The 144,179-nt window shown below is 39.3% G+C and overlaps 1 pseudogene; it reads left to right on the top strand.

Moving 5' to 3' along the window:
- Window positions 1-71,114: 71,114 nt before the first annotated feature.
- Window positions 71,115-125,473, top strand: LOC118842860 (annotated as a pseudogene).
- The last annotated feature ends 18,706 nt before the right edge of the window (window positions 125,474-144,179 follow it).

Raw genomic sequence — 144,179 nt, 5'->3', positions numbered from 1 at the left:
CCTGGTGAGCTACATGTTGACCCTAACCTCTCCCGCTCACAACATATTAGCATTATCTATGTTTCATTTTATTTTATTTTGATTTTGTTAAATTTTTCCAATTACATTTTAATGTGCTTCAGGCTGCACTTGGGAGTATTGTGGGCTGCTTCTTCCTGTGAGGCCTGTGTTTAATACCTCTACTCTATATGAACAAAGTTACAGTTTCAGCCCCTATCTTTTTCCCTAAGGATATATTAAACACCTACTGGCACAAAGTATTATGATAGGTTCCCAGAATACAATAAAAAATAGAACGCCCCTCAACAATTCCTGTTTTCAAGGAGCTGACCCATGTAAAAGCAATTTTAACCAAATTTAATTCAACAAAGGTTTATTTAGACCTCTAATATATAAAATGCTGTCCAAGGTACTGAAGATTAAAAGACAAAGCAGCAACAACCACCACCACCAAGTCTTCCTTTTGAGATATGTAAATACCTATTTCTGCTGGAGAGGAGAGGAAGCAAATATACATAGAAGTTAATACTAAATGCTAATTGCTAGGAAGATTAAGACAGGTCCACCATGGGAGGCAGTGCTCAAGCTGAGCCTATAGTATACCTAGGAATTCCAAGGGAACCATCAGTTTAGGCTAAGCAGCAAAGACTTTAATTATGACATATGTAGTAAGTTCATTACAGCAGAGGCTTCCAAACTTTGAGGTTAGCTTTTCTCTGCCAATGAGTCAATCGATCAATCGATCAGCTAACATTGAACATGCAGCCCACCATGTGCATATTTGCCTATTTATACATCATATGTGCATACCTACTGTACTGACAATTATGCTCATTAGAAAACTTGCATGAACACAGGAATTAAAGATGATAGGATAAAGGAGGTGATGATCATGGAGAGAGAACGTTTAGAAGGCTATTACAAAAGGGTAAGCAAGAGGTGATAAGGACCCAAAGCAGGGTGATGGTTGATGGAGTAGAGAGCAAGGGATTATGGGAAAGATGATGTGAAGGTAGACAGGGCAAGTTTTCCAACATGTAGGTTGAAGGAGAATGAGGAGTCCGGGAAGTCATTGAGTTCTAAGCCTGTGTGATTGGAAAGACAATGGGGCTCTTGACAGTAATAAGGAAGATTAGGGGTGGGGGTGGGAAAAGAGAATCTGATTCAATCTGTCATGAAGATCATAACCCATTGATGATGTTTAATTCTTTGTAACTTCCTCTGTGTCAACAAAAGTGAACAGCACTTGGAGGCGGAACTCTTACTAAATCATTGCTGCCCTGGAGAAAAGATTTGTTACTCCAAGGGGTACTGGACAGAGGCCTGTAGTGATCTGGTGTGAGGGGGATTTTCCCAATGACACCTGAGGAATTATTGCTATGGCACCTGGGATTGCTATTAGGCTAAAACTGCTTGAAGAAGGGAGTTTGAAAGCTTACATAGGAGTAGGGGAAGAACTGGGAACTTTTGAGATCAAAGGTAGATGTACTACTGAGACTGGTTCTATGAGGCTAAGATTTGTCTCATCTTTTCATGTTAATTGGTTGATCTCTCTCTCTCTCTCTCTCCCTCCTTGCCCTCTGCCCCTCTCTGTTTCTGTCTGTCTGTCTGTCTCTCTCTCTCTCTCTCACACACACACACCCCTTGGGTTCAGGCTGCCATTCCCCCGGAGACCACAGCCTCTACTTTGGAGATTCTGGCATTAGAGAGTTAAAAGAACAGATGAGATCTAATGGGGGAAGCTTTTTAATCAGGCGCTAGAAATGCAATCCAAATCAGAGACAAGCTATTGGAAATTTGGATGGATAATGGGGTAATTTGGCCAGTTGTATCAATGATGAGGCAACTGCTATTGTTGGAGAAACAAAATGTTATCCTGATGGAAATACATTTCTGTAGCAGCAATGAGAGTTATCATGCTAGATGTAATGGAAGCCAGCATCCAGAAAATTGTTAAAATGGAAGGTCTTAAAAATGGCCATGGATTTTATTCCTTACCACTGGGGAGAAAATTTGCAATGTGGCTTGGGAATTCCCTCATGGACACAGCCAATAAAACTGCAAGTTAATGTTTTGAAGCATAATTTAAAGTTCATTCACAAAAAAGGGGGCCTGGGAGAAATGGTATTAAATGAAGTGTAAATATTTGGTCAGACCAAGATGACACTTTATGAAATATAAATTATTCCCTTGAAGGAATCAGAAAAGAAGCAAGTGAATAGGATAAAGAAAAATTGGCCATTCTTCTGGGTCACCTTAAAAAGTCAACTCACTGACTCAGGGAAAAGAAACAAGCATGTTCCCAACATCTTAATGGGACAAGGAAAAGACACAAGGAATGGGGCAAAGGAAAGATGTCTGAAGTCAAGCAGTATTATGAGAACAGAATCACAGGAAAAAAAAACACTTCCATGAAGACTCTGGGAATTATGCATAGACCAATCAGGCATAAGGTGGGTGATGACAGAAGATATGTTGCTGAAAACCATTTTGGGAATGACAGATTTCAAGGCAAAAATCCCATGAATGCCTTGCTTCAGGCACTCTTTACTCAGGAAGGTCTTTACTCCACTGCACAACTCTTTCAGACAGGCTGCAGCCCAGTTCCCATGTGCTATCTTCTACCATCAATAAATCAAGCATACAGTTACCCCTGCTACATTGTGGGCACTAGGGATGTGGTGCTTCTGTAATATGGCAGATCTGTGTAAAATTTTTTGGCTCTCCCTTCATGCCAGAGAAAAGGTATGGTATTACAAGATAAAATGTGTTGATATTATACAATACTATAAATATATTTTATGCATTTCTTAGTTTTTAAACTTTTTCTGTATCTGCTGGCCTTCACATATTGTCTGCAGCTTCCACAAAACTCCCCTGAAAATTCCCATCTAATTTCTTGTGCTGACCCGCAATATATCAAAACCATGATGAGGCATGATGTGATGTCGAAGGGTAACTGTATTTAAATGAGCACCTAGCTAAGAAAATTCAAAGGGCACAATCTAACTTTATATCACCAACACTTCCACCTCCATTCCTGTGAAAACATCAGGGGACTCCCACATTTCCATTTGATGAACTCATTGTGTCTCTCAAGAAACTCATACTCTATCTGATCAATGGATTGATTTAATGCATACATGTATTCATATATATCTATATATCCGATAACTCATAATATAGAAATAAACCACGATGATACAATAAATACTGCTTTCAGAAAGTGTCATTTAGCTACCAACAATAAAGGAAATTTCAAATTAATCTTCCTGAAAAAGAAAAAAGTAAACAGAAATCAAATAGCATTCAAAGTCCCAAAGGAGTAAAAATGAAAAGAAAATGTCCCTGTATGTAGCAATGTGTGCAAGAGTTGGCCGTTGGTGGGATGGGGCAGTGATCAGAGCTGTTCAGCTGCTCCTATTTGCCCCCTACCTTGCTCTTGACTTGTTGCCAGCTGAATTTTCCAGTATTAATCTTCCTGCACTCTGGGAAGTGGTATCAAAGGAGCTGCCATTCTCTTTACTTTTTCATGCCCTCTATGCCCTGCCCCAGCCACAAACAGTGATTCTGTCAAGTGTTGCTTCTATGTGAATCTTTCCCTTTCTGTTGCTTCCTCTTAAATTTCTCCCCCAACAAGCATAACCCAACAAGCAAGGAGTGATACTCTTTGTAAATATATAGAAAACATCTAAAACAAAGATAAAAAGACGTTCTCTATACCGAGAGGAAAAGACTTCAGGCTTCAACTTGAGCTGTAGTGACTCCACGAAAAATGCTACCCTGTTTCTCACCCTTGTCTTTTGTTTATGCACTCACTGGTTCATAAACTTGTTCATGACCTACTGGATCAGTTTCCCATCTGGTAGCCCTCATGGTCCCACAGGCTCCCACGGAAATGATTTAAATAATTTAAGGCCTTAACCAGATGGCTGTTGTTAGTTTTTGCTGAAGAGTTATTGAAATTGTATGTGAGATTTAATTGACTCAAGGGACCAAAAGTGAGGCCACTGACATAGCTTCCTTGGGGTCCAGGTACAAAAAAGCCAGGGCAGGAGGAGGCCTACGTACTCCTTCAGGTTTCCAAAAACCATCAGAGGTTTCTCAGAGGTGGAGAAATGGTGTCCCGTGGAATCAATAATTCAACCTTAATTCCTATCCTTTTTCTACTTTGGCTTAGTAAATTCCTACTTTTGCTAACTTCTAAGTTATGAGAAATATGAATACCTCATTTCAATTCAGTATTTAATCAGAGCTTCAGTCAAGCCTGGACTATTCAGAAGTGCTTCAGACCTTGTTACAATGGAGCAGGGAGGGGAATCCTGTGTAGGCAGTTCTGATTTTGATTTTCATTTCTGACATGACAGTTAGGAAGTTACCCAACAAGGGGATTGCCCAAGAAGGGCAAGAACAGAAGAGATGGTATCCCAAGAAAGAGAGTAGAGCTATGGAATAGACAGTCTTTTAGAGAAAGGGAGACTAAGCAAAGAATAGAAATACATGGAGGGGATTTTTTCCCCCAGATTACAAAAGCAATAAATATTTCCTAGCTTTTAAAGTAAGCTACACAATGTTAGCTGAAATTTAAAACATGCATAAGCATTCCTCATTTTCTCCTTGAAAAATGAAACAATTCCTTGTTTCTTTAGCCTTGGTGTTTAGACTCACCATCTATTTCTAATCATCTACATATAGGCATTTTCCTCTGCAGCAGATGTATGTAATATGAAGCTGGCCCTTGGCCCTCAGGAATCAGCCCTATGGGAAAAGAGGAAAAATGACTGTTTCCATAGTGACAGGAATCAAGAGAGAACAAGACCATTTCAACAATGAAGTCAAAAGGGAACGTGAGCTTCATCAAGTCACAGGTTGTTCTGGTCTTTGTTGATTAAATTCACATCAATTAAAGTTCCAGTCTTCCTTCTGATTCCCACTGTCATTCCAGAATATAGGATTGTCCAAGAACAGACAGTCTAGGTTGAGCAAAAGTATATCCAAGAGAAGGCAGGGATCATAGAATTGCATGTTTAGAATTAAAAAGGGCTTTGGACATCATCTCGTCTGGCCTACTCTCTCTCTCTCTCTCTCTCTCTCTGTCTGTTTCTCTGTCTCTGTCTCTGTCTCTCTGTCTGTCTCTGTCTGTCTGACTGCCTCTCTCTTTCTGTCTCCTTCTATCTCTGTCCCTCTCTTTCTCTGTCTCTGTCTGTCTCTCTCTTTTTGTCTGTCTGTCTGTCTGTCTGTCTCTCTGTCTCACTCTCTCTCTCTCTCTCTCTCTCTTTCTCTCCCTCTCTTTCTCTTTATCTGAGGGAACTGAGTCTCAGAGGGGTTGTGACTTACCTATGGTGACACAGATAGTATCTGAGGCAGGATTTGAACCTACATCTTTCTGATTCCCATGTCCCAGTATCCTGTACACCACACTGCCTCTCAAAGGATTAACAGATACTATAAGCTTAAACTAGTGGGTCCTCAAATCCAGGAAATTATTTAGGGAATGAGTAGAATTAGTGAAAAAATTAAACTGTTGTCAGGAAAGAGGCATGGTTTTTTTAATATATTCCTCTTTCATATGTTCAGACGAGACTCATGGTTTTTGATTATAGTGAAAAGGATGCCAGACACCAGCCCTTGACAATGCTAAGGACTAAAACGTTCATACAACACACACACTCTGGGCTTATTCTTCCAAACCCACTCCCACTGGCAAGTTGGGTCCCCAGTGAGTGAGTGCTCCTCACCATCATTCTTCTAGGGTTTACCTTGGTGATTTGTCCACTGCTTAGCACAGTGCTTGGCACATGGTAATGCCTAATGAATATTATTGATTAATTGGTTAATTCATAACCTCAAGAATCTTGAACTTCTATTGCTATTCTGCATGCACTCCCATTTGGTTTGCTCACAATTGATTACCAGCTAGCCTTAATTATTTTTGAAAGGTTATTAGTACAAACAGTTGGGTACAAAATCAGTCTCCCAAAGGGTCTCAGACACATTCTTACCTAAGTGCTTACAGAGTCTGGGGAAAAAGTGGGGTCAAGCTCACAGGGCACACATGCTCCAGATTAGTAGAAATCCTTTTTTCCTTTCCATCTTTAATTCTTATGAGGTCCACCTTGGGTAGAGCTTTCTGTTGGGCTGCAGTGTTGGTGCCCTTGTGTTGCAACAAACTGGCTAGCAGCTGCTGTGGGGGTGAAAAACCAAAGGGGCCCAACAACAAGAATACTGCAAGCCCAAGTTCTTTTGATCTGCTTTACTAAGGAAAGCAATGTTAAGGGGTTAGAAATCTTACTTTAGTCCAATGTACAAATATCATTCACTCAGCTCAGGCAGAAAAGCCAGCACCCTGAGCTTCAGAGCAAGTACAAACAGAGCAAATAAACATGAATCAACAGACAGAATTCTGTCTGACAAAATCACAATATACGGTTACCAGAGAAGCATCAACATCAAAGCCGGGGAGCTGATAACAATGGCTGGCCTAGTGTCACGGACCATTCCTGCTGTGGCTCAGAGCCCCAAGGGAGAACGCCACCCTCTGCGTTTATATATCTTGTTCAAGGTCAAAGGTGAGTCACACATGTGACTCACCCACGTGACCTAAAATTGTCACAAAAATTGGACTTAAACCCATGTGGTCTAAAAGCCTCTGATGTCACAAACAGGTCACTCAAACTCATGTAAACTAGGCTTTCCTTTGAGACAAGGAGGCCATCAAGGACTCCTAATTTAATCAAGGAAACAAAGACCAAACTCTTCAAGGGCACTTGGTTGAATAAGTGCTAAGAGCCCATGTTGATTCCCAATACAATCATTCACTTAGCTCAGAGGTAAAAGCCAGCACCCTGAACTTCAGAGCAAATACAAACAAATTACAAACATCAACAGACCGACCTTGTCTGATTCAAATCTCAATTCATAGTTACCAGAATTTAACAAAGTCCAAACATCTTGGTTTACAAGGTGGAGGACTCTTAACTACAGCTGCCCAGAGTCTCCACATTAGAAAACCACCAAGAGTGAGATCCCTAAGCAAATAGCTCTGTCCTCCCTTTTTGTGCGCTCTTTAGCCATCATCAGACATCATCTGAGTGACCAGAACTTAAGCTCTTACTATTGGCTCTGGTCTTAGCAACTCCCCTTAGGGCCCTTGGGGCTTCATGCCCACATCAGCTTAGCACCTAGTAGCTAGGGGTTTTGGGCCTACTTGGGAGCAAAGATATAATCAGACCTCCCTTCATTGGCCTTACCTCAGTTACCAATGCACAGTGCTGATGTGGAGACTCTAAGCAGCTGTAGTTAATAACCCTCCAGCTTGTAAACTCAGATGTTCAGACTTTGTTAAACTCTGATAACTATGCATTGAGATTTGAATCAGACAAGGTCTGTCTGTTGATGTTTGTAATTTGTTTGTATTTGCTCTGAAGTTCAGGGTGCTGGCTTTTTCCCCTAAACTAAGTGAATGATATTTGTATGCTAGATTAAAGTAAGATTTTTAACCCCTTAATGTTGCTTTCCTTAGTAAAGCAGATCAAAAGAACCTGGGCTTGCAGCATTCTGTGTGCTGGTTGTTGTTGGTTTTACACCGCCACAGTAGCTGCTAGCTGGATTGTTGCAACACCTTTTCAAGCAGTCCTGAAGCTGCCTTTCCTCAGTATCTCTGATATTATCTACAGTATGTCCCTTAGCTTCTCATGCAGATATCACCATCAACCACTACCACTGGTGGACATTGCTACCAGCAACTCTGAATTCTGTGGTCAATAGGAGCTCCGGATATTCCAACTTTCTCCTTTCCATGCACTCTGCAACCCAGTGACACTGGCCTCCTTGCTGTTCGTCACATATGCCATTGTGAACATTTTTGCTGGTTCTCTGGAACTCCTTCCTTATGTCTGCTTCCATGGTGCCCTAGCTTTCTTCAAGCTTTGGCTAAATCCCATTTCATACTCTGGTCAACAGTTGAGGAGACCAGTACAATACTCCTGGGCCTTCCCCCAAGACTGGAACTTTCACCTGTTTTGGTTGCCTAAACAAGGAGGGATATGAAATCATCAAAATAAGAGTAGCTCACAATAAGAGCTAACATTTCTATAGTGTTTTGAGACTTGGAAAGAGCTTCATGGAGATTATATCGTTTGGTGCTCACAACAATCCTGCGGGATGGGGGTCCACTAGAATTCCCATTTTGTGGATTAGAAAACTGAGGCTGTAATTGAGTGACTTTCCTAGGGTCACATGGGGGGTATCATGAACTTCTTTGGCATTGTCTGGTAAAGCTTTTAAATGCCCAAAAATCTTATTTGTTTGAGACTGTGGCCTGTGAGGTAGAACCGAGCACTTATCTTCCTGTGAGCGGGGAGCATGGTGTAGAACATAGGAACAAGAGCTAGGAGGGGATGAGAGTTGGGGAAGAAACCCTTAGTTTACCATGTCCACAGAGGGAGGAAGGGAGGGAGGGAGGGAAAGGGAGGGAAGGAAAGAGAGGGAGGGGATAGAGAGAGAGAGAGAGAGAGAGAGAGAGAGAGAGAGAGAGAGAGAGACAGAGAGAGACAGAGACAGAGACGAGACAGAGAGACAGGGAGAACAGACACAGAGGGAACACAGAGAAAGAACACAGAGAACACACACATACATACACACACACACATACACAGAGAGACAGAGAGAGAGAGAGAGAGAGAGAGAGAGAGAGAGAGAGACAGACAAACAGACAGACAGACAGGGACAGAGACAGAGACGAGACGGAGAGACAGGGAGAACAGACACAGAGGGAACACACAGAAAGAACACAGAGATCACCCACATACATACACACACACACACACATACACAGAGAGAGAGAGAGAGAGAGAAAGAGAGAGAGAGAGAGACAGAGAGAGAGACAGAGACAGAGACGAGACAGAGAGACAGGGAGAACAGACACAGAGGGAACACACAGAAAGAACACAGAGAACACCCACATACACACACACACACACATACACACACACACACACATACACACACACACACACACACATACACACACAGAGAGAGAGAGAGAGAGAGAGAGAGAGAGAGAGAGAGAGAGAGAGAGAGAGAATACAAATCTATTTCTTACATTTCTGAGTGGCTGAGTCGATGCAGAATTCTTGGCTGATTAGAGATAGACTGCACAATGAGCCTCTCAGCAGTACAGGATAGTGCACCCCAGGCAGCCCTCCTTATTTAATTGGACAACAGAGTGCTTGAGCTGAATACACCCTACTCCTGAGGCAGATAAGCTGATGCCACTGTTGACTGTTTTCTAGTGATGTCCGTATTTCCTCCATATCTCTCCCTCTGCCTCCTCCAATCTTGGCTCCTTGCCATTAATACTTTAGTATACGGATGTCCACAGTAGGTTGGGCTCTAGGAGAGGGCGCTTTCTTTCGTTTCAAAGGAAAGTGCTTCTGGCCTGATGATAACTTCTACAGCTTCTGAGTGTTTGCAAAGCACTTTATGCCAAGGGACTCATTGGAATCTTCCAGCAACCCTGGGAGGGACGTGCTGAAGACATTGTTATCATCCTTAGTTCACAGAGGAAAAAAGTGAGCCTCAAATGTTAAATGACTTACCAAAGTCACCCAGCTAACAATGATCAGAGGTAGGATTTGAACCCAGGTGTCTCTTGGCTCTAAATGGAGTCGTCTTTCCATTTGGCCACACTGCCCATGGATCATAGGATCACAGAACCCAACATGTAAGGAACTGGAAGGGAATTTCAGGTCACTGAGTTCAAAACTCTCTTTTTACTGAGGAGGAAACTGAGCCTGAGAGAGGTGAAGTGACTTGCCCAGGGTCACATAGCTAATCATAAGTCTATGAGGTGAGAGTTGATCTCAGGCTCCCCTTTCTCAAGACTAGCTATCTCTCCATTATATCAGTGGCTTAGGAGATGTTTCTTTAATTCTTGATTAAAGAGGAAAGGAAGGATGGGGGGTGTGTGTGGCTTTTATGGGTGGCTGGAATAGGCAGCCACTTCCCTGGAATGATTTCAGAAGCCCAAGAAAGACTTGGGAACCCATCCAATACTTCCCAATTAAATTGGCTGGGCCTGGAATTCCACTGACAGTGAATTCCACTCTATGAATTTGCTGCACCTAGAACCGGGGATTAAGAAATCACAGTCACTCAATCATGAAGTGTCCTTACTCCCTACCGTGCTCAGGGCTCCGGCTTCCCTCTGGGGGTGCAATAACAAATACGGAATAGTTCCTGCCCTCAAGAAACCCTGCCTTCTGCTGGGAGAAGCAACCTACGCTGAGAAGTAATGTGAAGTACATGCCAAGTAAATCCAAGACCCAGTTAGCTCTCTGACTGCCTACTGATTTCATTTTCTATTTGCCAGTCCTTTATTTGTTTAATCATTTCTCTATTCATTTCCTCATTTCCTTTTTGTTTGTTTTGTGGCATGGAGGGGAACTGGTCACTAAGGAAATCAGAAATGGCCCCATTTACTATGTGGGGGATATGCTAAAGACTCTAAGAGGCATTGGAGAGGAGTGCATGTATTCCAAGCCTGGGGGTGTACAGCCACAGCAAAGGAAGCCAGACCGTCGTGAACGGAGGCCAGTGAGCTGGTCAGACTAAGCCCAGCAAAGCCTCGGAAGGCAGGCAGCAGTCAGACTGTGATTGTTTTAAAAGCCAAACAGGAATTTAGAGAGACAACAGGGAACCCCCGGAGCTTTGTGAGTAGAGGAGTGCCACGATCAGAAGACTTGGGTTCAGATGCTGCCTTGGATTCTTTCTACCTGTGTGGCCATGAACAACTTACTGAGCTTCACTCTGTTTGGTAGGGATGATAACACTTCCTTTACCTATCTGCAGTGGGTGAGACTCAAACAAGAAAAGTATCTGTAGTGTTTTGAGGATTTTAACGTGATATAGACCCTACACCACTGGGCACTCCCAGGAAGGGACACTCCCTTCACCAGTGCAGGTCAACACCTTCTCTGCAAGGTATATTCTTAGACAGTTACATAGAACACCGGGAGGTCAAATGACTAGCCTGGGATCACACAGCGGGTTGTGTCAGAGGTAGAATTCGAACCCAGATCTTCCTGCTTCAACATCATCATCGTCGTCAAAACAACATTTGTATAGTGGTTCTTATGTGCCAGGCACTTTATTAAGCATTTCACAATGATTTTCTCATTTAATCTTTCCCACCCTGGGATGCAGGTGCTGTGGTTATTCCTAAGTGTCCTAAGTGACTTTTCCAGAGTCACCCAGCTAGAAAGTGCCGAAGGCTATGTTTGAACTCGTGTCTTCCTGACTCCGGGCCCAGCCCCCTTTGCCATCTAGCTGCCTCTGTTACACCATGGCTGTCATTATTAAGGCTAACAGAAAACCTCCATCATCATCGTTATCATAGTCATCAGTGCCACTAAAGGGAGCAGCAGTGAGCAGGAGGCGTCTACTCGGCTTAAAACTCGGATCTCTGTAGAATTTATATTTAATTGTAGGGGCAATTCTTTTAACTATTATATTAGAAGCCAAGCAATAGAATTGTTGGTGTAAATAAAAACATGGAAAGATCCTAGGTTGTGATATTTATTGGGGAACTCACTTTCTTTACATCTCATAATCCCTTGACATGATTCATCATTCTCTTCCCCTTTGTTCTATTCGACAGAATAACAGAATAATTGATTTAATAGGTGACCAGCCCCTCTACATGGATTCTTGGATCCATACTCTCCCGTTATTCCCAGTAATTTGTTCTCAGAATCATCCCCCCACTCTCTTTCTAATCTCAGTCTCTCCCAATCATACACTCAAGAATCTTAGATTTTGGAAAAACAAAACCAAACACAAAGGAGATCCCCCCACCTCCATCCCAGCTCGCTGTCCTCCTAACTCTGCTCTCCCCTTCTCAAACTCCTTCAGAAAGCCCCATGTCCTCCTTTCCTCTCACCCCATTTCCTTCTTGTCTCCCTTTCCTCTTCTCTCATCTACTTTTCCATCTTGACACTCCACTGAGAATACTCTCTCCAAAGTTACCAGTGGTCATAGGATCACAGAATAAGAGATAAAGGTGCCCCAGAGATCATCCAGGCTAAGTCTTTCAATGAAACTGGAGGTTATGTCACTTATCCAAATTTATTGAGTTAATTATCATCAAAAGTGGGATTTGAACCCAGGTCCCCCGACTCTAGAGTAAATTTTCTTCAATAAACAAAACTGTGTCACTTTCATGGCCTTTTCACAGTCTTTCTTGATCTCTGTATAGCATTTTCCACTGTTGATCGTCCTCTCCTTCTGGAAACCCTTCTCTGGGTTCTCCTGATACTGATCTCTTGGTTCTTCTGCTTCCACTCCCTCTGTCTCCTTTGGTTCATCATGATCTGGGTTTTATCTCCTAATTGGAGGTATATCCCAAGGCCCTCTCCTGGACAGGTAAGAAGAAGGCTAGTAGGGGAAAGGGTGGACCTAATTAGAAAGTCCCTCTGTCCTTCAAGAGAGGATTGCCAACTCATCTGAGTTCCTTCTTTACAGATGAATGGACCTGAAGGTCCACTCAATACCTCCTTTCCTTTTATAGTTCAGCTCTCCTCTGACTGTCTCTGGCTTTCTCTCTCTGTATCTGTCTCTGTCTCTATCTCTAATATCTATTTGTCTTTCTGCTTCTTTCCATCTCAGTCTCTTTCTCTTGGTCTCTGTTTGTGTTTCTGTTTCTCTATGTCTCTAGCTCTCATTCTCTGTACTTGTCTCTGTCTCAGTCTATCTCTGTCTCTCTGGCTTCTTTTCTGTCTCTCTCCCTCTGTCTCTCTCTGTTCGCTTTTCTGTCTAGTCCAACTTCTGACTCAAATTCTTCTCAGGCCTGAAAGGGAATCTTTGCTTCTCTGAACTACAAGTCCCAGAATGCCAGTCTCTTCTCCTTCTAGACTCTCTCAGTCCACTTATTAGCTCCCCTCAGTTAAAATCTGGCAAATGATTCCTAGAACCATAAAACTTGCTCTAGTGTCTCTGCTAATTTGCAGTGTCATTGCATTGCAAACTGCCTATTGTACATTTTATACTAGGTTTCCCATAAGCATCCCAAACCCAAAACATGCCACTTAAAATGAACTTTCCTGTTTGTTATTTATTGCTTCTATGACATGTACATACATAAATACATACACACATATACATGTATATGGAATTATTTTTCTTTTTAAATTAATTTTTGTTTTCATTATTCACTTTTATAAGATGGTGTGTTCCAATTTTCCCTCCCTGCTCCCCAAGAGGCATGCAATCTGATATAGGTTATACCTGTAAAATTATATTAAACATTTTTCCACATTAGTCATGTTGTGAACAAACAATCAGAACAAAAGGGGAAAAACATGAGAAAGAAAAAATGAGGAAAAAAAGAGAAAAAATAGTATGTTTCAATCTGCATTGAGACTCCATAGTTCTTTCTCTGGATGCGGCAGCATTTTCCATCATGAGTCTTTTGGAGCTATCTTTGATCATTCATTGCTGAGAAGAGTTAAATCTATCAAAGCTGATCATCATACAATGTTGCTGTTACTATCTACAATGTTCTCCTGTTCTGCTCACTTCACTCAGCATCAGTTCATGTAAGTCTTTCCAGGTTTTTCTGAAATCCACCTGCTCATCATTTCTTATGGGACAATATTATTCCACTTCTGTATATGATATTTGATCGTTTCATTTGACTTAGGAAGTAGAAGGCAAAGGGTTTATGTGTGGAGAGGTGGGATATGAGTCATCTCAAGACTGGCCTTGCAAATGTATTATTCCCTGCATAGAGATTGGGGGCTATGCTTAGAGCCTTGGGCTGGAGTTTGTGAAACATTATATCTACATATTCTCAAAGCCAAATGTAGTGAATAACCACAAAGGAAAGAACAAACTACAAATTTTGTCTCTGGCTTGGATTTATCAGCTAACTCTTAAGTCTTCTGATTCTCTACTTTCCAAACTTGATAGCATGTTTTACACGTGTAATCTGCATTTTAACATTTATGCTGTCCTTTTATTCAATATTTCATATAGTATGTCCTCTTTTGTTCCAAGCCTCAGGGAGGAAAGTCATGGGAGTTTGAGAATTGACTGGCATTCTAGGACTTGCCGAGAAATGAATGTTCTTTTTCAGACGTAAGAGTGATTTGAGTCAGAGACAGGTACAGAGAGACAGAGACACACAGACAAAGAGAGACAGAATGACAGTCACATACAAAGAGAGACAAAGACAAAGACAAAATCAGAGACAGGCACAGAGTAAGAAAGAGAGAGAGAGACAAAGATAGAGACAAAGGAAGAGATAGAGAGACAGAATCAAATATATAGAGAGGAAGAGACAGAGCTAGTGAGAGACAGAGAAGCAGAGGGAGACAGAAAGACACACAGAGAGAAAACCAGATAGAGACAGACATAGAAACAGAGACAGAGAGAGACAGAGAAAGAGACAGAGGAGAGCTGAACTGTAAAAGAGAAGGAAGGATTTCATCAGGACCGTACATCTGTGAACAAGGAAGTGAGACTAAAAGTGGTAGATTCAGTCCCTTATTGAAGGACCAAAGAAGGTTCTAATAAGGTCTTCTCTTTCCCCTACCATCCTTCTCCAAGCATCTTCAGTTATATATCTTGTCTCTATTTCTTTCTTTAAGATGTAGCTCAAACATTTTCTGAATGAAGCCTTTTGTGATCCCCCCAAGTACCAGTGTTCTCCGTCCCAAACTACCTTGAGTCTAGCAATTTTTGCAGATATTCAGCTTTATATTAATGATATATACTTTTAAAAGTATTTCTTTTTTCCCCCATGTTGGATGTACATTCCCTGCAAGTAGAGATTATTTAAATTTTTTGTGTAACTCCAGCATCTATCTCAGAGTTTAGCAAACAGAAGACTTTTAATAAATGCTGGTTGATTGTTTGATAAGGATTATCTACATCCTATGTTTTTCTTTTTTTAGTTTGATGGATGTGTTTTGGTTTTTACATTGCATACACTTACAAATTATTCCCACTCCATGACAGATTGCTTGTAACAAAGTTGAACACTTGAGTAAAACTTCTAATAGTGACTTCACATGCAACATTCCAGATCTGAAGCAATCTCTACCTCTTTATTTTTTTAAATAAGCAGAAATATTTTTCTCTCCTCTAGTACCCCACCAAATTGAAAAAAAAAAACAGAAAAGGGGAGAAATCTCATGAAAATATACATAGTTAAACAAAACAAATCCCTTCAATGACTCTACACAAATCTATCTCTATCTCTATTTATCTAGATCTAGATATGTGTCTCATTCTGCACTCCGAATCCATCCCCTCCAGTCCTCTGGAGCCATGAATGTTAACTCTTTTGTTTTTACAATTTTGTTATTGTATGAGTTATTTTCTTGGTTCTGTTAATTCATTACTCATCAATTTATAAAAGTGCTAAGAAATGTTCATTTTCATAATATTGATGTTATATTATGAATTGTTCTGTTTTCTGCTCACTTCACTGCATAAGTTTATCTGCCTTTCCCTGCCTCTTTGAAATAATCTATTTTCTTATTTCTTACAGCACAATAGTATTCATTCCATCACATTCACGTATCACAGCTTATTCAGTCATTCTTCAATTGTTGGACATCCTCTTAGTTTCCAGTTTTTTACCATCACAAAAAGAGCTATTAAATATATTTTGTGCATAAAAAGCCTTTCCCCTCCTCTCTTCTTTGATCTCTTTCAGTACAGACCCAGCAGCTGCAGAGCCAAATCATAGGACACATATCGCTTAGTAACTTTCTTTTGTAAATTGCAAATCACTTTCCAGAGTTGTTGCAACCATTCACAGGTCCATCAACAATGTGCGTTTTGTTTGTTTCATCTACACAGAAACCTGTGGCTGACCATGGAGACCTATGCTGTATACTTAGTACCTTACACAAAAAGTGGAATGGAGAAATCTAGGAGTTGGCTGGAAATAATAATAAAAATAAATTGGAGTAAAAAGCTAAGCTTCCATCTGAATGTTTATTTAATCCTCACAGAAACTCTAAGGTGCTATTATTATGGTTCTATTTTCCATATTAGGAAACTGAGGAAGCCAGAGGATAAGTAGCTTGTTCAGGATCACTCAGTATGTGTCTAAGGCAGAATGTTCCTGACTTCCTCTTGATTTTAGATTCAGTGCTCTATCCACTGGGATGCCTCTCATTTCCTTAAAGACAGAGAATGATTTTCCTTCTTCCTAACTTCTAGAAGAGTGTCTGGTACACAGTAAGTGCTGAAATGCCTTTTAATGAATCAATTAATAGATATCATAGTAACTCCTAAGGATTTAGAGCAGGAAAGGACTTTAGAGATTGTCCACCCCAATTCTTTATTTTGCACATCCCTCTTTGTATGCTTTCCTGAGATTCCTGGGATGGCAATTACATAACATGTGATTTCTTGTGGGTCATTTTAACCTGAACCAGATTGCCGAAATCTGCTTTGACTAGTGGGGACGAACTTACTTGGGGATGAGCCAGAGCCCTACCTGCACCTGGCGAAGACGAGAATGCTGTTCTGTGATTGACAGCCCGCCTCAAGGCTTCCATGTGAATTGTGTCCTTTCAAGGGGTCAGTTCTCTTAGTACATGTGACTCTCTACAATAACCTCTTTGTCAACCTCTCATGGTCTGTCCCTCCATCACACCTCCAGAGACTCGTGGTCAGAGATTTTGAAAGTTAGAAGAATCTCTATTTCTAACACAGTCAAGAAGGGGAATGTCAGAGAAGGGCACAGAACTATAACATTTTTGTCAATCTGTAATACTGAGGGATAAGACTGTCAAACATCCTTAATGGATCATTATGGATCTATCATCTTTTAATTTATCCAAATCCTTCTTTTAAAAGTAGTTTCTATTTTCAGTTTGCTGAGCAGTGAAATAGAAAAGTAGATGCTTGCAAAAACAACCTAAAAAGAAAGAAAAACATTGGCTGCAGAATTTCTTTTGCTTCTCAAGGCCAAGCTATAGACTCACAGAGTTTTTGAATTAGAAGGAACCTTTGTTGTCATCCCAGCTAATGAGCAATAGAAAGAGTGTTGTGTTTGGGGTCAGAAAACTGGGTTTGAAAACCAGTCTGTTTCAAACTTCCCGAGTGACCTTGGGGAAATCACTTTATCCCTTTGGCACACTAGAAAATGAAGGCCAGCGGTGTCAAACACAGATAGAAATGGATACCTGCAGGCTGCATATTGCTTTAGAAAATCACAAATGAACAACACTATCTGTTTTGTGTTGTATTTTTATTTATTTTGTCAAACATTTCCCAATTACATTTTAATCTGGTTAGGACAGCATTCCAGAGTTTTGTAGACAGTCAGCTGTTGGTCACAAGTTTGACACTTTTGTACTACTTTGTTTTTTAAAGTTTTATTTATTTTACCTTTAATTTATAGAATAAAACAAAGATTTCCATAACATAATATAATAAAAAGATGATGGCACATGAAACTACAAATTGATTATGTACAACTTGCTATTCCTTTGAAATGAATAATAAAGTTTGGATGTAAATTTCTTTTTTTTCCTTTTTCCCCCTCCCCTCCTGCCCTAGAGATGACTACCATTAGACACAAATATGCATATATCTGTACACACACACACACACACACATAATTCTGAACACATTTTTGTCATTTCTTTCTTTGACTGTAGATAGTACCTTCCTTTATATGTCCTTTGTAGTTAATTTGGGTGTTTGTAATACTTATAATGACTTATTTGCAAAAAAGTTGTCCTTAGAACAATGTTGCTGTTACTGTATGCTACGTTCTCTTGTTTTGCTCATTTCTCTCTTTATCACTTCCTGCAAGTATTTCCATGTTTTTCTATAATCAGCCAGCTCACCATTTCTTATAGCACAGTGTTATTCCATCACAATCACACACCACCACTTGTTTGGCCATTCCCTAATGGATGGTCATCCCTGCAATTTCCAGTTCTTTCTTTACCACCGTTACAAACATCTTAGAACATACTGGTTCTTTTCCTTTTGCCCTTATCATCTTTGGAAATAGATCTAGTGTACTACTCTTTGTACTACTCCTCATATATGATCCTGTGGTTCCCATGTTAGAAATATGGAAACCAAGGTCCGTAAACATGAAGTGGAAGTCACAGAAAATCAGTGATGAAGCCAGGACTAGAGTTCAGGTCTTTGAGATCTTGCCACTGAGCTAAGGTCAACACCTAGGCTGGAAAGCATAATTGACATTTTAGAACACAACAAACACACTGAGAGTCGATTACTATCAATGAGGAGGAACCAAGTGGGTTGAAATGAGAATGACTAACATTGATATAGACCTTGAAAGCTTCCAGATCACCTTATGTACATTATTTCATTGGAACACCTTAACAGCTTTATGAGGTTCCTACTAAAGGTGTCATCAGCCATATTTTAAAGATGAATAAACAGAGACATTAAGAATTTGAGAAACTTACTTGCTGTTGTTCATCCACTTTTTTCAGTCATGTCTGACTCTTTGTGACCCCATTTGGGATTTTCTTGGCAAAGATACTGGTGATTTGCCATTTCCTTCTCCAGTCATGTTACATATGAGGAAACTGAGACAAACAGGGTGAAATGACTTGGCCAGGGTCACCTAGCTAGTAAATGTCTGAGGCCAGATTTGGACTCATGAAGATGAGTCTTTCTGACTGCAGGCCTGGCAATCTATCGACTTCACCACCTAGTGTCCTCAAACTTAATTGGAATCATACAATTAATCCTGTCAGAGACAGATTCAAAATGAGGACTTCCTGACTCCAGGTCCAGGGCTCCATCCACTTGCTTGAACTACCTCTGATTATTTGATTGACTACCAAAGTGCCTGTTTCATACAATTATTGGTCTAGATCACTTGGAATAAATACCTCAGGAAAACTAAGACCTAGGAAATTAAAGTGACTTCTCCAATGTGACATAGGTCATGACAGTGGTGGCATTTGAATCTAGGTCCTCTGATTCTAGAGTCTTTATCCTTTTCTTCCTACCATGATGCATCTTGGCTTAGACCATTTTGAGGAGCCTCCATTGGTATGCTATTAATAAAAAATGGGACACTCTGAGCAAACTGACTAGGAACACCAGTATAGGAGCCCTCTATCCTGGCTGACATATGGCTTTCCAGCTCTTTAACAACAGGAACAATTTGTAGGAGATGAAAAGAGACCATTATGCTGTCGTGTGGAAAGATGAGGCTTGTTGGCAAGCTCCATCATCTGGCATTATGGAATGGTGGTAAAATAGCCTTGGGATTGGGAGGAAGTCCTGGGGTTCAGGTAGGGGATGGAAAGAGCCTCCATAGAGACACGGGGCATGAAGGCTACAAACCACTTGCTGGATATTTCAGAGGCAGGATTCTTTAATTTTGTTTAAAAATATGATTGGCTTTTTAAAATATGGTCTGGCTAAAATCTTTTCTAATGCTAAAATTCTCCTAGGAATTGTGGTACAGTGGAAGCAATGTAGAGTCCAAATCCTGTCTTTGTCACTAGATGCTAGACATATTGTTTAACTTCTCTGAGCCTCAGTTTCTTCACCTGTTAAATAAGAACCTTGGACTAGATGGATCTATGTTACCTTTCAGCTCTAAATCTCTGATTATGTGTTATTTTCATGACTGCTAAAATAGCTTTCTTAAGGCAAAGACCAGGCCATGTCACTCGAGGTTTGAATAGAATGAGGTATTTGTAAAGTGCTAAGCACAATGCTTCACACACAGTAGGCTCTTAATAAATTCTTATTCCCTTCCCTCCTCTCCTGTGTAGTGCTCAAAACCCTTCTGTGGCTCCCTGTTGCCTCTAGAATAAAATAAAAACTGCTTAACCTGGTCTCAAAGAGACTCCATGATATGTCTCCAGCATAACTTTCCAGCTTTATATCATATTAATCTCCAGTCACACAATTTTCCATCTCAGATGGATTACTTAAGCTCTTCTCTGATTTTAAATTGGCACTTTGGGGATCTTTGGATTTATAAGGGTTATCTCTCTTTTCTCAGCTATTGGGTACTCAAAGATGCAAATAATCCCTACCCTCAAGGAGCTTATATTCTATTGCCAGAAACATGTAATATGTAAGTGGACACAAACTTTATGAAACATGAATATAAGATCAATTCTGTGAATCTAGGTGGTGGAGGAGAGCACCACAGAGTGCTAAGAACTCTGGGCATTAGAAAAGTCCTACTTGTCCTGAACTTGGAAAGAGCCCAGAGACTCTAAGAGGTAGAGGTGAGGAAAATTACTAATTTCTTTAAATCATCCATATGCTCCAGGGTTTTGAGACCCCATTTACCATATCGAACCTTTTCAAAGTGTGTTAATTATTCTAGAATTATTAACATAAAATTTAATACATAAATACATTCTTAGTAAATAAATATGGGAAAGACCCTTGAGAGTATCCCATTCATCTTCCTAATTTGACAAATGAAGAAGGTGAAGGGCAAGAGAAGTTGAGTGAGTTACTCAAGGTCAGATAGTGAACTGGTGGCCAAACCATTACTGGCACCCCAACCCCCCAACTTTCAGACTAGTGCAGATTGTCTGGTTCCAAACTGCCTCATCCCACCCTGGTTTGAAGACAGATTTTGCATAACAGTCCTGGACTCTCAATGATCAAAGAGAGGGCTTGAAAAAGATATGTTATTTTTTTCCATGAAGATGCAGCAGGCATCACCTTTCTGATATTTCGCTGCAATTCTAAGGAATAAAAAATACACACCATGAAGGATGTCTATGCCACAGAGGCTTCTGTGAGAAACATAATGATGAAGCATCCTAAAACTATTAATAGGTAGAAGGTTAATAGGATGCACAGTGTTTGAGAGGTCCCAGTGAAATGTTCTCTGGATCTTCAATTTAACCTGAATACCAAAATCTCTAACACAGAAAGTGAAGGAAAAAATCTATTGTCATTTAAATCACTTACAATTAAGTGTGCATGTGGGCCACTAAAGTCAAACATGCTGGAGTTCTCAAACATTGAATTTAATCAAGCAAAAAAAATACAAAAATAGGACATCTGGAAGAAAGAGAATAATTCAACAGACTTATAATTCTTTTACTCTTTCAAAATGAAAAGATCAAGTTGGCATAAGGAAATGACTTCAAGACTGAGGAACTGAGATTTGGTGGAGTAACCCGGGGCTGGGAGGTTGTCTATGGCCATTCTTTAGTACAGCTTGAAGGAGTGGACAATCCTATTTTTGCTTTTGTTGGACCACATCTGGAGTAGAAAGACAGTCCCTGCTGTCGAGGAGCTTACATATAATGGGTGAAGACAATGAATAAAAGGGAGAGGAAAAGGGGTGGTAAGAGGCATCCAGAGTGAGGGGCATGGAAAGGAAAGTGCTGTTGAAATGAGTCAACAGTGAAGCCTAGAGAGGAATGAATGCCTGCTCGTCAGGCACATTGTAGAAGAAATTCCTAATTCTCATTTAACAGATGAAAATAATAAAAAAGGACAAATGAAATGACCGACAAGACACAGGTAGTATGTGGCAGAGCTAGGATTTGAACCAAGGTCTTTTTGACTTGAAATCCAGCATTCTTTTCACTGTACCATCCTGAATATTTCCCAACTAGTCTCAATTTTGGTGCCTATCCCTGAGTATGTGTATTTTCACTTGGTGTCTGGTGAAGTAAACAGCTTAAGACTGTGCAGTCTCTTCCTTCCTTCCTTCCTTCTTTCCTTCCTTCCTTCCTTCCTTCCTTCCTTCCTTCCTTCCTTCCCTTCTTCCTTCCTTCCCTCCCTCTCTCCTTCCTTCCTTCCTTTCCTCCCTCCTTTCTTCCTTTGTTTCTTTCTTCCTTCCTTCCCTCCTTCCTTCCCTCCCTCCTTCCTTCCTTCCTTCCTTCCTTCCTTCCTTCCTTCCTTCCTTCCTTCCTTCCTTCCTTCCTTTCTTCCTTCCTTCCTTCCTTCCTTCCTTCCTTCCTTCCTTCCTTCCTTTCTTTCTTTCTTTCTTTCTTTCTTTCTTTCTTTCTTTCTTTCTTTCTGTCTTTCTTTCTTTCTTTCTCCCTCCCTCTCTTCCTTCCTTCCTTCCTTCCTTCCTTCCTTCCTTCCTTCCTTCCTTCTTTCTTTCTTTCTTTCCTTCTTTCTTCCTCCCTTCCTTACTTCCTCCCTCCCTCCCTCTCTCTCATTTTGCCAATTAAGAAAACTGAGTCTGAGACATTGTAACACAGATAAACACACAGGTAACATCTACTATGCCAATTGGAGGGTGGAGGATAACACAGGAAGGGTTTTAGCAGGTGTTCTGGCAGGTTCACTCTTGATCTGGGCAGATAGGCAGACAGGAATGTAGATATAATAAGCTTGTTTTAATCTAGTCTTCTCAAAGTTTGCTGATAATGGGAGCACCAACTCCTGCAACACTCCCCAATTACTCTTCTTGCAAGGGTGGGTGAGAACATAGTAGGAGCTGCACCTCCTACCAGTGCCCTGAGTCTAGATGGGGGCTGATCAAGGCACACACAGCCTTCCAGCTTGTTAATTCCCTCCTAAGCCTCCATGTGGTTGGTTGAAGCAAGCACACATGCACGTTCCTCTTGTACTTTTCCATTCCAGCTTACTGACCAGTCCCTGCTTGATTTATAGGGTGGCAGACAAAGAAGGCAATTTGCCAGTAATAGCCTCGCAAGTTTACATTAGCTCATCATTATACCTCACTGCGCAGTCACAGTGGATATTCATAACTTCAAGCACAAATGTTTACATCATTTATCATCATATAATGTTGCACAACCATGATGGAAATGTTTACAAACCATGAGCCTCAGAACTAGAGATTGTTACGGCTATGGATCCTGGGAACTAGTATCTATGATCCTGGGAACTATTATTTAAAAAGAATAAGAAAATCCACCATATTTACAGATGCTAAGTGATTTGTCCAAAGTCACACAAATACTATGCCAGAAATAAGGGATGAATCCTTGCAAGCCCAAAGCCTTGTTTTAGAGATTAAAAAAATCTTACCAAGACTCAGAAGAGGATCTCAAGTAGTGAAAGCAAACCACCTTTCATTTTTGGGAGGGTGAGACTAGCCAAATAGAACCCATTTCTACAGTCTTGCTTTTCCATGATTACAACTGATAAAATTCATTGTTTCAATTATAAATGACATGTGTGATCTAAATAAACAAACAAAAAAAATCACCTGCCCTTTTTGGTTGTTGACTTCCTTTAGGGCTGATGCCAATTTAAAAAAATACCCTCTCATTGATTTCTGTAAAGAATTATGAGACTAGCTCCTTCATTGTAATCATATCTTCATTTATTAATTCTGATAAGCTTCCACCTTAGGGATTATCTTTGTCTTCAGATGTGCTGCATCCAAAAGAGGAAATCTAACTAAAAAAACATGATTTACTGAAATGTTCTAGAGTTCTATTGCCAGCAGAAGCAAAACTCAAAAGTTTTTGATCCTGGGGCAAAAATGAGGGAACTACCTTCAGCTGTGACTCAGAAGCAGCAAAGAGAAGGCATTTCCAAGGGCATTGAAGGGTTTCTATGATGTTTAAAGCAGGGTGGGAAAGGGAACAAAAATCCAATTTGATTTCATCCAATTCGATTTCATCCAATTCAGCTCAACTCATTTTGTCTGTTAGTGCCTCAGTTTACTCATTTCTAAAATGAGAGATTTGCACTTGATAACATCTAAGTACTCTTTTAGATCTAATTCTATGATTGCATGATCCTGAAATTATAGGAAAACTATGGGAATCAAGGAAGATTTGTTTTTAAAAATAGAATATGAGACTTCTCTTGAGGAGAGTTTGGGATTCCAAGAAGCAGGAGTGAGCAAGGAGAAATTTTCAGGCATAAGGGACAGTCTGTGCAAAGGCAAACAGGTAGGAACAGGACTTTCTTTTGTGTGAAAATGTTAGGATACTTTGACTAGAGATTGGACTATATAAGGTAGAGAAACATGATATTGGCCTATACATGTAAGTTAGAACCCAACGATGAAAGGCTTTACATGTCAAACAGAGGAGTCTGTGTTTTATCTTAGGGGAGAAAGGAGATCTGAATCTTCTTGAACAGAGGAGCAGAGGAAGAATCAAGATGACCCAAGAGAAGAGGCTCATTTTCAAGAACATGTTGAATGGGATGGAGCCCACTTGCTATGTGGCCAATGAAGGGTATATAAGTGAAGCAATGGAGATCTCTGGAAACAGTGCTCTCCTTGCTTTCTAAATGTAAAATCCACATTGCCCTACCTGAGTTATGTCGCTTACTGTCAGGCTAATTAAAATACTTTTAATTGAGGCATTTTTCTAATGGGAGTATTATTCAAATTTAGCCGGCTATTTTTATAAAGATGAAGATAATAAGAGTAATTTTGCATCAACCAAAGGCATGATTTGGAATAATTTTGGAGACAGTTGGTATCACTGCTTTTAGCAATGTTTCCCCTTATGTTCATCTCAAACATAATTGGTTTGTCATATTAAAAAAACAATAATTGATTTTATGTAAGAATCAGAGTAGAACCGAGACAAGTCTTTTGTGTGCCATAGGCAAGATTCAGAATTTGGTTTCCCTGAGCATTGTCTTCCTCCCTATAATTTGAATCTTTCCTTTTAACCCTTGTGACTTCACTTATCAGAAACCAAACATCCACATATCATAGAGGGTGAAATGTTTTAGCATTAACATTTGTACTTTTATAGAAATTAGAAAAGAGTCTCTCTTTGTGTCAGCTCCTTCTAACTCTCCTGCCATGTATCGTGTCCTAGGAGGCTGCCTACTTTGTGTATCCTTAGTCCTGGCTTTGCATCCAAACACAAATTCCTAATGAAGACCATGTGGCTTTAGAGAGAGGAGGAATTCATGATGTCCCTTGAATGTGATTGAAGTGCCTCCCTTGTTTCTTTTGAAAAAGCTGTTGCAGATCCCAAGAATGCTTTCTTTATTTATTTCTTACTCATAGAGGCCCTAGCTCTTTCTCAGTCTTAGATTTAAGTGTGACCTCTTTGAAAACACCTTTCCCATTTCTTCCAGTTGATAGTACCTCTCCAATCATGTTATGTTAACACCATATATATCCTATATTTGCTTATGTGTGAAAAAATTATAGAGTGGAAGTTCCTTGAGGGCAGGGACTATCTCACTTTTGTAATTGTATACCCAGTGACTAGCTCAGTCCATTTCAAACATTAAAATTATAGAGGTGGAAAGGACCTGAGTAGCTACATGACAGTAATTGTCACTACAAAATACCTAATATGTGATTAATCAGTCACTGCTAGGAGAGGTCGAAGGAGAAAGATCCTATCATCTCCAGTGAAATCTACAAATGTTTGCTTACTGGATAGTTGGAAAATATAATGCTCTATTGCAGGAACCCTAGTACTCCTGATCAGGATAAAACTTGGAAAATACAGTTCACACCTTTTTTTCTTCATTCCCTTTGTAGACTACCATTGTTAAGATGCTATAGAAATGGTCAATTACCCTAGAAGTGTGTATGTGAATACCTAGAAAAAGACATGGACATCTAAGGATCATACACTGGCATTCTCTCCAGACAGAGTGACTGGCTGAAACAGAGAGGGCACAGCATAATGCTGTTGAAGGAGCCTTGGATTTGGAGTCAAATAGCCTGGGTTCAAATCCTACCAATGATACTACCTACTCTAAATTTGGTAAATTCCTTTGCCTCTCTGGGCTTGGTTTTTCTCATCTGTGAAATGACATGGTTGGAATAGATGGTCCCTGTGGTCCTAAGGACTTGGAGTCTGAAGTGATCTCAAGACCATAAAGTCCAATCCATATCAGAAACAGAGCTCCCACTACAATATTCTCAATGAGGAATAATAATAACAGTAATATAATTTCTGTTGTGCTTTAAGGTTTGTAAATATATATTGTACACACACACACACACACATGCACATGCACACATACTCTCACACACACACATACACACATACACATACACACGTATATATATATATATACCCTCATTTGATACTTATAACAACCCTGGGGCATTAGGTGCTATTATTATCCCCACTTTACATACGAGAAAACTAAGACTGAGAGATTAAGTGTCTGAGAGTTTAAGTTGTTAAGACAGCAAGTAAGTAAGACAAGATTTGAACTCCAGTCTTTCTTACTCCAAATAAGTACATTCCTTGAACCACCCCACAGTAGTCATCCAGTCTTTGTTTAAAGAGCAAACAGTGAAGAGGAACCTGCTACTTCCTTGGAATCCCATTCTATTTTTTTTATCATTTTATAATGCTGCACAATGATCTAATCTTTACATGATGGCCTTTCTAAATCCTGGAAGATGGTTAACATGCATATGTGGGTAGAATGCTGGGCTTGGAATCAGGAAGACTCTTCTTCATGAATTCCAATGTAACCTCAGACACTTACTGGCTGTGTGACCATGGGCAAGTCACTCAACCCTGTTTGCTTCAGTTCCTCATCTATAAAACGAGCTGAAGAAGGAAATGTCAAACTATGCAAGTATCTTTGCCAAGAAAACCCCAAATGGGGCCATGAAAAGTCAGACAGTACTGAAAACAGCTGAAGAAAAGGAGATTATAAAGGGGTATAATGTTTAGTAAGACTGAAAAGGTATGTTGGGGCCAGGTAGTGAAGGGATTTAAGTGCCAATCAAAGGAAATTATATTCAATCCTGGAAGTAATAAAGAGTGACTGCAATTTAGAACATGGTTATGCCTGTGCTTTTATGAAATCACTTTGTCAGCTATATGGAGGATGGAGTGGATCGTGGGAAGACTTAAGTCAGGGAGATTAATTAGGAGGCTGAAATCGTTGTCTAAGCTCTGTGTAAGGGCTTATGAGAGCCTCCACTAGGTTGGTAACTGTATGGATGGAGAGAAGAGGACAGATGCTGGAGTCGCTGTGGAGGTAGAAACAAGCTGATTGGTTTGTGGGATGAGTAACAGCGACAAAGACATGCAACAGACACGAAGTGCTTAGTCTTGGTTTGATCTCCAATGGCTCCTGAAAAATAATCGCTCTGGCAGGTATCAGGCCAGCAAATAAATCTGGACCTCTAGCCATCACTCTGGCCTCCTGCAATGGAATGGTGTGGAGTTGACAGCTTCTGCAAGGCCTCTGTGTATCCTTCCTCGATGACTCAGTGGACTCAACCTTCGGAAATGAAGCCATTTATTTTGGCTATTTATATTAAAGGGAGTTTCCTTCAGGGCCACAAAAAAGAAGAATCTAAATTTTTTTTCCCCTGGATCCTGGAAAACATCTAATTCCGTTGGTTATTACAAACCTGTAGGTACCCTGTACAGCACAATATCAAAATAAATTCTCCCTTTTATGAAAAGAGAAAGTGAGCCAGTCAGTCATCAAGGAGAAGGCAGCTGCCTGGGTGATGAAAACAATTGTTTTTGGTAAATGTTTGGCTTTATTTAAACTGACTATCACTTTAAGCCAGAAAGCACTACAAGGAAATTTAATTAGAAAGCAGCAAAGGTCATAGAAGGTCTAATAAATGGGCACCTGTCGGCAGAAGCACAGGGGCTCTTTATAATAGCCCTGAAGGCAGAAATGCAGCTAGGCTGGAATTTCATCAATCTAGATGCACAAATAGCTCAGGAAAGGCTAAGCTTTCTATGCCTACCATGACTGGCTGGGCTTCGGTGCGGTGTTTAATTCCATGGTTGACTTCTTAGGGGTCTTACTTTCCATGGAGCTGGACTTGTGCTCCTTGTTGCTTTGTCTCTGGTATCTGAAGACCCTCATGGTGACCTTGTTTGTGGATGTAACTATGAGTGGGATTGATAATCGTCGGCAGCATTAATGTAGCACTTGAAGGTTCATAGGGCATTTCACACAGATTATTTTGTCCTCACAATGACTCTGAGCAATAGGTGCTGTCATTATAATACACATTTTTACAGATGGAGGTGTTGTGGCAGACAGAAGTTATTTACCAAAAGTCACATAGCTAGTAAGCATCTCAGGCAAGATTTGGGCTCATGCCTCCCTGACGTAAATTCCAACATTCTAGACATTCTACTCAATGCACCACCTAGCTACCCAGGCAAGTATTACACTGGCAATTTAACCTTGGACAAATCTGCTCCTTAATTTGCTCATTTATAAAATAAGGGGATTGTACTTAATAATTTCTAAGGTAAATTCCAGTTCAATAAATTCTATGATTATCTGTCCAACTGAGTGTACCAGTCTTTGAGGAATACTCTTTGCATGGGCTGTCCTCTCTGTAGCCTTTAGGAAACTGAATCACCAGATCATTGGAGTATAGATTTAGTGCTGGGGGGGACTTCAGGGGGGTAGCAGAAAGAATTCTGGACTTGAAGCCAGGAATACCCCAGTTCAAATCCTACTTCAGACACTCGCTAGCTGTATTGTGATCCTGGACAAGCCATTTAACCATTCTCAGCCTCAATTTTGCCATCTTTAAAATGGGGATGATAATAGCACCTACCTCCCAGGGTTGTTGTGAGAAGGAAAAGATAAAATTTGTAAAATACCTTGAAAATTTTCAAGAGTCATATGAGTCCTTCTTCTGGTTCTTGTTCTTGTTCTTCTTGCTCTTTCTCTTCTCCTCCTCCTCCTTTGCCTTCTTCTCTTTCGCATCATCATTATTATTTTCCACCATTTGCCGGATGAGAAAACTGAGAACTCTATTCCCTGCTTCCTTTCTGTCATCTCTTCCTTGCACAGATGGGTAAGCAGAGGCTTGGGAAATTTACGTGACTATTGTACAGTCAAGCAGGTCAGAAGCATAGAAAGCAGTGTAGCCCAGCAGATAGCGTATGACCTGGAATCAGGAAGACCTGAGTTTGGTTCTCAACTCCCACAGTTATTAGCTGCTACATTGTGCATGCCACTTACCATTTCCAAGCCTTAGTTTTCTTGTCTATAAAGTGGATAGCATATAGTTATATATAATAACTATGTATATATAATATATTATATTATTCTAATATTATATAATATCCACTTTATAGATGGGAAAACTGAGGCTTGGATACATATATGTACACATACACATCCATCCACATCCACATCCACACATATGCATATACAATGTATATACTAGCAAGGGCAGCTAGGTGACGCCATAGTGCACAGAGGTCTCAGCTTAGAGTCAGGAAGACTCATATTCCTGAGTTCAAATCTGGCCTCAGACACTTACTAGGTGTATTACCCTGAAAAAGTCATTTAACCCTGTTTTCCTCAGTTTCCTCTTCTATAAAATGAGCTGGAGAACCCAGCTCACTTCAATATCTTGGCCAAGAAAACGGTCACAAAGCGTTTGACAAGTTTTTGAAGTGGTAAAAATTCAGTTCAGCATTTTGTTCTTTTGGATTGATTTTGAAAAACCTCATGCTAAGGGGCGCAAAAATGCTAGAGGATTGATTTTATATTCATATATATGTATATTTACATGTATATATATGTTTATGTATATATACAGATATATATGTGTATGTATACACAGACGCACACACACAGACTCACACACACACACACACTCACACATATATTCAGCTTGTCCAGAGAAATGCATTTCTTTGTAAAAAGAAAATAGGGAATAACTTTGAAACCTGGAACCATAGGCCCAAGGATCAGTCTTGGCAGGATGCCAGGAGTCAGAAGCGCTCCTCAACCCACTGTACCTTTTTTCACCCCTTAGTGTGAAGTTTTGCAAAGTTAAGCCAAAAGAACAAAATCCTGAACTGAATCCTCTCCATTTTTCTTAGTGCCAGGAAGGTCATTAATTGAAAATGAAGAGACAGAGAATTTGTGGCCTGGTCAATCTGGCAAGCTGTTTCTCCTCCCCAGGCTGCTTACTGGTATGGGTTTAATGTTTCCTTTGATGATATGTTTTAAGAATTTTCCTTTTTTCCTACAGAGCTAGGGATGCTGGGAAGTATTGCTTTCAAAAAGTTCTCTGAAAATAGAGAGATGCTTTTCTTCATGTAAATAAGGGAATGATCTTATTCTCTGAAAAAACAATGTTTTTATATATGTGTTAATATGTATACTAATATGTATAAATGTGTATATGTGTATGTACACACACACACACACAACTTTTGTTCTCTGAAAAAAAGATTGGCCAACATTCAGCATCCCATTTTTCCCATTGGGGTGGATATCTTGAACCCTCCCCCAAAGGTTGTTCCTGCCGTGATTCCAAAAATCATAAGGGATTCTTCAGGAATCTATAGTATTTTTTATCTTTTAGGGTGAGGTTTCGCAAAGTTAAGTCAAAATAATCCAACCCTTTGCCCAGCCCTTGCCCATTTCCTGGTGCCAAGGAGGGCATTGATTTAAAATAGAAAACCTTACATAGAACATGGGGGCTGCCAATATGGGAAGGGATGTTTTGCTCCCCAGCTGCTTGATAATATTGGTTTGATATTACCTTTGGTGGGGATATTTGAAGAGCTTTTCTAATTATTTTTTCCAAGGCTCTGGGAGTGCTAGGAAGCATGGTTATCAAAATAGTTGCCTAAAAGTAGAAAAATATTTCTTCGTAAAAATACTCTTTTTTCTCTAGAAAAATGCATATGTTTATCAATGTATTTAATTGAAGTCATTTATTTAAACTTAGAAACAAATCAGTTACTCCGTTGCTTAAAGAAAAGTGTTGCCAAGTATCAGTAGGCCATGCTCATGGGAGTATGGTTGTCTTGAACCTTGGAACCTATGGCACCATTTTTGGCATGATTCTGGCAGTTATAAGGACACTACTATAATCTTTTTGCACCCTTTAGTGTGAAGTTTCATGTGGACAGTGTTGGGAGGCATTTAGGGCCTGAACTGAATCCTTCCTATGTTTCTGGTACCTTAGAAACCAGTAATTTAAAATGGAGGGACATAGTAAAGATTTTGGGGGCTGTGTCAACAACCTGGCTGGCAGCTTCTGTGGGGGTATAAGATTCACCCACAGCCAGCACCCAGAAAGCTGCCAACAGCACAGGTTCTTTCGATCTGCTTAATTAAGGAAAGCAAGGTGAAGGGGTTGACAGGCTTACTTTTAATTCAAATATCATTCAGTTAGTTCAGGGGAAAAAAAACCAGCACCCTGAACTTCAAAACAAAATGCAAATTACAGACATCAATAGACTTTGTCTGATTCAAGTCCCAACAGATAGTTACCACAGTTCAACAAAGTTTCAACATCCGGGTTTACAAGCTGGAGGGCTCCTTAGCTACAGCTGCCCAGAGTCTCCTCATCAACACCATCTCCAGAGCCCCGCACCAATAGCTCTGTCCTCCCTTCTTATAGGGCTTTAGACATCATCAGACATCATCTGAATCACCAGAGCTCAGGCTCTGGTGATTGGTTCTTGAGTTGGCCCCTCCCCTTAGGACCCTGGGATGTTCACATCCACATGGATTACATTAACACCTAATGGGGTTTGGGCCTGGGGCTTAGCACCTAGTAAAGCTCACTGAGATAAATTGAGTCACTCAAAGAAAACAAAGACAGTTCTGGTTACAGGGGCCTGGCCAATGTGCCAAGGGATTTTTCTTGCTTAAGTAGCTTAGTAATACAGATTTGACTTTAACTTTGGTAAAGAATTTTTTTTACAATTTTCCTTATTTTTTCCCCAAGGGGCTAGTGATGCTGGGAAGCACCTTTTCTAAAAAGGTATTAAAAAAAGACAGAATTTTTTTTTGTAAAAATAAGGGAATAAGTTTTTTCTCTGAAAAAAAAATGTATCAGTCTATTAAAATAAATCTGTAAATTTGTCCCTTTAAGATAAGAAATAAAATAGTTGGTCTAATGGTTCAAAATATGTGCAAAGAATAATAGCTCCCCCCCAGAAAGGTAGACATCTTCAAACCTGGAACCATTGGTCTAAGGATTGCTCTTGGCAGGATGCCAGGAGTCAGAAGCGGCTCCTCACCCCATTGTACTTTTTTTTCACCCCTTAGTGTGAAGTTTTGCAAAGTTAAGCCAAAAGAACAGAATTCTGAACTGAATCCTTGCCATTTTCTTAGTGCCAGGAAGGTCATTAATTGAAAATGAAGAGACAGAGAATTTGTGGCCTGGTCAATCTGGCAAGCTGTTTCTCCTCCCCAGGCTGCTTAGTGGTATGGGTTTAATGTTACCTTTGATGATATGTTTTAAGAATTTTCCTTTTTTCCTACAGAGCTAGGGATGCTGGGAAGTATTGTTTTCAAAAAGTTCTCTAAAAATAGACATGCTTTTCTTCATATAAATAAGAGAATAATCTTATTCTCTGAAAAATAAATGAACAAACTTATTGAAACAAATCAATACACTTGATCATTTAAAATCCAAAATAAATGATCCTTTGTTTCAAATAAAATATTGACAAAATGCAGCAGATCTTGCCTCCATCTCCACCCCCAGCTGCAGTGTGCCTTTGAACCCTGACTACCTTGAATAACAAGGGTTATCCCTGACATCATCCCAGGAGTGTTTCTTCTTGCCATGGCTGCTTAGTAACGTGGGTTGGATGGCAAGTTTAGTGAGGGTAATTTTAGCATACATGTGTCCATATTTGTGTATATGTGTACATATACATGTTTATATATACACATATTTGTTGCTATTGAGTCATTTCAGTCATGTCCACATTTGTGTGACCTCAATTGGTCTTTTCTTGGCAAAGATACTAGAATAGTCTGCCATTTCCTTCTCTAGCTCATTCTACAGATAAGGAACAGAGACAAACAGGGTTAAGCCACTTGCCCAGGGTCACACAGCTAGAAAAAGTCTGAGGCTGGATTTGAATTCAGGTCCTTCTATCTCCAGGGCTAGCTCTCTATCCAATGGGCCACCTAACTGCCTATATATACATATATGTATACTCACACATACATGTACAGAGAGACAGAGAGAGAGAGAGACAGAGAGAGACAGAGACAGAGAGACAGAGACAGAGAGAGAGAGAGAGAGAGAGAGAGAGAGAGAGAGAGAGAGAAGGAGAGAAGGAGGGAGGGAGGGAGGGAGGGAGATCATATGGGCTGAGCAATTCAGAGACAATCAAAACAATACAGCAGGTGAATCTTGAGCTAAGTCTTCAAGGAGACAAGGGGGACGACATATCAAGCCTTGAGAACTGTGCGGGCAAAGACATAGGGAAGAAAAAGTATGCCATAAATAAGGAGCAGAAAAAAGTCCTGTTTATATAGACTCTAATGTGTAAGGAGGAGAAATGGGTAAAGAGAGGTACTGAAGGCTGGAGGTAAATTGAGATTAGGGTTGAAAGAGTAACAGAAAAGATACACACATACACACATAAATACACGCATATACAGATATATTTGTTGGTACATCTGTCTTTATACACATGCCTATGTATGCACATTTCAGATTTCAAAAAAATTTAGTCTGGTCATTTGCTTTCATTAGTTTAGGGAACTTTCCACTATTGCAAATGGCCATCTGCTATGCTGTGAATAGCACTGGTGAGTTCCCTGGGGCACATAGAGGTTGTCTGAGGTCTTCAGTTTGCACATCTAGGATATGTAAGAGACTGGACTTGAATCCACACCTTCCTGCCTCAAAGACCAGGGTTTTCCCTGAAACAGCACAATTCTTATCACTAGGTGCACATACATGTTTTACTCTGTGGAGCTGGAGTTTGGAGAGGGGGAACTGACCTGTAGTTTTATTGATTTAGGGCAGTGGTGACAAACACAAGAAGAAAGCCCCCTAAACCATACATAAGTATCCTAGTACAGTACATATTGACTTAATTTCAAATGTGATGTTGTCTGTCTAGTTATATTTTTACTTTTTTTGTTAAATATTTTCCAATTTTATTTTAATCTGGCTCTGGTGGATCATGCATTGATTCTTCTGGCATGAGGAATTCCTGTTGAGGAAACCCCCTCTAACAAGGAAGATCAGCAAATTAGAAGCTCTGCAAATTAGAGTTGCAGAGAGCTGCCTTCATGACTGAGACATTAAGTTGTTGTTCAGTTGTTTCAGTCTTATCTGACTCTTTATGACCCCGTTTGGGGTTCTTTTGGCAGAGATATTAGAATGGTTTGCCATTTCCTTTTCCAGCTCATTTTATAGGTAAGGAAACTGAACCAAACAGGGTTAAGTGACTTGCCCAGCATCACCCAGCTAGGAAGTATCTGAGGCCAGATTTGAATTCAGGAAGATGAGTCTTCCTGACTCCACGCCCAGCACTCTATGCCCTATGGCATCATATAGCTGCCAGAAAGGTTAAGAGACTTATGCAAAGTCACATAGCTGTTATGCGTGGGATTTTATAGGTAGGATTTGTATGTAGTTCTTCCGGACTCTGAAACCAGCTCTTTCTCATGATATCATGCAATTTCAACTGAGAAGGCCCAGGGGCAGCATGGTATGGTAAATACACCATGGGACACAGAATCAGAAGAATTGGGACCAAAGCCTGACTTGGACACTTAATAGCTGTGTTTGATGGGTAAGTCATTGCTTTCTCTTCTATAAAATTAGGGGCTCAGATTGAAGACTTCTAAGGTCCTTCAAGCTCTCAATCTGTAATACTGTGATCTTAAAACTTTGTGTGGAAGAGTATGAGGGGGAGAATAAAATGAGATGGTTCATGGCTGTGAACGGATTCCAAGTCAAGAAAAAACATTTCAATGTGAATTACAATTTAAATGGGAACATGAACATAGCTAGCTGTGGTCTTTTATAATAGGAAAGGAAGTCAGACAAGTCTCTACCCAATACAGCATTTATTACTACCATCTATCTAGGGTAGAGACAAAACACTCCACAAGATTATTAAATTCCTCCTCTCTCCAGAGCTGAGTGCAACATTTTATTCTTATTTTTTTCTGTACAGAATGTCCCCAAACCACATCCCATTTTCATTCCACTTCTTATTATCTGTCATTCAGTCTATTACCCATGGGTTTGCTCCTACAAATTAACCTCAGTCTCATGATAAGTTTTAGATGTTAACAGATTGTAATTTCTTCCCCAATCCAAATATTTTCCTTTGCCTATGATTGCTATTTCACAGGAGAATTTGACATTTCTTTTCTTTTTTTACCTGAGGAGGGAACTTGTCATAGAAAGAATTGGAGTCAGAGATAGAGACGCCAAAGATGAAGTCCTGGATATGCTACATGCTGGGCCTTTGACCTTGGGAAGACACTTAAACTTGATTAGATTGAATTCCCTCATCTGTAAAATGAATATAATAAGGCCTGTACTACCTACCTCCATGAGATTATGTGTAAAGTACCTTGCGAATGCACACCAGTAAATGCATCATCATCATCGTCATCAGCCTCCTCTTCCTCCTCCTCATCATCTTTTGCACTGTGGCTTCTGTTTGCAACATTTCCTCGAAAGCTAGGGGATTTCAGTGAGAATAGCAGAGACTCAGCTTTTTTCCTGCTGAAAATGTGAATATTTTCATTGAAGTTTCATTTTGATTTATAATTTATCAGGTTAAATTTGCCAATTACTTGCAATTGTGTAGTTTCAACTAGATGTATGCACAATACCCACAAACTGGAGCTGTTTTCTTTTTTCTTTCCTTCTTTTCTTTTTTTTCCATTCATTCATTTTCATTTCCCTGGGCAGGGGGGAGAGAGAGAGAGAGAGAGAGACAGAGAGAGAGACAGAGAGAGGGAGAGAGAGACAGAGACAGAGAGAAAGAGACAGAGACAAAGACAGAGTGACACAGAGACACAGAGACAGAGGGACACATGAAGAAAGAGACAGAGACAAAGAGAGGCAGAGAGACTGACAGAGAGAGACAGAGACACAGACACAAAGACAATGATAGAAAACAGACAAAAAGTCTCAGACAGAGGCACAAAGAGACGGAAAGACAGAGAGAGATGCACAGAGACAGAGCAAAAGAAAGAAACAGCATTTATTAAGTAGTTCTTATGTACTAGGCATTTTGCTAATTTCTGCTTTCAAGGAGCTTACATTAGAAAGAGGGAAGATAATACAGAAAAGGATACTAGGAGGGCATGGAGGGGTCGTGAAGGCATTCAGGGTAGTGGCTTTGTTTTGAAGTTTGAAAGTCAGAAACAGGGTCAAGAGGGGAATGCTTCCCAAAATGGAGGTCTCAAGAGAAATTTACCAGTAGAAGAAGGGGGGCAGGCCCTCCAGAGAGATTATTCGGAGAAGGCATGGCATGGAGCAGGCTAAAAAAAGGGCATGGAAAATACTGTACCTTGGCCAACTGTGCTGGTAAGCAAAATGGCCTTTGTTTTCTTTGAGTAATCCTTACTAGGTGCTAAGCACCAGGCCCAAACCCCTATTAGGTGTGGAACCTATGTGGGTGTGGCTTGGTGACTGGGGTGGGGCCCAAGGTGGGGCTGGCTAAGGGGAGGTGCTAACTCCAGAGCCATGCCCAGTCTTGAGTCTTACTAAGTGCTAAGCCCCAGGCTCTAACCCCTATTAGGTGTTAACCTAACCTATGTGGATGTGAGCCTCCCAGGGTCCTAAGGGGAGGGGCTAACTCAAGAACCAATCACCAGAGCCTAAGTTCTGGTCTTTCAGATGACTCTTGATGACGTCAAAAACTCTATAAGTGGAGAGAACACAGCTTGGAGATTGAGACTTGTTGGAACCAGAGACAGCTACAGCCGAAGCTGAAGATAAAGCCGAAGCCAAAGGAGCTGAAGAAGCAGGAGCTGCTGGTAGCAGGGCTGACCCACGTGTGGATGGAGGAGTGCTGAGCAAGGGCTTGAGGCCAGTGGGTAATCTTCTTACCGGAGGGGGGAAGCACGGAATATGATTTGGTTCAATGCCATCATGTTTTTTGGAACCTTCTGGTTACTCTTGTGAGGTGGACTTATTGGGCCTGGAAGCTTTTGACCAAGATATCAAAATGGGGATACTGGTTCATGGGTCTGCTACTTTGGAGCTTGAATAAATGATTTAATTCTTTTGCCTTCTATTTAGAGAATTCCTTATATCCTGCAGTTCTTAACCATTCAGACATATGTATGATTATCTTTGAAATCAAAAATTCTGCCTTCATAATACACCAACTAAGGCAAAAGCTCACCTATGAGACCCTAGCCTAGGGGCAAAGTCCAGATTACTTACACACACACACACACACACACACACACACACACAATTTTATGTATAGTAAGGAACAGAGGATGGGCTGTGATTTTACTGGTAGAAGGAATTCATGGATGAGAAATCTTTCTACCAATGCAGTTGGATACCTTTTCTGCAACTTGTAATTTTTTTTTTCTTTTTTATGTCTTAACATTTTATTTTTTTTTCCAATTCCATGTAATAACATTTTTTAAACCTTTGAATTCCAAACTTTCTCCGTCTCTAAGAGGACAAGAAAATTGATAAAGGTTATACATGTGCAGTCATACAAAACTATTTTCATATTAGTCATGTGAAAGAAAACACAGACAAAAAAGTAAAAAACAAATAGAATGCTTTGATTTTTCATTCAGGATCCATCAATTCTTTCTCTGGAGGTGGATAGCATTCTTAATCATAAGTCCTTAAAAATGTCTTAGATTTTTGTATTGCTGGGAATAGCTAGGTCATTCACAGTTGGTCCTCATATAATATTGTCGTTACTGTGTACAATGTTCTCCTGGTTCTGCTCACTTCACTTTGCATCAGTTCATGTAAATCTTTCCAGATTTTTCTGAAATCATCCTGCTTGTCATTTCTTATATAGCATAATAATATTGCATCACAATCATATAACATAACCTGTTCATTCATTCTTTAATTGGTGAACATCCCCTCAATTTCCAATTCTTTGCCACCACAAAAAGAACTGATCTATGTATCTATGTATCTATCTATCTGTTTATATATAGATCCTTTTCCTTTTTTTAAAATCTCTTTGGCATACAGTCTTAGTAGAGCTATTGTTGGGTCAAAGGGTCTGCACAATTTTATAGCCCTTCAGGCATAGTTCCAAATTACTTTCCAGAATGGTTCAATCAGTTCACAACTCCACCAACATTAGCATCCCAATTTTCCCATATCCCCTCCAACATTTGTCATTTTCCTTTTCTGTCATATAACCCAATCTGATAGTGTGAGGTGGAACCTCAGAGTTGTTTCAATTTACATTTCTCTAATCAATACTCATTTAGACCATTTTTTTTCATTAGAATATAGATAGCATTGATTTCTTGATCTGCAAGTTGCCTGTTCATATCCTTTGACCATTTATCAATTTTGGAATGACTTATATTTTTAATAAATTTAACTCAGTTCTCTTATATATTTGCAAAATGAGGTCTTTATCAGAAAAAAAAAACGTTACTGTACATCCTCTCTCTACTCAGTTTCTTCTTCTTCGTTCTTTCTAATCTTGGCTGCATTGAGTTTGTTTGAGCAAAAACCTTTTAATTTCATGTAATAAAAAGTATCCATTTGCATTCTGTAATGCTCTCTACCTCTTGGCTGGTCATAAATTCTCCTCTTATCCATAGATCTGATAGGTAAACTATTCCTTGTTTTCCTAATTTGTTTATGGTATCACCCTTTATATTTAATTCATGTACCCATTTTAACCTTATCTTGGTATATGCTGTGGGATGTTTGTCTATACTCATTTCTGCCAAAATGCTTTCCAGTTTTCTCAGAAATCCTTGTCAAATGGTGAGTTTTTCTCTCAAAATATGGGATCTTAGCATTTATTATATATATATATGTATATATATATAACTATTTTATTATTTGTTTTATATATAGAACTTTTAAATTCTTTGTGTGTATATATATGTGTATATATACACACACACATACATATACATACATATATATATACACACACACACATACATATACATACATATACATATATATATATATATATATATATATATATATATATATATATATATATATATATAAAACTTTGGTCACTACCTTCTTTGTATTGTATAGTCAATCTATTCCACTGATCCACCAGCCTATTTCTTCATAGTTCCAGATTATTTTGATGGTTACTACTTTCTGATATAACGATTTCCTGTTTCCATGTGCAGCGCTCTATCAACCATACCATCTTGCCTCTAGGTCTTCTCCCTTGAATAATAAATCCAGTCTAGATTTCCTTAAATTCTGTAAAATATTATCTTTGCCACAATCTTGAGTTTTAGATGATGCTAATAATAGTATCCCTATTTTCAGAGGAGGTAAATGAGGCTCAGAGCAGTTATGTCCCCTTCCATGACCATACCCTATAGCATTCTCATATCTCACATGTGGGCTCTCTGATTACCTTACAGTATACACAAACACATCTGTTGATAAAATGCAACCTTCTCTGACTGGCATTCAAGGCCTTCCACAATCTGGTGCTCCCTTACTGTTACAGCTTTCTCCAGTTCTTCTTTCTGCCCCTCACTTCGTTCTTCTCCCCACTCCTCCACCCACAGATAAATCCTGCCCTTTCCTGACTCAATCATGCTTTTTCTCAGGCTTTACTCACTTTCAGAGGGGTCAATGCCTTGCCCATGGTCACAAAGCTATGCCATCAAAGCCAGAATTTGAACTCAGTTCTGCCAATTCCAGATCCTGCACCATGGCACCACTCATTTTGCTTGGCTGAATGTCCTCGTCTTTCATCGCAGTAGCAGGGAGTTGAGGGAAGAGATGATGACTAAGGCAAGGAGCAGACATTATTGGAAAATCCAGGTGCAGCTGATTCCAACTTCGATGGCTTTTTATTTTCTTTTGTTGGCCTATTGATTTTTTTGGCAGGGGGAACAATTGGAAATGTTTCTCTCAGGCACAAGATTGAGAAGATTTTTGAGCAAGGCTGCATAGAAGACATGTTTATAGATGACACTGTGTCATTCTGTAGTTTATGGTGTGTGTATGGGAGATTTTTTAATTCCCATTTCAGTGTTGGTATTTACCAGCCAGACAGGGGCCTCTAGGATGATGTGCTCCTTGCCCGCCTTTTCTGTTTTTGAAAGACAATGGCAGTTTTCAGCAGCCATTTAGGCTTTTGAAATTAGAGCTCATTGTTCATATTAATCATAGTGATTACAACAGTGCATACTTTCCTAAAACTGTCTTCCTGGGAGGCCGTGAAGGAAAGGTCTTATATCCACAGAGGGGCCTCTCACACAAGGGCAGGTAGCCTGTGATTGGAGATGCAAGGCACTGGCAAGAGTTAATAGTCTCTTGGAACTGTAGGAGGTGGGTCTGAGTGGCCTGGCCCAGTTCATCACTTTTCTCCCGTCTCCTTTCCCATTCTGGCGACTCTCACCTGGGAAATTAGGATTGTTTTGACCCTCTCCCCCTAGATTCATCTTTCAAAGTTGCCTGTGATTTAAAACCTTTCTGCAGTAGTCAGGGCTGCCAGACCTGTAATGTATTCAACCAGGTACTGTGGAGAGAACCATTTCTCCAGGTGACATGGGAAAGGGGAGGGAAGAGCTGTGACAGTCTCTTTCCATTTCCTCACTACTGGATTGAAAACTAGGCCAGTCACTGCTCTTATTCCAGTAATTTAAGCTGTTTCCTCTCCCTGCTCTCCAACATCAGATGAGATGATGCACATAAAGGACTACGAAAACCTTACATACTTGCTAGCTCTGTGAGACTGGGCAAGTCAATGACACACTTGACTGTGTACCATCTTCTTCCACTGTAAAATGAGGGGAAGGGTAGACTTAATCATCTGTGAAGTCCCTTTCTACTCTAAATCTATCATCCTATGATATTACAAGAGTCAGATATCATAATTAGTTGAGTTTTAAGCTTCAATAGCTTAAAATTCCACTAACACTTTTGGAATGCCCCATATAGATGACAAATATTTATAGCAGAGACATTGCAACCCCTGATAATAGGCACAGAAGGGTCATAAGGTGTTTGACATCTAGCAATGAACTGTGGGCCCAGTGAGGCTGGGGTGATTTCCCTTTCTACTGAGAAGTTCCTTTAAGCTCTGGACCCATGGACATGTGGATAAACTGTGTTTGGTCATGGGGCAGAGGGTCCTAACTGCATAAAAGGCTTTTTTTGTCACACTTATGTTTAAGATTTTTCCACCTCCACCACAGAACAGTGGAGAAAATTCCTCAGAACTTCAGTTTTGGTTTATGTCTAAAGTTTCCCCAAAGGTTGGAATAGAAAAGTATTCAATATACAATATAAATCAAGTATTTATTTCCTCCACACAAAAGAAACACACACACACACACACACACGACTCACAATATATACTGACAAAGGCTCGAAGCAGGAAACTAGATAATAAATACTATTAGACTCTTTTGGGAGGTTGAGACTCCTGCATCAGAAGCTGAAGTGATTTTTAGTTCTATGGAGCAGGTATTTTACATTTCATTTTGGTTCTGCTCTACACAAACACAGTCCTGTAGGTGAGCGGCTTTCTGTAAGGCAGAAGAGGCTCATTCTCTGTCCAATAGCCATCTGTTCCCTCAAGAAACACTTAATGGATGCAGAGAAGGCATCTCTTACATTAAATTAGGGCCTAGGAACTTTGGCCCTCTTGAACTCAGCTTGGGGCAGCCTGCGAGTCTGGACTCAGTTATCCTCAAAAAGCTGCTCCATCACCAATCAGTCAGGAATCATCAATCAGGAAAGAACAACAAAGTGGAGGAACCCAACAGGGATCTAGTTTCAGGTTAGTTGAGGTAGGACATGCAATTTCATTTCCATGTTCTGGGATGGGGTGGAGGGGAAGTCCCATCCCCTGCTCTTCCAGGGAGAGGCTCAGATGGTCTTAAAATGATTCGCAGTTGTGAAGAAAAGAAGCTCCAATGGCAGGGTCACTCCTTTTTAAATATTCACTAATTATATCAGGTCTCATACTACACCAAAAAGAAAGCAGTGATCATTAAAATTAGCTAGTGTTTGTTGGGAAAAAAATGTCAACGAGTGGGACAGATTAGGAACATAACAAACAGAAGCAAACAGTAGCATAGGGTCTAAGAAATCCAAAGACCTCAGTTACTGCAGGTAAGACTTTATAAAACACAACACCCAACAAGGACAACCACCATTACCTCTGGGAAAACTAGAGGACAGGAGCCTGGAAGAAACTAGGTTTAGAGTAGCGCCTTATACCATAAGCTAAGAAAACCTCCAGAACAGAGAGGAAAGGCCACTTCATAAACAAATTACAGTGTAAGGAATAAATTACCTGTTTCTCTTCTAATTTTTATTACATTTCATTTATTTGTGCAAAAATTGTAATTATATATACAAATATTAAACAAATACAAAATGAAAAAAGAAAAATAAAACATTGCCATGTAAATGGCAGACCATTAGAGATGACTCAATATAAAACAGTAAATTTCCATTTCAAGAAAACCTGTATAATAAATGTGAAACATTGTTTTCAAAGCTGCCTAGCTTTGCTCCCTTATTAGTTTTCTTTTGTTCTCTGCTGTGCATTTTTTATTTTGTTCCCCACCAAAAAACCCAAAGAAACAAACAAAACCACACACATAAGCACCCTAAAGAAGGCTACAATTACATATGGATATACACACATATACATAGATATCTGTAAACGTATACATATATACACATATCCACTCATACACATATACATAGATATCTGTAAACATATACATATATACACACATACACTCATACACATATACATAATACAGTACTGTGCTTATTTCCACTTGCATCTGTTTCTCTGAAGGTGTTTAATGTCTTTCTTTATAAGTCCAAGTTTTTCCATATTTTTCTAAATTAACCAGCTCATCATTTCTTACACGACAGCAATATTTCAATCAAATCACATCCTATCTGAGAAATTATCTATACACATTTCCCCCAGTTTTTGGCATTCCTTCAATTCTTGGCTACGTTGGTTTTATTTATACAAGAAAATTTTAATTTAAAATAATTGAAATTATTCTTTTTACACTTCAACAATGATCTCCCTTATAACATAGTTTTAAATCTGATATTGCTGAACCTACTTCCTTTACATCTTTTTCTCTGGTTTCTTTGAAATTCCTGACCTTTTGCTCTTCCAAATAAACTTTATTGTGTTTTCTAGCTCAGTAATTTTTTAGATAATTTAATTGGGATTACATTGAATAAATAAATTAGTTAGGTAAAATTATCATTTCAAAAATTATATTGGTCTTACCTACCCATGAACAATAAATGTTAATTCAGTTATTTAGATCTGAATTTATTTGCATGAAAAAGTGTTTCATATTTATGTTCATATAGTTCCTGTGTCTCTTTTGGCATGTATATACCCTGATATTTTATACAGCTTAGGTATTTTAAATGGTCTAAAATAATATTGAATAACATTACTCACACATAGTGTAGTGTCTCTATTTTTCAGTTTTGATTGCATCTATTTTAAATTTAACTTTGAGATGATGATTGCTATCTGTTTTTTTTACATACTAAATTCTACTAGTGAGTTTTAGTTTATCTTTGTGTGTCTCTCATTTTTATGTTTCTTTTTTTTAAATTTAATTTATTTAATACATTTAATTTTCAGCATTGATTTTCACAAGAGTTTGAATTACAAATTTTCTCCCCATTTCTCCCCTCCCACCCACTCCAAGTATATTCTGGTTACCCCGTTCCCCAGTCGGCCCTCCCATCTGTCACCCCACTCCCCTCCCATCCCCCTTTCCCTTCTTCTCCTGTAGGGCAAGATAAATTTCTATGCCCCATTGCCTGTGTATCTTATTTCCTAGTTGCATGCAAAAACATTTTTTTGTTGTTTTTGAACGTCTGTTTTTAAAACTTTGAGTTCCAAATTCTCTCCCCTCTTCCCTCCCCACCCACCCTCCCTAAGAAGGCAAGCAATTCAACATAGGCCATATGCGTATCATTATGTAAAATCCTTCCGCAATACTCATGTTGTGAAAGATTAACTATTTTTTGCTCCTTCCTAACCTATCCCCCTTTATTGAATTTTCTCCCTTGACCCTGTCCATTTTCGAAAGTGTTTGTTTTTGATTAACTCCTCCCTCTGTCTGCCCTCCCTTCTATTGTCCCCCCCTTTTTTATCTTCTTCCTACTTCTTTCCTGTGGGGTAAGATACCCAATTGAGTGTGCATGGTATTCCCTCCTCAGGTCAAATCTGATGAAAGCAAGATTTACTCATTCCTCCTCACCTGCCCCCTCTTCCCTTCCTAGAGAACCTCTTTACTTCTATCTGCTACCTTGATCTCCTATTCCTTAATCTACCCACCCCTCTAAAAGTCCCTCCCTTTACCCTCCTATTTCTTTCTGAATTTAGAAGACTTATACCCTTTTATATATACAAATGTACATATACATATATACACTATATATTATATCTACACATACATATATATGTTTATGTATCTATGTATCTATATCTATATTTATATCTATATCTATGTGTGTGTGTGTATATATATATATATATATATATAATTTCCCTCTTTTATTCATTCCCAATGAGAGTAAGACTTTGACACTATATGCTTTCCCCTTATGAGCTTCTTCTTTAACAGTTTTTCCTTTTATGCCTCATTTATATGTAATAATTACTTCTTTTATCTCTCTCTACACAGTTTTAGACTCACCCCATTATATTCAGGTAAGCTCTAGCGCTTTCTTTAGACTATTCAAATAATGATTACAATTAAAAGAGTGTGTTGGTAACCAAAATGGCTTCTTAGCACTTAGTTGGCCTTTGTTTCCTTTGAGTAATTCAATGTATTTCATTGAGCCTTCCTAGGTGATAAGTCCCAGTCCCAAACCCCTATTAGGTGTGGAACCTATGTGGGTGTGGATTGGTGACTGAGGTGGGGCCCAAGGTGGGGCTGGCTAAGGGGAGGTGCTAACTCCAGAGCCATGCCCAGTCTTGAGTCTTACTAAGTGCTAAGCCCCAGGACCTAACCCCTATTAGGTGTTAACCTAACCTATGTGGATGTGAACCTACCAGGGTCCTAAGGGGAGGGGCTGACTCAAGAGCCAATCATAGCAGCCTAAGGTCTGGTCATTCAGATGATGTTTGATGATGTCTGAAGCCCTGTAAGAAGAGAGGACAGGGCCATTTGTGCAGGGCTCTCACTTATGCTGGTGTGCTGATGCAGAGACTCCAGGCAGCTGTAGCTAAGGAGCCCTCCAGCTTGCAACCCGGATGCTGGGACTTTGTTAAACTCTGGTAACTATGTATTGGGATTTGAATCAGACAAGGTCTGTCTGTTGATGTTTGTACTTTGTACTTTGCTCTGAATTTCACTGTGCTAGTCTTTTTCCCCTGAACTAAGTGAATGATATGTGTATGCTGAATTAAAGTAAGTTTGTCAACCCCTTCACCCTGCTTTCCTTAGTTAAGCAGATCAAAAGAACCTGTGCTTTTGCAGCATGCTGGTAGCATTCTTGTTGTTGGGGTTGTGTTGGTCTTACACCCCCACAACAGCTGCTAGCCAGGTTGTTGAAACAAAGAGCAATGCTAATATTTTCACATATATTAAATAAACAAATTGAACTTGTTGAGTTCCTTATAATTGGTCTTTGAAGTTGCCCTTATATTTCTCCTGGACGTTACATGTCAAATTTCCCCTTAAGTTCTGGAGTTATTGTCACAAAAACCTGAACATTTTTCAGTTCATTAAATTTCCTTTTTTAAACTTATGCTTATAATTTTTTAAATACTTATGCTTAACTTTGCTGAATAAGTTATTCTTGGTCTTAACCCCAGATCTTTTGCTCTACAAAATATAGTATTCCAAGATCTGTGGTCCTTCAACATAGTAGCTGCTAGGTCTTATGTAATCCTTATTGTAGCTCCATGATATTTTTTTTTCTTGTTGTTTCCAATATTTTCTCCTTAACCTGGGAACTTTGAAACATGGCTATGATTATTTTTCCTACTGGGATGTCTTTAAGGTGGATTTGTTTTCTGTTTTTCTATTTCTGCTTCACCTTCTTATTCTAGAACTTCAGGGATTCCTTGATAATTTCTTAGAATACTACTTTTCATAGTATTTTCAGGTATTTTTATTTTTGTAGTCATTTTTATAGGAGTTTTTATAGTATTTTCATAGGAATTTTTAATTTTTATAGTAACTTTCAGGTAGTATAATTATTCTTACATTACTTCTCCTTGATCTGTTCTCCAGACTGGTTGTTTCTCTGATGAGCTGTTTCATTTTCTCTCCTATTTTTCCATTCTCTTGATTTTGTTTTATGATTTCTTGGTATCTTATGATGTCATTAGTTTCCCCTTGCACAATTTTAGTTTTCAAGAAATTATTTTCTTCCTTAAGCTTTTGATTCCTTGTTTCCAGTTGTGTGACTTTCTTTTCATAATTTTCTTGACTTTCTTGGATTGCTTTCATTTTTTTCCTAATTTCTCCTCCATCTCCTTTATGTGACATTTAAATTTCTTTGTAAGTTCTTCCAACAACTCTTTTTGTGCTTGGGACCATTTGATGCTTCTCATTGAAAAAGGAGTGGCTTTTTCAGCTCCATTATCTCCCTCTGAATATGAACACAGATCTCTATCTCCATAGTAACTATCTATTGTTGGGTTTTTTCTCCTTTGCTTACTCATTTTTATTTATTTTTTATTTCATTTTATATATATTTTAGCAGCTATTCGTGTAATCAGATTGTAGTCCCAGGGTATGGGGAATGATGCCTCCAAGTCTCAGGTCCTTCTTAATGTTATTTTTTGAGGTCTGTTTCAAGGCCCAACTTTGGGCTCTCCACTCTGAAGCCACAGCTAGGGCCCCCACTCATGCTGCTCTGCAAATGATCTTGCACCCTGTGGTTCCTCTGATAGCTGCACACTACAGCTGTCCTCTCTGCCAGAACTGAAACCTGGCACTCTGCTCTCCTGCACATGCTTACAATCAGCAGTGCTCCCCTCACACCCCCCACCCCACCCCTGTTATTGCACTTACCAAGTGCGTGCTAACTCTTACTCCCTGCAACTAGTTAGCACAGCTGTGTTTGGCATCCCTCATCCCTCCACAGAGGAAGATCCTTCAATCTTCTCCTGCTTACCTGTCAGACCCCCACACTGTCTGAGAATGGAATTTTCTAAGTCTGAGGCTGCCTGCCAAGCCAGCTGCCCCCGGGCTTGTTGTTCCTTGATTCTGCAGTCTGCCTGGAGGTGTCTGCATTTCACTCAGGCTCTGCAGCTGGAGGTCAGGGGTCTTCTCATATTGTCTTAAGAGGACAACTTCTTTACCAGATGTTGATTTTTGCTGTTCTGAAGCAATGTTCTATCTTTTTTTGTGGAGGAAATTTGTAGAGCCAAAGGTTTTCTGACCTAGTCCACCCTCTTCCCAGAGTCCTCTCAATTTTTAATATATTAAAATTTTTGGATTTAACTCTGTGTGATTCTTTCTTTATTTCATACTACCCACTGGCTTTCTGACATCCATCACCAAAACTTCAAATCTCTCAGGAGAAACTATCAAACAATACAATCGCCCCAAACCATCCTGGCATCAACTCAGAGGGTGGGTATTCCAAGTCTGGTTCCTGAACTGAGCTCAGCCTTGTGCTGACACTCACAGGGGTGGCCAGGAGCCTGTGGGTCAAAGGAATATCCCCACCCAGCAGGCTGAGATGGATCAGAAAAGATGAATCCTAGCTGAAAGCCTTCCCACATATATCCACCTCCTCAGGGTATTCCCTTTGTAAAATACCAGTTGTCTTTTTGCTTGTTTAAATTCATTCTGTTCCAGTTATAAAGTGATTCTCCAGGTGAGAAGTATGATATTAGTTAGTTATCTTAGATAGTTAATCTATATCAAGAAGTTAGTCTCTGGATATCATCCCAAGTGATTTTATAAGTTAATTATCTTTACCATGTATACACATACACATACACACCTCCTTCCTTCCTTCCTTTCTTCCCTCCTTCCTTCCACCATCTATCATTCATCACATATTTGTATCATTTATATCTACCTATTATCTATCTATCTGTGTGAGGTAAATAAAATGTGAAGACTTTGCAGGGAGGATATATATGTATGTATATATATATATATATATATATATATATATATATATACACACACACATACATACATATATATGTATACACATACATACATATATATATATATATATATATCAATCATATCTATACCCATAAATGTTTAAAAATCAAGAAATAAGGAAGTGGGAAATTCTGAGGCTCTGAGAGTCTCCTTACTCAGCAGCCAGCCTCTGAGAAAGTTTCTTTTTTTTACCCTGAAACTTTTTGTTCTTTCTTCTGGCTCTGGTTTAGAGATTTGCTCAGTGAGAGTAGGGTCACTGTAACCTGCTTTCCTTTACTGTAAAAGAATGGAGAGGGTCTCCCCCTCCCCCTATCCTATTCTCCTTTAGATTTATAGATGTCACCTCAGCTGTAATCATTAACTAAAGGAATGGGAACTGGAGTTTCTGTGCCTTGATTTCCCGGTTCTTTTTCTGGCTTCTCATGCTCAGATTGTAAAGCCCCTCCCAGCCAATGGTGAGAATGGTCAGAGGTGGGCGGGAGTTCTCTTGTGTTAGGTATAATTATTGATGCTTTGCCACTTGTATTTTGCCTCCTTTGCTGGTTCTGTTCCATGCTGGCAGAGGATACCCTATTCTTGCAAGAACTGAATAAAATTCAATTTCTATTCCTACTTTGAGATGGCTCCTTATTAGTATTGTTTGGTGAGGGTCAAATATCCCACACGTATCTATCTATCTACCTATCTATCTATCTGATCTATCTGGAAAGGGCAGTGGAGGGCACTTTAATTCAATTAATTAATTAAATTTAAACCAACTTTAAATCTCCATAGCTTTTACACTGGAGTCTTGCATGTTGTTGAAGTTCTAGGTCACAAAACCAAAGAGATTAAATAGCCTACTGCCTCTGGAAGTAACCGTTTTTTTAGCAGATAGTTCTGTCACTCATTAGGTGTCTGATCTTGGGTGAACCCCTTAACATCTCTGGACCTGTTTTCCTATTGATAAAAATGTGGGGATTGGATTAGTTGGCTTCTTAGGTCATTTCTATCTTGAAATCTATGATCTTTTATACTAAACACTTACTATGCACCCTTTGTTGTCTTTCATGACTGAAGAAATGATATGACAATGTTGGGGTAAAGGTACAATGTAGCCAATGGTGTCTGATTAGACAAATGCTAGCTCAGAATGCTCTGCCCCAGGTTGGGCACATAGTCTGTATGAGCATTTGGGAGGGCAATGACTCTAAATTTGTGCATCTCACATTTCTTTTCCACTGACTCAGTTCTGCTTTACTTCATGGAGCACAGAACCTTCTTTGATATGAGGACAGCATGCTGGATGGTTCTGTGGCACTGCCTTCCATGTCTCACTACTGATACCAAAGTTCTTCAGAGAGACCTTGAGAGTGTCCTTGTAACTCTTCTCCTGATCTCTCTAAGAGGTCAGAACGCACCCAGGGATAGATTCAATAGCTGACAGACAAGAACAAGGAGGAAAGTGAAGCCTCAGAACCACAGAACTGGAAGAAGGCCCCAGGGTCGTTCATTAACATATTAATTCATCTCTCTCTTCTCTCTCTCTTTCTCTCTCTCTCTCCCCTTTCTCTCTCTCTCCCTCTCTCTGTCTCTCTCTCTCTCTCTCTCTCTCTCTCTCTCTCTCTCTCTCTCTCTCTCTCTCTCCCCCCCCCCCCGCCTCTGATTATTTATTAATTTAACTTTCCTTCCTCTTCCCCTCTTTGAGCAAACGAGTAAACAACTCTCACCTCACGGAAAACCCTCAAGACACAGCTCCATCAGCTGGCAAAACGAATTCCCTCTTTGGCCGTATCCAAAAACGAATGTTGCTCTTGACAATTTAATTTCTCCCGCTTTCTGCCGGGAGGTGAGTGGGCTGTTTTATTTCCATTCTTTCAGACTCCTGGTTTATCATCACATCGATCAGATTTCTAAAGACTTCCAAAGTTGTTATCTGCAATACTGTTATCACTGTATACATTATTCTCCCAGTTCTGCTTTCCTTGCCTTGCAACAGATCATAGAGCCTCTTTCCCACTTCAACATTAATTATGGCACAAAAATATTCCATTACATTCACTTGCTCCAATTTGGATAGACATTCCCCAATAGGAGTGCACTTCCTTAGGTCCCAAATATTTGCTACCAGCCTATGCATCAATAAGAAACCCTTTTACAACTGGCCCAACTATGTCTCCCCACTCTGTGCTCCCCACTGGCTGCTCCTCATTCTAGAGGCCTTTTCCCTCTCATCTCCACCTCTTAGTCTTCTGGACTTCTTTTAAGCCTAAGCTCCAATCCCACCTTTTACAGGCTATATTTCCCAGTCCTCTCAACTGCTCCTGTTTTCTGCTCCCAGATGATGTCCCATCTACCCTGTAAATTTTATGTACCTAATTATTCTATCAGCTACCTTCACTATTAAAGTGCAAACTCCTCAATGAGAAGAACTATTTTTGTTTTCCTTTGTATTTCTAGGATTTAACATAGTGCCTGGCCCATGGTAAGTGCTTCATGATTGCTGAGGGACTGAGAAATCAAGACGGGCCTGCCACGCTTTAAAGCCCAGGGGTACCTAGTGGAACCCCTAGGATGCTTCTTTGGTAGTAAGCCAATATCCAGAGACATAGGGAATACCGCTCAAGACCTTAGGGCTATTTTTGTGAAAGATTTCCACAGGAGCTCCAGGCTGAGAGGGCACAGATATACAATATTCCCATTTGGAAGTAGTGCTCACATTAATGATATCATAGTTTCATCCAAAAAAAAAAAGTGCCTGTATCATTTGAATACTTATCAGATTTGCAGATAATAGGGAAGTGAAAGGGAAAGTTAACCCACTGAGTGACAGTCAGAGTAGTGATTTGTAATAGCTAGCATGTATATAGTGCTTTTTGGGGCAGCTTAGTGGCACAGTAGTTAGAAGGCTGGGCCTGGAGTCAGGAAACCCTGGGTTCAAATCTGGTCTCAGACACTCACTAGCTATGTGACCCTAAGCAAGTCACTTAACCCTGGTTGCCTCAGTTTCCTCATCTGCAGAATGAGCTGGAGAAGGAAACAGCAAACCACTGCAGTATCCTTGCAAAGAAAACCCCAAAAGGAATAGTGAGGTATCAGACACAGTGGAAAATGATTAAACAGCAATTTATAGTGCTTTAGGGTTTGCAAATATTATTGATTCTCATAAAAACAAGGAGGTAGTTGCTAATATTATAACAATTTTCCAGAAGAAATAGAGGCAGACTGCAGTAGGTGACTTGCCCAGAGTTTCATAGCTAGTCAGTGTTTCAGATGGGATTTGAACTCAATCCTTCCCAGGTCCAGCACTCTAAAGCTTTTGACAACTCAAACTATTGGGTAGAACTTAATAATGTGAAATCTAATGTTACAAAACCGTACTCTTGGATTCCAGAAATGCATTTCATAATTACAAATGGAATAAGTACGGCTAGATAACAGTTTATATGAAACAAAAAAAAATCTGGGACAACAAACTGAATATGAGTCGTCAGTGGTGGGATAGGGTAGCCAAAAATGCTAGTGGCAACTTAATGCCAAGTAGGGGAGGCATACTGCCCAGTCACTGTAATGTTGCAGTCCTCCTGCGCTCAGTTGTAGAGAGCTTGGATCCGGAGAGCTGGATTCAGTTCCGAGCACCATAATTGTGGAAGGACATTGGCAAATGCAAGATTTTCTGGAGGATGTTTGCCATGATGATGAGGAGTGTGTCAGATGATCAGTTGAAGGAGATCAAGGGTGCAAACCCTGGAGACAGGAGAAGAGGGAGTTGGCGGGCCTGGGAGCTCTGCACATAGTCCATTGAGAACATCCTGAGTGCTCTTCATTCCTCACTGTCTAAGCATGACTTTATGAAGCTGGCACTCTTTAGAAATTCATCCCTAGAGATGTTGGAACCAAGGATTTAGTGATTCACAGACAAGGTCAGAACATTCTGCTGTTTCTGCTCTTCCCTATTCCCAGCTTTTGGTTGTTTATATTAATAAGAATCAAGAGCTGAGTTTGTATTCAATCATTGAAGAATCTTGGGGAGAGGGACCCAGAACAACTGGTTCTTCCCACTAATGACTGGTAAGCTCTCACTTCTGGCTCTCTTTATGACTAGGGTTCGAAAACCTCGCCTTTACTTGTTTTTTGGTTTTTTTGGCAGGGCAATTGGGGTTAAGTGACTTGCTTAAGGTCACACAGCTAGTACATGTGTCAAGTGTCTGAGGCTGGATTTGGACTCAGGTCGTCCTGACTCCAGGGCTGTTGCTCTACTCACTGTGACATCTAGCTGCCCCAAAAACCTCATCTTTAGAGGGCAAAACCCAAACTCAGCATTTCCCCATATTCATTAGCCCTACATTCCCACTTTTTATCTTCGTCTTAGCTGTGCCCACACAGTCCTCATCCTCTTCTGAACTTCCCTTCTTTTATGTTCTCTGGAGCCACCACTACTATGTGGCACCTCAGTTGAACCTTGAAGTATAGATTCTAAGAGGCAGAGGTGAGGGCAAAGTACCTCCCAAACAGGCTGAACAGTCCATGTCGAGGCAAAGAGGTGAGAGATGGGACACATTCAGGAAATAGCAAGAACAGTTTGGTTAGGTGGTAGAATGTAGAAAAGAATGGTGTGAAATTACAGTTGCACATGTATGTTCAAACCAGATTGCAAAGGGCTTTAAATTTAAATGCCAAGCTGATGAGTTTATATTTGTAGATTCAACTGGGAGCCACTGGATATGTATGAGCACCTAGGTGACACAGTAGATAGAGCTCTGAGCCAGGAGTCAAGAACACCTGAATTCAAATCCAGCCTCAGACATTTACTAGTTATTTGACCCTCAGCAAGTCACTTCATCCTGTCTGCCTCAGTTTCCTTATCTGTAAAGTGAGCTGGAGAAGGAAATGGCAAACCACTCCAGGATCTTTGCCAAGAAAAACTCCAAATGGAGTCATAAAGAGTTGGACAAAACAAAACAAAACAATAAAAACTTAAGATTCTGGAGCAACAGAATGATACAGTCTATGAACCCTTCCTCATTCTCAGATTCAGAATAGAAAATACAAAAGAGAACATTTCCCAGTTTAGGAGAGAAAAAAAATGTGGTCTTTATTTAGAAGTGTCTCTACGTGTCCATTCTAACAACAAGGGAGAAAAACCAGAGCATATCTTTTGTTATTTGGGACTGGAAATGTCAGGGTGTTCAGTATGTGTTGAGCACAGCATTGAGTGCCCCTAGTTTCTAGTTATACCTCATCTTTCCAGCCTTTTTTAGTGAGTGGTCCATCAATTCCAATCTAAATGACTGTACTTGTTCAACAAGTTCTCTCGCCTACCGTCTACAAGATCACATTTTTCTAACCCTTTGTTGGCCTGACTCTTTAATCAATAGAAATATGTCCAAGGTCATCATTAATTCTCATTCACCCATCCCTCTTGGCTTCATTTTTCTTGTAAAGACAGCTTTTTAAATGAACAGCTCATGAGCTCAGCCACTTTGCATGATGGATTTAATCTCCTTCTACATTTATTAATGGTCTGACTTTTCTTCAACTTTCTTCTGTCCATGAGAGGTCCGTAAAAACATGTAGTGATTACAACAGACAAGTTTACTTCAGTTTCAGTGGGCCTAATGATACAGCTATCTGACTTCTGAACCTCTATCCTAACCATCCCGGATCCTCCAAAAAAAATGACCTCCTTAGTCCTTCAGTCACTCAGTCAATCAGCATTTATTAAGCGCTTACCATTAGCCAGACACTGTGGTTTTAAAAAATCCCAGATACTTGAGATTAAAAAAAAAGTGAAAGAAAGTCCCAGCTCTCAGTCAAATATGTGAGAGAGCAAGCAAACAGGCATGCACATCCAAAATGCAGAAAAGATAAATGGAGATAATCAACAGAGGGAAAGCACGAACGTTAAGGGGGACAAGGAAAGCCTCCTTGCGGAATCTGGGGTTTTAGCCTTAGCCTAAAGTCAAAGCCCAATTGATCTGGCCCCTATATAATGTCCTAGCTTTACTTCCTCATGCTCCCCTATGTAAATTGTGTCTCACTCATTTGCGAATCACGGACTATTGATTCGATGTCCCATTTTTGGATGATCATAATTGTGTCTGTTTTACTCGAACTCCTATCTCAGAACTGATTAGGAACCTCTAAAGTTAATCTCAGGTACGCTAGCAGACAATGCAGGAACCATAAATCAAAAAGCCAAGTATTTCATTGGGATACATTACAAAGTAAACCAAAGGGAAAATTCAAGCCAAAGATCTTTTGCTCTCAAACCAATAAATGTGATTTCCTATCACCAAGTCATTGCAAAGGGTTTAGACTCTGGTGAAATCACTTTTGGTTTGTAGTTAGAACACATTTCCTCTACATGACTCTGCCACACCTCTCATATTAATTAAGCCTCACCACTCATTTGTAGGAAAGGAAGGCATCATTCTACCCTGTTGCTTGAAATTCTGTTTCTCTGTCCATTTCTTGCCCCTTGTGTACAGGATGGGGTAGAATGTCATACCCTGGGGGGTTACAGGAAAACCTTACTTCTATTATCCTACCAAACATCCTTCAGATCTGTTCTATTATTGTGAAAACCATTGAGGGGTTTCTACTGCACATCTGTGCTGGTGGGTAGAAAGTCCATAGTCTAACAGTATTCTTATTAATGTAATAATCTTTATAATGGAACAGGGGTGTGAGAAGGAAAAGAGGAAACTCCTTTTTCTACAAATATAAATAATAAAGTCAGAAATGTGAAATAGGGATGGAAAGAGATGGTGGTGCTGCCTTAGTTCTTATTCTATCTCAAGCTCACTTTATCAATCAGAGGCAGGGAGTTAAACAGTCTTCCTGGCCCTCTGGACAATTTTTCTGAGTTTTTTGGTCAGATCTATGAAATGGGTTTTGAGGGCATAGGATCTCTATTGGTGGTTTTAATCCTGACTCAGATAATTACTTCCTATGCAGTACTGGACCATTCACTGAACCTTGAAGCTTCAGTTTCATCATCTTTAAAATGGAGATAATAACACCTACTCCCTGGGGTTGTTGTAAGGACCAAATAAGATATTATTAGTAAAGCACTTTTCAAACCTTGAAGAGTGCTCTCTCTGTGTCTCTGTCTCTACCTCTATCTCTGTCTACTGTCTCTGTCTCTCTGTCTCTATCTCTGTCTCTCTCTGTCTCTCTGTCTCTATCTCTATCTCTGTCTCTGTCTCTGTCTGTCTCTCTCTGTCTTCCTCTCTATCTCTGTCTCTGTCTCTCTCTGTCTCTCTGTCTCTATCTCTGCCTGTCTCTCTCTGTCTCTATCTCTCTCTGTGTCTCTCTGTCTCTCTGTCTCTGTCTCTCTCTCCTCTCTCATATATATGTGTATATATAATATGCATATATACATATATATTTGATATTAGCAACTTCAGTGAGACTATCAGTCAGTCATCACAGACATCAAATCTACTCTAGGTGTAGACAATCAAAACAGAAATAATCTCAACCTGGAGAAATTCTCCTGGTTCTATTGATTGCACTTAATTAGGTGTGGAGGCTGACAGAGTTAACTAGTAACTAAAAGAGCTGCGAATCCTGCTTTATAAGGAGAGATATGTTAGTTACTCAACCATAACAAATAGGAGCTGAAAGACCCGTAGATGACTTTGAAGAGCCAAAATCAAGAAGATAGTAGAGAGACGCTTGGCTGTCCCAAGACTAGTGGAGATGAATATAAGAGACCATATAACATCCAGGAGAAATGACATTCCCAGCAAAAAGTCATATGACCACATCACCTGAGGGTATCAAGAATTCTGCAATGTTGGTAACATGAATTGCATCTCCGTGTGTGTGTGTGTGTGTGTGTGTGTGTGCGCATGTGCAAACCACATGGGCTCCTGGCCTATGTCAATTTACATAAGTTCCATTTTCACTTCTGTTCCCAATCCGTGTATCTTCCCTGGTTATCATGTTTTCTACCCATGTTTCCTCCTACCTCTGGTAAAATGCTACTTTATGGAAGAGTGAACCACATGCAAAATACTTTCTTTTCACTTTAATGACTGAATTCTTTAATTATTATTTCTTCCTTTGAATTAAGATGTGCTCTGGCTGCTCGGTAAAAGTAAACTCGTTGATGGTAGACTGTGAGCTGTGGTTTTGTGGATGTTGTCCCACAGAATGTCCCAAAGCTGAAGAAGCATGGGAGGCACATATGGTGAAGTGCCCCCTCTACTAAAAGGGAAAAACAAAGAACAGTAACATGAGGTAAACAAAGAAGAGGAAGACACCGTGTTTATCATGTCATTCCCTGCTAAGGCCAATATGTGTTCATGTCTCTAACATATAACAATATTGGTTCCTATCTCTTAATCCATCATTTCTAGCTCCATTGTTTGATTTTTGAAAACTTTTCATAAATTTCCCCCATCTTACATATATATATATATATATATACATACATACATACATATATATATCTCTATATATATATCATACTTGTTTATTTTTTTCACCATTCTTCTCTTATTCTTCTCTCCCTAACTAGCGTGACTGTTGAGTCTAACTCTCCAAATCCTATGTCTCCTACAGGATTCAGTTCAAATTCTGTGTTTTCCACAAAGCATTCACCAGCTTGGAACTTCCCTCAAGACCTGGGACCTCCTCACCCTGAACCATACATCCTTTTATGCAGCCTTCTCACCATGGAATAACCCTCACCCATTTTGAGAAGGGGCCTAGGATAGCCAATCTTCATTCCTTTCCCAACTGTGCTTCGGATTTTCCTGATTTCAACACCATGTGTTAGCAGAAGTATTGCTGTGGAACTTCCATTTGCACCTACTGGAACATCTACTACATCTTCAGTTTTTCACTCTAGAATAATTGTTTGCCAGACTAGTCCTTTCTCCCATTGGTAAGTTAAGTGCCTCCCGTGCCTCCATTTTTGGTGACAGCCCAGGAGGGACAAGCTTCATTTCTCTCTTGACAGTGCATCTGACTTTCTGGACTCCAACACTGCATTCACATATGGCTGTCCTCCCTCATCCCCATTTTCAGCTCCTTTTTCTGTGTTGTCTTAACCCATCAAGCTCCTTCATGGGATGTCTCATCTTTCTTTTTGCTTTTCTTTGGGTCCCCAGTGCCTACCACATAGTAGCCCCTTAGAATGCTTGTTCTGTGTCTACCATTCCAGTTTCCACCATGTTTTCCCTTCTCTGATATATCATTGGACTTAACTAACGCCATTCTTTTCAATTATGTGTCTCCCCGGGTAGATTGTGAGCTCATAAGGCCAAGTGCTGACACCTGTACTTTTCTCTGCAAATATAATCAGACACTCTCTATATTATGGTAATGAGATTGATTAGAACAGTTGTGTGGACCATTGAGAGCTCAGGTGACTTGTCCACAGTCATAGGCCCGTATGTGTCAGAGAAAGGCCTGAAGCAGGCCTCCCTGACTAGAAAGAGGTTGCTCTATCCAATATATCACGAAGCTATGCTCTAAGACCGTGCATTTCAGAGGAAGTGTCAATGGACATTGACAGAAAGAGTGCATCATCAGAACTCCCAGACCTGATGATATTATAGAACTGCCCAAATAGCAACAATTGTGTTTTTGATTTGTGTGACTTTCTACTTTATAAATTACTGTAACATTTGTCACTTTTTTTAAACAACAGCCGTCATTAGCCTCATCCCTACTAACACAACAGGAAGCTAAGGCCCTGGAAGGTTGTGACTTTCTCCAGCTTCACTGTAAGTTAGTAGCACCACCAGTATGAGAATTGGTCAATCAATGGACTTATGACTCCAGTCATTATCTTTGTGTCTTCCCTATGCAAGACACCCCTCCCTGGCTATTACTTCCCCTTATGGGTGTTCTTCCCCTATTAGAATGTAAAATCCTTTTTTGGCAAGGTCTGTCTTGTTTGTTTGTATTGGTATCTCTAGCCGTTGGCATTGTTCTAGGCGAACATGCAGTTACGCCTTAGTGAGTCCTTTTTAAATAATTAATTTGTGGATGACTAAAGTTGAGTGTTTACCATCACATCACATTGTCATATTCTCTCTTTTCTGCTATTAAAAGTGGCCCAGCAGATGATGCCAAATTAGGATGCTCTTCCTTAACACACACACCCATGCCAAAATGGAGAACACCTAAGGACTGAGAGTGAGGAAGGGAAAGCTATCATCTTTTTTTTCTCTGCCCTAGGGACTTGCATGCCAATCTTATAAAGAAAAACAAAAAAGCTCAATGAGACCCATCCCTGCACGGAAATGAACAGATGCTGAAATCCCCAGGCGATCAAGGAACAAAGTGTGGGTATGAATGAATGTCTTTGCTTAAATCAACAGCAAAGGCTTGGCCTGTTTTATGCCACTGGGCAGGTTGACTTCTAGCATTAGCCCATGTTTGAGCTAAGGGGAGGAAAAAAGCCTATACTTCTTAGTAACTTCTGAAACAGGGCTATCAAATTAGTCTACTGCTAACAGAGGTATCATCTCATGGGAGCTTGCTGTAATTGATTTGCCCTTGGAGAGATTAATTTCAAAGTCATTGAAATAAGATAGCCAGCTAGCTAGACAGAGCATTAGACAAAGACAGAGAGAGAGAGTGGCAGGGAGATAGAGAGAAAGAAAGAGGCAGGCACATAGGTAGTTTGGGTAAGATAGATAGGTGGGAGGGTAGATAGATAGGTAAATGATAGATAATGATAAATACATGTGTATATACTTGGATTAATACGTAAACAGAATAACAGATATACAGACAGAAAAAGGGAGAAAGGTAAAGAGATAGGTTTGGCAAATAGATACATAAATACATGCATACATACTGAGGTTGAAACATAGCAACACATACCAACAGACAGGCAGAAAAATAATGAGATAGACAGGAAAATGGATTAGATAATCGATAGATTAGATAGATAGGCAGATAGAGAGACAGACAGATAGACAGATAGCCAGACAGCCAGACAGAATGGGCTCACTTTGTCAGTTCCACCTCTCACAAGCAGGCCACCAAAGGGCTATGACTACTTTTCCCCACAAAACTTTAGGAGTAACCCTAAGGGATTGAGATCTTTTTCCTAATGTCCCCAGACCTTCTTAATCTTGTTGATCATGACCCTTCACCTGATGTCCATATCATTGACTGTTCAGGCATTTTTCTGTCTTGTTATGACCCCATTTGTAGTTTTCTTGGCAAGGATACTGGAGTGGTTTGCCATTTCCTTCTCCAGCTCATTTTACAGATGAGGAAACTGAAGCAAATGGGGTTAAGTGACTTGCTCAAGGTCACACAGCTAGTAAGTGTCTGATCTGAGGCCAGATTTGAACTCAGGAAGACAAGTCTTCATGATGCCAGGCCCAGCACTCTACCTACTGCCCCAAATAGCTGCCCTCCATCATTGGTTACCTAGCTGATATAAATTACCCAGCAACAGTTAATACACTTTTAGTTAAGGTTTACTCATTTACTAAGGGGATATGATGGGAAGAACTGCTATGAAACCACACACCTAAATACCTGTGATGTTCCCTCCCTCAAGCACAGAATCCAGGGGAAGCAAGCTCGAGCTTAGAAAGTCCATGTGGCAAAAAGGAATCACAATTTCTGCTTGGAGGAAAGTCCTTTTCTTCCTTCTTGAAGTCCTCACAAACTTCCCTTTGCGTATAGCTAGCTCTCAGCTGTGCTCCGATGGCCAGGGCCTTTGTCATATTTCTCCTTTTTACGATGAGCTCACGATCTTGTGTATTCCCTTTCAGCTCCCACCTGCATGCAAGGCTTCTTGCTGGTCTAGTCTCTCCCAGGACACAGTCAATATGAGCAACTTCATCTTGGCTTAAACTCAATCTCATGCACCACCCACCTTTTGTTACCACCTGTTTATAAGTGAACGGGTCTGGCTCTTGAAGCATAACTCCTATTTAACTACTTTGCTGCTGGAAATTCTTCTTTGACCTACCTATATTTAAAGATATGTCTGAGTTTTTCAGAGAATTCCAATAATTTTATCACAACTGATTTCATCCAATGACTCAAAACTCTTTTCACTTAGCTTAAATCTTTGATTAACAGATTCAATAGAAGTGGTCTGGGAATTGTTTATATCTAATTCCCACATCTGATTTATTAATTCTCTACCTCAAAGAGGCATTCTCACCCAGGAAAGTATCACAGAGCATCTTGCCAGTTGCATTGAATTCAGTTGGGAGGGAACTTAAAATATTCTTTTGACAGAAAGATAGAAATACATACTGAGACAGATAGATAGAAAGATAGTGTATGATCAACGACAGATGCCAATTGCTCATTGTTTGGCTAATAAATAGTAGCAGAGAGATGTTATATACAGGTGCTTTAGGTGTGTAGATAGATACCATATTAACAAATAATGAATAGCAGATAAAGGATTATATATATAATATATATAACTAGGTCTGTGAATATAAATTGGTATTTATATTGATAGAAATGTTTATATGTGCATTTAAAATATATTTATCTATAGGTAGAGGTATGCATATATGTAAATATACCCACATACATATCTTCCAGTAGAAAGAGTCAGGGTTTACTGATGATCAGCCTGTATACTTCACTGGTATCCATGTAATATTAAGAAACCTAAAGGAAGGCTACCAGAATGCTGCCTAGACCCCTGTGCGAGGTATATCCATATATCTATCTCCATCAGTATAGATAGATTGATAGATTAATAGGTAAATAGATGGAGAAAGAAATGGGAAATTAAAACACTAGATGAATTATAGGTAATAATAGATTTTAAAAAGCAGATCTATGATTTTATTATCACTGGAATCTTGCAATTATCCTTTACCAATGCTGATCAGTGGCAGCTCTTAAACTGATAGTGTTAGAGATTGCCTAGGGCACAGAAAGGTTAGAGGACTCTCCCAAAGTCACACAGACAGTACACAGTAGAACCTTGCTTTATGAGTAACCTGGTTTATGTATCCTTTGCTGAATGAGGAAAAATTTTTGGCAAAATTTGTCTTGCAGGATGAACAAAAATTCACAGTACAAACATCATATTTGGATGATGTCAACCACGGCAAATTTTTTTTTTGCTTTCATACATCAAACAAAGGAACCTCAGGTCGGGATACTGCCCAATCGGCCTCATTCCACATTGACCTTTCGTGAAGGGACTGCAGGTGGAAGCTGAAGTTATTCAAGAGCTGGTGGAGCAATATAGCCAGGAGCTGATGACAGACGAACTGATGGATCTGCATGAGGAGCAACAGCTGAGAGGTTGCAGAGGATATCTCATCTGAGGAGGAGGTTAAGAGGTTGGAGGAATCCTTCATGTCAAGTGAGATTAGGGAGGTTTGTCAGATGTGGGAAAAAGTGCAAAATTTTTGTTGAAAAACATCGCCCAAATAAGGCTGTAGCAATGAGAGCCACAAGTATTTTTACCAATAATGCAAAGTCACATTTCCATGACATTCTGAAAAAACGTCCAAAACAAGTGACGTTAGATAGATTCCTAGTCAGAAGTGAACATAAAGAAAAAAAAATCAACTGAATCAAAACATGAAAGTGATTCAAAAAAAACAAAAAAGAGAAGGCAGTAGTGTTAGTCTTACTCCTAGTGAAAGTAGCATAAGAGAGAACACTTCCAACATTGAGATCCCCACGTTCTCATGGAAGGAGATTCTCCTAAGCCAAAACTCTTCCTCCTCCTCCCTCTCATCTCCCTTACTCCAGCCATGACTTTGCTCAAAGGTAAAGTGCAGGTTAATTTGGGGTTTTTTCGGTTTACGTTGTGTGCTAATCATTGCTATTGTATTTCAGGTGCATTAGGGACAAAAAACATACTTAAAATTATAAATAATTATTTTTCTATGAATATTTTTGAGGATGGGGTACTGTCCATCCAACTTTACATCTTTTTTCCTATGGCAAAATTTGCTTTGCAATACGAACCAATCTCATGATGAACAGAATCTCAGAATGAATTAAATTTGTAAACTGAGGTTCTACTGTATCTGGAAAAGGTCATTTCTTCAAAATTACTTCTGTCATCATTGTATCATGTTGGCTTTCAGATAGACAAGTGATAAATGGTAGATGTATATATATGCAGGTAGAGAAATTAAATCTAAATGACAAATAGACACACTGAGTGAGAAGAGATTCTTGTTCCACTATTGTTCCCTAAAGTATAATTGCATACATGACGGATAGTTTCATATTTCTTTCTTCCTTCCTTTCTTTCTTTCTTTCTATCTGTATGTATATCTGTCTATATCTATCTATCACTGTGTATGTATTATATATATACATATAGAATGTATGTGTGTATGTATCTATATCTATATCTATGATATAGATATATCTATGATATATATACAGAGAGAAACAGAGACAGAGAGAAAGAGAGAGAGAGAGAGAGAGAGAGAGTCAGACAGACAGACAGAGACACAGAGACACAGAGAGAGAGAGACAGAGAGAGACACAGAGAGACAGAGAGACAGGGAGATCAATAGATATCAACATTTAATTCTCCATCTCCTCTTTTCCTCTCTCTTCTCTCTCCTCTCTCTATCTTTTATTTCTCTGTCTCTCTGTTTTTGTCACTGTCTCTTTTTAATTGTCCAGACTGCAGTTTTCAGCCTGCAATTTTTCCCTGAAAGTAAGACAAGCATGATGATGGTTGATCAAAGAGTGGTAGTCATGGTTGTATCATCCACTCTTATTTCAAAATTTCATTGTCTCTGTGATCTCATTGAAGTAGGTGGTCCAAATCCCTGTTTTGACTGTAACTCTTGCACATATTCTCCATATTCTCCATAGGTGTTTACCTATCACTCTGGTGGCCTTCCTTTACATTTCTTGTTATTACTTAGATTCCAGTGGAACATGAAGGATGAACATTAGTAACCCCTGATTCTCCCTGTTGGAACCCATCTTTCATAATGTATTCCACTCATGGCCCACCTACGTTCATTCATTACCATTTAGGTTGGATTTTTCAGAGACTTTGGCATTTTATGGAAAAGACAGAATTATCAGGAAAATATTAGAATACCAATGATCATTGCTGGTTCTAATGCCATCCTAATTTTAGCATTATGACGAAGCAGATGTTTGTCATTCATGCATTCTACTTGGCAGTGACCTGTATCGTAGTGGGGGAGTTTTTATTGGACTTCTTCACATATTGATAGATTCAATATACAACTGCCTGGAACACTGTGATAAGTGATTGAGGCCTTCTTGGACAAAATAGAATACTAGATGTAGAGGTCGCTTTGTCACTGTTCAGGGTATTCTAAAATCTACATGATTCGAAAATGATGTCCTTATTCCAAAAATAGATTTAGAGAGAACATGATGGTTGTATGCAAGTATCTGAAGGACAGTAACTTGGAAGACAGATTAACCTTGTTCTGTTTGATCTCTGAGGGAAGACTTAGGGGCTGTTTTTGTTGGTCTCAAAGAGAAGAACTAGGACTTATGGGTAGATGTTGCAGTAGGTATTTTTCAATTCCATATATGTTAAAACAATCTCTAAGGCAGAGATATCTTGGGGTGGAAGTGACCACTTAATGTCATAGTTATAGTGAAGACTTGGAGTCCATACCATATAACAATCAGTTGAAGAAAATGGGGATCTTTTAGTCTGGGGGAGGGAAGGTTCAGGGAGGGCTATGTGAGCTGTCTTTGGGTATTGGCAGGCTGTCATATGGAATAAAGATTAACCTTGTCTTTATGGTCAGAGGGCAGAAGTAAGAGAAATGGAAGTGAAAAGAGGGAGATTTAGACTTAAAGCATTCTTAGAGGGTGTTTCTTTACCTGGAAATTCCCTCTACCAATGAAATCATGGGTCTCGTCACTTAGAGTTTTTTTTTTGAGTGGGGGAGAAAGGGCAATTAGGGTTAAGTGACTTATCCAAGATCACACTGTTAGTAAATGTGTCAAGTGTCTGGGGCTGGATTGGAACTCAGGTCCTGCTGACTCGAGGGCTGCTGCTCTGGTCACTGGACCACCTAGTTACTCCTATCACTTAGACTTTTGAAGACTAGATTCTAGTTCAGGGATGGCCTAATTCAAATCTGGCCTCATATACTTACTAGCTGTGTGACCCTGGTCACTTAACCCTGTTTGCCTCAGTTTCCTCATCTGTAAAATGAGCTGAGGAAGGAAATGGCAAACCTTTCCAATAGCTTTGCCAAGAAAATTCCATATGGGGTCACAGAGCCAGCTGGACACGACATAAACCAGTTAATACAGAACATTTTCCCTTGGTGTCCTCTCCATTCCCCATCCTCTTTGATACAGAGATCCTTGTACATAATGGCTACATTAGTCATCTGCCCTCTGGTAATCTGGGATTATTGCTATTTAAAGTCAAACCCCATGGAAGGGGAGCTATCAGAGCAGGCTGCATCCCATCACTGAATTTGGCTGGGCATGGGAGAAATTATATGGAAGTAGGTTAATGTCTTTTGATAGATGAATTTTCTATGCAAATGAGGAGAATGGAATTGAGTATGTCATTAGCAGAAACCTCTGATGCTGCTAGAAGAACTTAGAATGGTTGTAATTTTTCTTTAAGAGCAAAAAAACACCCAAGATGATGAGAATATGATAATATGGGGAGAAGAGGAGCAATTATATAGCATTTCTCATTTTAAGATGATCTCGAAGGTCCTTTCCAGCTCCAAATCCTAAAATCCCTGTGATAACCTTGGTAGTTACCAGAGGCAGGCTTATATGAAGACTGAAGATGGGGTGTTAGGTCTTCCAGAAAGGTGTTCCACCACAGTATATACACCCACATGCTAGCAACTGCTACCTCACTAGAGATTTGTTCCTTTGCATTTTTCCTTGGCACTTAGCACAATGTCTGGCCCATAGTAAGTGTCTAGTAAATGCATGCACACTAAGTAATAGCTAGTAGCATTTACACGGGGCTTTAGGATTTTGTAAAATACTTTAGAAATATTAGCTGATTTTATTCTCCCAACAACCCTGGGAGGTAAAAACGGTTACTTTTTCCTTTGTAGAGATGAGGAAAATGAAGAGCACAGATGTTAAGGGACTTGCCCAGGGGTGTCTGGCAGGCTTTGCACTCATATCTTCGTGACTTGAAGTCCAGCACTCTATCCAGTGCATTACCTCGTTGTCCAACATGTCAGTATGAGATGCAAAGGCAACCCTTTTAAAAGATGGTAGATGAAGAGAAATTCCTAAAAGATACCTTGGAAGTAAGTTCTGATGGTGGGAAGGAGATAATCAGAGAAAGGCAGAATGTGAGAGTTGGAACGAATTTAGAAGCCAGTTAGTCCTGCCTGTGCCTGCATAAGACTAGAAAAGAAAAACAGACTTGAAATCTTTGATTGGGGATGACCCACTGTTTTATGAGGCAGCACATTTACTTTGGGATGCTTCTAGCAGTTGTAAGCAAGTTCTTTGCTTGTCCATTTGTTTTGTTTTTTAAATTGTAATGTTTAATGTTTTAATTTGAAGGTAGCTAGGTGTCACAGTGGTTAGAGTGCCCGAGTCAGGAAAGCCTGAGTTCAAATCTGGCTTTAGACACTTACTAGCTATATGACCCTGGGCAAGTTGCTTAACCTATATTTATTTCAGTTTCTGCATCCATAAAGTGGGTATAATAATATCATCTACCTCCCAGGGTTGTTCTGAGGATCTGTGATAACATGCAAAGTGCTTTGTGAACCTGAATACAATCTGTAGAATGGGAGCCACGAATGGCAGCCACAGTGAAAAGGGTAGAACCTGAAGCCAACACAAGTCCATTTGCACATCAGTGACTGGAATTGGGCTTCGAGAATTGTCAAAGAACAGGAACAAGAAATGAAGGTGAAAGAGCATCAAAGACAAATGTCACATACTTCACAATTCACCAGTTGGTAGCCTGGTGACTGGATTCATCCCATCAGTGTGTTGGAGTTTGCTCAGGAGAGCTGATAATTAAACTTTTCATCATGAACTCTAAACCAGGGCTTCATTTATTGTTTTATTGTTTAGAATTAAGAAAGTGATGGAAATAATATTAGCAATGCAGTTTGAACCTAAAAGTTTTTCATAGGTACATTTTTCCCCTCAGAGAACTGGTTGTTAAACATTTACCAGCACACAACTGGCTGATTATATGGAATGCATTTACACAGGGTTGGGGGAAAAAGTAGGAAAAAATCTCCTCTCTGAATCCAATATTCTAATTATCTGGGAAACTGGTAAATATTTCTTTAAGAATTTAACTGAACAAAAATATGGTTAGACTTCTAATTAGAATTAACTTTGAATTTAGCCTAGACACTTGCCAGATTAATTTCCCTTGTGTATAGATCCCTATGAAGTCCTACTCCATAGCTTTTTCATCTTGTCTCCCCCATTAGACTATGAGCTCCTTGAAAGCAGGGACTGCATTGTTGTTTTTGGCCTTTCTTTGTATCCTAGCACTTAGCTCAGTGTCTGGCACATAGTAGGAGCTTAATGCATGCTTGTTGACTAACTTCATTGCCTCATCATGGCATAGAAATGGTCCTGAATTTTTGAAAGGCGTGTCCACAGTACTCTTTTATTAAGCTCTTCAAAACCTGGTCCTAATCTCTTTTTTAGTCTTATTGGACATTACTCTCACTCATATACATACACACATATATGTATGTATAAGTATATATGTATATGTATACACACATGTGTGTATGTATATGTGTGTAAGTATATATGTATACATACACACATATACACACATATATACACACACTTACACACATATGTATATATGTATGTATATATACACACACATATACACACACACACATACACAAACATAAAATCCAGCCAGACCAGCCTTCCGTCTCTTTCTTACACACAATATTCTATCACACATCTCCTTGACTTTGCTGTGGTTATCCCAACAAACTTGAAATTCACTATCTCCTCACCTCTACCTTAAAAGACTCCTCTTCTTTTTAAAAATGGAGCTTAACCATCATCATTTGTATAAAGCCTTCCCTTATCCCCTCAACTGCTAGAACCCTTCCTTCCAAAGTACTTTGTATATATTTGCATTTATTTATCTCACATTTTGCTGTATATGTTTATATGTATACTTCTTGTCTTGCAATTAGAATAGCACCTCTGTGCTTGGAACGACTTTAAAAATCATTCTTTGTCTTTGCATCTTCTGTGCCAGTATGAAGCCTGGTACACAGTAGGCACATTATGAATGTATGTTGGTTGATGAACTGATTGATTCTCTATCCTCCAGTTCCATTTCCCCCTTGAAGCCATCTCTGCAATTGGCATCTGAATTTGTTCTCTCATTCACTGGATTTGCCTAAAACATCTTATATAATCTATAGACATAAGAAGAAGTATTCTAAGTCACTTTTGATTAGAGATATGCAAATTAAAACGACTCGATCCTATCAGATTGGCTAATATGACAAAAAAGGAAAATGATAAATGTTGAAGAGGATGTGCGAACGTTGCGACACTGATGCACTGTTGGTGGAATTGCGAGCCAATTCAACCATTCTGGAAAACAATTTGGCACTATGCCCAAAGAGCAGTCAAACTGTGCATACCATTTGATGTCACTGCTAGGTCTGTATCCCAAAGAGATTACAAAAAGAGAAAAGGACCTACATGTGCCAAAATATTTATAGCAGCCCTTTGTGTAGTGGCAAAATACTGGAAATTGAGGGGATGCTCATCAATTGGGGAATGGCTGAACAACTTGTGGTGTATGAACGTGACGTTGTGGTATAAGAAATGACAAGTAGGTGGACTTCAGAAAAACCTGGAAAGACTTGTATGAAATGATGCAAAGTCGAATGAGCAGAACCAAGAAAACATTGTACACAGTATAAGAAACATTCAGCAACACAATGATCTAAGACTCCTGAAGGAAAATACTATCCATATCCATATAAAGAACTGATAGACTCTGAATGTATATTGAAGCATATTTTTTCCCTTAATACCTTTTCATTTTTTTCCCATTTTAATCTGTTTCTTCCTCCATAATTATGACTAATGGAAATATTTTTACATTATAGCACATGTATAAACTACATAAATGGTCTACCATTTTCAGAAGAGGGGAGGGGAGAGAGGGAGGGAAAGAGAAGCTTGATCTGTGATTAAAGGCAGATCTACATAAGGTGTTCTTTGTTTTATTTTTTAAGTTTAATAGTATTTCATTTTTCCCAGTTACATGTCAAAAACATTTTTAGCATTCATTTTTGTAAGATTTTAAGTTCCAGATTCTTCTCCCTCCCTTCCCTCCCCTCTTCTGAAAGCTCACTGAGAATAAGAAATGGCTTAATTTCAGCTTTTGCATGCCTACTGCCTAGCACAGTACATGTTACATAGTAGGTCCTGAACAAAGGCATGTGACTGATTTACCTGGTCACATTTTGTACATTTAAGTAATAGTTATAGCACATAATTGGTAACCTACTTTGTAATTTGCTTAGAAAATGCTTCCTAGGTAGAAAGAGCAGGTATTAGTATGTTCATGTTACAAAGACACTGGGTGTGTGAGAGACAGCAGGATAGCGTCATAGTGATTCTTTGAATGATTCTTGTTGCCTGATTTTGGGGGGATGAGTTGGGCTGAATGAGCTTAAAGATCCCTTCCAACTCTGAAATAATGTGACCATATCTTTATATGCCCAATGCCTAGCACAATTCTTGATATATAGGGAATATTTAATAAATATTTGTTGAATTGGATTGTATAGTGTGTGAGGGCAGGTTTCTTCACCTCTCACAGCTGAAATGGGAGATGCTTTTTGTAGACAGAAGTCTCAAGGTGAAGAAAAACATGATGTTCATTTGAAACTTACAAGGACATCAAAGTTCAATTGGATCTGCTCCATATTTGGGAATGAGTTTCTGAGTCTTGCCAAGGCTGCCACATTTTATAGGAAGTGATCATTTAAATGGCTTTACTTTTAGTGGGCATATTATAAACACTTCCTACCTAACTCCTGCTCTCCTTTCATGGTTCCCATGCTAAAAGACTTTCTGTGTGTACAAGGAAAACACCCAAGGGCTCCTGGTCTATGCTGTGAGTAACATCTGTCAATTATATCCAGTGCATTGAATGAAATGGATTACCTGTTAAATTATCTTTAATGCTCTTTGCTTAATTACTAGTGGAATGATTCCAGGGTGCAATCATATGACATCTGGTGGTCTCTGGCCATTTTTTAACTTAATGTAGAAACTTTATCTAATGAATTATGCTCTAAGAAAAAGAAGAATGTTAAAAATTTTCTCACTACTCTCTGTCTCTGTCTGTGTTTCTGTATCTCTGTTTCTCTCTGTCTCTGTCTCTCTCTGCCTCTATCTCTCTGTCTCTGTCTCTGTCTCTCTCTCTGTCTGTCTCTCTCTCCATTCCTTCCTGTCCCTTCCTTGAACTATCTCCTCTGTTTTCAGACAAGAAGATACTTGATAAAGAAATCCCTTTCCTAGAAGCACAGCACAACACATTGGAAGAAAGTGCAGACATCAAAAAAGACCTAGGTTCAAATCCCCCTTCACCTACTTGAGCCACATTTTCCTTGGTTATAAAATGAGGATTATAATGATTGTGGTGCCTGTCTCCCCGTGGAGAGCTCATAATTTAGATAATGCTTTAACTCTGCAAAATATTTGACTTGTAGCATATCATTCGTTGCATTATTTTTTTTTGCAAATGTGGAAGTATTCTATAAATGCCAGTTCTAATCATCCTTTTAAACATCATCTGTTACTATGGAAATGGAAGACCACACTGGCTCATAGAGTTAGAAAGGGCCTCAGAACTCATCCTGTCCACCTCTTCTACTTTACAAGCAGGGAAAGAGCCTGGGTGACTTTCTCAAGGTCACACAGCTGGGAAGCAGCAGACTTTTGCCTATGCCATACATGATTCCTGGTCACTCAGCCTTTGCTTGAAGACCTTCATTGACAGAGAACCAATAAAGCTCCAGTGAACACACTCTGTAGCTCACTAGATAAACACTGGGCTTTCTGACATCCAGGTTCAGACACTTCCTAGCTCTATGCCTCTGGGCAGGACACTAAGTCCTTCTCAACTCCAATTTTTCATCTCTAAGATGGTAATAACAATGATAGCACTTGGCTCACAGCTTTGTTGTAATGATCATGAGCATCATACAGAAATTGCTCTCCAAACCTTAAAGAGTTATTGAAAATAGCTGTGATGACGTTGGTTATGATGACAAGGACAAAAATTATGATGGCAATGATGATGACGAAAATGATGATGATGATGATGATGACGACGATGATGATGATGGTGGCATCAAGCTATCTCAATACATCCTCTGCCAAACAACCTAAAAATTGTGGCAAGCCAAATTCTGGCCAGGACAGCCAATTCAAATGCACAATGAGCCATTTGTTCAAGCCAGGGTAGCTTAACAAAAAAGAAGATGTCTGCTGACATTAGGGCGGGGGCTGGCCAAAAGTGGTGCTAACACTGGGCAGAGACAACAATGAATAGGGAAGAGCCCAATGCCCAGGGATGATAAGGGGACTGAATACCTGGACAGGAAGAGATCCCATGGAACCCTTGTACTATCACTGGATATGAAACTAGGGTTCATTTAGCAGCTCTGTCACCCATTTTCCACTTCTGAATCATGGTTCTAAGACAGAGAGGAGTTGGCAATAACATGAAGAAGCAGGGGCTCTAGCTGTGTAAGGATCAGAGAACAGATCAACAGGGAATTGATCAAGCCTCTCCCAAGATCATACCACATTGGAAACATGGAAGACTTACAGGCTTCCAAGACATAAAGAAATAGAATCTCAGGCCAGACATCTTCTCTGCCCTCAGAGGTGAATAGAACTCAACTCTAACATAAAGTCCAAAATCCAGAAAGGTTGAAAAAACCTAGCCAACAACAAAAAAAGAACTTGACCATAAAAATCTTCTATAATGACAGGGAAGCTCAAAATACAAAGAAAGGAGGCAATGACTTACAAATATCTAGGAGCGAACTTCAAAGAATATGCAGATTGGACACGAACCCAACACGAATTTCTAAAAGAGGTGAAGAAAGAGACAAAAAAGAACAAAAACATCAAATAACAACAGTAAGGGAAGACTAGAAAAATAAATGGTAGAAATGCGTGGAAATTATGAAAATGGAATTAATGGCTTATTACAGGAGGCAGAAAAGAATAATGAAGAAAATAAGCCCTTAAAAACCGGAATTGACCAAATGGTAAAAATGTACATAACCTCACTGAAGAAAGGTACTGGGATATGTTCTCTATATGCTCTCTCGTCCAAACTAAACATATTCAGTTACTTGAAATGATTTTTAATTTGCCTTTCTCTTAATTTCATTTTTTCAAAATATAACAAACTAATGAGGATTCTGTGATACTAGGCCTTTCTGACCAGCACTGGAAGATCTCCTTGCTAGGCCAAGATAAATAAACAAGCAACTGAAAAGCCCAGGAACCTGGGGAGGAATCAATCCCACTATTCTAGAGTATAAGACCTAGCTGTGTAAGGAGGCTAGATAGGAAAAGCCTTAATGTGATATTCGTCAATAATTCACACTTTTGTCATTTATTTATTGTGGAAAATCTCTTACCTGACGTGGACCACAGTCCCTCTGCATCTTAGCAGACGGTCTTTCAGAGTTGCTGTCACAGAAATATTCAGACTTACAGGCCACCCTGTTGATAGGCAACCCTGAAGTTAACAACTCATCATCTGATACAGCTTGGTGGTATAATGGATGGAGCGTTTGACCTGGAATCAGATATAACAACACTAGCACTCATAGAGTGCTTTACAAATATCATCTAATGTTAGACTCACAACAACTCTATGGGGTAAGTGCTATTCATATCCAAATTTAACAGATGAGGAAACTGAGGCAAAGATTAAATTACTTGCCCAGATCACATAGTGATTAAGTGCATTAGGCCAGATTGAAATAAAGATGACTTCATTGAGACTCTGGGTAGGTCACTTAACTTCTTGCAGCCTCAATGTCCTCACCTATAAAGTGGGGATAGTAACAGCTCCTTACTTTGCAGGATGTTTTTAGGATCAAATGAGATTATATAAACAAAGAGCTTCATAATTCTTAAAATGCCTATATGCTATTGTTAATTCTAACAATTAATCCGGCACTAGACACACCTTCCATCACAGGGTAGGCATGTTCCAACTCACTAGGTGCTTTTAAGTATTATTTTCTGTTAATATAGCCTCTGCGAGGCCAAGTTCACCTTCACACTGTGATGAGGTATGAGAGTATGACTTCAGTGATCTTAAATTAATGGACGTGTAGTGAGCAAAACATGGAAATTTATAGTCTGGCTCTGCTGTGCCATTCTCAGAATCCATGTGGATTCTGGCGTTCAGTGCCAAGTGCTATGTTTTTGGAGACATACTGTTTAGCTAGAACACGAGGCAATTGGACACTGATAGTGGAGTGTAGGTAGAAACAAGCCAGGAAAACATATTTTGGAAGAACTGGAGCCATTTAACTTGGTAGGAGAAGACTTAGGATGGAGAAACAGATGACTTCAAATATTCTAAGGGCGATCATGTCAAAGAATTATTAGACATTTTGTATCACACCCTGCCTCAGTCAAAAAGGGGGAGGTGAAAAATAATAATAGATAACAATTATCAAACACCTCAAGGTTTTCAGTGTGTTTTACACATGTTATCTCGTTCAAACCTCAAAATAACCCTGTGTGTTGGTGCTACTGTATCTGCATAACACAAATACGGGACTTGAGACTGATCATAGAAGGACCCAGAAGTATAAAGGGCTTCTTTGGAAGTGTCTAGTGGTGAGGTCCTTATCACTAGAGTTCATACAATCTTTGCTCTCAAAAAAAGGTAAAAAATAAAAAGAAGCCCCTGGTCAGGTATGATTTCCATTTAACAGAGGTCTTGCTGATCTAATAATCTCCCACAGCTCTTTCTGGTTTAGGTTCATTAGGTGAAGGTTGTGTTTTACTTGAGTGAATTTCAAGTTTGTGAACTTAGACTTTAAACAAAAAGTAGCTAAAGATTCCCAGATGGGGTAGAGTTGCACATTAGGCATATGACTGCCACAATCAAGCTGAGTGCTTTAAGATAATTTTATAGGTGACGCATCCGCCACGATGCATGAGAGATGACTGACAGATGTCCCGTCAACTCACAGGCCTCCACTATTCTTCATCTGTAATTCTCATGGCTGTCAGTAGGCATTAGAAGAAGCAGGGCTCTGGGCCAGTCAAGGAACGAGTGCGACAGTGTGGTGAGTTTGCCTTGCTCATCTATCGCTCCAGACAGATGGTTGGCATGCCTTGGAAGATGTATTGCATTCCTTTCGAGCTGTGAGAGAATGTAAATTAGCTTGGAAATCATCTAGGGCAGCCAGGTTTTAGGGAAGTCAGCTGATTTGGTACCAAGGGGCCACTCAACAGGCTCGACCTCTTTGATTCCATCCACAAACCTCCTGTTTTATTCATAATAATCATCTAATCTTTACATGCCCTGAAATACATATTTTCCATGTGTTATTTGATATGTTGTCAAATTCATAATCGTTCCTTCCCTTCCTCCCTCCTTTCCTTACTTCCTCTCTACTTCTCACCTTTGTTTTTTCTCTCTCTCCTTCCCTTTTCTCTTTCTTTCTTCTTTCCTTCCTTCTTTCTTTACTTCCTCCCTCCCTTCCTTTCTTCCATCCTTCCTTCCTTCCTTCTTTCCTCCCTTCCAACCTTTTTCCTCAATTGTTTACTGCCAGTTATGTGAAGGCCACTGTGCTAGGAACTGAGGTAATATAAAAATAAATTAGAAAAGTATTTGCCTTCAAGGAAGAGACAATCTAGCACAACCCTAATATATACTAGAAAACATATTGTCTAATTAGGAATCTCTAATTGGTAGGGAAATAAGCCTCTCTTTAGGTAGGGTAGGCATCTGTCAAGCATATGGATTTGCAGTTGTGCTCACAGGTTGGGGACTGGCCGAAAGAAAAGCTTTTCTAATGTAATCCATGCATTACTGCTTGTTTTGAAAATATAGGAACTTTGTAGCTTATGTAGACTAAATCTTATCCAAAGCATGGATCCCCTTTCCAATATTCCTAAGAAGTATATTTATAAACTCCGGCTAACTAAAAAGAGTGACATAGAATTCACCATCCAATGAGGCAGCTTATTCCATTTTTAGAAAACTCTAATCTTTGGGAAAATAGACCAAATTTGTTTCCCTGTGTTTTCTAGCTATTGTTCAAAATTCTGCCTTCTGAAGCCAATCACATTTTTCATCATCATCTCCATGAAAGGTTACAAATATGTCTGTTCTGTACCCCCGGCACTTTGTACAATGTCTTCAAATGTAACGGCGTTTAATAAGTGCTTGCTAGATTCGGCTGTTTCTGGCTTTAAGTGATGTGCAGAAGATATACCTTATTGGTCTTTTTCAAAGTGGTATAGCAATCTAATTCTGGGTAGGTGAGGGGTGAGGATATTCAAGAATGGAAGTGGAAGGGAAGATCATCCTTCTTTGCTTATTTCTGGTTTGCCAAGAGGATCCACAAAACAAGAAAAAGTAATAATTATCCCAGAGTTAGATGAATAAGTTGAATTTTAAACAATAAATGATTGAATTAACAAACACGGTATTCATCTTTTATATTTGCTTTGGACCTCCTCGGTTGCTGGGTGTGGTCTCCTCTCCCCAACCTCTTCACTCCCTTCTACTGCTCTTCCTATTACTGCATCATAGAACACAAGACACATCAGAAGCAAAGGGCTCTAAGTCTCCCCATGGAGCATTTGTCCACTGGTATAACAATAACTAATTATAATGTTAATAATGGTATTTTCTGAATAATAGTAATAAGATGTATCACTGACATAGTGCTTTTAGTTTTGTAAAGAGCTTTGTATTCATTCATTTGTGACAAAGGGTAAGGAATAAAAGTACCACATAGGGTCACATATATAGTAAGTGTCTGAGGTTGGATTTGAACTCTGGTACTCCTGACTCCAAGTCTAAAACTATCTAATAGCTTCCTCTAGGCTGAGAAGAAAAGGTGAACTCAATTTTGGTGGCCTGGGTTTCACTGTATTCAGACAAAGCCCTCTTTGTTGAAGACTTCAGTCACTACTCCAACCTTTCCTGCTCCCTTCTGGACCTTCTATTTTATATATGGGCATGGAGCAGTCCTTGCAGAGACTCTGAGAGTCTCTGTCATGTGACAGTATTTAAAATTGAATTGTTCCTTGGTTTTCCATGAGTGCTGTTTCATCTAGACTTCAATCAGACCTGTTTGATGAGCTACGGCTAAGGAGAAACCAGTTTCCTCGATGCCAAGACAACTTTTGTCTGATTTAAAAATCCCACAGGATTTGAAAAAAATTATGTGTAATAGCACAATGATTCCAAGGCTGTACAAAAGATGGCTTATGCCCTCTGCAACATTTATTTCATATAGTCCAGACTAAATGAGAAAGGCAGAATGGTATGCTGTCTAGAGAACTGATCTCAAAGCCACAAACCATTAGGTTTGGGTCCCGCCTTTGCCAGATACTGGTGGCCGTTTACCCTCTCTGTACTCTAGACAATTCTTTATGACCACGTAGGTTACAGAAAAGATGCAGACTTGCATTGGTAGAGGGACTTTCCACATATGAGTTCTCTACGCAATTGAAATCCCAAGGTCAATCCCTAACTTTCTTATACCCAAGAAGCAATAGTTGCCTCCTTAAACAGGTGTTAGTAAAACTTCCAGATCATGTGAGCAACAAGTTGGCAGACTAGACATTTTCTCTGATCTCCATGACCTCTGGAACATTCTCCAAACAGAAACTATGCATCAAAGATAAAGTAACTTCAGCTGGTTGGAGAGTCTGGGACATCAAGTATCTAAAACAAGGCAAAAAAAAATTGAACCCAAAGCCAGGACTTCAAGATCATTGAATCTGAGCTCACTCTACCCCTCTCCCTCCCCTTTCAGGGCTAGCACAGTGGGGCTGCCCTAGCAGACCTGAGGACATGACACAGACTTACACCCAAACTCATTCATCCCCTCTCCCCCTCCCTTTGCCAGCATTGTAGAGACCCTGGCTCCAGGCTGCGAAAGTTTTCTTGGGCTTTGATACTCTGTTTGGTCACAGCCCTTTGGGAGGCAAAGTCTCCCCAGGGTTGCAACCTGGAAGCAGCAACTATGCAAAGCTCTGGACTGCCGAAGTATGCACTTCTGGTGCTGGGGAAAGTGGCCTCTGAACTGCCAGTGCTGGGTCAAAGAACTAAGGACCAGAGGAAGGGGGCAGGTCACCAGAACAAGATACTGTCAGTGGGGTTCAAAGCTGAGGGAAGAGCAGAGCATCCAGCTGGGGTCATTTCTGGGGTCACCTGAAAGTCAATAGGGGCAGAGACCTAGGCTGGTTAACTTTGAATTGCCCAGTGAGGGAGGAAGCTGAGCTGCTTTGAGATTCAGCCCCCAAGGAAACCATAATCCAAGGGAAGGGAGTCAGAAATGAGAAAGAAGGAAAATAAGTGAGGAGCAGAGACACTGAAAGTACCACAGATTCCAGGAAGAAGAAATCTCAAAGACCTTGAACATAAACAGATAAATCGACAGGAAAAACAGTAACAAGAGAAGGAAATATGGCTTCCAGATCAGGTCAATGAGTTTCTATGAATAAATACCACAAAATGAAGGAAAATGATCTAAGACTTGATGAGCCAGAGGAAGTAGAAATTGAGGAAAATTTGGAACCACAACATGCTGCTTCTGAACAGTTTAAAGGAGAAACGAGAATTATAAAAGCATAATTTAGGTCCTGCATAACAAAAATAATGAGCAGAATAGAAAAACTTGAATCTGCAATGGTAAGCCTCATCAAAGAAACAAAAAAGAATAGACTGGAAATGTAAATACACCAAAGTGAAAGAAAATCTCGAATAAGAGAAGGAAAACCAAGAACATTAAAAGAAAATATGCTCATTATGCAAGTAAAACATATAGATCTCAAAAACAGGAAGCACAGACACAACCTAAGAATCATACATCTTCCAGAAGAACGACAGGACAAAAAACCTTAACACCTTAATTAAGGAAATAATAAAAGAGAACTACCCAGAATTTATGAACATAGAAAATGAAATTCCAATAGAAATAATTCACAGATTGCCTTTAGGGGAAAAAAAAAAAAAACAAATACAAAAAAAAAAAAACAAGGCTGTAAACTCCAGACACATAGTGGTCAAATCCAAAGGAAAGGACATTTGAATAATTCAAGACTATTCTGTACTCATTAGAAGAAGGAGGATGAAATGGAATAATGTGTTCTGAAGTGCAATGGAGTTTAGGATGCAGCCCAGGGTAACTTATCCTGAAAAATGGACATTCAATAATAAAGAATTTCAAAGTTTTTATAAAGAAAACTAGAATTGAAGATATCATTTGCATCCTTAACATCACCACCCTTAGCAAGAACTCTACCAGAATCATTTTATGAGACAAATATAATCCTAATACCCAAATCAGGAAACGATAAAAAATAGGAAAAAAAAGCTCATAGGCCAATATCATCAATGAATATTCCTCAAAAAGTTTAAAGAAAATCTTTTCAGATTATAGTAATTTAGACAATAAATCATTCATTATGATCAAGTGGAATTTATACCAAGGATACAAGAATGTTTCAACATTAGGAAAACTATCAACAAAATTAATCACATTAAGACCTCCAAATTTCAAACCACATGATCATCTCAATAGATGCAGTAAAAATCTTTCACAAACCACAGCTCTCTTTTATGCTAAAAACCCTACAGAGTAGAGGCATAGAGAAACTTTTGAAAAATCAGAAAAGGATCTGTCCAAAACGAAAAGCAACCATCAGATGCAATGAAGATACACTAGATCCTTTTCCAGTAAATACAAGCATGAAACAAGGGTACATACTTTTTCACTATTATTTGACATCATAGTGAAAATGTTGGAAATAGCAATGACAAGAAAAAAAGTATTTAAAGGAATTATAGGTGAAGCAGAGATAAGACTATCTCTGTTTGCTGATGATATGATAGTTTACTTGGAAAACCCCAGAGAATAAGCAAATATGCTAATTGAAATGATTAATAGCTTCAGCAAAGTTGCAGGCTACAAAATAATCCTCAAAAATCAATTGTAAATTATATGTATATATACATACACACACACACATGTATATATGTATGCATATATACAAAATATGGGAGACAAAAATAGAAAGGGAAATCCTGTTCCAAATGGTTACAAAACACATAAAACATCTGGAGATCAACTGCCCATAGTACAAAAAAGTCTTTTATAAATTGAATAACATAGTATTCCTTAAAGAATTAAAGGACAACCCAAGTGGTTGGATGAATTTTCAGGTTCATGGTTGGGCCATGCCTATATAATAAAAATGACAATGGTGCCAAAATTAATTTCTACTTTTAATGCTGGACCAATCTATTTACCAAAAGGATACATGGACACATGCATGTTTTTGTTCTTTCTCAGTATATCCATCAATCATATTGATTTTTTCTCCTCTCTAATTAACAAAAACCACAATTTGTCGTATGGGATGGCTTTTAGGGAGAAGGAGGGATACATATGGTATTATGGTGATATAAGAAGCAGAAAGTACCGATAAAATTATTTAAAATAATAAAAAAGTGTTAGCACCAGTTCTCTCTGTTGGTAGCTGATGTAGCTAAATGTCATTTGGTAGAGGATTGGATCTGCAGTTAGGAAGACCTGACCTCCAATCCAACCTCAGACATTTACTAGCTGTGTGATTCTGAGAAAGTCACTTCATCCGTTTGCCTCAGTTTCTTCTGCTCTAAAAATGGGCTTAATAAGAGCATCCACCTCTCAGGATTCTTGTGAGGATTAAGTGATACAATATTAGTAAAGCATTTAGCACGATGCCTGGCACATAGTAGGTATTATAGAAATTCTTTTTTATTTGTATTTATATCCTCATGAGAATTATTTGAAGGAAGCAAGGACATTTTTTCCCAGAGAAGAGTTAGTATACATTTGTTAGCTGTCTTCATATGTTTGAAGGGCTGTCATGTGGAAGAGGGATTAGAGTTATTATTCCTGGCCCCAGAGGGATAAACAAGGAGGAACAGATGTTAATTGACAGAACATATGGAATTAAGCAAGAATTTATTAACACCTCTAATGTGCTAGACACTGTACTAGTGATCAAAATTCAAACATAAAATAACAAAACAAAAGATAATGAAACCAAGCAAAAATAATAACAAAAACACAAGCAGGAAAACCAGTCCTGTTACTCTAAGGAGTCACTCTTTTGTTAGTTGAAAACGATGTGAACACGACTTCAAAAAAAGAAATACAAAAGGATATAGTTGGGTAGGGCACAGGCCATGAAATCCAGGAAGAATCAGGAAAAGCCTCTTAAAGGAGGTGGTGCCTCAGCAGACTCTGAAAGGGGCTAAGCATTTGAAAGAGTCAGGGTCCTGCCCCTTTTTGGTGGGGAGAGGGTGAGTGGTCACCATCTGTGATTTCATTGGTGAAAGGAGGTACTGATGAGGAAGCTCATTGTACCAATGCAGATCAGCGGCTGATCTGTAAATCAGAGCCTCCAAAATTTCCCCAGGGGCACTGATGGTTAGGACATTTGTCGAGGATCTCGAATTCAGCATGGACCAGAAGTGGGATCTGAGCCAAATGCTCTCTTGATCCTAAGACTGTCCATCTCTACCTAAGCCTCACCACATTGCCTAGTATGTAGTGAGCACTTAAGAAGTGGTTTGTGAATTCAATTTAAATATGTCCTAGCTGTATAACCCTGGACAAATCCTTTAATCTCTGTCTGCCTCAATTTCCTTCTCTGTGAAGTGGGAGAAATATTGGCACTTACCTCCCAGGGTTATTGTGAGGAGCAAATGAGATCATGTTTTTAAGGCACTTTACAAACCTGAAAATACTATGGAAATGCTGCTGCTGCTGCTACTGGTATCAACTACTGTATCAATGTAGCTCAATTCCTGCCTTCAGGCATCACTGAGGGGACAACCAAGGTGCAAAGCAGATTATGGTTATATTATAAAAACAAGGAGCTCTGTGAGTTGAGAGGAGGGGGAGAGAGGGGGAAGTGACAGACAAACGCCGACCCCAAACCTGAGGAAGGGAGCCTATTCAGGTGAGTTCAGGCAGTCCCGTGGGAAGCTCTGCTCGTAGAGTTCTGCATGGGTCACCTTCACCGATAATCCCCTCTGCTTCACCAGGGGTTAAAGTCGCTACAAGTATATTGGTTTTTAAATTAATTGCTTGAGTGGCCTCAACATCAGTCATGGTTTCTAAGACCTTGTAAATTCATCCTCAGCTCTAAATGAAAGTTCAGGATTATGACAAAGGAGTGAAATATGACGGAAAAAAAATAAATGACGCATTTGGAGGAAAGGAAGGGAAAGGAAAGGGAAATGAGTAAACATTTTTATATCACCTACTGTGTGTCAGGCATATAGGTGCTTTACAGAGGCCTCGTTTGATCCTCACAACAACCCTGTTATTATCCTCATTTTACAGTTGAGGAAACTGAGGTCTTCCTGTGTCCAGTCCCAGCACTCTCTCCACTGTGCCAACGATGTGTCAGAGGAAGGTAACATGATGAACTTGGGATCAGAAATATATGGGATTCAATTGTTGCTCATGCATTTATTCGGTGAGCTCATGGAGTCAGAAGGTAGCTTAGATCCCGTCTTGTCCAGTCCCTCATTTTACCAACGAGGACACTGAGCCTGAGGGAGGGTAAGAGGTTTGCCCACGACCACCATGGTGGCGATCAATCAACACACATTTATTAGCCACTTACTGTGTTTCAGGCACTCACCTAAACTCTGCAGCTACGATAGTTCCTGCCTTCAAGGAGACCACATTCTAAAGGGGGAGAGAAATGCAAAAAACATCTAAATCCATACAAGATACATACAGAGTAGACAGGAGGGGATCCCAGAGGGTAAGACACTAATAGCTGAGGGAGCCGGGAAAGGCCTGCTGTACAAATGGGAGGTGGCAGTCATTTTGACCCGAGACGTGAAGTAAGCCAGGGAAGCTACGAGACAGGGGAGTAGAGGGAGAACATTCCAGACACAAGCAGCCACTTCAAAAGCATGGAGAAAGGAGGTGAAACAGGATTTGAACCCAGGTCCTGTGACTTGACATGGCAGTGTGTTATTTTCATTATTCCATTCTACCTATTAGGACAATATCTGTATGACTCTGGACAAGTCATTTAGCCCTTCTGAGACTTAGTTTTTTTCTTCTGAAAATGGGAATAATAATAGTACCTGTTATACAGAATCAAATAATCAATCGACAAGCATTTAAGGGGCAGCTAGGTGGCACAGTGGAGAGAGCACAAGCCTTGGGGTCAGGAGGACTTGAGTTCAGGCACTTGATACTCACTAGCTGTGTGACCCTGGGCAAGTCACTTAACCCCAGTTGCCTTGCTAAAAAAGAAAGAAAGATAAAAGCATTTATTAGCCATATACATGCCAGATACTGTCCTAGTCTCAGGGACACAGGGACAAAAATGAAATCATCAGTGACCTCAAAAAACCTACATTCTGTCAGAGAAACCAACACATACACAGATTTTGCTTATGATTTCATTGGTGTGAGGCACTCCTGCTGAAGCAGCTCCTTTCCCTAGGGCAGATCTGTACCTGCTACGGAGCTAATAGTTTTAGAAATTTACCTAGGACACTGAGAAATTAAGTGATATGCCCAGGGAAGCACAGCTATGTATGTCAGAGGCTGGATCGTAATTCACGTCTTCCATCTTCTGCATCTGTTCATCATATTATCTCTCAGTAAGGAAATTTATATTGTTTCAGGTAGTGAGTTTCAGGATATTTGAAGAGAAATTGACATTTTGGGACGAGGAAACAAAAGTGTGATGCTACGTGCATCTCATGCATGGTTGCTCTCTTCTCTCCATAAGTATGATACAGAGAGGGCATCATCTGGCATTCTTCTCAGGAAGAATGTCTGTTACGGTATAGAAATCAGAGAAAACATTCATCAAGCTTGATTTCTCATTATCACTTGAGACAATGATGGGATGTTAAACTGCTCCATTTGTAGGGATTTGGAAGTAACTCTGCCAGAAGAAAACTTTCCTTGTGGTTGTGGCAAGAGGATTTTATGTCTAATTTCTTCAATTGGAGGATATCTATGATAATAGCAAATTCTAAGAGGATCATCAAACTCATTGAGTCTCATTGACCTTAGTTTCCTTGATGGAATCATATTTCCAAGGACATAAAATAACAATTTTTGCCATTATCACAACATTAAGTGATCAAATTATTTTACAAAGTCATAGGATCCCAGATTTATGGCTGGATTGGATTCTAGGGACCATGTAGTCTAATGTCTTCATTTTACACATGTGAGCTTAGACTCCTAAGAGCAGCTAGCAGAGCAGTGTCTAGAGTGCTAGGCCTGGAATTAAAAGATCTGAGTTCAAATCTGGCATCAAGACACTTACTGGCTATGTGACCCTGGGCAAGTCACTTAACCTCTCTTTGCCTTAATCCACTGGAGAAGGAAATGGCAGACCACTTTAATACCCTTGCCCAGAAAACCCCATGGATAGTATTGGCATTCTATGGTCCACAGGGTCATGAAGATATGACTTAATGACTGAACAACAGCAACAAAACTTATACTCATAGGTGTTAAGTGACTTGCCCAGGGTCACACGGCTACTAGCTGTCACAGGCAGGATTTAAACCTAGGTCTTCTTAATTCTAAGCTCAGTGCTTTATACTCTATGCAACACAGCTTCTCACATCCACACTTTTATGCTTAAACAGACTTGCTAATTCAGGTCTATGAATAATTTTAAAAATTAAGAGATTTTGTCTTTACTCACAGGTACTTTACCACCTGGCCTCACTTTACCATTGAAATTTTACCATTCATTCAATAAACATTTATTAACTTCCTGCCAAGTTCCAGGATCTTGCTTTAAGCATGAGGGATAGAACAACAGCTCTTTTTTTTTCAAAGAGTTTTCATTTCATTGGTGAATGATAAATCATTATATCTATCTATCTATCTGTCTATCTGGATAAGCTCCACCATATTACAGTCTAGGCCCTGCATGTTCTAACCTCCGGACTCTCCTACTTGGAGATGTGATAAGCCTCAAGCAAAGGATGATTAACATTCTTTAGGTTAAACATTTGGAGAATCGGCTGTCCTGGGGGCCTAGCCAGCTCCCAAGAATGATATCTCAGGAGACCCCATTGTAAGGGTTGGCTCCCCTCCCAGTGGGAATATCTGGGGTGAGCTTTCTTTGTTCAAGGCCTTATTTAAGTCACCATGTGGTAAGTCACATTGGGATCTCATCCATGGAGAGGACGCTTTGCCCGGGACATTCCCATTCAGGGCCCTGATCGAGCTGTATGCCAGGATCTCCCAGCTTTGAAGGATTAGGTGCTAGTGCTCCCTGAATTGCTGATGTATTAACGTATTGCTTTCTGTGTCTTTGTCACTTTTGCTGCAATTAGCTGTGTTAGTTATTGTGTTGTAAATCCAATGTAATATTCCTTCTGTCTTTTAATAAAAGCGTAATTCCATTGGGAGTGTGTCATATTGCAGTTGTGGGTCTGAACCTAAATTAGCTTAATTGCACAACTGGGTAGGGTATTTTGAGGGACTGCTAAGGGTTGGGAATATAAATATAGAAAGAAAGAGAGTCTCTGTTCTCAAAGAGCTTCTGTTATAATGAAGGAAGACAATGGAGAAGAGAAAACTGAAAGTTTCTGGAGGAGGAATGAGGGGCAAGGTCTTCATGGTATAGCATGATAAAAACAACCCCAGAGACTCAGAAATGCAGCTGGAGTGAAGCCTAGCCTGGGCATTTCCTAAAATCAGAGCTTTTCAGATGAGCCAGCTAGTCTGAAGAAACATATAGTTCTTGACAGGAGGACTTAGATTTTATTTTATTTTCTTATCCTGAGCATGTGTGATGTTGTGTGACACATAGTAAGTGTTTAATACATGATTATTAAATTCAATTGGATATGGATATATTTAAGGATGAAGAAAGAGATTATAGACGTCAATGGCCTGAAGAGAGAAGAAACCTTGACCCCATACTGAGGGGGGAGGGGCTTCAGCATCTTGAAGCAGATGATGGCGAAGAGCAGGAAAAAGTCAAGGATGAGCCCATTCAGAGTGCAGTCGCAGGGAGATGAAGGAAGGAAGTAGACATATCATCTAGTAGCTACGCATTTTAAGTCATTATTCCTGCTTTTCAAATTCCAGACTCAGTTCTTTTTATTTGCTAAAGTGAACTCCCTAATTGTTGATGACCTGGGTCTTAACCCTCATAGCATCCTAGTTATATTATGCCAAGATGAATGAAAGTCATTGTCCTTATGGAGGCAGAAGACCTGGATTTCTTTTAGTAATAGTCTTCAGCAATCCTTCTAAACAGCATGGCAAATGCATGAGATGTATAAACTGTTAGGAGAGTTCATGGAAGGGAGGACAGATTGTCCCTAATGGGAAGAACAGAGAAAGGTTTCCCAGATGCTGTGTTTTTCATCAGGTTTAGAATGCTGGATAGGGTTTCAGTGGCTGAAGATGGTAGGGGAGGCATTGAATATTGACAGAACAATGTGAGTGACAGCAGGCCAGTGAAGGATGTATAGAGGTGATGACAGTGTGACATTTCTTTCTTTCTTTTCTCTGTTACCTTCAAAGAACTCCTTTTCTTTTGCTAACGTGTTACCCAACTTGGGCTTAGGTCTATTTCATTTCTTACCCCTGCACAGTGGGGATGTAATTTCCAGCAGTGCATTCATTATAACAAAATCCCATTACAACAAAACAGCTTGGATGTCCTGTGGGGTTCTTCATAATGGGATTTCAACATTATAAGAAAAGAAATCCATGGCAGTTAGGTAGACAGGTAGAGGAAAATTGCTTCTTATGCTGGTACAACTGCGTGAAAGACAGAAAGAAAGAAAGAAAGGAAAGCCTGAGGGGTGGACATTTTACCACCTCAGTGTACTTGGAAACAGGAGAGAAGGTTAATGGAAAGCGCATATCTTCCTGCTGAAGTCAAGGATGCTAATCAGAGACCATGTTGTGGTGGTGAAACAGTGAGCTGGAGTGGACAGCTACTGCCCAAGAGAGGCTGCAATTAGAGCAAGAACTCAAGCAAAGAAACAAAACAATGGAATTTGAAATGGATTCCTAGTCTAAGGTGCCAGTTTTGGAAAACGAATCCTTTCTCTCCCACTAAAATGGCCCTCGAGGTGGGTTCCTCTCTTGTTAACACACAAGACCAGCCAGCAGATGACAGAGGTCTGGATATGTGAGTTAAGTCCCCCCAAAGTACTAGAGGCCATGTCCTTATTTGCCTGTGATTGAGTTCTCAGTGTCTCTATTGGATCTTGGGATTTAGAGCTAGTGGGAGCTTTAGAGATCATCTAGTCTCATCCCTTCCTTTGAAAGGAGAGGGAACCAAAGCCCAGAGAAATGAGGCCATTTGTCTTAGGTTACAAATCAATCAACAAACATGGAGTAAAGCAAGTGGTAGGACTACATAACCAAGCAATTTCTTTCTTCAAATTCCTGGGTATGTCTATAGAATGCCTAAGTCTGGGAAAATCTGCAGATGTGTAGCCTGTACTATAGCTTCCAAAATGCATTTCTGCACCACAAATACACATAATAATACGAATAAAAAGAATACAAAGATAAAAAATACCTTATATTTACTCAAAAAATACAATATCAGACCATGGAACCATAGGTCTGGAATTGGAAGAACATTTTCTACAATATTTATGTTATGACAGACAACTTCATGACAAAATATTTCAAGTTTATCTAATCCAACCTCTTTGTTTTACTGATGTGTTTTACTGATGATTTACAATGGAAAGTATATAAAAGTAATGCAAAACATTTGAAGAAGGAAAAACTCATAATAATGGGGCAGGAGTAGACCGTATAGATCCATACACTTGTGCACATGTATAGACAGATGATAGATATTAGAAAAATACATCAGTGATTGATAGATGATACAAAGATATGCTGCCTTTGAATGGGTATCAATATGGCAATGTGGGAGTTCAATGGTTTCAAATCTAAATAGAAACAGAGCCTTGAAGGCAGCATATTGGCTTAGGAAACTACAAATTAACATTATGTGATACTATAGTTTTATTTATTTTGTTAAACATTTCTCAATTACATTTTTTCAGCCCACTTGGAGGCCCACTTGCAGGCAGTGGGCCATGAGTGAGCCCCCTCTGTGGTAGACAGAGTGAAAAGGGCAGACACTTAAGGCAAGGCTTCAATCTGTAAATATTGACAATATTCTGGGGGAGAAGTAGTACGAGGCTGAACTCCAATAGAGGCTGTGTTAATAGAAAAAAAAAAGAATGGATGGAGAAGATGTGAGGATGAACTTGGCATGGCTTGGCAACTTACTGGATACATGGGCTGAGAACAAGGGAATGAGAAAAGATCACTCTGAGAATAATTCCAAATTGGAGCGATTAGACAGAGACTTGTGCTATCGACAGAAATGAGGAAATTTTGAGGAAAGATTTCAGAGTAAATAATGAGGGTTTTTTGGAAGTGTTGAAGTTGTGATGCATCACTGAGATAAGCTTGCCACAACAGAGATGAGCTTTTACATCAGGGAGTAATTTAGGATGTTCGGAAGCACTGGAAAACATCATCCAACTCAATTTATTCGTTTTCCTGAATTTTGGGCACATTGTCCATAAGAAGAACATATCAAAGATTCAGATTGTAGCCCATCCATGCCTGCCTATTGGGTGAGTCTCATGTCTATGTCCTTCAATAAGTGTAACATCAGGGATCCACTTGACAAGCTGAGGAACTTTCCCAATTTCATCTGAAATTAATACCAATGGAGCGTGGGGGCTAGTCAACAGTCATTCTACCAGTTATGGTGCCAAATGGCCAGCCTATCTCCTAGCTTACTCATATTCCCCAGATGGCATGCTCATCTTTGGAGTTCCTCTCTGATTATATGTTATGACTTGATCACATACCCACCATGCATCTCTCCATCATCTTCTATGTGTTATATCTCAAATTTCTCAAAAATTTTAATATTGCATGACTCATAATAACTTAATGACATGTGCAATGTTACTATTTTTTTTTTAAAGATGGACCTTTATTTTTTGGAGAAGTTTTGGGTTATTAAGGGAGCCCTATATTTTCCTAAGAGCAAACCAGACTGTTCTCTTGCCATTTAACCCTGGATTCAATTCATTGTCCATGTTTACTCTGTCTTGTTCATATATGCTCGTGGGTCAGCTCAATAGTGATCCACTTAACTGCATATCATTTAGATTAGCTCAGTGACTTGTCTATACCTTTCTACACATGATACTTACTAAGGTAGTTTCTCATGCTCTAGACTTTTGTATTCTCCACTTTCTATTCTCACCAAGAAAAAAGGGGAAAAATGCCTCCACAGTTGCTCAAGGGCTTCCTCTCTGCTCTCCCTGTGATCTAATGGGAACTGATATTATTACTAATAGCTTATAATAGGTTAGCATATTACCACTCCACATGTATCTTTGCATTGCCACAGGGGACTCACAAGGAATAGTATCTTTACCTAGATCACATTTCAATTGAATTTAGCAAATATTTATCAAATTCCTACCACATACAAGGCCGTAATTCTCTGTTTATTCATCTGTGAAATATAAATACTAATATCTGTAGTACTCACCTGAGTGGGCTGTTTGAGGATCAAAGAGACAATCTTTGCAAAATTCCTTGAGACTGTTTTTGTTGTGGTTCTTTGTTTTGGTTTTGTCTTTATAACCACAGCATTGAATACAGAGTCTCGTGTGTAACCAACGCTTAATAAATGTTGGTTCATTGATTAATTTCTTTGAAATCACATAATCATATAGAACCATTAATTGGGGGTCAATTCATTTGCCTTTATATGTAATTTCTAGCCTTTCCTAGCTGCATGGCTTATATAAAGCCATTCCAATAACAGATAAACTCCTTGAGGGCAGAGACTCTATTTCATTTTTGAATCTTCTGTATCTAGTGCAATATCTTTGGCGTAATCGGTGCAAAATATATGCTTGCTGGATTGCAGTGGATTAGAATCTCCTAATTGCTAATGACCTTCTCCCTTGGACCTCACATAACACTTTGTATTGGACTTCTCAGATGCTCTTATTATGTAATATCAAGAATTAAAGCTAGTTGTGTTGGTTACTCATTCCCAAATCTATGTGACCCAGGCATTCATTTTATCTAAACTTTGTATCTCCAAAGAGACTTTCTCAGAGAAGGTACATTAATTAATCAATGTTTATTTCTTTGTTTTAGACTTGTAAACCCCATGTTACTTCTTGTAATACAAAGATGAAGAATTTACATAGCCCCTTAATGATGGAGATTTATAATCTATTAGGGATTAGATTTGCTAGAATATAAACTTTTTGAGGATGGGAATACTTTTTTCTTTTTTTTTTTGTCTTTGCATTTCTAATGTAGTTTCTGATACATAGGTACTTGATAAATGCTGGCTGAATGATTAATCGAGGGGAATGAATGACTAATTATACAATTTGGTGAACCAGAAATAAAATCAAATTAAGGGATGAGAGAGGAATATATTGAGAGAGGGAGATAGGGAGAGATAGAATGGGGTGGATTATCTTGCATAAAGGTGGCGAGAGGAAGCAGTTCTGTGGGAGGAGGGGAGAGGGCAGGTGAGGGGGGAATGAGTGAATCTTGCTCTCATCAAATTTGGCCTGAGGAGGGAATACCATATATACTCAATTGGGTATCTTACTCCACAGGAAAGAAGAGGGAAGAAGATAAAAAAAGGGGGGGATGATGGAGGGGAGGGCAGATGGGGGTGGAGGTAATCAAAAACAAACACTTTGGAAAGGGGACAGGGTCAAGGGAGAAAATTCAATAAAGGGGGATGGGTTGGGAAGGAGGAAAATATAGTTAGTCTTTCACAACATGAGTAAAGTGGAAGGGTTATGCATAATGATACATATGTGGCCTATGTTGAATTGCTTGAATTCTTTGGTAGGGTGGGTGGAAAGGGAAGAGGGGAGAAAATTTGGAACTCAAAGTTTTAAAAACAGATGCTTAAAAACAAAAAAAAAATTGCATGCAACTAGACAATAGGATACACAGGCAATGGGGCGTAGAAATTTATCTTGCCCTATAAGAAAGGAAGGGAAAGGGGGATGGGAGGGGAGTGGGGTGACAGAAGGGAGGGCTGACTGGGAAACAGGGCAACCAGAATATATGCCATCTTGGAGTGGGGGGGAGGGTAGAAATGGGCAGAAAATTTGTAATTTAAACTCTTGTGAAAATCAATGCTGAAAACTAAATATGTTAAATAAATAAATTTAAAACAAAACAAAACAAAAAAAGAATTTGGTGAACCACAATAGACCAGTGGACAAGTCAGTAAATGGAGATGCTTAGTTCAACTCACTTTCTGCCTTGTAAGGGGATAGCTACATGGTAAATCAATCAATACGATAAAAATAACACATACACACACATACACACACATGCACGCACACACACACGTACCCTTCATTGTAGCAGTGGAAAGAGATTGGTGTGGAATAAAGCTTGCAGTTTTAGACACAGTTAATATATCAGTTAATTTTGGTGAAATGTTTTTATTCTCTCTTTTCTTTTTATATTATATTTTACATTTATATTATACTTTACATTTGTATTATATTTTCTATTTTTATTTCAAAGATGGCTCACCAGATGGGGAAAAAGAAGGTATATATTGGAAAGTATGTGGCATAAAAGAAATAGGTAATGATAAAAATATTTTAGAAAGAAAATAATGGCACATTTCCATAATAATGCTTTAAGTATGACAAAGTATCCTCTTCATGGAAGTACCCTCTAAGTTCAAGTAGTATTATTTCCATTTGACAATTAAGGAAACAGTTTTACAGAGGTTAAGTTATTTTTCCAAGGGGGACACAGCTAATAAGTGTAAGGATGTAGCTTTTACCCCATTAAATTGGCTCCAAAACCAGGTCTCTAACCACTACACCACACCACTGTAATACCCCCTTCCCGCCCCCGCCCCACTTTTTTTTTTTCCACTGTCAGGCTAGAATTAAACCGCATCTTTGGAGAGTGAGATCCAGCACTAAATGTCGCTGCATTGAAGTTCAGAGTAAGGTTCCTGTTAATAGGCTTTGTGGTGTCGGATACATGATCTGAGATCACACCTCATTGATGGCATGGCCACATTGTGTTTCCTACAGTCAGCCAGGCTTCGTAAATGGCTGGGGTAACAGAGGGTGGGACGATGAAAGATGAAGGGTGTGTGTGTGTGTGTGTGTGTGTGTGTGTGTGTGTGTGTGTGTGTTTGTGTGTGTGTGTGTGTGTCTGTTTTGCATTCAGAGCACACCAAGCAGAAGGAGGAAATGGACATGTGGAAAACTGACCTTTGATAAATTAAAGTAGAAATGCATTGATCGGGAGACTAGAGAACAGTCCCCACAGAAGCAGTGTGCTGCTGTCCAATCATCCGGAGAGACTGAACAATAAAAAGACCTTTAGTTTGCTTCCAAAAGCCCTGCTAGAGAGGTTCAAAGTGATGACTCAGCACTATTTTACAGGCAAGCTTTTGTTTTCCCTTAGAGGGCAGGGGGGACCACTGAGGGCAGCAGATACTCAAATGCTTCATGTTTTCCATTGGAGCAGAAAACAAGAGAGGCAGAAATCTGTTTTACATAGTTGAGACCCTGAGCCAGCTGGCAACTGACTACGTAGAGATTGGAAGGTAGTTTGCTATTAAGCATATAAGAAATGCCCTCGGTGGGGGGTGGGGCAGGGAGGAGTATACTGCTAGACTTTTCAGTTTAATCTTCATTATTAACATTTCCATTAATTTTTTACATCTGGACAATTAAAAAAAATCAAATCCTGATTGGTAGCAGTTGCAGATTTCTGTAGTAGAAATCCTCACATGGAAAACTGAACATTTGAACGTAAAGAGCCTTTGGAGCTGGCTGCAACATAACCATGAATTTTTTAGAAACAGACAATGCTTATGTTTTCCAAGAATCATCCATTTCCCTCTCCTTTGCTCTCTCTGTCTCTGTCTCTCTCTGTCTGTCTCTGTCTCTCTCTGTCTGTTTCTGTCCCTCTATCTCTGTCTCTTTCTCCCTGTCTCTCTTTATCTCTGTCTCTTTCTGTCTCTGTCTCTCTTTCTCTCTCTGTCTTTCTCTCAATGTCTCTCTTTCACTGTCTCTGGCTATCACTCAGTCTCTTTCTCTGAGGGAAATTAATGGACAAATGACAAACCTATTCTTTTGCATTAATTAATTAATTAATTTAGTTCACAACACTCAGTTGCACAAGTTGTTTAGTTCTGAATTTTCTCTCCTTCCCTCTCCTCCCCCTTCCCCCAAGACAAGCATGTAATCTGATATAGTTCTACGTATACATTCACATTAAACTTCTTTTCCAATAATCAAATCATAAAGAAGAATTATAACCAATGAAATGAACCATGAGAAAGATGTAACAAAACCAAAAATAAAATAAAATTTAATAAAAAGAGAGAGCAAATAGTGGCAAACCTATTCTTGCCGGAAGGTGACCTTTCTCCAACCAAAAGATACATTCTTTGTCTCTGTCTCCTTGTCTCTCTGACTCTGTCAATCCCTTTGACTCTTTGTCTCTGCCTCTCTCTGTTTCTCTATCTTCTTCTGTCTCTCTGTATCTCTCTCTCTCTCTCTCTGTATCTCTCTCTCTCTCTCTCTCTCTCTCTTTCTCTCTCTCTCACACACACACACACACACACACACACACACACACAGATGTTATTTTTTTTGTTTAAAGCTAAAATGCAGTGGGAATAATTCATAGTTTGGAAAATTTTGAAAAGAAGAAGAATGAAATCAGTACACTCAGAAGGAAAGGACTCAGCCCCTGAGGTTATAGGCGTCTCTCTGAATGCTTATTTTCCTTAGGCAATGCTAAGAGATGACATTTGTGTACTTTAGGGTTTATAAAGCCCTCTTTATCTTTATTTTGAGCCTTAAAAAAGCCTTGTGAGTTCCAATAAACAGGTAGCATCACCTCCATTTTACACTTGAAAAAAACAAGTCCCTGAGAGTTTAAGTAACACTCCTAATATCATTAGATTGTAATCTCCATGAAGGCATTTAAAAAATCTTTTTTTCTATCTATCTTTTTATCCATCTTTTATCCCATTTTGTATTTCCAGTCCTTGGCACAGTGTCTGTTACATAGTAGACACTTCATAAATGTTTACTGACTGACTGATGTAAAGGAGAGTCATGTCTCTGAAGGCAGAGAATCTGAGTTCAGTTCTCTCCTTGCCACTTCCTAAATGCTTAGCTTTATGAGCAACTTCATTTCTCTGCAATGCCTCTGAGGTCCTGTGATCTTAAATGTCAACAGCTGTGTTTGAGCCAAGAGGTCTTTCCGTTATGCTATCTTCTGACGTTGTAATGAGTGCTGGTGGTTTGTGAAGATCACTTTGTGGATTGTTGCTGTAATTCGGTTTGTGTTGTGACCATTCATCTTCATCGTCACTTTTCACTTAGTTATTTCCCACCCCCTCATTCAGCAAGGGTATATTAGGTACACAACATGGAAGAGACAGGATTGCTTAGTGGATAGAGAGCCAACCTCTGAGTCAGGAAGAACTCTGTTCAAGACCTGTTTGTGACACATATTTTCTGTGTGACCCGGGAAGATCAGTCTGGCCTCAAGGCAACTTTCCAAAGCCTAGTCTCTTTTGGGGGATGCTTATATAAAGTTAATGGAGTAAGGCTTGCACAGAGAGATAAATTTCAAGGAAGAATATGACTGGAAAGGCAGTAATGGTGTAACAGTTTGAGTACTGTACATGGAGTTGGGAAGACCTGGGTTCAAATCCCACCTCAGACACATGTGTATAACCCTGAGCTGGTTATAGAAACTCTCTATGTCTCAGCTTCCTCACTGATATTAGAAAAGTATTGAACTCAGGGCCTTTACAACTTCTTTTAGTCCTAAATTGATGATCCAATAAGTAAATGAATGTTGTCAACAACTTGTATGCAAGAAATAATGTTAATGAACATCCTTAGTATGGATGTCTGTTATATAGACCCATCTTCTAATAAGCCACATGGACTCACAGGACAAGATGAGCAGCTCCTAGATGAACATACCCAAGGCTCCATTGGCACCTTTAAGAAAAGTGCTATGTTTGCAATCAGGAAAGACCCAAGTTCAAAGCCTGCCTCGAACTTGCTCACTGATCCTGGCCAAGTCACTTTCTATTTCTGAAACTGAGCTTCCCCATAAAATGAAGACTGTAAAGTTTGTAATAACCTAGGAACAAAAGAGATAATCTAGAAGAAGGGTTTTGCTAAGCTTAAAGTGCTATATAAAGTCATAGTTTTCCCTTTCTTATGGACCCTTAAAGAATGCTTATTGTTGAATTAAATGGAACTGAAAGAATAAGAACAATTCTACCAATGGACGTACCTGCTAGGGATTATCTAAGGTGCTACTGGGATAAAAATTCCATAGGAGAGAAGGTTTGGAGAGTTTGGGTCAGGGCAGAGAGGACTTGACAGTTGCATCTCAAACTCTGAATCAGAAAAGGAAAGGAGCACAAGGAATATGAGATGGGGGAGAAATAAATTCCAGGTGGGAGGATCACAAATTCAGCATGACTTCATCAAGAAGAAGTCATGTCAGACTAAACTTATTCCTTTTTTGAGAGGGTTACCAGCCTGGTGATGAGGATAATGCTGTCATGCTACTCTTGTGGAAATGATGGAGAGCTGTGGACTAGACAAAGGCTAGTCAGATGGGTTCCAAATTAATTGGGCTTAAAGGCTGTTGCTTAGGGTTTGATGTTGACTTCAAATGAGGTCACCTTAGAGTACTCTTTCCTTTGCTCCTGTACAATTCAAAATTTCTATTAATGGCTTGGGCAGCTAGGTGGTGTGGTGGATAGAGAACTGGCCCTGGAGTCAGGAGCACCTGAGTTCAGATCTGATCTCTGACTCTTACTAGATATGTGACTCTTGGCAAGTCACTTAACCCTGTATGGCTCAGTTCCTTGTCTGTAAAATGGGCTGGAGAAGTAAATGGCAAATTGCTCCAGTATCTTTGCCAAGAAAACTCCAAATTGGGTCACAGAGAGTCGGACATGACTGAAATAATACCACAACAAAATCAATGACTTGGATTGAAGCATTAATGGATAGGCTTATAAATTGTCAGATGATGCCACGTAGGAAGGCCTAGCTAATACAATGGATGCCAAAGTCAGTCTCCAAAAACATCTTAACAGGCAAAAACATGAATCTAGAAGGATTAAATTGAGTGAGGATAATTGTTGCCTAACACATATGTTCAAAAATCAATATTGCAAATACAAGTGTGGTTAGACTGATTTTTCTGAAGCAGATTTGGGGGCTTTAGTCAGGGTTGAAGTTATTCACTTATACAAACATCTTATATCTCTATAGCAATTTTCTTTTTTAGCCTGAATCTCCCTATCTTACCCAAGGTGGAAGTACAGTGGCTGCTCCTGGACAATATCTCATTGTATATTGGCATGGAACCTTTGACCTGTTTTAGTTTTATCTTGGTCAGTTTTCCCATCCCTAAGCAGCCTCTTCGACCTCTCTTCTGGGGGCTCACCATATGGTTCTAGACTTAACAAGGACCCCCTTAGATTTAGCCCACTGCAACTCAAAGCTCCTGAGTTCTAATAATACACCAGTGTCAGCTTCCCCCAGGAGTAGGGATTACAAGAGTGTGTCCTCTCACTTGGCTTTTCTATAGCATTTGAAGATTTATAAATCTCCTTTCTTCTTGTCAAGTAGGAATGCAAGCACAGACATGAGTTAACAGTGTAATCTTAAAGTCAAAAAAGGTGATGAAATCTTGTGTTTCATTAGTTGAAGCATAGTGTCAAGAAATTAGAAGGTAATAATAGGGAGCAGAACCAGGAGAACACTGTACACAGACATTGCTTCTGTGAAGACCAACTTTGATAGACTTGGCTCTTCTCAACAATGCAAGGTTCTATGACAGCTCCAAAAGACTCATGAAGGAAAAGGCTATCCACATCCAGAGAAAAAATTATGGACTCTGAATGCATATTGAAGCAAAATATTTGGTCTCTTTTTTAAATTGTATTTTATTTTTGGTTTTGTTACATCTTTCTCATGGTTCATTTCAGTGGTCATAATTCTTCTTTACAATTTGATTACTGGGAAAAGAAGATTAATGTGAAGGTAGAACCTACATTGGATTACCTGCTGTCTTGGGGGGGGGGAGGAGAGGAAGGGGGAGAAAATTTAGAACTCAAAAACTTGTGGAACTGTGTGTTTTAAACTAAAGAATAAATAAATTAATAAAAATCTAAATTCATTTGTTAAAAAAGGTAATAATACCTAGGTATCATGCCACATCTGGACAACATATTGAATTTTGGCCTAGGAGCCACAGCTGAGGAAGTTTATTGATAAACTGGAGAACGTCCAGATTATGGTAGTGGTAGCTATCGTTGTTTTGTTAACCCTTCATTCTCAAAGAAGACCATGATATCAGGAAGGTGATACCAGGACTTGAAAGTGAATTGGATTTAAGTGAGTGAGGGCTGTACAGTCACCAGCCTCACTCTCTCCTATGGAGCCATTTGGGTCCAGTGACAAGACATAGATCAGGACAACTGGAGATGCCCCCCCCACCCGGACTATGGACAAGAAGGGAAAAGGCTTTCAGTCTTCTGTAATCTGTTACTATATAGCCTGGAGAAGGAAATGGAGTCAAGGAGGGCAGGGAGACCATTGTGATTATAACTGTCTTCAGTTGTTTGAGAAGCTTTCATGTGGAAAAGGGATTAAACTTATTATGTTTGGCCCTAGAGGACTGAACCAGAAGCAACAGATAGAAGCTGCAAATAGATACATTGAGGCTTGATGTTGGAGAAAAATACAACAAACAAAACAGAAAACCTAACAGTCTTATTTGCAGGAAAATGTAATGGGCTGGCTTGGGAAGGAGTGGTTCTGCTCCCAATGGAGGCATTCAGGCAGACAATGACTCAAAATCGATCAGATATGTTGTAGTGGGGATCCTTTGAAGGGTCTAAATTCAGCTAGAAATCCCTTCTACCTCCAAATTAATGGGCTTTCAGTGAGCCTATGGTGTCTACCTAAGAATCACAATGACTAGAATTCTGATGGTATCTTACACATTTCAAAGCTTATTTAAACTCATCATCTCATTTGATTTTCACAATGCCCCTCTATGGTCCATAGGTGATTAATTAGTAAAAGTTTAAGAAAAGTACTGGACTTCTGTATCATGAAGCTGGGATTCTATTCAATTTAATTTAAGAATTGCTTATTCTAGAGGTGGTTGGGCACAATGAATAAAAAGATGACCTGGAAGTCAAGAGGATCGGGGTTCAAATCTTGTCTCTGACACGTACTGGCTGTATGATCCTGGGCAAGAAATGCATTAGTAGCAGGAGTTTTCACACTGGGACATCTCCATACCTATGAAATAATGGTAAATATTCATGGTGATGATTCAGCAATAAGAACTACTACTGCTGCTCCTGCTCTTGCTGCTGCTGCTGTTACTACTCCTACTCCTACTTCTACTTTTATTAATACTCCTACTCCTACTTCTACTCCTACTCCTACTCCTACTCCTGCTCCTACTCCTACTCCTACTACTACTCTTACTCCTACTCCTACTCCTACTCCTAATTCTACTCCTACTCCTACTTCTACTGCTACTCCTACTCCTACTTATACTCCTGCTCCTACTCCTACTCCTACTTCTACTCCTACTCCTACTTCTACTCCTAATTCTACTCCTACTCCTACTTCTACTGCTACTCCTACTCCTACTTATACTCCTGCTCCTACTCCTACTCCTACTTCTACTCCTACTCCTACTCCTACTTCTACTCCTGATCCTACTCCTACTTCTACTCCTACTCCTACTCTTACTACTACTCTTACTCCTACTCCTACTTCTACTCCTACTCCTACTCTTACTACTACTCTTACTCCTACTCCTACTCCTACTTCTACTCCTGCTCCTACTCCTACTCCTACTCCTACTACTACTCTTACTCCTACTCCTGCTCCTATTCCTACTACTACTACTACTACTCCTATTCCTACTACTACTACTACTACTAGACTACTACTACTACTGTCCTCCTGGGCAAAGTTGTTGTTGTTTACCATCCTTGTGGTTTCATTGTGATGTAAGGACCATCTAGTGTGGAGACTGCCTAATAATTGATTAAAAGGACAATAATATTACTTAGAGTAACCTGACCCACTGTGTGTAGAGTCACACTAAGTACTAGATAAGATAGAAAAGAAAGGTAGGATGGAGTCGCTGGCTATGCTGAGCACTGGATGGATCCCCCTCTATTTACAATTATGTTTTCTTGCAGGGAGATTTCAGACCTCATTTGCATGTCCTGCTATCCTTCAACCTTGGAATTCCCTGTCTCTTCACTTCCACCTCTCAGTTTCCCTGATTTCTTTAAAAAACCCAGCTCAGCTCTCAATTTTGGAAGGAGGCCCTTCTGGGAGCTACTTATGCTTTCTCCTCTCATGTTGTCTTTCATTTATTTTGTGTATATGTTATTTGTTCACGGTTGTTTACATGTTGTCTACATGATTAAAATGGCAGTTTCTTGAGGGCAGAGATTTTTTTTTTTGTATCCCTAGTGCTTAGAATAAGGGGCAGCTAGGTGTTTCAGTTAATAGAACCCCTGGCCTAGAGTCAGGAAGACCTGAGTTGATGGTAAAATTTTCACTGTGAGCATTCACATATCAGAAATGCTATGAATAAGAGTTTGATTTATTGTTTTCTTGATTATCCAGGCTTAAGGAAATGATGGGGGGATTAAACATAAAAGTCTATTATGTATTTTTAGAGAGTTGGTTGTTAAACATTTACCAACTTACCTCTGATTGCATATACCTAATTTTTTTCCAAAGTATCAGTCTTCCATATGTGAATTGTGATTTGAGTGCTCATTCTCTACATTAAAATGGTCTTTATTCCCAACACACATTGTTCATATAGAAATTAGTAAACATGGAAGTAATTTTAGAATTCTAACAGACTGAATTTTCTTACAACTTCCCAAACAAGGATTTTTCTAAGTATGAAGGAACTCAGTGCATCATTAATCAAGGCACCAAAGAAATAGCCCATTCTCTATGTCTGGGGGAAATTGCTTTATGTGCCTTTGGCTGAATTTTTAAATTTCAACTTTATTTTCAGCAGCTCCAGCAGGGTGGGGGGAATTAACTGGGGATTTCACTGCTAAAGAAATGAGACATAAGCAAGATCTTTTAAGCCATCCCAGTTCATAGCTTTGCCTGAGCAGCATCATTCTTTATATGATAATGAATCTCCTTCTCTGGGGATTGTTCACAATGAGATCAATTTTCATCCAATCCAGGTGCTTCCAGGCAGGTTTGCTGAGGGACAGAGGAATGGACTCAATGACTTTTCAAAATCCTCTCAACACCAATTGCCTGGGATGAAAATAGTTCATAAAATAATGATAGATTATCAAGAGCTGGAATGCAGGAGATGCAGAAATTCTCAAGTCCAAACCCCTCATTTTACAGATTAAGACATGGAGGCTCCAAGAGGGAAAATGATTAGGCCAAGCTCAAACTGGTAGTTGTAGGCAAAGCTAGAAAGAAAACTTAGGTCTCCATCTCGTCAGGTGAGTGTTTGATCCACTATACCTGACTGGTATGTCTGGGTCATCTTGCCCCATCTTAACCTACAGACTGTTGCTTCTGTCTGCTACAATGTCAACTTCTCAAGGTCAGGATTTTCAAGCATCTTGGTTTTTTTTTGTATCTTTCTCCCTACCCTATCTCCTTCCAGCTAGGAGCACAGTGAATACAGCAGTAGTCCCAGAGTCAGGAAGACCTGGGTTCATATCTGGCCTCAGACTATCTGTGTGACTCCTGGAAGTCACTTATTCTGTCTGCCTCAGTTTCTTCAGCTGTACAAAGGGGATCATAATAGGACCTATCACACTCAGCATACAAGGTTAGTATGAAGATCAAATGAGATTTCTATAAAGAGCTTGGAATGGTGTCTAGCGCATAGGAGGTGTTATATAAGTGTTTATTCCTTTCACTTTCCTTCCTTCCCCTCTATACCTAGCACAGCTACTGGAACATTCTAGATATGCAACTCAGGCTTACTGAATTGAATTTCAAGCATAATGCAAATTAAATGAATAAAATGCAGTAAAATAACGGCCCTCCAGGGTCCTGCTTTAGCAAATTTCTAAGAATGCCTCAGAAATTAGCATAAATCTGTTTTTTTTAAACTCTACTTATGTGTTCAGCCTTTATGATGATTTGGGCAAGGAAGTCTCTGAGTTTCTTACATACTGTGTGAAATAGTCATGCTTTCTATTTGCCCCAAATTTCCCTTCTCATGATCCAAGGGGAGTCTCAAGTTCTGGTGTTCTGAGTGTTCAAATCAATGTCTACCTTATTCATGCTCTTCATTCTCTTATTCCTGTTTCTTTAGATTTTCATTCTATCCAGTGGAAAATTATTGGTGGTGGGGGGTGGGGAAGTCTCCTTAAATGCAAGGCTAATTTCGTTTTTTCTCTTTGCATCCCCAATGAATAGAGTGGTGACTGGTATACAATAGGCACTTAATAAGTGATTGTTGGGTGAAAAGGTATGTCAAATTTTGTCTCCTTGCCATTCTTACTTTCTCCAGAGTTCAAGATAAAGAGATAATCGTCCTAATCTGCCTACTCCCACTCCAGACTCTATCATCTATCCCTTCAGTGGTTCTCCTGTCCTTCTCTAGACCTTTTGTAGCCCCCCAGATTTATTCTTGAAGTTCAAGGGACAGAACTGTGCATGCCATTCCATGTGTAGAGGTGCTGCTGTGCTTTTGATAAAGAAGAGGGCTGTGTGTTCTATCAGGTTTCCATTCTTCTTTGTGATTATGCAGAGGGTAAGCCTTGCCTCCTCTTTTTTGCTCTGAACACATGGATGAGTGATGTAGGACTCCAAAAGGCTATTAACACAATTCATGATGGGACTTGGAGAAAACAAATTGAAATTTGAACTATTCATCCATAATAAAAGAGAACCCTTGGATCCTGAAGCTGTGGGTTGTTTTACACCCACTTTTCAATGTTGTGAGGAGCAAATGATTGTTTATAAGCAAAAGTGGGACAATTAGAAATGTCATACTTGACATAAGGCGAACCCAATAAGTACAGCTTGAGAATGGTACTGAATTAAAAATAGGACACTTTCCCAATTATTCATGAAATCATTACAGAGTTTCTGATAGCTTGCCCCAGACTTGAATGCTTTTAAGGAGAGTGACACATAATCATGTACACACTCAAACATACACAAGCACATAGACACCATGGATTGCTGCTAAAAATGATAAATTTGATGTTAATAAGCCATCTGAATAAAATCAGAGAGCCAGAAGAGATATATAAATTTCTTTCCAATTCTAATATTTATGACATTGGTGTGGGAGATAAGATGTTGTCCTTTGAGACAGGAAGACCTAGGTTCCATCTGTCTTTGAAAGTTACTACTTGTATGACCCTAAGTAAGGCAATTGACTGCTTTCAGCCTCAGTTTCCTCATCAGTAGAATGGGTGGGTTAGACTTAATGGCTTCCAATTTCCTTTTAAATGTCAGTCAGTCAATAAACATTTATTAATCACTTACTAAGTTCTAAGAACTCTGCAAAGTTTGGGATAGAAAGAAAAAAAAGACAGTCCCTATTCTCAAGGAGTTCACAATCTAATATGTAAATTACTAGGTGTTGTTCAGCTGTTTTGGTCTTATTAACTCTTTGTGGCTCCATTTGGTGTTTTCTTGGTAAAGATACTAGAGTGGTTTGCCATTTTGTTCTCCAGTGTTTAGTCCAAGTCTGACAGATGAGACAATTGAGTCGGAGAGAGGTTAAGTTACATACTGAAGGTCACATAGGGAATAAGTGACAGAATCAGAATTTGAACCTTCTACTTCTACTCTAAATCACAGGTCTTTCTACTGCCTTCCTTAAGGAATAACATCCTAAGGATGTTCAAGATTCTGAAGCCAGACTATGGCATATCATTTTTTCCCCAGAATTCTTGTCCTTTCTATCCTACATAGTTCTGAAATCTTCTAAGGCATATTTGAGGAAATTTCTACCTATAAAAAGAATCCCATAAGCCTTCCCAATGGAAGGATTGCCTAATTGAATCTAAATCCAATTGCACCATTTAACACACTTATCAGGGGTTCTATCACTGTCACAAACAAGGGCAAAGCCTAGGACATAGACTTTTCAGCCAGAGACTGAGAACAGAGTCCAATCTACCCTCCATAAAACTGACAAAATAATCTCCCAAATCACAGTCCTGATCATATCATTCTCCAGCTCTGAAACTTTTAGTAACTCCCTATTGCCACTAAGATTAATATAAACTCGTTGATCTGGAATTTACAGTAACTACCTTCACATTCTGGATCTGGCTTTCATTTAATAATAGTACATGGTACTTTCCTTTATACTCTCTACACTCCATCCAAATTAGAGTATTAATTGAACTTTGCACTTGATATTCCATCCTCCACCATCAGCCGTTCACCCACACTTGGCCTGTGCTTCTTCCTCATCTCTGCTTCCTAATATTAAATAATAGGTTAACATTTACTAATATATTAAACACCTATTATGTGTCAGGTACTGTACTAGGCCTTGATAATATTAGGACAATCATATAATGATTCTTGTCTTCAAAAAGCTTTTCTTACAATTAGCGGTATACCATGGTGAGAAATAAGTCTATAATAAAGCTTCTACAAAATAATAAAATGTAAGAAAGACAGACAGAGACAGACAGAGAGAGACAGAGACAGAAACAGAGAGAGGGGGAGAGAGAGAGACAGAGAGAGACAGACAGAGAGACAGACATAGAGACAGAGACAGACAGAGACAGAGAGGCAGAGACAGAGAGAGACAGAGAAAGAAAGAGAGAGAAGACAGAGAGAGAGAGAAAGAACGAGAGAGAGAGAGAGAAAGAGAGCGAGAGAGCACAGTAACTGGAGCAATCAGGAAAGGTTTTGTTAAGATGTGTCACCTGAAGGAGTCTAGGGACTGTACGAGGTAGAGGTGAAGGAGAAGAGGGAGAGCATTCTGGGCATGGTAATCCGACTGGGTCAATGCAGGGAGACAGGAGAATGGATGTCATGCAGAAACAATCTCCCTGAGAAGACACCTCCCTCAGATCCACTGCAGCAGTTGTGACTCACTGTTGTGTAGCATTGCAGGCCTTTTTGATAGGTTGATTAATTTTTGTTAACTTTTTCTCTCTCTTTATTTCCTCTTTATTATAAGGCTAGCTAGGAGGGGTGGGAAAAAGACATAGGGAAGAATATAGGTTATAAAAACCAAAATGTATCTTTTAATATATTTATATAGCTAGATACCAATATAGATGGGGACTTATGTATTATATATACATATATATACACATATAGGTGTGTATATGTATATAGTGTGTGTGCATATATATGTATACGTATATGATATCACTATAACTATAGATATGCTACAGATATAAAGATATATAGTATAGATATGGATAGAGAGAGAGGCAGAGATACAGAGAGGTATAGATAGCATAGTTATATATGTCTTTGTTGTTTATCCTTCTTACTTGAAGAGGACCAATGACATCACAATGTTCAGGTCAAGATACAGTGTGTTTGACTGTAGCCCATCGGTCCAATGAGCTCAGAAGGCTCTACTACAGGTTGGGAACAAATTGTTCACTTGAGCATTTGGGGTATAGATAGGACTAGCCAAACATGAGAGATAAAGTGAAAGAAGATAGAAAAACCCAGATGGATGGATAGATAGACAAACAGATAGACAGATGGATGGATGAATGGATGGACAGACAGATAGATACATACATACATAGATCGATAGATAGATAGATACATACATACATACATATACATATGTGTTTTATTTAAACTCTAATGATTTAATTCCAGGAGAGCTCAGAGAACTGGTCTTGTAATACCAAGGCTTCCTTGTCCCATCCTTCCAAGAGGGACTGTAGTCAATTCCCAAAGACTATGATCAGTTTGGAAGGTAGACGGAGGTTGGTAGAAAGAGAAGAAAGATAGGAAGAGGTTGCGAAAGGATGAGTAATTGGCCAATGCCATTCTTCTTTTTGGGGGGTCATTTGATCTCAGATCTTCCATTTTAGTGAAGTATGGGAAGGAGGGGAAGGGAATCACATTTATATAGGCCTATGTCCCAGGTACTGTGCCAAATACTTTTTACAAATGTTATTTCATTTGATCCTCACAATAACCATGGGAGGTAGGGATTATTATTTTCCCCATTTTGTAATTAAGGAAACTGAGGCAGTCAAAGTTATTAAGTGTCTGAGGCCAGATTTGATCTCAGGTCTTTGTGACTCCAAGCCTAGTTCTCTATCCACTGAGCCACCAGATGCCTCATCTTACGTAGAAAATAATGCTATTCACATTGAATTAATTCTCACCTCCATGCTATGGTACAGGATCCCTCAGCTATTCAGAATGTTTGCTAGCCTCACTTTTTGCCTCATGGAACCTAGTTTCCTTCAACAGACTATTTGGGTACCATACCCAACAGGAGGCCTTTTCCAATGGTCCCAGCAGCTAGCGTTCTTCTCCTTCACCCTAACTTATCACTTTACATTTGTCTTATGTACATTTTGTTTTTACTTATCTGCATGGCATTTCGTCTATTAAAATGTAAGCCCCCTGAGTCCAAGGACTATGTTCTTTTTTTGTCATCTCAGTGACTGACGAGATGGTGAATGATGAATGGTGCCTGGCACAAAGTAGGAATCAACAAATCTGTGCTGAATCAAATTGGATTGAATTGGCTTGGTGAGGACACTGAAACACCACTAAGGTGAAAGGACTTGCTCACATCAGCCATTTATTAAGCACCTACTTGGTGCCTGACACCATGCTACATAATAGGGAAACAAAAAAGATGGGGGAAAAGACGCAAAACAAACCCTATCCTCAAAGAACTTCCTTACTGATGGACGAAACATGGACATATCTAGGTATATGCAAGATGCATACAGATTGAGAGAAGGTAATCTCAGAGGCAGAAAGCTCTAGAAGCTGGGGAGCCTGGGAAAGGCCTCCTGCAGGAAGTGGGATATAAACTTGTTCTTGATGAAAGCCAGGGAAACTAAGAGGTGTCATTGACTAAGTATCAAACCAGAAATTAAAGCCCAGGTCTCTTAACATCCAGCTCTTCGCTTTCTCCAGTGCCCCAATGATGATGTCCTAACTCCCAGTGATTTCTCCTTAATCTGCAGGAGTGCCCGCTGCTTCTCTCCACCTATAAATGGGCCTTCAGCATATGCTTCCTTGCACATTGACCAACACTTAACTTGTACTTACCATATTTCCCAAACTGGAGTGTGACTCATTGATCTCCATGCTAAGAGGGACCATACTCTGTATCCCATCCATGTGCCCTGGGAGCCAATCACCCAATCACATCTGTTATTTTCCATTAGCTTCTTCTCTGTATAGGACAAGATGATTGGATTATGGATTTAAAGCTGAGCTACTCTACAAGTCACTCAGTACAAATCCTCCATTTTACAGATGAGGACAATGAAGCCCAGAGAGATGAGATCACCGAGGTCATATAGGTTGTAGGTAGCAGAATCAGGATTTGAATGCAGGGCCCCTGACTCCAAATTTGGAGCTTTTTCAAACTCTACCATGCTGCCTCCTGAAGATTTCAATGCTTTTCAATTAATATTTCTACAAGATCCTATTGGGAGGCTGTCACTTTTAAGAACATTTGTTAAGGAATTGAAAAAAAATCTGTCCTTTCTTCTCTAAGTTTTCCCTCAACTAATCAGCAAGGGATTCAAAACAATGTGCCTTGGTTCTTATGCTCTTTCAAAGGCCGCTTGTAAGGGTTTTAAACTGCCTCTCATCTGAATGTCCCTCAGGGACGTCTTTGATTTCTATATTGTTCTCCTGATCACACAGTGTGTGATTTTCCACTGTCTCTTTCTCAACCTCATTGGGCTCACAGTTTAGGCAGAAAATCTGTCTGGCATGGAAGGTTGCATATCAATGCAGTTTTTGGTTCCTGTTTCCCAGCCCTACTGTTCCAAGGAAACATGCCTGGAATAATGATAAGGCAGCAGGGGCTGGCTGTTTGTGGCTTCATTTATTTTTCACATGCTTTGGGCCTAATTTTATGCAAAATATAGGCTAGAGCTCACATAAGGGCAATAAAAACTGTACAGAAAAAGCTAGAACCCTGTAATTGCCAAACATATGGTGCCATGGCATGCAGCAGGCAGGATGGCTTTGGTGGTGCCGGGAGGAGTTGGAGGAACTAGCTGAGGACAAAATGAGCAGACCGTTCCTGTACAGAATGCAGCAGATCTCCTTTCTTTCCTTCCTCTTCCATGGTCCCTCGTACAGTCATTATCTCTGCTTGACCTTATATAGCTTAGATTAAATCTGAGCTTAAGATACAGAATGATACCCAAAACCTGTTGATCAGGATACAACTACACAATAAAAGCTTTCATTTATAAGCACTTTCAGGTTTGCAAAATGCTTTGCCTATGCTATCTCATCTGATCCCAACAACAACTCTGAGCTAGGTCTCCCTTTTATCTCCATTTGGCAGACGAAGCAACAGAGGTAAACTGTCTTGTCCAGTCACATAGCATGTAAGTGTCTGAGGCAGGATCTGAATGTAGTACTTTTTGACTCCAATTCCAGTTCTCTCTCTGTTGTAACACCTATCTTGCTCATATAAAAGGTGACAAAAAGGATTTTAACAAACAGCAATTGAAAATGTCAAGAAATTTCACTAAGGGGCATAAGAAATGTCAGGCTAGTTTAGCTTCCCAGTCCCTTGGAGCCAGGAGTCTGTGCTTTAGGGGCAGCAAGAATCATTTCCAAGAAAAAAGAGTAATGAATGACATAGACACAATGCTTTAAGAGCTGTAAAATCATAGTTTTAAAATGCATGAGAGAGAACAGAATAAAGCTGAGTGGGAAACACAGACAAAGAAGATAGCTTTGAAAATAACGTTGAATGTATTAAATACTTGAAAAGGAAATAGTTCAAAATATAGATTCATAGCATCAGGTGAAACTCTTCTACATTATATATGGAAATGATCATATTATTTGGTATTGAGGAAATTCAGAATTTTTTTAAAGAATAGAAAAAAGATTTTTAAAGTATTTGACATGCATTACTTTTTTGAAAAAGGATTTGAACTCAGTCTTCTCCAGGATCCAGTTTTGTTAACACTGCATTATATAGTATGACAAGGCTAGAAGGAAGCCTTTGTGATCTCTTGAAAGTTATTAATGAGAGGCCAGAGAGGCAGCATAGTCAAATGGAAAACCACTTGTTTTAGAGCCAGGACACCTGGGTTCAAATACGAGCTCTCCTACTCACTGCCTGCATGATATTGGACAAGTGCCGTTATTTCTCTGGTTTTTTGTTTCACCATTTTTAAAATTAAGGGGTTGGACCTCTAAAATACCTTCCATGTCTGAGCTGTGTGATCTGAAAGTATAATCCCATTATAGTTGAGGTGAAGAAACTGAGGCACAGATAGGTAAAGTGGCACAATTACTCTTCTAGGTAACTCTCCATTCTCCATCACCAGCTGGAACCCTCGTGGGCTATGTTCTTTTCATTTTTTGTTTTTGCAAAACATATCCATATCAGTCATATTGTGAAAGAAAACATAGACCAAAAAAACCCTCAAGAAAAATAAGGTAAAAAGTATGCTTCAATTTGTACTCAGACACCATCAATTCCCTCTCTGGGAATGGACAGCACCCCTCATTATAAGTCCTTCAGAGTTGACCTGAATCACTGCAGTGTTGAGAATAGCCAAGCCATTCACAGCTGATCATCCCACCACATTGCCACCATTCTGACCACAGTATATTTCACTTTGCATCAGCCCATACAAGGCCCTCCAGGCTCCTCTGAGACCATTCTGCTCATCATTTCTTATAGTATAATACCCCATCATAATGATACACCACAACTTGCTCAGTCTTTCCCTAACTGATGGGCATCCCCTCAATCTCTAATTTCCTACCTGCAGAAAAGAGCTGCTATCAATATTTTTGCACATATAGGTCCTTTTCCTCTTTTGTTTTCTATCTTTTTTGGTATACAGACCTAGGAGTGATATTGCTAGATCAAAAGATCTACATGTTTTTTTTTAATATTTTTTTTATTTTTAGTTCACAACATTCGGTTCTACATAATTTTGAGTTCCAGATTTTCTTCCCTCCCTTCCCCCCTCCCTCCTCAAGATGGCATGGAATCCCATATAGTTTCCACATATAACTTCGCATTGAATTAATTTACATACTAGTCAAGTTATGGAGAAGAACTGTGATCAATGAAATGAATTATGTGAACGAAGAAACAGAACCAAAAAAAACAACCCAAAAACAAAAAACAAAAGAGAGAAAAAGAAAAAAAGCGGGGGGAAGGCGAGGATGAAGTGTGCCTCAATCTGCATTCAAACTTCATAGTTCTTTCTCTAGATGTAGATAGCATTCTCCATCGTGAGTCCTTTGGAGTTGTCTTTGTACCTTGTGTTGCTGAGAAGAGTGAAGTCTGTCAGGGTTGGTCCTCATGGAATCCATATATCTGTGGTTGTGTATGATGTTCTCCTGGCTCTGCTTCGCTCACTCAGCATTATGTTGCGTAGGTTTTTCCAGGTTGCTATGAAGTCCGTATCATCCCCATTTCTTATAGCACAATAGTATTCCATTACCTTCATATACCACAGCTTGTTCAGCCATTCCCCAATTGGTGGGCATCCCTTTGATTTCCAATTCTTGGCTACCACAAAAAGAGCCGCTATAAATATTTTTGTACATATAGGTCCTTTTCCCGCTTGTGTGATTTCTTTGGGATACAACCTTAGAAGTGGTATTGCTGGATCAAAGGGTATCTACATGGTTTTATAACCTTTTGGACATAGTCCCAAATTGATCTACAGAATGGTTGAATCAGTTCACAACTCCACCAAGGGTGCGTTAATGCCTCCTCTTTCCCAAATCCCCTTCAACACTTGTTATCTAACTTTTTTGTCCTTTTAGACAATTTAATAAGTATTGATGTAGTAGCTCAAAATTGTTTTAATTTGTGTTTCTCCAGTCAATAATGAGTCAGAGCATTTTTCATATGGCTATAGATAGCCTTGATTACTTTATCTGAAAACTGATCATATCTTCTGATCATTTATCAATTGGGGAATGGCTCTTACTTTTATAAATTTGACTTGATTCTCTATATGGTTGTGAAATGTGGCTTTTATCAGTGAAACTGGCTTCAATTTGTTTTCCACAGTTACTATTGCTAACTGTTTGCTTCATTCTTAAGGGTCTATGACTAACCCACAGGATGTTTAGGCGGAAGATAACTTTCTGCTCTCTGTCAGCAACTCTGCTTGCTCATGTTCCAGTGACGTTCCGCTTGCATGCCTTCCCCCAGGAGGAGAAGATCACTAGAAATCTCATCACCACGAAGATTAAGGTTTTAATACTCAACACCTCGTCAGCCCCCTCAGTTGTCTCTCTCTTCCGATTGGTGGGCTTGAAGAGTAGGGCAATAAATGCCTCCCAAAGCTTTACTTTATAAAAGGTTCTAGACTTTCAGAACTTTCCAGGTAACTCTCCATTCCTTAGCAGCAACTCTGCTTGGTTTCCACTTCATGGATCATTCTACCTTTTAGTGGCCTCTCCCATCCTTTTTCTCCCTCTTTGTCCCTTCCTCCTTTTCAGCTTTCTTTTGAATACTGCCTTCCTTCATTAGATTGCCAGCTACTTGAAAGCAGGGATTGTCTTTCTTTTTTTTTTAACGGCATCTACAGTACTTAGAAGGTACTGGTACATAGAAGGTACTTAATATTTTTTAATTGAATGAATAAGTACCTTATGATGTATTGTGGCAGTTAGAAGCAGACATCACAATGCTTCTACCTTGATCACATGTCTCCTACCTGCAGATGAGTAATGGAGATGAGGCAGACACAGAAATAGATGATAAGGTAGAGTGTGAAAGAGAAAGAAAAGAAATCCACTGACTGCATCGAGTAGAAAGCCTGATCTCCTAGTTAGTACCCTAGCTTAAGCCTGGGGTTCCAAGGCATTTCAGAGAATGGGAGAATCTTCAGGTTAGAAAGAAACTGAGAGCTTCATCTTGTCCAATCTCTCACGCCATACTGCAATCTCTTTTCCCACATTCCAGACCAAGTTCTCTGTAACCTTGCCAATTTACACAACAATCGTGTCCCCTGTTAGTGCTTGCTCTACCAGAATGTGCGCAGGAACTATGTATGCCAAGTGCTTCACAAATATTATCTCTTTTGAGCCTCACAACAACCCTCTAAGGTATGTGCTCTCATTATTCCCATTTTGCAGTCAAGGAAACTGAGGCAAGTACAAATTTAAGTGACTTGCCTAGGATCACAGAGCAAGTAAGTATCATAGATTGGATTTGAACTCAGGTCAGACCCAACACTCTCTGGACCAGCACTTTAGATGCCTAGGACAAAGATAAAGATGAAAGAGATACTCCTATTGATGACAGCTAGCATTCTATGGAGGGGTGGAAAACAAAAGGAAAGGAAGGATGACATGGATAAGATTAAAGAAATACAAACTATCTACAAACAGGCAGCTAGGTGGCAGTGTGGGGAATGGCAGGCCTGAAGTCAAGTCATCTTCTGAGTTTGAGTGTGGCCCCATATACTCCCAGCTGTGTGACCCTGGGCAGGATACTTAACTCTGTTTGCCTTAGTTTCCTCCTATGCAAAAGGAACTGGAGAAGGAAAATGACAAAACACTCTAATATCTCTGCCAAGAAAATCCTAAGTGGGCTCATGAAGAGTCAGACAAGATCGAAAACAACTGAACAACAAATCCTCAATACATGTATATACATACATACATACATATAATGCATATACAAGTGCATATATACATGCACACATATGTCATATAACATCATACAAATTACCACTATGAATGTAACCCTAAGGTTAGTTAGGTTGGGCGACACAGTTGGCTAATATTGATGTTTGGTTGAATAATGCTACTGAAATATTTGTCAACTGCTGCTAAAGCAGTTCTTTCCCATCCTGGACTGATGCCATTGAGGTAGTTGACTAGTGTCCACAGAGGTCCTTGTGTTTATCCCCATCAAACTGTAGCTCTTTGGTTTTAGTCCAGGTTGCTGGCTTGTCGAAAACATTTTGGAACTGCTATCAAGTATATCAGCCATTCCTTACAGGTTTGTCTCATCTCGAAATTTTATCATCTGTTCAAGATCTTTATCCAAGTCTCTGATAAAAATGCTGAACAGAGAAAAGCTAAAGACTGAACCTAGTAACACTCCACTAGTAATTTCCATTCCAATTTGGCCAGTCAATTCTTGTTGGCTCTGGATGCATATCACTTTCCCTCTTCTGATCCTCAATGGACCTGCAAATTCAAAAATATGGGCATTTCTTCCACTGGTGCTCATTATAGCTCCCCCCTCAAGTTTTGAAGCTTTGTGATTCTTGTCTATTCGTTGTAATAAATGCAAGGATGTTTTGACGAGTAATATGTCGACTGTGACGCTAGTGACAGCTATCTAGATCATCTATATAGATATCTAGATCATCTCTACCCTTATCTTATGCCTACAGTGTGTTCCAAAGTCTTAAAATAATTTTAAGCTTTACTAGCTCAAAACTGTACTAAGACATTTGGAACAACCTTTGTATGTATGTATCCATGAATGCATGCATTTATATATTATATGCATGGGTCTATGTAACAGGGGCTACATTATGTATGGAGATATGTATGATCTGTATGAATGTGTGAAGTCATTACACATACACTGAGCCCAAGATTTCATTTTATAAGGAATTTTCAGGTGAGCAAACTGCTAGCAAGGCAGGTCAGCATCTTCTCTGAAACTTACAGTCTTTCACAGTTGACTAGAGCACTGAGAGGTTCAATGACTTCCTGAGGATCACATGACCAATAAGTATCAAGGGTGAAACTTAGAGGCAGGGTTTTCCCATCTCTGAGATGAGACCTCTATGCATTAACCCACATGACCTTTGGATATGGCTATAAATCAAAGAGAAAGTGCCAATTTGCATTGGTTGAAGGAGCTCCTTCATATGGGTTTTCCTTATGTCAATGAAATCACAAATCTAGTCCTTAAACTTTGTCTGTACTCATGTACACCCATACACACACACACACACACGCACACGTACATACACATGCACACACATGTGTGTACATACACACGTATGTACATACATATGTGTATATACACAACTACACATGTATATGTATGTATGTATATATTTATATGTACACACAAATAATTGAATACAAACATGTATAGACATACCTGTGCTTTGTGGGTCAGTCATTTTTCAATCATGAGCTTCAGCTGTGAACTTTTTCATGACTCCATTTGAGTTTTTCTTAGCAAAGATACTTCAATGGTTTGCTATTTTCTTCTCCAGGTCATTTTGTAGAAGAGGAAACAAAGGCAAACAAGTTATGTGACTTCCCCAGGGACACACAATTAGTGTCTGAGGCCAGATTTGAACTCATGAAGCTGAGTTGATCTGACTCCAGGCCTCACACTCTATTATCCACTGGGTCACCTGACTGCTCTATATGCATGTGCATAAGACAATAAACTTCCTCAGAACTTTAACCCTGGAACTGAGCCTTTTTGAATGTAAACATATTTAGCCCCGTATACCTAACCAGCCCCTGACCAGAATATTTTGTGCTTCAAATTCCTTCTAATGTTCACTCAGGCCATCATCTACCCTATCATTGTTATCTCACTTTCCCACAACAGGACCAGAACCATTTGAAAATGACTTATAAAATTCATTCAATAAGATTTGCCTTCTAAATGTTGCCTTTCCCTCTCTGCCCACCCCATACAAATACCTTCCATCTACTGTTTATCTATTTATCATCTATGTATCTATCTATGTATCTATGTATCTATCCATCTATGTATGTATGTATCCATCTATGTATCTATCCATCTATGTATGTATGTATGTATGTATGTATGTATCCATCTATGTATGTATGTATCTATGTATCTAAATATCTATGTAACTATGTATCTATCTATGTATCCATCTATCTATGTATCTAAATATCTATGTATCTATCTATCTATGTATCTAAATATCTATGTATCTATCTATGTATGTATCTATCTATGTATGTATCTATGTATCTAAATATCTATGTATCTATCTATCCATCTATGTATCTATGTATCTAGATATCTATATATCTATCTATCCATCTATGTATGTATCTATGCATCTAAATATCTATGTATCTATGTATCCATCTATCCATCTATGTAAGTATCTATGTATCTAAATATATATGTATCTATCTATCCATCTACGTATGTATCTATCTATGTATCTAAATATCTATGTATCTATCTATCCATCTATGTATGTATCTATCTATGTATCTAGATATCTATCTATCTATCCATCTATGTATATATCTATGTATTTAAATATCTATCTATGTATCTAAATATCTATGTATCTATCTATGTATCCATCTATCCATCTATGTACGTATCTATCTATGTATCTATGTATCTAAATATCTATGTATCTATCTATCTATGTATTTATGTATCTATGTATCTATGTATCTATGTATGTATGTATGTATGTATGTATCTATCTATCTATCTATCCATTTATCTATATCTTGGTTATACGTAAATATATGCACGTTGTCTCTGCTGATTGGCACTTCCTTAAGGGCAGGAATTGTTTTTGTCTCTTTGCATCCCCAGTACTTAGCACAGTACCTGGCATATAGTAAACATGAAATGCTTATTAACTTGATTTTACTTGAATTGAAGGATGAGATATAAACCTGAGTTCAAAGGGTGATGAGAGATCCATAGGGAAGCCACATGGCATGTTCAACCTATCCTTTCCCAAAGCAATGGAAATCGGTCCATGACCTCTCGATCCGCAAGCATCTAGTAATGACCAAGTCTTTTTTTCTGTTTGTTGGGAGGCTTTCTTCACTATGTTATGTCATCTCTCAAAGTTTTATTAGAGACATAGCCAATTCAAACTATATACATGAATTTGAATGTACTCTTGTTCTATCCTTGACATATTTCCATCCTTAAGAGATGGAACTGGCAAATTAAAAAAAAAAAGTTAGCTAATTCTAAATATTTCAAAAAATTATTTCAAATATTCTAGATATTTAGAATAATTCTAGTATAATATATGGGATAAATTTATAGTAGTCTAAATATTTATAGCATAATTCTTACATTCTAAATATTTACTGGAATAATTCTAATATATAGAGAGTAGTAATTCCAATATTCTAAATATTTTATCTCCCATACACATTAAAAATGCAAGGAAGAAACAAAAGTTTATAGAGGAAAAACTGTTGCCTCAATCCATTTATTTTCTTTTACATAGACAAAGAAATCCAATAACTTATTATCATGGAAAAGGAAGCAAGTCAAATCAAAAAGCAAATCAAGAAAATGTTTATTAAGAGCCTGCTATGTGCCAAGCACGCTGCTTAGTAAGTACTGTGAATGTAAGGGAGGAGAAATATTATTCCTTTCTATCAAGGATCTCACATTCTATTGGGAGAGACAAAATCTAAAAAAAAAACTATATAGAAATAAGTCACCTACAAATTCACATGCATACCTATACATACATGTGCATATACATGTGTGCATATATGTATGTATTTATGTTTCTGCGCACATATAAGCATATGCATATGCATACATCTTTATATTCAGGATAAATTGCAGGTAATCAGATAATCTCAAGTGGAAGAAAATAAGATTAAGGGAGATCAGAAAGGCTTTTTGCAGAAGGCAAGATTTTAACTAAGGTATAAAGGAAGCCAGAGAAGCCAGGAGACACAGAGGAGAATAGAAAGAATTCTGAGCCTGGGTGACAGCTCGAGAAAATGTCCAATGTTGAGAGCAGGAGTGTTTTGTGTGGGGAATGGCAAGGGGCTAGTGTCACTTGATCCAAAAATATGAAGATTGGATAAATAGGAAAATGCCAGGTTGTGAAAGACTTTAAAGATAAAAAGGAGATTTTATACTTGATCCTGGAGGTCATAGGGAGCTATTAGAGTTTATCGATTAGACAGGTGATATTGACATGGTCAGATCTTCCCTTTATGAAGAATAATTTGACAGTTAAATGAAGAATGGATGGAAGTAAGGAGGAAAGAAGGAAAGGAAGGAAAGAGGGAAGAAGGAAAGGAGGCAAAGAGGGAAGAAAGGTCTTTTTCTCCTATTGTCTTTTTTATGAAGTTGGTAAGTTGCTGAAGGGGAAACGAAAGCAATGTGCAAATATATGATCACAGATTTAAATTTTGAAGGCTGTCATCTAGTAAATTTTTTTTTTTGCGTTGCATATAGGGACACTGATATCCAGGAAGGCAAGGGATGCAAAAGTTCACGTAGAAAGTAAAATTGGATGTTGACATAAGTGCTTCAGTTCTGTAGTGTAAGTGTCATTCATGGCCCTTTTAAGCCTGAATGAGGATCAGAATGTCTGTATAAGTTTCCAGGATCACACAGCTGTGATCCTGGGGCCTAGTGCAGGAACAGGACCTTAATGAGGAAAGGATAAATTTGTGCTTAAAGTGCTATATAATTGCTAGCTCTTAGCTATTCAGTTTAAAGAGTACTAATACAGAAGTCATAGCACCTGAGACTTGGGGTCAGGAAGACCTGATTTCAGATCTCCCCTCAAATAAATGACTGGCTATGTGAGAGTTAGATTTGATGATCCCTAAGGCCCTTTCCACCTCTAAATCTAGGATCCTGTAACTTGAGTTCAAATTCTAACTCTGACACTTTCTATCTGTGTGACTCTGGGCCAGTCACTTAACCTCTGTAGGCTTTAATTTCCTCAGCTGTAAAATTATAATCTTACCAGCAGTCACCTCACAGGATTGTTGTGAGGATCAAATGGGATGACATTTTATAGAGCCTAGCACAGCACCTGGCACAAAGTGGGCATTTCATAGATGCTTCTCCTTTCCCCTTCTTTTGGACCAGTCATTCAAACTCTTTGGGCCTCATTTTCTTCATCTCTGTAACATAACTCCTTTGGAGGAGTTTTCTTCTGAGTTCCACCTCAGTTTTAGAGGCATGACCATAAGAGTATGATGAAGTGATTTTCCCAATACTCTACACAGACTAAATTTTAGAACTCGTACTGATCTTCAGTCGCCAGATTCCAAATTCTCAATCTCTCTCTCTCTTTCTCTCTCTCTCTCTCTCTCTCTCTCTCTCTCTCTCTCTCTGTCTCTCCATCCATTATCCATCTATCTATCTATCTATCTATCTATCTATCTATCTATCTATCTATCTTTCTATCTATCTACATCTTTTGCTTGCCAGTGTCTCCTGGTCTTATCTCTAATAAAAGTTAAAACATTATAAAAATCCCCTGCAAGATATTATGTCCTATAATTATCCATTTCAAAAGACAAATGACAATAAAAGTGAAAGAATGGCTCTATGCAGCTAATCAGTCCCTTTTAACAGACTCTGTTCTCCCCTTGGACCTTGGAAGCCAGACAGATACCAATTTGTGTCTGCCAGATTGGGAGCAGCAATAATGGGGAATACAATTCAATCATTTATTGATTAACATTTCAGCTCTGTGGAGCTGAAGCCATCTGGTGGGAGGACATTTTGGCAGATTGCGAGTTGTTGGGATAATGGTCATTGTAGATATGGCCCAATAACAGAGGAATGAGCCTCTTCCCCTGCCATTAGAGGTAGGCTTCCCATCAATCGCTCCACCAGAATTTGTACACAGAGAAGGGGCAGGATATTACTGAGATCTCTCCAACCCTCCATGGAGAAACATTGGTTTCCTGGGGAGAACAAGTGCTTGTCACTGTGCTACCATATACAGTGCATGGATAAATAGCTCATTTCCTCTATAATCTGGGACTTGGGTTGGACAAGGTTAGAGTGCTCCCTCTCCTGTTTTCCCTGAAAGCACACAGGACTGCCTTACCCCCAAAAAAACATTGGAAATGTGCTGATTGGCTCTGCTCTGTTTCTTTCTTGCTTGTCTGCTGTTCTGGTGAGAGAGAGATGAGGATATAGAGGAGCTTTGTAAAGACTCTAAGGCCCTTTCCACATTTAAATATGGAATCCTATAACTTGAGTTCAGATTCCAGCTCTGATATTTTCTACCTCTATGACCCTGGGCCAGTCACTTAACTCTGGTCAGCTTTAGTTTCCTCTACTGTAAAACTGGGATCCTAATAGCACCACCTCACTCAGCATGTGGCCCAGCATTATAGACCTCAGTTCTTTTCCATTTTGTAGGTGTTCTTTCTTATTTTAGGTGAAAGGGATTGAAGATGACTATGACCTTCTAAGCCTTACAAGGTCAGGGAAATGAGTTACCGGAGTATGGGAACTGGATAAAATCCTGGGATTTGCTTGAAGTCAGATAATGAGGAATGAAGTCTCAGGCCTTGAGAAGTGGTAGTAGAGTTGCAGACCCATGTATTTATCACTCATGCCCTTTGGAGGGTCGTGTGCATAGAACTGTAAGTAGGTTGGTGTAGATGTTATAGAGAATGTTACGGAAGGGAGCTAAGTGTAAGAAGACTGGAAAATAGGAAAAAATAATTAATAACAACAGCAAAACAACTAGCATTTCTAGAATCCTCTCTGCATATTTTGTTATGCTATTATTATGCCCCTTCCACAGGTGAGGGAACCAAGACTCCCAGAGATCACTGACTTGTCCATGGTCACAAAGCCAGTAAGTATTTGAGGAAAGGTTTTAACTCAGGCCCAATTGAATCCAAATGCAGCACTCTAACCACTCTGCTATGTACCTTCAAGAGGCTTCAAGAGCTTCAAGGGAAATTCCAGAGGAAAATCTATTTATTCTCCATGGTCAGAGTTCATCTTGAAAGACCTTTCTAGCTCCAGGAGTCTATGATTTAAGTGCTTTCAGGACGGTTTATCCTTGTGATTTTACTTCCCTCCAGATTTGGTCACTGCTTTGTGAGAAGCATTTATTAAGTGCCCACTGTATACTTGGTATCATTGTGTGACAGATGGACAGCTGACAGTGGCAACAGATAGACTTGGGTTCAAGTGTTGCCTCTGTCACATGTTTTCTGTTGAGATCCTGGGTAAGTTACTCAATCTTTTGGTCTTCCAGCCATCTCTCTGAGAACAGACATTACAAAGAAGGTGGTGATTTAAGCTGGCAGAGGGCAGATCTTGGCTGGGAATTCCCTATGTGGATGTAATCATAGGTATGTTATTGTTCTTTTGTTTCAGTTGTATCTGACCTTTCATGACCCCACTGGGGATTTTCTTGGCAAAGATAGTGGAGTGGTTGGCCATTTCCTTCTCCAGTGGATCCATTTTGTTATGTAATCATGCCCAGGGTCATACAACTGTGTATGAGGCTGGATTTGAACTCAGGTCATCCTGACTGCAGGACCAGTGCTCTATCCACTGAGCCAGCAGCTGCTTCAGTCTTTGGTATAGGCAATAAAAATTGTGAGGGTGGTGGTGGTAATGATGATGATGATGATCAGAGCTAAATGGTATTCAGCTTCTTAAGATTTACAAAGCAACTTACACATACAATTTCAACTCAATCCCCTTGGATTGAATTTAAGATGGCTGATTATTAATTACTAAATGAATGGTATGGTGAAGAGGAGCTATGCATTCAGAGAAGAAACATGTCTTTGTAGTTTCAGATCATGTTTTATGTTTGTTTATTATTGCTAAATTTACAATCAATTGTTTTTAAAAGGTGAAAAGTTGGACCTAGCTGGCTACATGGAGGAACTGTGTCTTGTACACAGACTCAAAGGGTAGTTAGAATTAAATCAAAGGACTTTTTTTTCTTTCAGTGAACTCTCCAAGAGAGAATCTCTTATTCAGTCTGCCCAGCCATGTTGCAAGACTGGACAGTGACCACTAACAAAATCCAATCATTACAATGCAGTCTACACTTGAGCCTTTCTCATTGCTATCATTTCAGAGGCTATGGGAAAGCTCAGGGATCTCTATTTTCTTCTGGCTAAATTGTTTCTTGACCTAAGCAGCTTAAAGGCACATAGCATGATGGCTTACTCAATGAAGCAGTTGTGTGGATTTGATTTTCCCTATCTTCATTCAAGTCATTGGTGTCTATCAGAAAAGAATATATGTTTAAGAATCAGATTTTCCACTTACCTGACAGTTGCCCAGTAGATATAGGTGACAGAATTGGTGTCCCTGTTCCTCAAGTCTCTGTTCTGAAATGATTTTCTTCCTGTAAGAAATCCTATCACAAATGTCTCCGAAGCTCATGGAAGCTTCAACTTTCAGACCCAGAAGGACTTATCTAGGCCTATGGCCCCATTTATTCTTTTTAATACATGTTGTTTATTGATGACTTTTGTTTTCACATTATTTTTTATTTCTGGAAAAAGCCTCCCCAAAAGATACACTTATTATGTAACCTTCTCTTGCAAGGTAAAGAAATAAAAATATTTAAGAAAAAGCACCTGACATGATTACATGTGACAACCAATAAAACATTCTGCTCTAGTAGCCCTTTCACCGAGAAAATAAAATAGTATGGAAAAAGGAATATTTAATGTTTTGGGAGTTACAGTACCTGGATTTGTGTTCTAACTCTGCCACTAAATAGCTGCATGAACTTGACCAAGACTTTATTTTCTGAATGCTTTTGGAGTGTCTGTGTAATGTAATGGTTAGAGCTCTGGGAATACCTGAATTCTTTTTTTATTAGATCAATTCAAAATCTCCCTCAAAATGAACTGTATTAGGACAGCCATAAATGCTATTATAGTCTATTGGAGAGGCATGGCACACTGTTGTTCAGCCATTCAGTTGTTTACAACTTTTTGTGACTCCACAAACCATATCATGCAAGGGCCCTTTATCTTCCACTGCTTCTCGAAGTTGTCCAAGTTCATGGTGTTTGTTTCTATGATATTATCTATCCACCTTATTCTCTGCTGTCCCCTTTTCCTTTTGCCTTTAATCTTTTTTAACATCATGGTCTTTGCTAATGAGTCCCATATTCTCATTACATGGCCAACATATTTAAACTTTGGCTTTGGCATTTGACCTTTCAGAGGATAGCCTGAATTGATATCTTTAAGTATTGGCTGATTTGATCTCCTTGCTGTCCAAGGGACTTCCAAAAGTCTTCTCCAGCACACAATTCAAAAGCATTGATTTTATGGTGCTCAACTTTCATTATAGTCCCTTTCTTATAGCTACACATTGCTACTGGAAAAAAAAAAAAAAACTATAACCTTGACTATATGGACCTATGTCAGCAAGGTGATGTCTCTGTTCTTTAGTACCCTGTCCACATTTGCCATAGTTTGCCTTCCAAGGAAGCATATTTTAATTTCATGGCTGCAGTCACCATCTGCACTGATCTTTGAGCCTGAGAATATAAAGCCAGACAGTGCTTCCATTTCTTCTCTCTCTTCTCACCAGGAAGTGATAGGACCAGTCACCAAGATCTTTGTGTTTTTTTTTTTTTTAATGTTAAGCACTGTCCTCTTTCACCTGCATCAAGAAGCTTCTTAATTGCTCTTCACTTTCTGTCATTATAGTTTGCATATCTGAGATTGCTGATATTTCTCTCAGCAACTTTGATTCCAGCTTTGATTCCAGTCTGACATTTCACATGACACACTCTGCATATATAATAAGATAACAATATATTGCTTTATCTTACTCCTTTCCCAATAATAAACCTATCAGTTGTCCCATGTTTGCTTCTAACTGTTACATCTTGGCTCACATACAGGTTCCTCAGGAGATAAGTAAGATGATCTGGTCCTCCCATCTCTTTGAGGACTTCCACATTTTGTTGTGTCCACACAAAGGCTTTAGTGTAGTCAATGAAGCAGAAGTAGATTTTTTTTTTCCTGGAACTCCCTTGCTTTATCCATAATACAGAGAATGTTGGCAATTTGGTGTCTAGTTGTCTGCCTCTTTGAAAACCAGTTTACTCTTTTGGTGATTCTTGGTTCACATATGCTAAAGCATGGCTTGCAAAGTCTTAAACATAAATGTGCTGGTGTGTGATATGCGTGATATGTAGCATGAGGGAAATGGCCAAGTCCTTTCACCACTGATGGCCCCAGTTCCTTGGATCTGTAAGAAAAAAAGTCAGGCTGTATTAAATAGTTGTCTAAGGCCTTTTCAACTCTGAATCCATAAATCTATGATTATTCTTGTCCTGATTACCACATTTCGAATATTTATTTAGTTTCTTCGAGGAAGAATTATATTTAGGAAAGGAAGAAGGAGGGGAGCGAAGTGGATGTAGTGTGTGTGTGTGTGTTTGTCTGTGTGTCTGTGTGTCTGTGTGTTTGTGTGTCTGTGTGTGGGTAGGAGTCAACCCAGTAAGCAAAGTGCTGGTGGATTCACTTTTAACAGAGTCTTGAGCATCAGGAGCTGGAGCCCGAGCCCAAGTGGAAGAAAGTGGGAACTTTGGGAGCCAGAGTAGGCTAGATCAAGTGAGGGTACAGGAATGAGGGTGTGTGAGGAAGTGCGGCAGAGCAGTGGTGTTGGTGGGGTCCAAGTGTCTATAAATCCTCGTCAGTGTACACCCTTTTCTCCTCCTCTTCTTTTCCTCCCTCTTTCTCCTCCTCCCCCTCCTCTATCAGGCTGTTACAGCTAACTATCTGAACACAATCTTCCTTAGCCCAGCATCTAAGATATCCACTGAAGGACAAAGAGTTGAAGTCATCCCAAGTATTAGCAGAGGAACTTCTGATGGAGATTAACTTAAAGGGCTCAACAAGAACAAGAACAGGGGTCAAGTTTAGCCCAAGAAAAAAGGAAGGTAAGATCTCTAGCAAGATTGCTTATAAATTATCAACTAGTGCAAAAAGAATTCAGAAAGAACTCCTAGTGATTACATTGGATCTTCCTGAAAACTGTTGTGCTGGACCCAAAGGAGACATTATGAATGGCGATCAACTATGTTGAGAGGCCTAGGGTCTGTCTATGAAGGAGGGGTTTTCTTTCTTGACATTACCTTCTCCCCAAACTCCTTATTTAAACCAGCCAAGGTGTATTGGCAACCAAAAATGGGCTCCTTAGCAATTAGTCAACAAGTGCCCTTGACTAGTTTGGCTTTTTCCCCTGAACTGAATGCTGTTTGTATGTTGGACTGGAGTAAGCTTGTCGGCCCCTTCACCTTGCTTCCCTTGCTTAAGCTGATGGAAAGAACCTGTGCTTTCCCGGTCAACCCCTTCACCTTGCTTAAGCAGATTGAAAGAACCTGTGCTTTCCCTGGCGTACCTTACACCCCCGCAGAAGCTGGATGGTTAAAAGCAGCTCCCGTTGGAGCCAGAGGCTGCTACAGTCACAGCCACAGCCGCAGCCGCAGCCACAGCCGCAGCCACAGCTGAAGCAGGAGCTGGCAGTAGCAGAGCTGACCTACGGGAGGAAGCTGAACAAAGACTTCAGGCCAGTGGGTAATCTTTTTACCATAGAGGGGGAAGCATGATTTTGCTTTATGCAATCATGCTTCTCTGTAGCCTCCTGGTTACTCTTTCAAGGCGTACTTATTGGGCCTGGAAACTTTTCATTAATATGTCAAAATGGGGATGCTGGTTCATAGGTTGGTTACTGTGGAGCCTAAATATATGTTTTGATTCTTCTGCCTTCTACTTTGAGAGTTTTTTATATCCGGCAGTTCCGAACCTTTCAGACATGTTTATGATCCTCTTTGAGATTATAAACTCTGCCCTCCTAATACAGTTGGCGACGAGGATGGGATCGCTAGGTATAAGATCTCTATTTAGAAGCAGAACAATTTCAGAGGAAGAGATGAATATCCCAGGATGGGAGGATCCATTTTATTCCTCCCTAGCAAAAGAATTGGCTAAAAAAGCTGGACCCTGTGAAAACTGGGAACCAAGGCTACAGAGAGGAGATCCTAGGGATTTGGAAAAGTGTTTACAAGAACTTGGGATTCAGTCAGGGGCATCACTATCTAGGCAAAGCTGGATAGTGTTATCAGCCTACAGGCTAGTATACAAAAGATTGAGATTAAGTGAAAAACATGGGGGCACTCCTACCCCACAGCAAGAAGGGGAATCTCAGATAGCAGGAGACCAAACTGACTCAAATGAGAACTTTTCTATTAATGTGGCTAAGAGCAACAGGAGACCAAAAAAGCCCAGAGTGCATTTCAACCCAGCCCAGAAAGAGCCTGACTGCCTGCTTCGTCCTAGCCATGGTGGCAGAGGAAGTGAGTGGGGGGGAAATGAGACAACGTTAGGGGCTGAGGCACAAAACACTACTGGGGTTCAGGATGTCCCTCACACAGAGAATAGGAGATGGTTAAATGATCAGACAAGGGCTCAACCCATACAAAGGAGGAAGACAGAAACCCGAGGTGAAGATTCAGTTACAAGGGAAATTCAGGAAGATTTCTCACTGCAAGAGGTCACAGATATTTTGAGTAGATTCAGCCAAAGAATGTGAGAACCATTAATATCTTGGATGGTAAGACTCAGTGATCAAGGGGCCAGTGGAATATCAGTAGATAGGACAGACTGCATGAGATTCATAGGTATCAGCCATGATCCTCTAGTTCAACAAGCTTTTAGGGAACATCATCAGCAAGAAGATGGTGATAGCAGGACTACTCTGTTGGCGTTAGCCGCTGTGGGATGCAATAAGAGATATGCTACTGATTCTATGTGGCCCACTGAGCACAGACCCTGGTCTTCACTTAGAGATTGTATCATGAGACTAAAGGAGGAGGTAATGAAGACTGCCATTATGATAGGAACTGCAGACAAATATTACAATGATCCAATGGGACTGCCTCATAGGAATTTAATAATTAGGACAGCTCCCCCTGCTTATAAACAACTAATTTTGAATTTGTTACTTGGGGAAGTAGGGAGCCATCTTACAACAGTGATAAATAAGATTTTACAGTTACATGACTTAGGTGACTGGGGAAGGGATAGATCTCCTCGAGAGAGAAGGGTGAATAACCAGCAAACTTGGCGCCAAAGGAGAGTAACAAGGAAAGAAATGTTTACAGCTCTATTGAGAGCAGGGGTAGGTTTTGAAATGATAGATGGAATTCCAACCAATGAATTATACAGAATGTATAGAGATAAAGGACTTGATAACAGGAGAAATAGGGAAATAGGAACTGCTCCTGCAAGCCCACAAGCCACTCAGAGTGAAGGTGACCTTGTGTGATTAACGGATGAAAACTTGTACATTTGGGGAAAGGCTGGGAGGACAATCCTAGTCTCTATCTAGGATGGGATCCTCTTAGTTTAATTTTCCCATTGTGTTTCCTTGTACATCTGGGGAAAGGCTGGGAGGACAATCCTAGTCTCTATCTAGGATGGGATCCTCTTAGTTTAATTTTCCCATTGTGTTTCCTTGTACATCTGGGGAAAGGGTGAGAGGACAATCTTAGTCTCTATCTAGGGTGGGATCCTCTTGGCTTCCTCATTATGTTCCTTTTGAAAAGAAACATTTCCCACCTGAGTTTGGCTCTGATGTTGGATCTTTGCATAACTGAAATCTCAACCAAACTTGAGATGATTTTATTTGAAGAATAATAGTCCATATTTGTCTACTCTTTTTGTCCTTTGTTTTGGCTAACGTTGTTGCTAGTTCTGTTTCCTTTAGGATTAAGCACCCTGCACTTTCTGGTGACTGCCTAAGCACATAGCATTCTTGGAATTCCTGCCAGCTCGTTAAAGAACTGACCTCTGGAATGGGCCTTTTTGGGGCAGGGCCATCTCTACATCCAATTTCAGCATGAAGAAGCTATGGAAAATGAGACCTTCACCCCTTACCCCAAGATTTTGAGCCCCAATCATTCAGGGGGGGGGTGGGAATGATGATAGTGTTCTATGTTTACTTATTTTGTGTTATCTTTGCTATGTTGTTTTATTATTATGATATTATTGATCCTATGTAATGGATACAAGGATTTAGGGGTGGACATTTGAATTATTAATAATTATTTTGGGGATGATTGATTGAAGAGATTATCTTGCTGGGACTTAGGGGTGGATCACATTTGAATCATAAACCAATATTTAGGAATGTCACCAAATGATATGTTTTGCTTTATAATGAATGATACGTTTTAGTTTCCTTTGTAATTGGATCACAATGTATGTTCTAGGATACATGGCTGATTAGATTATGTATCCTATAACAAGGGGTGGAGTGTATTGGCAACCAAAAATGGGCTCCTTAGCACTTAGTCAACAAGCGCCCTTGACTAGTTTGGCTTTTTCCCCTGAACTGAATGCTGTTTGTATGTTGGACTGGAGTAAGCTTGTCGGCCCCTTCACCTTGCTTCCCTTGCTTAAGCTGATGGAAAGAACCTGTGCTTTCCCGGTCAACCCCTTCACCTTGCTTAAGCAGATTGAAAGAACCTGTGCTTTCCCTGGCGTACCTTACACCCCCGCAGAAGCTGGATGGTTAAAAGCAGCTCCCGTTGGAGCCAGAGGCTGCTACAGTCACAGCCGCAGCCGCAGCCACAGCTGAAGCAGGAGCTGCCAGTAGCAGAGCTGACCTACGGGAGGAAGCTGAACAAAGACTTCAGGCCAGTGGGTAATCTTTTTACCATAGAGGGGGAAGCATGATTTTGCTTTATGCAATCATGCTTCTCTGTAGCCTCCTGGTTACTCTTTCAAGGCGTACTTATTGGGCCTGGAAACTTTTCATTAATATGTCAAAATGGGGATGCTGGTTCATGGGTTGGTTACTGTGGAGCCTAAATATATGTTTTGATTCTTCTGCCTTCTACTTTGAGAGTTTCTTATATCCGGCGGTTCCGAACCTTTCAGACATGTTTATGATCCTCTTTGAGATTATAAACTCTGCCCTCCTAATACACAAGGTTACATTTAGGACAGGAATCTATCATTGGAATATTAACAGAAAAGGAATGATCTGTCTGGAAATTTAAAAGAATCCAGCCCTCACCTGTTTTAATGTTCTTCTCTCCATCTGCTCATTTTCTCATGGATTGCAACCCTGCTGACCCTTCTGTGAGACGTATTACCTATCAGAACATGACCAACAGAGCAGAGCAGGACACAATGGCTAGGCAGTGGACCAAGTGATACACAGCATAGAAACCTCGCACCATGGCTTCTGGAGAGACCTCTCAGCAAGCACATTCATCAAATACATCAATAACCCTTCCCTCCTTTGTTGGCTTATTTTTATGACATCTTGAACCCCTTTGTGACAATATGTTGTCCTTTCTTCTTATTATTTGTATTTCATTCACCTTCCCACTTTTTAGTTCCACTAACTTGAAGGTTGTTTCCATTCCAAGTAGATGGGAATTTTTTGGTTTCTGTTTGTTTGTTTTCAGAGCAAAGAATGTTTTATTCAGTAATAGCATAGGGCTTTGTCACAAAGCTTTGTCTTTGTTTTTTTTTTCCTTTCATGCAATCTTTGGGAAAACAAAAAAAAATTCAGAATTATACCTCATTTCTACCTCAATGTTTAAGGTTACTTGTTATGTATTAAAGTCTTTAATGGTGGGTACATGGTACTGGGAACAAGTTTTCTACAATCATTGCGCATTACTGAGGCTTTGTTTATTACTAGCCTTCTGTCTCCCACACAGAAGACTATTGGCGTAAACAAAGTAACTTGTATTTTTGGTTTACTTAAAGTGCTTGTAAATTTCTCAGGGATCTGCTTCTTTTGACTGTGGATCAGTTGATATACACTTGTTTTGTAAGAGAACTCACAAAACACTGTGGCAGACAGGTAAGAAAAGAAGGAAGGAAGGAAGCAAAGAAGGAAGGAAGGAAGGAAGAAAGGAAGGAAGCAAAGAAGGAAGGAAAGAAGGAAGGAAGGAAGGAAAGAAGCAAAGAAGGAAGGAAGGAAGGAAGCATTTTAAAAGTGTCTCCTTTTGTCAGCCACTTCACAATTATCATCTCATTCAATCTTCCTTACAACTGTGGGAGGCAGGTTTATTATTTTCACTTTTCTTTCCTTTTTTTACAACTGAGGAGCCTGAGGCAAACAGAAGTTAAGAGATCACCTGTGGTCACAAAGACATTGACAATCTGAAGAACACTCACAGGAAGGTAACTAAGAGATTTGAGACTATGTCTTTTGAGGATGATGATGAAATATGAGAAGCAACAACAAGAAGGCTAGTTCATATGTATAGAGTTTCCCTAAATCCTTTACCACTTAGCTTTAAAGAGAGAAACCTTAGAATGGAGAGAGTTGATGTCTTCAAATATTTGAAGGGATGACAAGTTGATGGTGGTTAAACTTGGCTTTGTTTTGGCCAAGAAGGCAGAAATGAGGCTATTAGATGGAAGAACGTGTCAAAACAGGCTTCAGTTCAATGTAAAGAAAATCTTCCCCAAATGTGAGATATGCCAGAGTATAATGGGCTACCACAAGAAGCTCAAAGCTTCCTCTTCCCTTGAAGTCTCTGATCTTAAGAGCCGCTCATATTTCAGGGATGTTGCTAGGGCACTTGCAGGCATAGGGCAGGCAGGATAAGCTATAGAATGGTGATGTCAATCTCATGGCCACAAAAATCCCAAGTGGGACCCAAACTATTTTCAAATATAGTTGGAAAGTATTTCACCACATACATAAGAATACAATGTAACATAATGCTAATTTGTGACTTTCTAGCTTAACATGTAGAAGCTGTATTATTTTCCTATTAGAGTTTGATAGCACTATTGTAGGGAACTTTCCAACACTACAATTTCTTGATTTTATAAATCTGTAAAGGCATGTGGTCTTTCCACTTCCCAGTCCTTCGTTTTCTTAAAATAAGATGAAGAGTCACACCCCACTCTTAGAACCTCCTGGGCATAGTAACATAGAGGAACAGAAACTAGATATACATCAACATCTCATGCCATATGCCAAGATAATCTTCAAATACCTTTAAAGGGTGAGGTCATAAGCAAGTTAAAGATTTAAGGGAAAAATCACATTTCATATCAATTGTCATAGGGAGATTTCATAAATGTACCAGGGATAGAGAGTACCACAAACAACAAAATGAAAAAAAATGTCAAAAAGACAGTTTTGTTTATGTATTTTTATATAGCTTTTATAAAAAATTAATTCAGCTCTGATTAAAATAGAAGAATCTGACTGAGAGGAATCATAGGAATTTTTCAGGTAGAAGTCTTCAACTATACACATATACATATATGCATACACACATATGTACATATGCACATGCATATATGTGTACAGATGTATGCGTGTATGTGTATATGTGTTTATGTGTATATATTTGCATATGCATATATATTTACATATATATAATTCCAAATTTTCAGAATAAGAGCCTTTCCCCAGTTAATAATTGATAAATGGTCAAAGGATATGAATAAGCAATTTTCAGAGGAAGAAAGCTAACCTCTTAATAGCCATATGGAAAATGCCCCAAATCACTAATAATAAGAAAAATCCAAATTAAAACAGCTCTAAGATTCAGCCACATATCATTCAGATTAAGCAATGTTGACCAAAAAAGGAAAATTACAAATGTTGGAAAGTCTGTGGAAAAATAGTTACAGTAATGTGCTGTTGATGAAGTGGTGAAATCGTGCAACCATTCGGGAAAGCAATTTGAGACTCTGCCTATAAAAGCTACTTAAAAATCTATGCCCTTTGACCCAGAGATACCATTAGTAGTTCTATGTGTGAAAGTTATTTTGAAAGGAAAATGAATCATGTATACAAATAATACGTATCATAGCTCTTTCTCTTGTGATAAAGTATTGGAAATTAAAGGGTCTCCTAGCAATTGTGAAATGGTGGAGCAAATTATGACATATGAATATAATGGAATACTATTTCATATTTCTTATTCATTATGAAAATATGAAGGGGGTGGTTTTAGAGAAGCCTGGGAAGACTTGTACGAGCTGATGCAGAGTGAAGTGAGAGGAACAGGAGAGCAACTGCACATCAAGAAAAATGTTGCAAAGACAATGAATTTTGAAAGACTTCAGAACTCTGATACACTCAAATATCAAGTTGGACTCCAGAAGACTCATGATGAAACACTCTACCCTCATCCCAAAAGAGAGATGATGCACTCAGTGTACAGATTGAGACACATTTTTTTGGATGTGGACAACGCAAGTATTTGTTTAGCTTGACTGCATATTTGGTAAAAGTGTTTTTTTTTTTGTTTAGTTCATTTTTCTTTTTCCTTCAGTAGGGTGGGTTAAGGAGAGAAAGCTGATTTTTGTTGATTAAAAATAAGATCAAATTTAAAATATTAACACAGAGGCACATATTTAATTTCTGTTTTTGCAAGTGTTAATGTCAATGTATTTTTGTAACCTTTGAATATGTAATGACTGAAACATCATAATGACAGTTGACAGTAACTAGTAAACAGATTGTGATATTCCAGGTGAGATCTTTCCTTTGCCCTTCCCTTCCTCATTATTTTTCTTCTTTTTTTTAATTTTTAACTGCTGTCAACTTCCAAAGAACTTGGACCTTTGCTTTTCATGATTCCTTATTTATTTTTATTTGCTTTGTTTTCTTAATCAACAGGGGAAGGGAAAAGAAGAAGGATGGAAACAAATATTTAGAAAGAACCTGCTTAGTAACTTCTTATGCCACTTTATTCTTACAACAATGCTGTGAGGTAGATGTTATTATGATCCCAATTGTAGATTTAAGGAAACTGAGGCAGATAGTGGTTTAATGGTTTGCTTAGAGTTATAGAGTCTAAGGCTGCATGTGAATTAATCTTCTTGACTCCAGGCTCAGAATTCCATCCATTTTGTCACTCCAAATAACCACCAAAAACATCAACAAAAGACAAAAAACCACAAAACAAACATTCAAAGTTAAACAAAGCAAATTCTTTTATTGGCTATAACCAAAACCATATGTCTAATTCTGCATTTTTAATCCACCACCTCTCTGACAGGTGTGGGCAGAATGCTTCATTATCAGTCTTCCAGAATCATGGATTGTCTTTGAATTTATTAGAATTTTTGAGTCTTTCAGAGTTGTTTTTCTTTATAGCATAGTTGGTATGTAAATTATCATGGCTTTGCTCACTACACTTGGCATAAGTTCACAGAGACTATCTCAGCTGGAGTATCATGATTTCTGTGGGAGTTTATATTTATTTAGACTTTTTTATTTTTATTTTTTAGTTACGACTACTTTTTAAAGGATCTGAGGACATTTACAGGATGAAACACAACAAAAAGAGGAAAAAATAAATATGGTAAAATGGATACCATACGAAGGAGTCCCAGAGAGTTTGATGCCACCAGGCCGCCAAGAGAGTGATTACAGCAAGTTGTCACTCAAGTTACTTCTCAGTTTTTTGGCTGCTAATGTCAAAATAGAAATGTGTTGGCTTATAAAATGATAAAAATAAGCATAAACATTCCATGGGACTGGGAAGTTTCTTTTATTTTCCCGAGAACTAAGTTCAATTGGAATATAGGAAAAACTTAAGACAACCCCACTGCCTTTTTGACATGTGAAAAATAGCATTTCCATAGTGCTTAAAGTTTGGAAAACACTTTATAAATATTTTCTCACAACAGCCCAGGGATGTAAGTCTGCTATTATCCCCAGTGAATAGATGAGACCATTGAGAGTGATTGCCTAGACACATAATACTGGTAAGTGTCTGAGATGGGGTTTGAACTTAGGACTTCTTGACTCTAAGTCAAGCACTCTAACCACTGTGCCACCTAGCTGCCTTGAGATGATGAAAAATATCATAGTAGGCCCAATTGGTAAAATACCGAAGTACGTATCATGGTTGATTGAAAATTTAGTAATTCAGTGCAATTTTGTAAATGTTTCTAAGATACCTGTGATGTGAAAGACACTATGCTAAGTCCCAAAGTATTTTTAAAGTATTTTTAAAATAATGAACTTAACAATTTACAAAAAATATCAGTACGCATACATGAAATTATGAGGTTATGTTTCATGTATTTTAGGGGGATTATTAAATTTAACACATTGGTTTTAAAGTTGACTTATTTTCATACCCTTCTGAATTTCTTATTGTTTCTTTTTGTACATTTTTAAATTTTGTTATTTCATTTTTTTTGTATTACTTATCACTGTCACTTACTGCTAACAGTCCTCCTTTCAAATATAAGAAATCACTTATAAAATTAATATAGTGAAGCAAAACAAATAAATACGTATGCCATGCATGAGCATGTTATGTCTCCTTATGAACCTTCAAGTCATCACATTACTAAAGAGTGAGAAGCTTGATTCATTTTTGGTCTTCTACACTCATGATTGTCCATCTTCAATTATGTTCGTCGACGTTGTTGAATTTTGCTCTTTCTTTGTATGCCTAGCACTAAACATCCCTAGAACTTAGCAAAGTGTTTAGTGCATAGGAAGAGCTTGCTCAATGCTTGTTAATCAGAAGACTCAACAGGATTCTACTTTTTTTCAAAGTTGCTTTTTTTTAATATTACGCTCCTCTTATAAATTGTCCCCCTGGTTCAACACATTTCATTTCTAATCAGTTCTTGCAAGACTTCCTACCATGTCTCTGAATCCAGTATATTCCTCATTTCATATGGAGTAATAATATTCCATTACACTCAAACACCATATTTTGTTCCACCATCTTTCTTGTTTTCCATTTTTTGATATAACAATAAAAAGTGTCACTCTAGATATTTTTCTACATATACCTACTTTTCTTGTGTTTTGAATTATTATAGTATTAATATTAGTGTTAATAGGATTTAATAGTATTAGATTAATAATATGATAATTTTTATGACAGCGATAGTGAAGATGATGATGATGATGATGATGATAGTGTAGTTGAAAAAATCCTGGATTTAGAATCAAGAGATCCTGGTTTCAAAGTGAGACTCAACCACTTAGTACTCATGTGTCATTGGTGTTGCAACAATTCGGCTAGCAGCTGCTGTGGGGGTAAGAGACCAGCACAAGCCCAACAACAAGAATGCTGCCAGCACAGGTTCTTTTGATCTACTTTACTAAGGAAAGTAATGTTAGGGGGTTAACAATCTTATTTTGATCCAACATACAAATATCATTCACTTACTTCAGGGGAAAAAGTCAGCACCCTGATCTTCAGAGCAAATACAAACAAATTACAAACATACATTATAAACAGACCAAATACAATTAATCGTTACCAAGAAACCATCAACATCTGGGTTGAAAAACTAGGAGGCTCTTAGAGTAGCTGCACAGAGTCCTGTGCCAACACTCCTCCAGGAGTGAAAGCCTCAAGCAAATAGCTCTGTTTGCTCTTTTTATATATTTCCTTAGACATCATCAAGTGTCATCTGAGTGACCAGAACTTAGGTGCATACTATTGGCTCTGGTCTTAGCAACCCCCCTTAGGGCTCCCAGGGCTTCACATCCTCATAGGCTTAGCACCTAGTGTATAGGGGTTTGAGCCTGGTGCTTTGCACCTAGTAAGGCTCAATCAAAGACACTTAATTAATTTTCATTCTGAAACAGTAAGAAAAATCCCACCTTAGTTACCAATGCAATTGGACAAGTCATTTCATTTCTCTGGGTCCCATTGTCCTCACTTTTAAAAAGAAGGTGGACTCAATGACCTCCGAGTTTCCACTTAGAGCTTAGTCAATGTTTCTATTATAATATAATTAATACAACAGCAACAATTTGAGGTATTAAATGCAAGTTCAAGAAAAGCATAGGTGGCTTGATAATCAAATTCCCACATTGTACTAACCTAGGAATGATGACTGTTTCTGTTGAATGATCCTGGATTAAAAAATTATATTGATAGACTGGAACATTGGGCCAAACCAATAATATTAATTACCCCCCCCCAAATACTAATACTTGCTTTATTGGACCACAAACTAAATGTGGAGCAATAAAATGATATGGAAGACAACATGACAAAGCAAATTTATGCTACATAAGAATAAAAATAAAAACACATGGTAGCTTGCATCAGTGAGATGCTACTCTCACTACACTTCATCTTAGCCAGAACTTATTTGGAGTATTATGTTAAGGTCTGGGTATGACTCTTGAGGCAGATAAATGATGCAGAGGATAGAGCACTGGACTTGGAGTCAGAAAGATTTGAGTTCAAATCCGGCCTCAGAAACTTCTTAGCTCTCTGACCTTGGTCAAATAGCTTAACCTTTATTTGCCACTGGAGAAGAAAATGGCAGACCACTCTAGTATTTTTGACAAGAAAACCCTATGGACCTCTGTCCATGGGGTCGTGAATAGTTGGACGTGACTGAAATGACTGAACTATAATGGCATTTGAAGAAGGATATTGATAAATTAGAGAGTAATCTGAGGAACATGTGTATGGTGGCAAAAGACACAGAAGTCATTCCACACAAGTACCGATAGAACAAATTGGGAAAGTTGAGAACAGAGAAAATTGAGTAGCGAATGTGACTGCAATCTTCAAGCATTCCAAAGTCTGCCATATGGAAACTGGATTAGACTTGTTTGGCTTGGACCCAAGGAACAGTACTAGGACTAGAATCTGATTCATCATGAATGAGAGTGGGATGGGGAGGGAAAAAATGAACAAGCAAATGTGAAATTTGAGTAGGGATGGCTATGCCAAATTTCTTAGATTACCCCCCCATTAGAACTGAATATAGAACTTGACTCCAAGATACTGTCATCATGGTCATTATATGCATGAATGAAGATGGGTCTAAGTATATAAAGTAAATTGTATCCTCCAGAACCTGAAAGCTATTTCCAGTACAAAATTTCACAATACTTTATATGACCTAGAAAAGATGTTTAATGTGGAAAATTAAAATTACAGACACAGTAGCTCTTTATTGGATCCCTCATGAAATAGAAAAACAAAGATCACCCAAATGTTGCCATACAAACACATTACACATATGTTTCAATGCATATAAAAGGATAATAAAATATATGATTGGAAGAGAAGGCTTATTAATAAAGAAAAGCTTACATTCCTTTTCAGCAAAATTACAGAATGAGAAATGCTGGTATGCATTAAAATGATTTGTTGAATGAATATTTAGTTAACAACTCTTTATGTCTTGAAGAAAAAGAATTGAACCTTAGTGGGTAGCATGAAAAGTAAATTGGCCTCTCTGTACTGTCCTTGGAAATGTTATGCTGTACCAGGGGTGAAATTTTGTCATTTCTCTCTCTGTCTCTCCCTCCCTTCCTCTCTCTCTCTCTCTCTCTCTCTCTCTCTCTCTCTCTCTCTCTCACACACACACACACACACACACATTATAGCATATTGAGTCATGTTGTCTCATTATTTTGGAAGGTTATTAGGATATACACATGTATATAAATACGTATTTATATATACATACATTTGTTGTTTGGTTGTTTCAGTCGTGTCCTGCTTTTTCTGACCCCATTTAGGGTTTTCTTGGCAAAGATACTGTAGTAGTTTGTCATTTCTTTCTCCAACTCATTTCACAGATGAGGAAACTGGGGCAAACAGGGTCAAGTGACTTGTCTAGAATAACACATCTACTAAGTGTCTGAGGCCAATTTTGAATTCAGGAAGATGAGCCTTCCTGACTCCAGGTTGACACTCTATCCACTCTGCTACTTAATTATCTGATTAAACTGATAACTTAACTCAATTCCTACACAGTATTGATCCCACCAAATTCAGGCCTATACATGCACAACTGTGGGATTTACCAGCTTCTCGGCTGCTTCTGGATGAAGTATAAATGGTCACTCAAAAAGGTCTCTTCTTCCTCCTCAAGACATAGATGTTGTACTTGCTTTGAAACCCAGGCTCTAGAAGTTTGGAAGCTAAGGGAGGCAATATTCTATCCACCTTGGGGCATTGATGCTAACATTGGTTACAAGGCTGAACACTGGAATGATGGGATACTGAGAAGACCTATGATATTTTAAACTCACCAGATCAAAAATTTCACTACCTAAACTGGTTGCTAAAGTTCCCCTAAGAGCATTGAGCAAAAGTGACATAGTGCAAGCTGTTAGGGCTTTATGAATGTCTCTTATTGAAAGAGCCTCCTTTTCAACAGCTGATTAGCTAAGCAGAATCACTTGCATGATGTCTACACATGCTCCATAATCTTTCTCTCCAAAGTATTTCATTTACCGAGCATCATGATTCTCTCAGGAATAGTTCCCATCAGCTCAGGTGGTATGACCATCTACCAGACATCTGTGACACAGATGGAGATCTTTTCTTTTTAAACCAGGCCTATGATTTCATAAGGGTTCCTTTCTTAAGTCCTTCTATTTCATATGCTACTTTCAGAAGGAGCTCCTGGTGAAGAACTTCCTTCACCAATGAAGTTTTCTCTGAAACCTATCAATCAACCAATCATACATGTTTATTAAGTGCTTACTATAGCCATGATATCTCTTACATATATCCTCTTCTCTTCCTTCACACATTTGCCACAGTAATACAAGCACTCCCTACCTCTTATCTGGACTATGGCAGATAGCCTCTTAATTGTTCCTTCTTTGTGAAGTGTCTCCACACTTCAGTCCATCATCCAAATAGCTGGCCAAGTGATTTTTCATACAGTCCAATTCTGAGTACATTACTCTGTTACTCATTAACATCCACTGACTCATTCTCTACTCTAGGATAAACTATTAACTCCTCTGTTTAGCTTTAAAGTTTTTTACAACATGGCCTCACAATACTTTTACATCCTATTTGTACATTACTCTTACTCCTTTGCTCTATGGTGCAATCGACTTGGAATTTTCGTTCTTTGTACACAACACTCCCCCATCTCCACACCTTTTTATCCCCCATGATTGGAATATACATCCTCTCATAATACTTTGTTTCCTTTAAAATTATTCTGAAAGAACTTTTCTGATCCCACAACCTGATAATGCCCTCCTTCCAACCCCTCCCCAAGTAAACTTACATATATGTTTCATAGGGGCTTAGGTAGATAGCACACAGGGTAGAGTGTTGGGCACAAAGTCAAGAAGATTCATCTTCCAGAAATCAAAATTGGTCTCATACACTTACTAGCTGTGTGACCCTGAGGGAGTCACTTAACCTTGTTTGCCTCCATTCTTTATATGTAAAATGAACTGGTGAAGGAAATTGTAAACCATTCTAGTATCTTTGCCGAGAAAATCCCAAATATGGTCATAAAGAGTTGGACACAACTGAAATGACTGAACAAAATTTTTTTCACATGATATATATACATATATATATATATATATATATATATATATATATATATATATATATATACACACACACACACATACACACACACACAATAAATACACACAAATACATGCAGGTTTATACATATATGTATATACACAAAACACATATATGCATGTTTGTATATGTATGTGTATATGTACTCACATATATACGTATATGCACATATCTATATATTTGTATGTATATATTTTTACCTTATATAATATTATATAATTATATTAATTCTTTGTCTTCAGGAAGGTTCATTTTTGCTTTTGTACCCTAGGATTTAAAACAGAGTAGGTGCTTAATAAATGCTTGTTATAGAATCTCTTTTAGGGACAAGGAAATATGAGCAATCTCATACAGGTGAAACAACCTTCCCAGGGTCACACAGCTAGTAAGTGTCAGAAGCTGAGTTTGAGGACAACTCTCTTGACTATTTCTAGCGCTCTATTCACTTCACCATGTTGAGCTAGATGCCAGGAGTGCACTGCCTTTGCAAGCATAGTGAGTAGGCGCAACGTGCAGTTATTCTACTTATTTCCTGGGTGATCCTGGGCAAGTTAATGCTTGTGGTTCGCAGTGTGTGAAGTAAGTCCTGGTCTTGGAGTCAAGAAGGCCTGATTTCAAATCCTGCCATCTACATTCAGTAAATATGCGTCCATGGAAAAACCACTTAACTTCTCTGAATTGCATTTTTTCTCACCTATAAAATGAGGACAGCAGTTGTTTTAAGGCTCCGGTGAGTAATGTTGGTAAAGTACTCTGTAAATTTCAAAGTGCTATTTGTACATCAATTGTCATGATTTCACTTCTCCAGGACTTAAGATCTTTAATTGCAAAATAAAAATTTGGACTAGATGAATTTTAATGTACTTTATAACTCTAATCCTATTATCTTATTATCCTCTTTGCCCTCCCTAAATAGCATAATGAGGCCACATGACTCAATATGAACAAACATTTTTATATCATAGCTACAAAAGCCAGCAGAATTATGGGCTACATTATGAGAAGCAGAGCTTCCTGGAACAAGGAGCTGATAATCCCCCTTTCCTCTATCCTGCTCTCACAACATCTGTGGTATTTGGTTCAGTTCTGACCATAAATGTGTAGGAAAAAGATCCCACAGGTAGAAGTTCTCATTGTGTGCCTCAAAGCAAAGCAAATCAGACATCTTATGCCTCTTGTCCCCTCACTGTTCTTCAAGGCAGACTTTCATTCCTGCTAGGAGAGGCAACAAGTTCTCGGGGCCAGAGGCTACTCTGCTCTCATCAGAGAGATGGGGTAACAAGTTAGAAATTATATCATTCTACTCCCTTAAACTTTATTAGCCCAGGGAACATTACTGGATTCAATCTAACTTTTGATTATTTTGTCTTTCTTATTGGGGAGAAGGTAGACCCCAAGCTTTATATCCAAAGATGATCCTTTCCCCAACAAATATCCATTTCACAATGAACACATCTAATGAATAACCAAGAAACTCATTTATCCAAATCATAGCAAAACAGAAATCAGAAAATGAATATGCAGGATGATGTATACCAGACAACAAATAGTGAAATAGCAAGATAACTCTGATTAGCCATGAAAAAATTCCCAAATCTCATTCAAAGGGAACTCCTCATGGTACCTTGAGTAGCAAGCTGAGAATAGGGACGTGACAGAGACTGCTTGCTCCTCTCATGTCTTGGAGGACCTTTTCCTTGAAAAATCAAAAGCGGGGTTGGCCTCTTTCACCTCCTCTTTTTAAACTGGAAACCAGAAGTGCCCAAGGTAACACACACAACTTGAAGAGTCCTGAAGAAGATTTGAAGCTGGAAGTGAAGGCTAGAACTCTCTTGCTCTCATGAACCCCATGCCCTCCCTCACACAGGGCAAGACATTCATCTCCACCAATGAGAGAGTCACATACTAATGGACTTTGGGAAAAGAGTTACACATATTTTACAAAAGATATAGATAAGTAAGAGAGTGTCCATAAGAGTATAGCTAGGATGATGAAGGGCCATGAGTTAATACCATAGAAGCTTTGATTGAAGGACTTTGGGGCATTTAGTCTGGGGAAGTAAGCAAGGTATATATGTTAGAATTGGGAGCTGGAGGACATGATAGCTAGCTGTTTTGCAGTATATGAATAGCTGTCAACGAGAAGAGGCATTGAATTTGTTCTAATCACCCTCAAAGGCAAGCTAAAGAACAATGGAAGCTGAAGGTGCAGATTTGCACTTTTATGTCTGGAAAAAGGTCCCTAACAATTAGAGCCTAACAATTAAATTCCTGAAGTGGAATGGGCTAGCTCAAGAAGCAGGTTTATAGTCGTAGACCTTGTAGGGATACTAGAGATTATCTAGTCCAATCCCCTCATCTTTATATAACATGGAAACATAGTATCATAAATTTAGTGTCAGAAGACCTCTTACAGCTCATATAGTCCAATGCCCTCAGATCAAATGATCACATTAGGATCACAGATTGTCAACTAGATAATGATTTAAAGGTCATTCAGTCCAACCCAGTCATTTTACATATGAGGAAATGGAAGCCCAGAGAGATGAAGTGAATTGCCCAAGATTAATTAGGTAGGAAGTGAATGACTGGCATCAGATCTTATGACTCCAAACATAGAAGAAACATTGAACATTCTTTCCATTGCACTATGAGGTTTTCCCTCAGAAGAGGTCTTAAGACAACCACTGTGATGAACACATTGTCTGAATATTATAGAGAGCATTTGAGTTTGGATACAGATTGTAGAAGGTTTTCTCTGAATTCTCATTTGACTGTGCAATTCTGTGATTCTTTAATGTAGCAGAGCAATTAAAGTATATATCTCTTTAAGGAATCTTGGGAATTCTGGTCAGAGCCATAGGGCAATGGAAGAGAGTGTATTCATTGTTCCTCAATTCCCAACACCTGGGTTGTGCTCTCCATCTTTTATTATGGTTGACATTGAGATTTCTAAGTACATTAAACTGGTTTTGATTCCTCAACTCAATATTATACATCTACATTTTGGGTGTCCAATCTAGGCACAATTTGGGATGTCCCTGGGTGAAAGGGGATGATAATTTTTGCCTGGAACAGGGTGGCAAAGCTTCTTCAGAAGAGGTGCATTCTAAAAGCTAGGATAAGACAGTCCCACAGAATCTATGGGCACCATGGTTTTCAAGCAAGAAGGTGAACTGATTGACTATCAGTGTCTATTGAGGTAAGGGAACTTCCTAGTGTGTGAAATTGCTGGTTTTGGAGTCAGAAAGAGGGGCTCTCACTTTTGGAGGAGTGTTGATGTGGAGACTCTGGGCAGCTGTAGTTAAGAGCTCTCCAGCTTGTGAACCCAGATGTTGATGCCTTCTTGAGCTGCAGAACCCATGAAATAGCAGAGGGAAACAGGTTTCCAGCCCAGAAGAGCCTGGATGGTCACAGGGAAGGGTCTATCACATGGTGCTGGGAACGGAGAGCATCCCAGCATGGGCCATGCCAGGACAGACCAGACCCAGAGTAAGCCAACTGGAACAGTCCTTGGGGCCATGAATCACTAAGCTGTGGCAGTTACCAGACTTCTTAACCCACAAATGCCCAAGAGCAGGTTAGAGGAAAACTGCCAGATGAAGTTCAGACTGGTCCAGCCACCAGCCCTGGAGGTGGTGGAGGTGGTGGAGTGGTGGTGGTGGCAGCAGCAGGAAGCTCCTGAGGCAGCTTCCAGAGCTACAGCGTCAGCTGCTTCCCGAGTCCCTGGCTCACACGGTGGGAGGAATCGGGCAGCAGATCAGATCGGGAGTGCAAGGAGGGCTTTGTGGGCACAAAGGCAGATTCTCTTGCTGTACCCTGCTTAGATCTGTTTTGCAGTCCTGGTTGGCGGTTCTTGGGGGAGGAGGAGTGTTGCTGTCACAGAGCCTGGGGTGATGGTGGAGTAGACGTAGCTCTGAAAACAGCAGGGCTTGCACCCTAAAGCTTGGGACAAGTACTCTCTACTCTAGAAGCAGTCATATCCTGAGAAAAAGCTCAAGGGTCAAGTAATTGGCTAGGAACATGAACAGACAATGAAAACAAACTGAGACTCAAACTCAGACTCAAATTCAAACTCTAGATTCTTTTTTTGTGACAAAGAACATCTAAACATACAGCCAGAAGGAGTCAACAAAGTCAAAGAGCCTACATGAAAAGCCCCCAAGAAAGTTATGAATTGGTCTCAGGCCATGGAAGAGCTCAAAAAGGATTTGGAAAAGCAAGTAAGAGAAGTAGAGGAAAAATTGGGAAGAGAAATGAGAGTAATGCAAGAAAACCATGAAAAACAAGTCAATGACTTGCTAAAGGAGACCCAAAAATACTGAAGAAAATAACACCTTAAATAATAGACTAACCCAAATGTCAAAAGAGCTCCAAAAAGCCAATGAGGAGAAGAATGCCTTGAAAGGTAGAATTAGCCAAATGGAAAATTAGGTCCAAAAGACCACTGAAGAAAATACGACCTTAAAAATTAGATTGGAGCAAGTAGGAGCTAGTGACTTTATGAGAAATCAAGATGTTATAAAGCAGAACCAAAGGAACAAAAAAATGGAAGACAATATGAAATATCTCATTGGAAAAAAAAAACATTGACCTGGAGAATAGATCCAGGAGAGATAATTTATAAATTACTGGACTACCTGGAGTCAGAAAGATCTCAGTTCAAATCTTACCTCAGTCAGAAGCTGTGGAACTCTAGGAAATCACTTCACACCTCAACCTCAGTTTGCTTACTATAAAACGGGAATTATAATAGTATAATTTTTTTACAAGTTCTTTGTGATACAAATGAGATAACTTATATAAAACACCGTGCAAATGTCAGCCTGACTTTCACATTAGATTTTGTTATGTTGTTGTTTTGTTAAAGATTCACTTATTTTTAACTGGATTTTGAGTCAGAGGACTTGAATTCAGATTCCAGCTCTGTTATTTACTCCTTATGTGACCCTGGAAAAGTTGTTTATTTTATCTTGGCTTTTGTTTCCTTATGTATAAAAGAAGAATCTTGGATTTATTGCTACCCAAAGGGCCTTCAAGTTCTCAATCTGTTACCTCACATGTCAAAGAAGAGAGGATGCCAGTGAATTGATACTTTGCTTCTTCAAAGATTGGTTTCACTTTGTTTTGAAATTTTAGAAGCTTGCCCTAACTATCACTAATGCCCTAAATGTATTGGTTGAATCCTCTTATTATTCCTAGAATCAGACACAGCAATGGGATCTAGTTCCTAAATCCCAGGAAGCTAGTCCTTTGCAGGAAAATGATGTAGGGTTCAAAGTCTGTTGAGTTTCTAGACAGAATCTGAGTTCAAATCACAACTCTGGCCTTGTGATTACCTATAATTAGAGACTCATCTTTTCTGAGCCTCAGCTTCCAATTTGTAAAATTGGTCAATGGCCTCTAAGATCCCTTCTACCTTCAAATAGTTGACCTTGTGTTGCTAAGATGCGATTGAACAAGTGCCTCCAGAGTCATGCTCATTGTCAAGAAATCTACTTATTTCCTGTACACACATATGTGGCAGTCTAATAATACCTGATCATTAATTCCTTATCCATCTTGTCTTACATGTTGAGAGGACATTTGTAGGTGGAATGTTCATAGGTTAGAGTTTATCCACACTGAAGAAGCACAGTTCAGTTTGTGAGTGGTGAATTAGTAAAAACAATTAAGAACTGGACTTTGTTTGGGGTTTTCCCATAGACTTCTGTAAATGAATCAATCAGCAAGCATTTATTAGGTGCCTATTATGTGCTATGTGTTGTGAAAAATGCTGGAGCTACAAAGAAAGGCAAAAACAAAACAAAATACTGCTTGCCTTTTTCTTGTTGCACAGTCATTTTTCCAGTCATGTCCAACTCTTCATGATCCCATTTGAGGTTTTCTTGGTAAAGATACCAGAGTAGTTTGTCATTTCACTCCCCATCTCATTTTAGAGATGAGGAAACTGAGGCAAATGGGGTTAAGTGATTTGCTAGGGTCACAGAATTACTGTCTGAAGCCAAATTTGAATTCAGGAAGATGAGTCTTCCTGACTCCAAGCCCAGCACTCTACCCACTGGGTCACTTAGCATGCTTTCTAGGAGCTCAAAGCCTAATGGGTGATGGGGGAAACAGCATGTACATAACAAAGTACATACAACATATAGACAGAATAGATGAAAATATAGATTATGGTAGGGGAAGATACTGGTAGATGGAGGGACTGGGAAAGGCCTCTTTTACAAAGTGGGGTCTGTGATGAGTCTTGAAGAAAGCCATGCAAATGAAGAGGTAGAATTAAGGAGAAAGCATTCTTGGTGTGGGGGACAGACAGTATAAAATATGAGATACAATATGGAGAGAAGAAAGACAATAAGGTAAGTATTTCTTGATGAGAAAATTCATGGAAGGGAGTAAGTTTAAGAAGAATGGGCCGGTGAGAAGGGGCCCAGTCATTGTACTCTGTTCTGGGGAGACAACAAAAGTAAAATAATCCTTGACCTCAAGGAGTTTATATTTCCGTGTAGGAGATGATATGATCTTATGATCTTATGATCCTATGTACCTACATATACAAGATATACACAAATAATTAGGAGTTAATAAGAAAATAGGTCAGGACCTTGGAGAGCACCCAGTACTAGCAAGGGCCCTGGCATGTGAACCATGTTCCAGCAAAGGAGATTGAGAAGGAACAGGCAGACAGACAGAAGAAGTGATACTGAACTTCAATTCAATCCTTGCCCTTGAGTCCTACCTCCACAATATACGAGCTGCTTGGCTTTGGGGAAGTTATTTAACTTCTCTTAGCCTCAGTTTCTTCATCTGTAATGTTCTGTTGGTGTTTATTATTATGCACTTAAAAGCTAATTGTTCACATCTCAGACTCAGGATGTCTTAGTTGAAAGTCACATAAGAGGCAATTCACTTAAAATCAATTCAACAAATGTTTATTAAGCAACTTCTATAGGAAGGCACTGTTCTAGCCACTGAGGACAAAGAGTCCTATCAGAGGAAGGCTGGAACCAGCTAGATCTATTAGTTGTCAATATACCCTGAAATTCCCCATATACAACAAATCAGGGCTCAATATATTGTTTTATTGATTTCTAGATTTCAAGTATCAATTATTCAGAATAAATTTTAAAAGTGGGCTATACATACATACATTTATGAAGAGGCACTTGTTAAATACTTTACTACTACACTCAAGGATTTATCTGAAAAAAATTCTTGTCCTCAGGAGATTATATTTTTCTGGTCTTGGGCAAGTTCAGGAAGGGGGAAATATCACTCATACTGGAGTACATACAAATATATATACATAAAAATAATGAGTATTGAAGGGGATGTTAACAACTGAAGAAGAATCATAAGATGGCCCTTGAGCAGAGCCCTGAAGTGACATCGGGATTCTAAGGGGAGAGGGAAGTACACTTTAGGCCTCTAGTAAAGGCTGTCACAGAGAGGGAAGACAAAATGTCTAATTGCTTATGTATAAGCAATTGTAAGTAGACTGGTTAAATTTCCTAGTTGACTGGAAAGACAGTACCTGGTGACCACATGCAGTGCCTTTCAATAAGATACATCCATCCACACAACATCCATACAGATTTACTGATTTCTCAGTTGCCCCAGGCTGAAGACTCCCCATCAGGAATATGTTGATCAAAATAGCACCCACCCCAGTTCCGTGACTGCATCTCCTAGGATGGATTCAACAGTGGCTTCCAAACTTGGGCTTGCTGTCTGCCAGCTGACACTTGTTTTAGTCACTTAGTGCAATGATATGCTTAATCTAGCATGGTGTTTTCCAACATGCTTGCCTCCTTCCCTAACGTTCTGAGCGATCATTTGTTTTGCTTTCTCGAATCCCAGCAGGAAATTCCAACCCAGATGTTCATTGCATACTTACAAGATATTTTTCCCTTCCCAACTGTGATTGAAACAGAAATAATTCACTCTGAAGTTGAGATGTGCATATAATATCATTAGTATTTTTCCTCTTGCCTGTAGGGGAGATTAAAAAAAATACAAGAACGATGACTGCTCATTTCTATCACCTGTATTGTACCTGCAAAAACTGGACTGTTGGAAATGGGGAAATTGCAAATGCTTTCATAGACATCACAGAAACTGATTTTAAAAGGAAGGTTCTCCCCCTTCTCCTCAGGAATGTGGTAGTTCTGAATTCTATTTGCCATTAAGACCATATGAGCCATATCCAAACATCAATTAAGCAGTAAGCATTTATTAAGTACCAAACATGTCCCAGTGATAAGCTAGGTGATGTAGATACAAAGATAAATGCATTGGTTCTTGTCTTTAAGGAACTTGCACTCTGTCTGGAAAGGTAAAAAGTGCACTTCTATCTATACACAAAAGAAATACAAGGTAATTTTGTGGAAGTGTATAACCAGCAACTGAGGCAAGTGGGAAGGCTCCATGGAAGAGGTGGCATATGAGCTGAACTTTAAAGAAAAGCTCACTCCTTTGTGTAATTCTCTCATTTCTGCCGGAAACCACTGCAGGAGATCAGTTCCCCAAATGAGTCCTGAGCCATTAGTAGTCCATAAAGGTCCTCTATAACA

This window comes from Trichosurus vulpecula, chromosome 3, assembly GCF_011100635.1.
Source record: "Trichosurus vulpecula isolate mTriVul1 chromosome 3, mTriVul1.pri, whole genome shotgun sequence".
In the NCBI taxonomy this organism is placed as follows: Eukaryota; Metazoa; Chordata; class Mammalia; order Diprotodontia; family Phalangeridae; genus Trichosurus; species Trichosurus vulpecula.
Note: the sequence above shows the minus strand (reverse complement) of the source record. Positions and strands in the feature narration are given on the sequence as shown.